Source organism: Triticum urartu, chromosome 6A (genome assembly GCF_056163025.1).
Source record: "Triticum urartu cultivar PI428250 chromosome 6A, HENAU_Tu73, whole genome shotgun sequence".
NCBI lineage: Eukaryota > Viridiplantae > Streptophyta > Magnoliopsida > Poales > Poaceae > Triticum > Triticum urartu.
In genome coordinates this window covers 581,646,369-581,783,945 of record NC_141878.1, presented here as the reverse complement: position 1 = coordinate 581,783,945, position 137,577 = coordinate 581,646,369, and the positions used below count along the sequence as shown (strand labels likewise).

The window sequence follows — 137,577 nt, the reverse complement described above, 5'->3', positions numbered from 1 at the left end:
AGTAATATCATATGCTAGTCGACCAAATTCTGTCAGTGATTCGACCTTGGGGGGGGGGGGGGGTACTATATATGTGGCTGTAAAAAGTATGAAAGCGGGACGGTGTTGATTCTTGATTCAGAACTCAGGAAAATGCAGGAATACATATGATATGCATGATTCCCAAAAAACAGCTCTCCGATGAGATGCGATGTCATAAACTTGATGTGAATGTTGGATGACAGTTAGTACAAACAAACACATCCTCTTTCATTATAAATTGGAGGGGCTCGAGGCAACTACCAGGCAAAGGCATGAATGATTTTCTTGGAAAAAAGGAAAAAGACATGCATGATTTGTTCTCTGTTACTCTTAAGCCATTTATAGTTTTCTTTCTTTTCTTTCCATAGTTGATAGTTGCTATAAGTGTCAAAAATAGTATGCAGTTGATATGAGATATTGAAGAAGAACAAACAAGCATGCCCCTCGTAGATGTAAGGGTCACTAAAGTCGACAGCCATAGGTGGCTGCTTTGGACTGAAAAACAACCAAGTCTTGCACAAAAGGATCTAAAGGTTGAAGGAGAGAATCAAGCATCACAAGAACTTGGAGAGACAAGGCCCGTATTGGGGCTCTTCATTTCTATACCATATCTAGTGCACCTGGAAATTTGAGATGTTTTATTAAGTTGCATTTTTATGTATGGTGGTTTATTCATCAGTGATGATCCTTTTATCAGACTGATTCCTGTATTTATTGGATTTTCTTTTCTTTTCTTTTCAAAGTATGCACCGGCATTAGGTTCACGACAAAATTAGCACTCTATTGTTGAAACAATCATGTCTGACTAATGACTTAATGGTGTAGCATGGTTGCGATTCTCGTGCTTTGGGTGCAGTACTACCTTTCCTAATAAGAAGTATACTGCTGAGACATTCTAGTGTTGAAAAATCGTGTCTACAGATCCGTAGAAAAGATCCATGTGTATTTGAGAAGGGGGGGGGGGGGGGTCGGTTGACCTGATGCCGTTCGTTAATGGAAGGAGGGGCATGTTTTCGCTGAACGTGTAAGACTTGGGCAACGACTTAGCGTGCCATCGCTTGCTCGTCAAATTTAAGACAATTAATTTGAGATGGAGGTAATATTAGTTTATATATCATTCAACAAATGTACCCAACTTCAGATGGGTAATGTTGATTCTGCTTCCTCTTGGAAAATAAAGGTTTGGTAGGAGACAATGTCAGAAACCATGTGTGAATGAACATCAGTAATGCATGACTGAAAGTTGGGTGAGCAGATTTGCATAAATACATGCGTGATTGCAAGGAAAAATTGGATAAGCACACTAGTACTTTGAATACCGAGACATGTTTCATTATAAATTGGCGAGGTTTGGGAAAACCATGTATATGTGAGCAAACAAGCTTTATCAATGATAAAGTTAGTTAAGAACATGTTGGCCTCGGTACAATATGCAGTTGATGAGAAACTGAACAAACAAGCTTACCACTGGGAGAAAGCAAAAATGCCTCAATGGACTAAACTGCTGTGTGAGCTTTTGCGTGGATGGAGAGCAATAGACGCTGCAAGATAGGAGAACAAGTTGCCGTTAGTGAATGTTAAAGTGGATGGCAAAGCAGTAGGCAATGTACTTACATATATGAAGGAAACTGTGAGATAGAGATTGAAAATCTTGCATGGACGAGAAGTCAAGCTGTCATGGCAGTTGATCTTCTTGCCACTTCAGGTTTGATTATACTCCTCAATGTTATATTAGCTAGGGAGAAACACTCGACGTTGAATTTCTGTTTGTGTCGCGTGTTAGACAAATGGTATAGGAGTTGTGTGTCACAAAACTTACATTATTGGAGTTTTCTAAAATGCAATATATTTTGTATTCAAATTGATGGTTAAAATAAAGTTAAATGTGTGTAGGCCTTGTAAACCAAAAACGAGGTCAAAGTGTGCCAGCTCAACAAGGCGGTGCCATCCCATGTTTCACTTATAGCGAGACATATGGCTGCCTCGCCAGAAGCCAGCACGATATTTTGCCGGCCCAGTGGGCGGGAGCCAACAAGCCTCAAAATCGGTGGTTTTCTTCACAATTTTTTTGTTTTTGTTCTTTTGTTCTTTTTTTTACTTTTGTTTATACTTCTAATACTTCTGATATATATACATACAAAAAATGTTAATCATGCATTTTATAAAATGTTAATCATGCATTTGAAAATTAAAGAAAATACTGCATACATTTTGGGAAATATCAATCATGCATTTGAAAAATGCAAAATGTTTATAAAAAAATGTTTGCAAGATATATAATAAAAAATGACTATGAGAGCTCTCTCCCACAGTCCATTTAAGCTAAAAAACATATATATTTTTTCAAAATTAATCATGTATTTGCAAAATTCTAAACATGTATGTAAAAATATTCCTTATGTACAAAAAAATACACAATGTGTATTAAACAATAGACAGCAAAATGTTTATTTAAAAAATGTAAATCATGCATTTGCAAAATATTAAACATGTACTCCCTCCATACCTAAATGTAAGTCTTTTTAGAGATTTCAGTAAGAATTACATACGGATGTATATAGACATATTTTAGAATATAGATTCACCCATTTTGCTCCATAAATAGTGCGCATTGGAATCTCTATGAAAGACTTATATTCAGGAATGGAGGGAGTACATACATTAATTGTTGAACATGTACAAAGAAAATGTATCGGATGTATAAGAGAAATGTTCGATGAGTACGAAAAAAATAGACATCAAAATATAATTTTGATTTTTTTAATATGTGTTAAAAATATGTTAGATCTATACAAAAAATGTACAATTTGTATGACCATAATAGAATTCTAAATATTTATCAAAAACCATGTTAATCATGTATTTAATTTTTTAAGATATCTATAAAAATGTTATTGACATATATGAAAATTTATAATGTGTGAAAATAGATATTTGTTGAATAAAAGAAAAGAAAAATGTGGGAAAAGAAAAATTATATAGAAAACAAAAAGTAAACCAAGAAAACGGAAGATAAAAATTAAATAAAACAGAGAAAAATAATTGAAAAAAAGCACAGAAAACCAAGAATGAAACAGAAAACCTTAGGAAACGAAGAAAAAAGGAAGAAAAGATAAATAAGTAAAAAACAAAGAAAACTTGTTTAAAAAAGAAAAACCAAGAAATAGAAAAAATAAATGGAATAAACCAAAGAAGAAGAAGGAAAACCTAATTAAAACCATAGAAAATACCAAAAATAATCTAAAAAGACAAAAGAAAAAGAAAAACCAGAGCGAACCGTGCCAATGGAATGGCCCGACGCGGCCGACCGAGCACCCACGCTCTAATGAGCCGGCCATTTGCGTGGTGCTTCGTGAGTGGAGCTATCATCTCACTTTAAGTGAGATTTAGCTCGCCCCGCATGTCCAGCCCAATCAACTTCCGTCACCATACCAAACTTACTAATTGAGGATTACTTCTTTAAAAGATCACTCTCACTTTTTCAGGTTACGACAAGTGGCATGCTGGGAAAAGAAAATAAATCCAATAACTCCCGAACATTCGGATTTGAGCATTTCGTCTCGAACGTTTTTACATGGCAACTTTAGTTCATAGGGGATGCCCCGCACGCTGCTGCGGGAATTGGTTGCAATATATTTCAATAAGATTTGATTGTCTGGAATATAAATTTTAGATTAACAACACATGAACCAAAATTTAAAATGCATACAGCTTATTATATTTGATAAAATATTTATTGAATATAAATTGAACAATAGAATGATAATTATTTTCCCATGCATGGTTGCATGTGGTGGTGGGTCTTTATCATGCATGGTTGCATGTTATGGTGGGCCTTATCCCATCCATAATTGTATGATGATGTGGCATACTTGCATGTTAAGATAAATAGGTTAGTTGGGATCAATCTCTTAGGTATATAGGATAGGATACGGGATGGCAACTTCGACCATTTTTGTTTTTTTGTCAGAAAATTGCCATATTTCTCTAATCTCACGCAAACTAAACTTGCCATCTAAACCCGTTCGGGTTGCCATGCTTAACTCCCGAACGTTCGGGAGTTATCATTACCGAAAGAAAAAGCATGCCACTTGTCGCAACCTGAAAGTTTCCCCTTTTTCGTAGATCCGTTTATTCAAAATATTTTATTTTTTAAACCGTGCGTCCAAATCTTGAACCGTTTTCACCATTGGATTCATCGCGTTGAGATCTTCAAAACTAGATCCTATGTTGATAGGTTTTGATGAACTTTTTCTTTACAAAAAAAACCGGTCAAAAAGCTGGACGAAAAACCGAACTGGGAGCATGTTTTTTTCTTTCCGAAAGAGGCATGGCCGTGCCTCTCGCGGAAGCAAAACCGTGCCTCTCGTGGAAGAAAAAAAACAGAAAACTCGTTTTTTCCTTTTCTGAGAGGCACGGTCGTGCCTCTCGCAAAAGCAAAACCGTGTCTCTGGCGAAATTAAAAAATAAATATAAAACATGTTTTTTTTGTTTCTGAGAGGCATGGTTGTGCCTCTCGCAAAAGCAAAACCGAGCCTCTCACGGAAGACCAAAAACGCGTATGTAGATCTAATGGGTATGGTCTCTTGAGGTACGTTTATGTAGATCTAACGGATGTGATATATTAAGTTACTAATCTAATGGGTATGGTCTCTTGAGGTACGTTTATGTTGATCAACATGGTGTCTCGAAAAATAGCTTTGTATTGTGTTTTTTAGTATATAAATAGGTAGTAGACAGACCAATTTAATTTCCTCTGGATGTTGGACTGCGGTGCCCCCACAAGGAACAAGTTTGCTTACATCTACTTCCTCCGTCCTAAAACAAATGTCTCAAGCTTAGTACTGAGACACCATACCCATTCCTATGGTCAATGCTATAGCTGATCATCTGGATTATTTGGGGCTAAGATTGTTTTGTTGGATGTATGATGTGTGTATGTTACAACACCTAGAGGAAAAGCTAATTAAATGAGCCAACAAAGTACTAAAAATCCACCAGTTTCTCGTACGTTGGGGAGCCGATGTAATCCATGCTTGTGTTAACATTGTGGAAGTCTGCATACTCCAGAGGATTGCAAGGCCTAGATGCTTTACCGTGCTTCGTTGAGGAAAAACAATTCATGTACAGGCTGGACACTTGCATCTTGTAATAACACTATTGTAGTATGTATACCGGCAGATGGATAAGATGGCGGAAGGCTTTGCCTCCAACAGAAAAAAAGGTACTAACTGAAATCCTTTTTGTTTGCCCGGGGAGTGATGCCTTTCCATCTAGCATGTTCTTTGGAATTGTTTCTTCGGTACCACCTTTCCCTTATTTTCATCCTTTTATTTTTTTGTCAAGGGTGTGTTCTATTATTTTTTTGCCCGGGGAGTAATTTTCTGTAGTGACAATGGTTCATGTTGGCGGAAGATGCAGGAGCATGCATGTTGTGCTTCATCCCTGGAGCTATAATGAGTTGTGAGGAGGAAAATCATGTGTGAATGTCAACACAGGATGCATGACCACAGGGAAACCTTGAATGAACCGACTAGTACTTGGAATGCACTTGCATATAAATGGGTGACACTTGGGAGAGGTGGGCATGCATGGTTTGTTTTACTTTTTAATTTCAGGTAGTTCATATGAGATATTGGAGCAAAACAAACTAGCCTGTCATTGATAATCATTGAGGACATGGAACGTCTATGTGTCATCATGCCCTAGAAGCCAAAAGTATAATAATGGAGTGTAACATCTTTGGGGCTTATCGAAATCGAAGAAAAGATGTGATGTGGCTCTAAGTTTGTTAGCTCGAGACTAGTACCAACCTGAATTTACCATCTGCCTCTCTTGAAAACAAACCCATTGTAGTTGTTTTGGCCAAATATATGATGAAGACAACTCGTGTCATGCATGCTAGAGAGTATTTCAAAATCCGACTTGGATCGGTATTGTTGAAATCAAGGTTGAGGATATCGCTTATCATTAACGTCTTAGTTAGTTGGGAATTAGAGATTAATGAAAATCTGCCGATTAATTAATTTTATCGGTCGACTATAAATCAGCCATTTTTTTTTGTAAATCCTAGATTCCCAACACTAAAATATGTTATATTCAACACCAAAATTATATTGGACAGAAGTGTTACCTTTATTCCTGGCCTTCGAACCCTCGTATAATGGCAAATAAAATAGGACAATAGTACATATTGCACAACAAGGTCCACAAAACACAAATAAACATATTTTTTGCAAACATAGTCTAGGAATAGTCCCGTTTTATCGGTAGATTCCAATAAATCGCTTGTCAGAGCGATAAGTCGGCCCAAACGATAAATGGTAAAGATAAGGCATAATCTTATCGTTCACCTCCCAAGTAGTGATAAATCAGACGATAGTGGTCTTGAAATCGCTATTCGTGGTGGGGTCTTGTAAAGACAGTTGTGCCCCTGTGCTGGTGGCTCGACTTGTATCTACTGGAATTGGAGTCAAGTCATTGTGATGTACAAGTTGGTTACGTGAGTCTATCATTCCTTGCACTATTTCGTTTTGTTCTTTTTTTTTTGCGAGGTCTATTTCGTTTTGCTCAATAAGCGGAAGAGTCCAAGTAGCATAAGAGACATTTGTCAATGTGCGTGAATATTTGGCACGTTGGTACTCCATGAGCATCGTTAGTGTGTAGCCAGTGTAATAGGAATACCTTTCCTTAAAAAATGACTTCGGGCTCTATACGAAGTTGTTTCTTGAATTGAATTAAAAGATGGAAATATCTTATGTCAGGAAAGAACAAAGACGAGTTCCTGTGATCCTTGCAGGGAGGATTTTCTCAGTCATTCTATTCTTATCTATCATATTATTGTTGTATAATTTTTGACAGAGGGTGGATTTTATTAACTCATCATGAAGCATGAAGAAGGTACATAAGACAATGAGCACATAGCCGGTCCTTGCATAGATAGGATGCACATAACCAACAACAACTCACACACACGCGTGAAATTAGCTAAGTCATATAAGGCCAAGTTATGCGTATGCGAGGAAAAAAAACCCTAAAGCGACCAGATTTGCGATTGGCAAACTACAACAATGACCATATCTGCACCAACCATCTCTTGACACCACATGAGCGACGAGGTTCTTCAACATCAATGCCTTCAGGAAGGGAGCGACACTCAAGAGCCACCGTCACCAGTTCTAACCACAAGACCATGATCTAGGTGTTCGCCTTGAAGAATCAGTCTAAGCATATTCGAGCAATATCTTGAACTAGGTAATGACGTAAGAAAAATATCGTCATTGGCAGGTATAACCACTCAGGTCTGACCTAGGCTTTAGCCCCGACGCACGAGACCGGCTGCTCGAGTAGCACCATTATCGAAGTCACTCATGTTTTATCGCAATCACCTTTTGCGATCCCAATAGCTACGTGCGATGTGACCGCTGCGACTGCATAACTATTCCTCTACACCAAGCTGTCATCCATAATCTCATCGCCGAAGTCAACCGCCGGATCATGCGAGATGAACCCTCCCGAGGACCTTTCGATGACCACCGTCGTCGTGGAGTGGTAGGAAGTCATTTCAGTGAAGTTTGCAGTCACCACCATCAAGTTGTGGACCATAGCACCGCCAGCTGGCCACTACACACGGGGAAGGCCAACACCTCGATGCAGTGGTCCACATCCAGCAGAGATCCCGACGCACACCGGCAATCGCGACATATCCAGTAGAGAGCCCGACGCACACCGGCCACCGTGCCACACCTAATCAGATTTTGCCGGAGATCGGCCCACACATGGAGGTCCCTGCGCATCACCACCCAACTCTCCACGACTCTTCGAATAGTCGACTACGCCCGAGAAACTGGGCTTGCTTCCACTTGGGTCTTTGTAGTTCAAGTTGCACGATGGTCATAGGATATTAGGAACTCGTAATTTATTCTTAGAGCTATCATCATGTGCTAACCATGAGGTACTTGACAAGGAATTTTTTTGACAATGAGGCCACATATAGGAATTATATTTTATTTATTACGTGTCATTATTTTTGAATGAAGTAGGTATTAATAAACGGACGCGTCTAGGGAGCAGCCGGGTGCTCCCTAGCGTTTCCTGGCAGCCACCCAGATATAGTAATTTTCTGTCCACCTTTCCAGGATAGGAAAGCATCTGGTCCCGCCTCCCGATTCCCGCAGCCAACCATCGAGCGGGCAAATCACCTGGTCCTTCCCCTTCGCCCGATCCCTCCCCCACCCATGCGCGTCTTCTTTTCTCCTTTCTCCTCACCTAACCCCCAGCCCCATCTTCTTCTCTCCCAAGCAAAAAAAGACAGCACGCCCCTTCCTCTCACCACTTCCAGATCCAAGAAAACCTTCACAGCCCTCCAATGGCGGCTCCATTGATGTTTCTTCTCTAGGCGCCTCATTCCTGATTGCCTTGCAAAAAGGCAAAAAAGCAAGGCAAAAAGGTCAGATTTAGCTCATCTTCCAGATCCCCCTCCTCTTTCCCCACGATTTGTACAAGGCTTCAGTTGTGCAAAACATTGTGTAAAAAAGATGTGATGTTAAGCATGTTTAGTCTGCTGTTTAGGCAAGTTTCAGCCCCCTGATTTGGGCAAATTTAGTCTGATGTTAAGCATGATATTTCTTCCAAGTTTTCAAAATCTATTTGCAAATCTGTTGTATATGAACACATTTATAAATCTGTAGGCAAGTGCTGATAGTAAATGCTGGGGACAAAAATATTAGGAAAATATAATGCCTTAAGCTAGAAAAACAACTGAGCAAAAACAGTACTTATAAGAGGATGAGAAACAACTGATCATGATCTATTTCTGATGTGTTCCGGTTCCATTAATTGCTTATAACAGTGCAAAATAGACATTCTGTTTGAGCAAAAACAGTGCTATAATGAGGCAACTAAGTATATGTATGCACACAACTTTGAAAACTTATGCCATGGCAAAACATGAACACTTTTGAAACTTATAAGACAATGAATACTGACATCACTATGGAAAAGAAGGGGAAAACAAGGCTTTTCCCCCCTATCAGATCTTTTGGGAGCATGTGGACCAAAAACAAATGGCTTATTCAAGCAACTTACATTATAGGATTAAGCAAAAAAGCATAATGATGTCAAGGCAACTCTTGAAGAAACTAGAAAAACATTCCTCTTGGACATTTGTTTTCATTATTCCTTGGTTTCAATAGTGAAAAAACACTAGAAGAAAAAAATGTGACTAAAATTGCAACTAAAAAACAAGAGACAGTTGCGTAGTACAATTTACCTTTGTTGTATCATATCCTTCGCCATGATCCAAGAAAAGTTGGAAAGTTGCCAGGATACAGTGGCAAAATTATTAGTATTTCATCCCGCAAAAGAAGGAAAAAGCCAACAAGAAAATCCATATACCAACAACTATCTCAGCTGCGAAACGTTACTTCAAAACATACTGAGCATATCCAAAAACACACAAACTTGCTGCTGTAAAAGATGAAACCTAAAAATGTCAACTTAAGTTATTTCTAACACACAAATATAGGTACTGAAAGCAGAAATATTCTGAATATAAAAGAGCAATCATGCCCATAATTCTAACTTAAGTTTTTCCTAACACTAAACATGCTCTAATCTCTCTGATTTGGGAGTGAATTCCATTCTGAAGACACTTCAAAGTAGCACTTCTATGGCAGTATGCTTGCTTCCCCAAAATCAAATGTTGCCTGCGTTTAAGAAAAACAAAATAAGAAAATATATTATGAAACACAAAAAACAAAAAGCCTATGTTATGTTTATATGTACAAACATGATTCATTAAACAAAAAAAACCATGCATCTCCTGAAAATAATATATTGCCTGACATATATAGTTTGACTTGCCTGATTATATGGTTTGGGTTGCCTGATAGTGCACTTTGAATTGCCTGGTTATGTTCAATTGCTATCTTGTGAATCTGGTGTGCTTGTGTTGCTGTGTTGTTTGCTTGCCTGAGTTTAGTGTGGTACTAGCTTGCCTCAACAACGTAAAAATTGCTTTAATTTTTCTGGTTGAAAAAATGCACAGGTTGAACATGATTGAGCTATTTTTGTGTGCTTGGGTAGGTGTGCTACTGGCTTGCCTGTATTTACTGTGCTACTTGCTTGCATCCCTCTGCTGACTTGCTTTACTTTTTCCCATATTCTCAATAAATAAACAGGTTGACAATGATTGACCTGAATGAGGAACCAGCTGAAAATAATGATGATCCATTGTACTGTACACAACATGCTACTGGAAATGCAGAATTTGTGGCGGAATCACCTAATCCCCCTATCATCCAAAGAGTCGATGGTGCTGCTACAGAAGCAATGGAGACAAATGGGCAGTCAAGTCATGGGGGCCGTGCTCCGGGCAGTACACAAGTACCTGCAGCTATAGCAGCTGGGAGTGATGCTCATACCCTTGATGGCACAGGTGCTGCAGGTGATACCGGTGGCACTGTTGGTAATGGTTTGGGTGCTGAAAATGATGATGAAGCTTGGTCACAGCCCAAGGAGCCTTACGTGGGCATGAGGTTCGACACTTTGGAAGATGCCAAGGTGCATTACAATGCATATTCCTTGCAAATGGGGTTTTCAATCAAAATGAATAGTTCAAGGAAGGATCTCAAAACCGGGGAGTTGATAAAACAACAGTTTGTTTGCAACAAGTTTCGGAAGCCTGATGTTGATGATGGAGGGGCAGAAAAGATTCCCGTGCTAGATGACATTGTTGAGCAAGCAAAAGATGATAATGAAGATGAGACTATTGTCTTTCTTGATGATGATAGTAAAGGCAAAAAGAGGAGCAAGAAACGAAAAAGAGATAAAATTGTGCAAACTGGTTGCAAAGCTAAGATGATTGTGAAGGTAATAGATGGCAGATGGGAAGTGATCTACTTTGTTAGCGAGCACAGCCATCCGTTGGTTGACAAGCCATGTTTGACTAAGTATTTGCGATCACACCAAGGGATCCCGCCAGAAGAAAGGGCCTTCCTTACTCATCTTCATAACTACAATTTAACTACGGGTATTGAACCACACCCACCTCCCCCCTATCTTCTAACTTTAAGAACCTGGACATGCCTACTGGTTGTGTGTTTCTTAGCCCATCAACAAGTACCTGTTTTTGCTTGAAACATGTCACTGATTTGCTTCAAACAAATGCCTTAGTTGCTTGATAGTGCCACTAAATTGCTTACAACAGTAGAAAGAAGACATAAAATGCCTGATTTGTTTCTGGATGCTGGACTTGCCTAATGTTTACCTATTTGTTACTCAATGCAAAGTTCCTGCTTGCCTAGTTTTTTTATAAAACAAATTTGGTGTTGAATCTGAACTTGCCTATGGTTAGTCTCTTTGTAGCTAAAATGTACAATAGTACTCGTTTCTGGATGGGGTCAACTTGCCTATGATTGAAATTTCTATTGCTCACTAAATGCATAGTTACCCCCCTGGTTTGTTTTGTGTATTTTGCTCATGTGTTGCCTGGGGCATATGGTTGTAGTTGCTTGTATATCTTCATGAATTGCCCAAGCTTTGCATTTGAGTTGCCTTGCTGAAAACAGAAAAGAAACTATTTTTGGCACTGCTTTTGTGTAGAAAAAGGATTGACCACCATTGTGACTTCATGTCAACAGGTCATATGATGCACATCATGTCAGATTTCTATGGGACAGAACTCATTGTACCTTATGGCACTAAACACATTACAAACCTCAAGACGCTCTTGAACAAGGATGATACAAAAGAAGGGGATATGATAGAGACAGTTGCTTACTTTAAAGATCAGCAGAGAGAGGATCCAGATTTTTTTTACAAGATAAAATATGATGAGGAAGACAGGGTTGAGAATATTTTCTGGGTCGATGGTGTAGCAAGGAAGGCGTTGAAGGAAATATGCCCTAGAGGCAATAATAAAGTTATTATTTATTTCCTTATATCATGATAAATGTTTATTATTCATGCTAGAATTGTATTAACCGAAAACATAATACTTGTGTGAATACATAGACAAACAAAGTGTCACTAGTATGCCTCTACTTGACTAGATCGTTAATCGAAGATGGTTATGTTTCCTAACCATAAACAAAAGAGTTGTTATTTGATTAACGGGATCACATCATTAGGAGAATGATGTGATTGACATGACCCATTCCATTTGCTTAGCACCCGATCGTTTAGTATGTTGCTATTGCTTTCTTCATGACTTATACATGTTCCTATGACTATGAGATTATGCAACTCCCGTTTGCCGGAGGAACACTTTGTGTGCTACCAAACGTCACAACGTAACTGGGTGATTATAAAGGAGCTCTACAGGTGTCTCCAAAGGTACATGTTGGGTTGGCGTATTTCGAGATTAGGATTTGTCACTCCGATTGTCGGAGAGGTATCTCTGGGCCCTCTCGGTAATGCACATCACATAAGCCTTGCAAGCATTGCAACTAATGAGTTAGTTGTGAGATGATGTATTACGGAACGAGTAAAGAGACTTGCCGGTAACGAGATTGAACTAGGTATTGGAATACCGACGATCGAATCTCTGGCAAGTAACATACCGATGACAAAGGGAACGACGTATGTTGTTATGCGGTCTGTCCGATAAAGATCTTCGTAGAATATGTAGGAGCCAATATGGGCATCCAGGTCCCGCTATTGGTTATTGACTGGAGACATGTCTCGGTCATGTCTACATTGTTCTCGAACCCGTAGGGTCCGCACGCTTAAGGTTACGATGACAGTTATATTATGAGTTTATGCATTTTGATGTACCGAAGGTTGTTCGGAGTCCCGGATGTGATCACGGACATGACGAGGAGTCTCGAAATGGTCGAGAAATAAATATTGATATATTGGAAGCCTATGTTTGGATATCGGAAGTGTTCTGGGTAAAATCGGGATTTTACCGGAGTACCGGGAGGTTACCGGAACCCCCCGGGAGCTAAATGGGCCATGATGGGCCTTAGTGGAAAAATAGAAGAGGCAGCCCTACATGGGCCGCGCGCCCCTCCCCTCCCTTGGTTCGAATTGGACAAGGAGAGGGGGCCGGCCCATCTCTCTCTTTCCCCCCCTCCACAAGTCCTATTCCAACTAGGATTGGGGGGGGGGGAATCCTACTCCCAGAGGGAGTAGGACTCTCCTGGCGCGCCCTATGTGGCCGGCCAGCCTCCCCCCTTTGGTCCTTTATATACCGAGGCAGAGGCACCCTAGAGACACACAAGTTGATCCACGTGATCATATTCTTAGCCGTGTGCGGTGCCCCCTTCCACCATAGTCCTCGATAATATTGTAGCGGAGTTTAGGCGAAGCCCTGCTGCAGTAGTACATCAAGATCGTCACCACGCCGTCGTGCTGACGGAACTCTTCCCCGACACTTTGCTGGATCGGAGTCCGGGGATCGTCATCGAGCTGAACGTGTGCTAGAACTCGGAGGTGCCGTAGTTTCGGTGCTTGATCGGTCGGACCGTGGAGACGTACGACTACATCAACCAAACGCTTCCGTTGTCGATCTACAAGGTATGTAGATCATACTCTCCCCTCTCGTTGCTATGCATCACCATGATCTTGCGTGTGCGTAGGAAAATTTTGAAATTACTACGTTCCCCAACAGTGGCATCCGAGCCTAGGTTTTATATGTTGATGTTATATGCACGAGTAGAACACAAGTGAGTTGTGGGCGATATAAGTCATACTGCTTACCAGCATGTCATACTTTGGTTCGGCGGTATTGTTGGACGAAGCGGCCCGGACCGACATTACGCGTACGCTTACGCGAGACCGGTTCTCCCGACGTGCTTTGCACAAAGGTGGCTAGCGGGTGACAGTTTCTCCAACTTTAGTTGAACCGAGTGTGGCTACGCCCGGTCCTTGCGAAGGTTAAAACAACACCAACTTGACAAACTATCGTTGTGGTTTTGATGCGTAGGTAAGATTGGTTCTTGCTTAAGCCCGTAGCAGCCACGTAAAACTTGCAACAACAAAGTAGAGGACGTCTAACTTGTTTTTGCAGGGCATGTTGTGATGTGATATGGTCAAGACATGATGCTAAATTTTATTGTATGAGATGATCATGTTTTGTAACCGAGTTATCGGCAACTGGCAGGAGCCATATGGTTGTTGCTTTATTGTGTGCAATGCAATCGCGCTGTAATGCTTTACTTTATCACTAAGCGGTAGCGATAGTCGTGGAAGTATAAGATTGGCGAGACGACAACGATGATACGATGGAGATCAAGGTGTCGCGCCGGTGACGATGGTGATCATGACGGTGCTTCGAAGATGGAGATCACAAGCACAAGATGATGGTGGCCATATCATATCACTTATATTGATTGCATGTGATGTGTATCTTTTATGCATCTTATCTTGCTTTGATTGACGGTAGCATTATAAGATGATCTCTCACTAATTATCAAGAAGTGTTCTCCCTGAGTATGCACCGTTGTGAAAGTTCTTCGTGCTGAGATACCACGTGATGATCGGGTGTGATAGGCTCTACGTTCAAATACAACGGGTGCAAAACAATTGCACACGCAGAATACTCAGGTTATACTTGACGAGCCAAGCATATACAGATATGGCCTCGGAACACGGAGACCGAAAGGTCGAGCATGAATCATATAGCAGATATGATCAACATAGTGATGTTCACCAATGAAACTACTCCATCTCACGTGATGATCGGACATGGTTTAGTTGATTTGGATCACGTAATCACTTAGAGGATTAGAGGGATGTCTATCTAAGTGGGAGTTCTTAAGTAATATGATTAATTGAACTTAAATTTATCATGAACTTAGTCCTGGTAGTATTTTGCAAATTATGTTGTAGATCAATAGCTCGCGTTGTTGCTTCCCTGTGTTTATTTTGATATGTTCCTAGAGAAAATTGTGTTGAAAGATGTTAGTAGCAATGATGCGGATTGGATCCGTGATCTGAGGTTTATCCTCATTGCTGCACAGAAGAATTATGTCCTTGATGCACCGCTAGGTGACGGACCTATTGCAGGAGCAGATGCAGACGTTATGAACGTTTGGCTAGCTCAATATGATGACTACTTGATAGTTTAGTGCACCATGCTTAACGGCTTAGAATCGGGACTTCAAAGACGTTTTGAACGTCATGGACCATATGAGATGTTCCAGGAGTTGAAGTTAATATTTCAAGCAAATACCCGAGTTGAGAGATATGAAGTCTCCAACAAGTTCTATAGCTAAAAGATGGAGGAGAATCGCTCAACTGGTGAGCATGTGCTCAGATTGTCTGAGTACTACAATCGCTTGAATCAAATGGGAGTTAATCTTCCAGATAAGATAGTGATTGACAGAATTCTCTAGTCACCATCACCAAGTTAGTGGAACTTCGTGATGAACTATGATATGCAAGGGATAACGGAAACGATTCCCAAGCTCTTGGTAATGCGGAAATTGACAAAGGTAGAAATCGAGAAAAATATCAAGTGTTGATGGTAGACAAGACCACTAGTTTCAAGAAAAGGGCAGAGGGAAGAAGGGGAACTTCAAGAAGAACAACAAGCAAGTTGCTGCTCAAGTGAAGAAGCCCAAGTCTGGTCCTAAGCCTGAGACTAAGTGTTTCTACTGCAAAGGGACTGGTCACTGGAAGCGGAACTACCCCAAGTGATTGGCAGATAAGAAGGATGGCAAAGTGAACATAAGTATATTTGATATACATGTTATTGATGTGTACTTTACTAGTGTTTATAGCAACCCCTCAGTATTTGATACTAGTTCAGTTGCTAAGATTAGTAACTCGAAACGGGAGTTGCAGAATAAACAGAGACTAGTTAAGGCTGAAGTGATGATGTGTGTTGGAAGTGGTTCCAAGATTGATATGATCATCATCGCACACTCCCCTATACTTTCGGGATTAGTGTTGAACCTAAATAAGTGTTATTTGGTTTTTGCGTTGAGCATGAATATGATTTGATCATGTTTATTGCAATACGGTTATTCATTTAAGTAAGAGAATAAATTGTTGTTCTGTTTACATGAATAAAACCTTATATGGTTACACACCCAATGAAAATAGTTCGTTGGATCTCGATCGTAGTGATACACATAATCATAATATTGAAACCAAAAGATGCAAAGTTAATAATGATAGTGCAACTTATTTGTGGCACTACCGTTTAGGTCATATTGGTGTAAAGCGCATGAAGAAATTCCATGCTGATGGGCTTTTGGAATCACTTGATTATGAATCAGTTGATGCTTGCGAACCATGCCTCATGGGCAAGATGACTAAGACTCTGTTCTTCGGAACAATGGAGCGAGCAACAGATTTGTTGGAAATCATACATACTGATGTATGTGGTCCGATAAATATTGAGGCTCGCGACAAGTATCATTATTTTCTGATCTTCACAGATGATTTGAGCAGATATGAGTATATCTACTTGATGAAACATAAGTCTGAAACATTTGAAAAGTTCAAAGAATTTCAGAGTGAAGTGAAAAATCATCGTAACAAGAAAATAAAGTTTCTACGATCTGATCGTAGAGAAGAGTATTTGAGTTACGAGTTTGGCCTTCAGTTTAAAACAATGTGAAATAGTTTCACTACTCACGCCACCTGGAACACCACAATGTAATGTTGTGTCCGAACGTCATAACCGTACTTTATTAGATATGGTGCGATCTATGATGTCTCTTACCGATCTACCACTATCATTTTGGGGTTATGCATTAGAGACAGCTGCATTCATGTTAAATAGGGCACCATCTAAGTCCGTTGAAGACGACACAATCTGAACTGTGGTTTGGCAAGAAACCAAAGTTGTCGTTTCTTAAAGTTTGGGGTTGTGATGCTTATATGAAAAAGTTTCATCCTAATAAGCTCAAACCCAAATCGGAGAAATATGTCTTCATAGGATACCCAAAGGAGACTGTTGGGTACACCTTCTATCACAAATCCGAAGGCAAGACTTTTGTTGCTAAATTCGGAGTTTTTCTAGAGAAGGAGTTTCTCTCGAAAGAAGTGAGTGGGAGGAAAGTAGAACTTGATGAGGTAACTGTACCTGCTCCCTTATTGGAAAGTAGTTCATCACAGATATCTGTTCCTGTGACTACTACACCAATTAGTGAGGAAGCTAATGATGATGATCATGTAACTTCAGATCAAGTTACTACCAAATCTCGTAGGTAAACCAGAGTGAGATCTGCACCAGAGTGGTACGGTAATCCTGTTCTGGAAGTCATGTTACTAGACCATGACGAACTTGCGAACTATGAGGAAGCGATGATGAGCCCAGATTCCGCGAAATGGTTTGTGGCCATGAAATCTGAGATATGATCCATGTATGAGAACAAAGTATGGACTTTGGTTGACTTGCCCGATGATCGGCAAGCCATAGAAAATAAATGGATCTTCACGAGGAAGACGGACGCTGATAGTAGTGTTACTATCTACAAAGCTAGAATTGTTGCAAAAGGTTTTCGACAAGTTCAAGGTGTTGACTACGATGAGATTTTCTCACTCGTATCTATGCTTAAGTCTGTCCGAATCATGTTAGCAATTGCCGCATTTTATGAAATCTGGCAAATGGATAAACAAAACTGCATTCCTTAATGGATTTACTAAAGAAGAGTTGTATACAATGCAACTAGAAGGTTTTGTCGATCCTAAAGGTGTTAACTAAATATGCAAGCTCCAGCGATCCATCTATGGACTGGTGCAAGAATCTCGGAGTTGGAATATACGCTTTGATAAGTTGATCAAAGCATATAGTTTTATACAGACTTGTGGTGAAGCCTGTATTTACAAGAAAGTGAGTGGGAGCACTACAACATTTCTGATAAGTATATGTGAACAACATATTGTTGATCGGAAATAATGTATAATTTTCTGGAAAGCATAAAGGAATATTTGAAAGGAGTTTTTCAAAGAAAGACCTCGGTAAAGCTGCTTACATATTGAGCATCAAGATCTATAGAGATAGATCAAGACGCTTGATAAGTTTTTCAATGAGTACATACCTTGACAAGATTTTGAAGTAGTTCAAAATGGAACAGTCAAAGAAACAGTTCTTGCCTGTGTTGCAAGGTGTGAAATTGAGTAAGACTCAAAGCCCGACCACGGTAAAAGATAGAAATAGAATGAAAGTCATTCCCTATGCCTCAGCCATAGGTTCTATAAAGTATGCCATGCTGTGTACCAGATCTATTGTATACCCTACACTGTGTTAAGCAAGGGAGTACAATAGTGATCTAAGAGTAGATCACTGGACAGCGGTCAAAAGTATCCTTAGTGGAATAAGGAAATATTTCTCAATTATGGAGGTGACAAAAAGGTTCGTCGTAAAAAGTTACGTTGATGCAAGTTTTGACACAGATCTGGATGACTCTAAGTCTCGATCTAGATACATATTGAAAGTGGGAGCAATAAGCTAGAGTAGCTCCGTGCAGAGCATTGTTGACATAGAAATTCGCAAAATACTTACGGATCTGAATGTGACAGACCCGTTGACTAAAATTATCTCACAAGCAAAACATGATCACACCTTAGTACTCTTTGGGTGTTAATCACATAGTGATGTGAACTAGATTACTGACTCTAGTAAACCCCTTGGGTGTTGATCACATATCGATGTGAACTATGGGTGTTAATCACATGGTGATGTGAACTATTGCTGTTAAATCACATGGCGATGTGAACTAGATTATTAACTCTAGTGCAAGTGGGAGACTGAAGGAAATATGCCCTAGAGGCAATAATAAAGTTATTATTTATTTCCTTGTATCATGATAAATGTTTATTATTCATGCTAGAATTGTATTAACCGAAAACATAATACTTGTGTGAATACATAGACAAACAAAGTGTCACTAGTATGCCTCTACTTGACTAGCTCGTTAATCGAAGATGGTTATGTTTCCTAACCATAAACAAAAGAGTTGTTATTTGATTAACGGGATCACATCATTAGGAGAATGATGTGATTGACATGACCCATTCCATTAGCTTAGCACCCGATCGTTTAGTATGTTGCTATTGCTTTCTTCATGACTTATACATGTTCCTATGACTATGAGATTATGCAACTCCCGTTTGCCGGAGGAACACTTTGTGTGCTACCAAACGTCACAACGTAACTGGGTGATTATAAAGGAGCTCTACAGGTGTCTCCAAAGGTACATGTTGGGTTGGCGTATTTCGAGATTAGGATTTGTCACTTCGATTGTTGGAGAGGTATCTCTGGGCCCTCTCGGTAATGCACATCACATAAGCCTTGCAAGCATTGCAACTAATGAGTTAGTTGTGAGATGATGTATTACGGAACGAGTAAAGAGACTTGCCGGTAACGAGATTGAACTAGGTATTGGAATACCGACGATCGAATCTCTAGCAAGTAACATACCGATGACAAAGGGAACGACGTATGTTGTTATGCGGTCTGACCGATAAAGATCTTCGTAGAATATGTAGGAGCCAATATGGGCATCCAGGTCCCGCTATTGGTTATTGACTGGAGACATGTCTCGGTCATGTCTACATTGTTCTCGAACCCGTAGGGTCCGCACGCTTAAGGTTACGATGACAGTTATATTATGAGTTTATGCATTTTGATGTACCGAAGGTTGTTCGGAGTCCCAGATGTGATCACGGACATGACGAGGAGTCTCGAAATGGTCGAGAAATAAATATTGATATATTGGAAGCCTATGTTTGGATATCGGAAGTGTTCTAGGTAAAATCGGGATTTTACCGGAGTACCGGGAGGTTACCGGAACCCCCCGGGAGCTAAATGGGCCATGATAGGCCTTACTGGAAAAATAGAAGAGGCAGCCCTACATGGGCCGCGCGCCCCTCCCCTCCCTTGGTTCGAATTGGACAAGGAGAGGGGGCCGGCCCCTCTCTCTCTTTTCCCCCCTCCACAAGTCCTATTCCAACTAGGATTGGGGGGGGGGGAATCCTAATCCCAGAGGGAGTAGGACTCTCCTGGCGCGCCCTATGTGGCCGGCCAGCCTCCCCCCTTTGGTCCTTTATATACTGAGGCAGAGGCACCCTAGAGACACACAAGTTGATCCACGTGATCATATTCTTAGCCGTGTGCGGTGCCCCCTTCCAACTAAGTATATGTATGCACACAACTTTGAAAACTTATGCCATGGCAAAACATGAACACTTTTGAAACTTATAAGACAATGAATACTGACATCACTATGGAAAAGAAGGGGAAAACAAGGCTTTTCCCCCCTATCAGATCTTTTGGGAGCATGTGGACCAAAAACAAATGGCTTATTCAAGCAACTTACATTATAGGATTAAGCAAAAAAGCATAATGATGTCAAGGCAACTCTTGAAGAAACTAGAAAAACATTCCTCTTGGACATTTGTTTTCATTATTCCTTGGTTTCAATAGTGAAAAAACACTAGAAGAAAAAAATGTAACTAAAATTGCAACTAAAAAACAAGAGACAGTTGCGTAGTACAATTTACCTTTGTTGTATCATATCCTTCGCCATGATCCAAGAAAAGTTGGAAAGTTGCCAGGATACAGTGGCAAAATTATTAGTATTTCATCCCGCAAAAGAAGGAAAAAGCCAACAAGAAAATCCATATACCAACAACTATCTCAGCTGCGAAACGTTACTTCAAAACATACTGAGCATATCCAAAAACACACAAACTTGCTGCTCTAAAAGATGAAACCTAAAAATGTCAACTTAAGTTCTTTCTAACACACAAATATAGGTACTGAAAGCAGAAATATTCTGAATATAAAAGAGCAATCATGCCCATAATTCTAACTTAAGTTTTTCCTAACACTAAACATGCTCTAATCTCTCTGATTTGGGAGTGAATTCCATTCTGAAGACACTTCAAAGTAGCACTTCTATGGCAGTATGCTTGCTTCCCCAAAATCAAATGTTGCCTGCGTTTAAGAAAAAAAAAAGAAAATATATTATGAAACACAAAAAACAAAAAGCCTATGTTATGTTTATATGTACAAACATGATTCATTAATACAAAAAAAAACCATGCATCTCCTGAAAATAATATATTGCCTGACATATATAGTTTGACTTGCCTGATTATATGGTTTGGGTTGCCTGATAGTGCACTTTGAATTGCCTGGTTATGTTCAATTGCTATCTTGTGAATCTGGTGTGCTTGTGTTGCTGTGTTGTTTGCTTGCCTGAGTTTAGTGTGGTACTAGCTTGCCTCAACAACGTAAAAATTGCTTTAATTTTTCTGGTTGAAAAAATGCACAGGTTGAACATGATTGAGCTATTTTTGTGTGCTTGGGTAGGTGTGCTACTGGCTTGCCTGTATTTACTGTGCTACTTGCTTGCATCCCTCTGCTGACTTGCTTTACTTTTTCCCATATTCTCAATAAATAAACAGGTTGACAATGATTGACCTGAATGAGGAACCAGCTGAAAATAATGATGATCCATTGTACTGTACACAACATGCTACTGGAAATGCAGAATTTGTGGCGGAATCACCTAATCCCCCTATCATCCAAAGAGTCGATGGTGCTGCTACAGAAGCAATGGAGACAAATGGGCAGTCAAGTCATGGGGGCCGTGCTCCGGGCAGTACACAAGTACCTGCAGCTATAGCAGCTGGGAGTGATGCTCATACCCTTGATGGCACAGGTGCTGCAGGTGATACCGGTGGCACTGTTGGTAATGGTTTGGGTGCTGAAAATGATGATGAAGCTTGGTCACAGCCCAAGGAGCCTTACGTGGGCATGAGGTTCGACACTTTGGAAGATGCCAAGGTGCATTACAATGCATATTCCTTGCAAATGGGGTTTTCAATCAAAATGAATAGTTCAAGGAAGGATCTCAAAACCGGGGAGTTGATAAAACAACAGTTTGTTTGCAACAAGTTTCGGAAGCCTGATGTTGATGATGGAGGGGCAGAAAAGATTCCCGTGCTAGATGACATTGTTGAGCAAGCAAAAGATGATAATGAAGATGAGACTATTGTCTTTCTTGATGATGATAGTAAAGGCAAAAAGAGGAGCAAGAAACGAAAAAGAGATAAAATTGTGCAAACTGGTTGCAAAGCTAAGATGATTGTGAAGGTAATAGATGGCAGATGGGAAGTGATCTACTTTGTTAGCGAGCACAGCCATCCGTTGGTTGACAAGCCATGTTTGACTAAGTATTTGCGATCACACCAAGGGATCCCGCCAGAAGAAAGGGCCTTCCTTACTCATCTTCATAACTGCAATTTAACTACGGGTATTGAACCACACCCACCTCCCCCCTATCTTCTAACTTTAAGAACCTAGACATGCCTACTGGTTGTGTGTTTCTTAGCCCATCAACAAGTACCTGTTTTTGCTTGAAACATGTCACTGATTTGCTTCAAACAAATGCCTTAGTTGCTTGATAGTGCCACTAAATTGCTTACAACAGTAGAAAAAAGACATAAAATGCCTGATTAGTTTCTGGATGCTGGACTTGCCTAATGTTTACCTGTTTGTTACTCAATGCAAAGTTCCTGCTTGCCTAGTTTTTTTATAAAACAAATTTGGTGTTGAATCTGAACTTGCCTATGGTTAGTCTCTTTGTAGCTAAAATGTACAATAGTACTCGTTTCTGGATGGGGTCAACTTGCCTATGATTGAAATTTCTATTGCTCACTAAATGCATAGTTACCCCCCTGGTTTGTTTTGTGTATTTTGCTCATGTGTTGCCTGGGGCATATGGTTGTAGTTGCTTGTATATCTTCATGAATTGCCCAAGCTTTGCATTTGAGTTGCCTTGCTGAAAACAGAAAAGAAACTATTTTTGGCACTACTTTTGTGTAGAAAAAGGATTGACCACCATTGTGACTTCATGTCAACAGGTCATATGATGCACATCATGTCAGATTTCTATGGGACAGAACTCATTGTACCTTATGGCACTAAACACATTACAAACCTCAAGACACTCTTGAACAAGGATGATACAAAAGAAGGGGATATGATAGAGACAGTTGCTTACTTTAAAGATCAGCAGAGAGAGGATCCAGATTTTTTTTACAAGATAAAATATGATGAGGAAGACAGGGTTGAGAATATTTTCTGGGTCGATGGTGTAGCAAGGAAGGCGTTGAAGGAAATATGCCCTAGAGGCAATAATAAAGTTATTATTTATTTCCTTATATCATGATAAATGTTTATTATTCATGCTAGAATTGTATTAACCGGAAACATAATACTTGTGTGAATACATAGACAAACAAAGTGTCACTAGTATGCCTCTACTTGACTAGATCGTTAATCGAAGATGGTTATGTTTCCTAACCATAAACAAAAGAGTTGTTATTTGATTAACGGGATCACATCATTAGGAGAATGATGTGATTGACATGACCCATTCCATTTGCTTAGCACCCGATCGTTTAGTATGTTGCTATTGCTTTCTTCATGACTTATACATGTTCCTATGACTATGAGATTATGCAACTCCCGTTTGCCGGAGGAACACTTTGTGTGCTACCAAACGTCACAACGTAACTGGGTGATTATAAAGGAGCTCTACAGGTGTCTCCAAAGGTACATGTTGGGTTGGCGTATTTCGAGATTAGGATTTGTCACTCCGATTGTCGGAGAGGTATCTCTGGGCCCTCTCGGTAATGCACATCACATAAGCCTTGCAAGCATTGCAACTAATGAGTTAGTTGTGAGATGATGTATTACGGAACGAGTAAAGAGACTTGCCGGTAACGAGATTGAACTAGGTATTGTAATACCGACGATCGAATCTCTAGCAAGTAACATACCGATGACAAAGGGAACGACGTATGTTGTTATGCGGTCTGACCGATAAAGATCTTCGTAGAATATGTAGGAGCCAATATGGGCATCCAGGTCCCGCTATTGGTTATTGACTGGAGACATGTCTCGGTCATGTCTACATTGTTCTCGAACCCATAGGGTCCGCACGCTTAAGGTTACGATGACAGTTATATTATGAGTTTATGCATTTTGATGTACCGAAGGTTGTTCGGAGTCCCGGATGTGATCACGGACATGACGAGGAGTCTCGAAATGGTCGAGAAATAAATATTGATATATTGGAAGCCTATGTTTGGATATCGGAAGTGTTCTAGGTAAAATCGGGATTTTACCGGAGTACCGGGAGGTTACCGGAACCCCCCGGGAGCTAAATGGGCCATGATAGGCCTTACTGGAAAAATAGAAGAGGCAGCCCTACATGGGCCGCGCGCCCCTCCCCTCCCTTGGTTCGAATTGGACAAGGAGAGGGGGCCGGCCCCTCTCTCTCTTTTCCCCCCTCCACAAGTCCTATTCCAACTAGGATTGGGGGGGGGGGAATCCTAATCCCAGAGGGAGTAGGACTCTCCTGGCGCGCCCTATGTGGCCGGCCAGCCTCCCCCTTTGGTCCTTTATATACTGAGGCAGAGGCACCCTAGAGACACACAAGTTGATCCACGTGATCATATTCTTAGCCGTGTGCGGTGCCCCCTTCCACCATAGTCCTCGATAATATTGTAGCGGAGTTTAGGCGAAGCCCTGCTGCAGTAGTACATCAAGATCGTCACCACGCCGTCGTGCTGACGGAACTCTTCCCCGACACTTTGCTGGATTGGAGTCCGGGGTCGTCATCGAGCTGAACGTGTTCTAGAACTCGGATAGCCGTAGTTTCGGTGCTTGATCGGTCGGACCGTGGAGACGTACGACTACATCAACCAAACGCTTCCGTTGTCGATCTACAAGGTACGTAGATCATACTCTCTCCTCTCGTTGCTATGCATCACCATGATCTTGCGTGTGCGTAGGAATTTTTTTGAAATTACTACGTTCCCCAACAGGCGTACGTGGAATCTTATCATGATTGTATCTCCTTAGACACAACGTATATGACTAATATGTACAACATGCCCTTTGCACCATTCATTGGGATTAACAGGCATGGGCAGTCGTTCATGTTGGGATGTGGCTTTGTTAGGCAAGAGTTGGCATCGAGCTTTGATTGGCAATTCCAGACCTTCCTTGAGGCAATGCATAATGTAGCACCCACCAACATCATAACCGACCAAGACATCGCAATGGCATAGTCAATTAAAAAGATCTTTCCTACAAGTGTGCACCGCTGTTGCCGCTGGCATATTATGAAAAAAGCACAAGAAAATCTTGGAGCATTGCTGGGGCGAAACCCTGGCTTGTCCAAATATTTCAACAACTGTGTTGACTTCAGCTTGACGCCGGAAGAATTTGAGGTAGGGTGGTGTGAGCTGATGATGAAGTATGAGGCTATGACTGACTCCCACTTCGAGAATCTATACAAGTACAGAGAGACATGGGTGCCCTGCTACTTCAAGCACCAATTCTTCCCTTTCTTGTAGTCAACTCAACACAGCGAGGGGTTCAACGCTGTCCTTAAGCGATATGTGAACCCACACAAGTCCATTTTGAACTTTGTGAAGCAATATCAGAAAATCCAAACACACATACTAGTCCGGGAGGGTTCAAAAGACTACAGGACAGGACATTTACAGACTGAAATGTGGTCATCTTACCCAATAGAGAAGCAGGCGTACGGTTTGTATACTAGGGACTTGTACGAGAAGTTTCGTGATGAGTTTCAGTTGACTACAAGGTACAATATGCGACCGCATGGTGAAAACTTGTATGAGGTTTACCCCAATCAAGAGTGGGTTGCCAAATATGGTTCTAGGGGCTATTTTGTCACGGTGGAAGCTAGTGCTGGAGACTACAGATGTGACTGCTGCAAGATTGAGAGGGACGGCATGCTTTGCTGCCATATCTTGAAAGTTTTCAACCAACTTGGTGTTGATGAAATCCCAGCGCAGTACATACTTAGAAGATGGACACCTATGGCAATTCCCAACGCACCCCCTGCTGTCGAAGAGCAACCTGATGAGATGCCACCACAGTCGAAAAAGGAACTCAGGCATGCAAATTTGATGATGGATTTTGGTAGTCTTGCCCGGGTTGCTAGTGCGTCAGATGCTGCGACGGCTATTGTAAAGAAACATATGCGTGGTGCGCGTCATGAAATCAAAAATCTCAACATGTCAAAGAAGAAGAAACCGGCAGCACCAACAAGTGGGCCCTCTGGTGGTCCTCCACCATCAGCTGATGGTTCTCCACCACAACCGAGTAACTCTCGGGCAACTGGTGGCCCTGCGGTGCGTCCTGAAGCCCCTTCTGGACCTAGGCAGCAGCGACCTACTTCTGCGCCACCACCGAGAAACACTCAGGCAACTAGTGGCCCTGGGGTGTGTCCTGATGAACCTGCACAAACCTCTTCTGGACCTAGGCAGCAGCGACCTACTTCTGCAACACGGAGAAAAAACGCACCAAACCTAACTGGCAACTCTATGAGTGAGGATGGACACCAACAAACAGCATTCAGAGCTGCAGCGATGCAAAAAGGGGTTGTACAACTACCCATGAGCCCTCCCACACAAGGCTGCTGGTCTATACAGCAACTGTCAGGATATGTGCCACTGAACAGTGGAGCAGCGCCGCACCTTTCAAGGGGCTCAACAATGACAAGGCCTGTGCAAGCGCTAAGAGGAGCTGCGCCACAACTTTTGATGGATACGGCACTAGCAAGAGGGCCTGCGCGACCTCCTATGGGTCCTAGACCAGCAATTTGGCCTGCACCACAAACTATGGGGGCTATACAACCACCGCGGGGGATTAACGCAGCAAACACAACCTATGTGGCTGGTCCTAGATTGGCACCATTGCTTGCGTCAACAGCAACACTGGATGGCTGGATTGGGCAGCATCCAGGGTCTTTAACAACACAAGAAGAAAATGCCAATGCAATTTCATCTCCTATTGCGCAAGCTCCTGGTGGATATGCGCACCAGCCGCTCAGTATGGCATCTCTACATGCAGCTGTTGCGGCCGCACAAGGTACTACGATGGTTGAACCACGGTTTGGAAGACCTGCTACCACACTTGGCCCTGCAATTCCTAGAGACCCTCCAAAATCAACAACAAAAGGGAGGTCAAAGTCAAAAAGAATTCAATCAGCACTTGAGCTGCATCCGAAGAGAAAGAACAAGTGCAGCTATTGTGGTTCTTTTAACCACAATGGTGCAAGCTGCCCGACCAGATTGGTGTAATGGTCACACAGTGACCAGATGGCTGAAAAGATGTGTCAAATGGCATTGACGAGTTAAACTATTTGTGGGTCTGTATGTTTGAACATCCTAAACTATTATTTATGGTTTACGGTTTCTTATGGCTGACTTGACTCACACTAGAGTTTTGAGTTGCCTGGTTATAAGTTTTGAGTTGCCTGTTGTGTGCTTTGAATTGCCCCGCAAACACCCTTGCCCTCCCCATAATAGTCGAAAACTTACATACATAAGATTCTGCAATGCTATAAAATGCAACAATTCCCTGGTTATGTAATGATCATACTATTTGTCTTTCATTCGTCTTTTATGGGTTCTTCTGAATAACTTGCCTCAAATTAAAGCTTAAATTGCCTGTTTATGCAATAGACTTGCCTGGTCCAAGTTGTTATACAGGCAACTCCTCCCCCGGCAGTCCAAAAGTTCACAAAAGAGCAAAAGAAACAACACATGCATTTACATGGATGTAGCACGTGTGAGGGGAGAAAAAACTGACCTATGCTAACTTGAGTATGGTTTTCCATGGAGCCTTGTTGTTGGCGTTGTCAACCCATGTGTTAGTCAATTGTTTCCTAATGCTTGGAATATCCTCAGCTGTGAATTTTGGAACAGGCCTTGCCTCCCAACCGTTTGCTATCGTCAGAGCAAAAACACCACAGTCGAACCTAAACAAAAAATTGAAAAAAGAACTGGATGCTTACTCTATGTAGTATTGTGTCGCTTGTAAAAAACTGAACAAAACCATAGTTAATATGTGAAAAGAAGTGGGTGCTTACTCATTATTTTGTTTTGGAACGTCGATGTTGGTAAGCCCAAACTCATCCAGCAAGACACGGGAACTGGCGTAATGCTCTTCCCATAGAGACCGAAAACTTGCAACCATTTTCCTTGCGCAAACATCTAAAGACTTGTTTTTGAGCGTCCTCCAAGAATCAAGAGTTTCAAAACATCGATCCCTTATGTTCACGTTAAAAATCCAGTAATGATTGCCTGTTTTAGGTTTTGTCTTGTCGATGTTCTCTAACACTGGGAACATAATCTGTTAGAAAAAACAAAAATGGGGTTAGTAAAAAAATACAATACTAGAAACTGGATGTAAGCAGTTTTTTCTGTGTGCTCTCACAAATTAAGAAAATGGACTGAAGAAGCAAAAATGCACATGCCGGTTTTGTGCTAGTGTGAGTAATTTGCCAAAAACAGAAGATGCATAGGCAAGTTATCTACTTATATAAGCAACCAACCAAAAATGCACAGGCAAGTTTGTGAAAAAAATGTAAGCAACATGCCACATAGAAGCAATTAAGAAATGGGCTGAAGAAGAAAAAATGCACATGCCAGTTTTGTACTAGTGTGAGTAATTTGCCAAAAACAGAAGATGCATAGGTAGGTTATCTACTTATGTAAGCAACCAGCCAAAAAATGCATAGGCAACTTATCTACTTATGTAAGCAACCAGCCAAAAATACACAGGCAAGTTGTGCAAAAAATGTAAGCAACTTGCCACAGAAAAGCAATTTCATGAGTGTAGTCAACTTGCCCACCACACCCCCCCTAAGAAATATTTACATTTGTGTGAGCAAAATTTTTAGCATAAAAAGTCATATATAAAAAATGCATTGGTAAAAAGTAAAGAAACCATTAACTTACCATGTTTTTACGGTCCAAGCGATTCGACTTCTTGAACCGGGAAATGAGCTCCTTGCCGTTCAATTCCATGTTTTGCATCTGAACCTGATGTAAAAAAAATACAGACATGAACATGACCTTTTATGAAAAAAAGAAAAAGAAAGAAACGCAAAACTACACTATTAGTTGCTTCGCGTTTTCTTACCGAGCACCTGATGGGCATCACGAGCTTCTTTGAGTCTGGTGGCAAGTTCATCATTATATTCTGTATACCAACTTCCATTACATGACTCAAGACAAAACCTTCCTTCTTCATTGAGTTTGCGAGCTCCCTAACCGTGACAAACTATTTGCCATATTCAATTACCCTTACGCTGCATGAAAAAAAAGAGGCATTCAGCTCACAAAATCCTTCCATGAATTGCCTACCACCATTTCAACTCAGGGAAAACACATGGGGGCATGGTCATATCAAATGAGAAACTACTTCAAAAAAATAAGAATTTCACACTAAGCCAATTTTCCTGATTCTATAAATAGATTGCTTCTAAACACAGTTTGAATTGCCTGGATATCATGACAGACCTTGCCTGGGGGGAAGTGCATTGTGCAATGGCTGACAAAAAGAAATGCAGTGATATACTGTCATACCTGGTATCCACATCTGGTGATTCTTCTTCATTAATTCTTCCATGCAAAATAACTGATGCATACAATCTATTTGCTTCGGGTTTGGACATGTAGACTTTTTTCTTATTATAGTCAATGAAAGGTGACCTCTTGCAAGGAGGTGGCTTGATAATCCTTCTCTCGAATTGATGTGGATGCATCTCTCCTGAACTACTACTGCTGTAAACCTTGCTGCCTGACCCTACTTCTCCTTGGTTGGAACTTTTTTCAGGTGTTTGGTATGCATTTCCTTCTGCTTGAACACACGGTTCATCTATGCCTTCACCGTCCAATAGATAATCATCGTCGGTTATATCGATGATTGGCTGGTTATGTACTGGGAGTTCCTTGAACTCATGCTCTGTAAATGTGCTTGACCCAACATGTTGATGTGTTGTGTTGTCTGCGGATCTTGTGTGCAAATCATCTATGCCTAGATCGAAACTTGGTGCTGGGCAGTACTCTCTGAAAAAATCATTTGATCTTTCGGTGTCCCTTTGCTCAAAATGTTGTTTATATCTATTCGCTGAGCTGTGATTTGTGGAGTTGGATTGGGCATTCTTGCTGTTTGGATCAACACACCTTGCAAACAGCTCACTCACATCTAGAACATTGATTTCTAGTGCATTGGTTGTCTTCCCACTAACACGCATGAATTCATGGTACCTCTCCTCCACATCAGAGAAATGGGAAGTGTTCCCCTGGCCAGTTGCTTCTACTGCTTCTGGAACACTTGTGGCCTCAGGTTGGGCAGGTACAGTTGAGCAGACAGGCAATTTCCCTAGGGCTCTTAGCAACTTTTGTTCCGGACTTTTTTCCATGGTTGCAGCTTCAGGCAGGTCTTGTATCCTATTGATCTCCGTACATGACACCGGAGGGATGTTCTCTTTCTCCTTTTTGTGTCCTGCATGATTTAATGCTGCAGCCTCGGGTGATGCGTTGAAGTCTTGCACCTTGGCCCTCTGGATACCATTGGCTGACTGCATCACATTTCCTCGGGACGGGGGAGGCACTTGACCATTTAAGTCACCTAGTGGTTGTGTTCCGCTGTGGTTTCCTGTGCTTACTAGCACTGTGGGTCCCTTCTTGAGTTGAACTGGCCTTACTTTTGTGGGGTCCAGTGTTTCCTCTGCAGAACTTGCCTGAAAAACAGCTGGTCTTGCTTCCTCCTTAGACTGAGTTGCCAGAATATGTGATCCACCTGCTTGACATTGAGAATGAAAATTACCCGACTGCTTTGAATCTACTCCTGTAGGTACTGCCTCATCTCCAACTTTGCTGCACTGGGGTGGTGCTGAGCTTGATGGTGTACTCTTTACCACCTGTGTTATGGCATTCCCATGGATTGCCTCTTTTGTTTCAGAAATTGCCTGTTGTTGCTACTGGGGAGGACCAGATTTTTTCATGGCTGACTGCCTTGACTTTCCCCCTTGGCCGTAACCGGGATTTTCGGCACGATATGCCTGTGGATGAATTGCTGTTTCATTCATCACAGATGGCTCCAATACGAAACTAACAGTTTTCTTCATCTTCTTTGATGGCGGGAGTGGTGGTAGTTGGTTTCGACAAGCAGTCTTCTGTTCTGTAGCTTCATTTAGAGCGCCAAGTTCTCTCATTATTTTCTGCCGAGTCGCCTTTGGGCATATTTGCCTGGGGTTGAATGTGAAGACCATATCCAAATCTTCCCCCCTCAACAACTCTTTGAACATCCTCCTCGCTTCGGTTGCCATGGATATGTCATCAATATCCAACATTTCTTTCACTTCAAAAACAGGGAAGCGTGGTTTTGGGGAAACAACAGTTTTGAATTCTGTCATCACAAGGTCTCTGATAGATATCCTATCTGCCTCATCCAATCCTTTTGCCTTTCTGTCCCTCTTCTTTTCAATCAGAAATTGCAGCGTGCATTGTTCATCATCATCGCTGTTTGCATTTTCAGCTGCGGGATCACCGTCCCGATCGGAGCCACCATTGCTGCCTGAACCACCGTTGCCACCTCCGCTGTCATCCTCGTCATCTTCATCCTGCTTCCCCTGCCCATCATCTTCCTTGTCTTTGTCATCCCCATCGCCTTCTTCATTGTCATCGTCCTCCTTTCCTTCTTCATCTTCTTTTTCGTCATCCTTGTCTTCATCATCATCATCATTGTCCTCGTTCCCCTCAGTTCCGTCTTTACCTCCCATCTCAGCACTTGCCCCTCGTGGTGATCAACCGTTTGTCGTGCTCCCTGGCTACTTGATTTCCCCTGAACTCCACTTGATCCATCATGACCGTCATCGCTGTCTGAACTGCCATCGGTGTCGCTTTCATCACTACCTTCATCCCTGCCATCTCCCTCACTTTCACTGTCGGCTGCCTTGCTTTCGTCGCTGTCAGAATTAAACGACTCCTCCTCACTTGGTAAGTTGTCTCTTCTGGCTGGTACTCGCTTGCCCCTTCTGTTAGGCTGCCGCCTGCTTGTCTCCGCAGTAGTAGGATCTGCCTCCTTTGTCCCCCATTCATCATCATCTATCTTCCCAACCCCAGTCACGAGCTTCCCAACTGCATGTGAAATTACAGAACACATATCGTGCACCAAACCCGTGAGCTTCTTTTGCTTCTGTAAAACATAAAAGTGGATGGTAGAGAACATGATAAGTACATATCTTCTATTGAAGATTCTGAAAAAATGGCTGAATGTACAAATGGCGATAAAAAGGGGAACAATAGTGAGAGGAAAAAACAAGTGCTAGATAAACTTACTGATTTGTCATATGACTCGAGCAATCTTGCGGCAACAAATTTGGTGATGTGGTCCATACTGCCAAACAAGCTATCATCGGCACAACGGGAAAACTCCGTCTTGAGCTGGTGGTTTTATAGCCAAAGAAGATTAAAAAACTATGAGTGACAACAATTCTGGCAATCCCATACCAAAAAAGACCTGAGAAAAATGAAGAAAAATAGTACTACTAATAGTCTGAAAATTCCTGCAACCATTATGCCACTTCCCCTGTTGCCTACTATTAGTTGATACTGTAATCAACAAAAAATGAAGAACTAGTATGCAAGTTGCTAGTTTTCAGAACATAAGTTGCTTGTGTTGTTGTGTAAATTTTCTACTTTTCAACATGTAAATTGCTCAAACAGAAAAAAGAGCTAAAAAATGTACTACAGAAGCTACTATTAAATACAACAACAAAACAAATCCTTCCTGTGAACATTATCCAACCGTGTACATGGCAATTGAGAGAAGGTTCGAATAAGTCTGATAACTACTTGGAAATACTTGAAAATATATGTATGGCACTTGCCCAAAAAGATACATTACCTTGCTTGCTCTTTGAAAGTGAATTGCCTACTCTAAAAAAATGGTAGTGTTTCCTAAAAACAATATGACAATGATATGTATACTAAAACAGAAAAATTCAGTTACCCGCAATTGGCCATATTCTCCTGGAGCCTTCATGTCCTTCTTGACAACTCTGGAGATTAAATCTGAATTCCAAACTGAAACCCTTGGTACCAAGTTCGGGATTGGCTCATTAACATCCAGAGAGTCTAGGTACAACAGCTGCGTAGAGACACGGAAAAAGAACAAAAAGTTTAAGTTAGCTAATGATTGCAAAAAGAAAAGAAAAGATAAGTAAACAAATGGATGCTTGAAAAAACAAAACAGCTTGAAGCACTTACAACAAGGTGGAAGACACAAGAACAAACAGCCTTCTTGTTGGCATGCCCCGAAGTGAACGCAAGCTTTAATTGATCAACAACAAACTGGCATATATTGGTTTCCGTTATTCCATTGACATCCATGACCGCCGGGAAGCTTTTTGGGAAAATACTCAAACTAGTTGAAGGGGCAAGGAAGCACGAAAAAACAAGAGCTAGCCAAGCGCGGACAAAGTCATCATCATGAGATCCTCCCATGTCTACGATCATCTTGCACCATTCTGTGAGGGTTGGGGAGTTCTTGGATGTGATGTTGTAAATATTGTACATTGCCTTTGTGATTTCAGGCCGATTCTCGAAGCACACCTTCCTGCCCCTGTTGGGCAAACCCCATATCCTACGGACACTTGCGGCATCTACAGGAATCTTCCCCCTTTCTGGAATGACTATCTGCGAAATCTCCGGGTCGTAATGCTTCATTACCCACTGGCTAAAATCTCCGGGCATGCTACTCGCTGTAAGGTCCAGAATGCCACCAAATTCTTTTCCGATGATGACACCCTTTTGGTCAGGAACCAAGTCCTTGTTCAACTTGAAGAGCCTTGCAGGGGATGCCCTGTTCCTACGACCCAATTGCGCATAAGGAAAAAACAGAAACAGGGGATTAGCAAAAAAGGAAAAAGGTTCATCACAACATAGGCAACTTAGGCAGCATTGCTGGGCAACTGCTCAGTGAAACTGAGGCAACTATGCAAAATACCTCAGTTCCTCCCGTCTTCTGGCGTTTTGCTTTTGGAGGCTGGTCGACGTCTGCACCTTCAACATTTTTATTCCCAACATCTGCAACTTGGCTCTCATTACTATTCTCATTACTAATGATATCATCAGGGCGCTTCCCCCGTGAAACAACTGCCTTAGTTCTCATACGCTTGTACCCAGTTATTGGTGCACTGCTCCGTGGCTGGGAGATGGAAACCACATAAATCAATAAAAAAATGAAAAAAACAAACAAACTCTGTTATGTACAGGAAGAACATAAAACTTCCTGAGCATGTGCACACCTGTGCTTGATGCTCTTCATTCCCATGAGATGCAAGGTCGTCATGACTTGATCTAGCAGGTCCATCCTGTTTTGACTTATGACTTGTCCCAGCCATCTATTTTCTGCTGCATATTTAAAGGACAAACAGTGAGATTCATCATAAAAAACACAAATTAGAAATGATTCTGAAAGAACTCTATATCATCCAACGAATTTCGTTTGACTAAATTCTTACTGAACTTAACAAACAGCAACTTACAAAAAGTGGGCAATGAAAAGGGTTGTAAACTATCTGATTTTCACTATATTACAACTATCCTATAATTGGCCCTATTACCCTCCATCTACATGTCCTACAAAATCTGAAACAAAACAAGGCACCTAGAACAGAAAATCACAGAATGAATTCTCGTGAAATGCTTAAAACTGTCCTACAAATAGACCTATTAACCTCCCTCTACTGGATTACTTCCTACCTCACACACACACACAAAAATCACATGTGCATTTTCCATTGCTAAATCATTGCTTTCCTGCACTAAAAAATCAAAACACACCGTCAAACCCACCTTCGTAGGCGACACACGAACCATATCAGGCAAGTCACTAGCAAAAACAAGGGCAACATTAGCATGGGAGAGGCATTGCTGTCCTACACTAAACCAAAAACACACTTTCAAAACAACTTCGTAGGCGACACGTGAACCATGTCAGGCAAGTCACTCACGATACAGGGGCAACATTGACATGAGAGAAGCATTACTGTCCTACACTAAATCAAAACACACTGTCAAAAACACCTGCGCAGGCAACATATCAAACTGTATCAGGCAAGTCACAAGCAAAAAAGGGCAACATTGACAAGAGATTATTCTCATACACTAAATCAAAAACACTGTCAAACCACCTGCGCAGGCAACACATGAACCATATTCAGGCAAGTCAGTCGCCCATCAGGATCAACCTCAACATCTACAACACCGGAAATCTACAGCCCCATGGCTTGCCTTCGAAACCTACTAATCCTAGTTCACCAGTAGCCTAGGAACACGAAATGCCCTGTGTCGTCGTCCAATCTCCAAATTAACGAGTGCTCCAAACAATTTCTACCATCTGCTACTCGATTTCATCAACTTAGTCAAACGTGGAGGAGCACGTCGACCCGCCACGATTCGGCACCTCTGCAACAACCGCACGATGGCCGTATGCGCGTCGTTCCTCCTCTGTCCACGGCAGAGCGCATCGATTTGGACAACCTAAACGCGGAGGACCGGAACAGATCGATGGGCATACCAGGGTATTCGCGGCGATTTTGCCCCTCTGCGCCAACAGAAGAACGGCTGCGCACGCCGTTCCTCCTCTGCCGCGTCTCCGGTGCTGCTCCTTCCGACGCGGCCTGCAGCGCGTCGTGTCTCCTCGGTCGCGTCTCTGCCGCTGCACCGCCTTCCTTCACGCCGCGCCCACAGTCCCGCCCTCGCTCCGGCGGAAGACAACCGCCGAATCGCCGACACGCCGCCGGCTGCTCTCGCGCTGGATTTGGGGGATGGGTTGGGGGGATTGGAACGAGATCCGCTCCGCTGCGCTCGGGGGCAGTTTCGAATGGGAGGGATGGGAGTGGAGAAGAACAGGAGAGGGGAGCCGAGATGCAACCGCACTGAGAGCCAACGGGTCTCGACACGAAGCCACGACCGGGGGACACCTGGCGCGCGCATCGACGGTTTCGCCCGTCTCCACTGGAAACACGCGTGACCGCGAGATCTGGATCGGACGGCGCACGAGCCCGAGTGCTCTGTAAGACAGATTAGCAGCCGACCACTTTTTAGGATTTAGGTTAATAAACTGGGAAGAAGGAACTTCCTAGACTGCGAATAGAAGGTGTCGATTAGAACTGATGAAGACACATACACACCCATGAATAGTGGTTTGACAACATCTTCAAACTTATTTATTAGCATTGAGAGCTGAAAAACTAGGGGGTTCATACTCAAGTTCGTCTGTTGGGACGGATTAGACGGAGCTCCGGCATAGATTCCTGCCAGCTCCTTGGGGCGGTGAGGTTAGGATTTCTCACTTTGCATGCAACAACGGTATTTGGTGTCAGGTTCTTCAGGTCAATTCAAGGATTCAACAGCGACGACTCCGACTCCGACTCCGAGGCGCTGGTCCTTCAGGGCACGTGCACGAAGACTTTTCGGTTATCATCGACAAGGTCAGGCCGGCTCCCGTATGGGAGCGGCGACAACAGCACGTTGGCGGCCCGCCATTGTGGCGGCAATGATCGTTCGGTGGTCCATGGATCTCGATGTAATTTTTATTATGTTTGAGGTGTTTTGTACTTTCCATGAATCTTTATAATAGATCTGATCTTTTTCGAAAAAAAAGGGTTCATCCGTGAGAGGTTCCTAGCTAATAGTAGTGTGAAGGCTTCACATTCGTAACAAGTTTCAGAATCAGAGCCAGATTTCGTAGTACAAAGACTGCCGCGATCATTGTCCAATAATCATCTCCCTCTGGATATTTTCCTTTTCGCGGTTGCGGATGTCTCTCTGAATAACTGTGCGCATGTGTGTCGGTAGCTGGATCCCGGTCGATTTATTTGAACCGTGCATCTAATTCATCGGGCATTGTGTAGAACCTGAGGATGGTAGCACAAACAAGTTGCGTCGACCTGCATGAGAAGTCCCGCTCTAAGGCCCTGTTTGGTTCATAAGTCCTACGACTTTTTTTAGTCCCAACTTACAAGTTCCAAGTCCCTACCTGTTTGGTTCTTGAGACTTAATATGGACTAAAAAAACTATATTACAACTATAAGTCCCTATAAGTCCCTCATTGAAAATCTTATTTCATAAATCCCAAATGCCCACTTTAAGTCTCATGTTTGGTTTAGATGAGACTTAAAAAACTTTTTTAAGTCCCTACATCAATAAGTCCATGTAACCAAACATCCTCTAAGTATGAGGATAGAACAAGGAGTCCGTGGATGGATAGGGGTGACTACCTGTATCTCACGGTCTTCGACTCGTCCGCCGCAAAGCGTCCCCAAATATGGCCGGGAGGGCTTCCCCGCGCGCTCTCACTCCGTGATAGCCTTTGTCTAAACATGCCACCGTGGACATCCAAAATATTTCAACACGATTTGCATTATTATGTAAATACAGTATATACTACCATAAGAAGAGACAGAAGAGGCCGGCTCTCTATGCCAAGACGCAGCCCACTCCGCCCTGCTGCATGCACAGCCGCGATCCGCATGCCCACGACATGCTCATGCGCACGACGCGGCACTCGCAACAGATCGCCACGACCCGAGCGCTAACAGCCTGGCACAGTGGCACTACTGTGATGGACTCGGACGTGAGCCAAACGCACGCACCACCACGCACACTGGACACGCCCCAGATAATGGACATACACTAGTCGGATCATGCCCAGACACACACATGCCTACGACCTGGCCCAGGCCCGCGGACCCGACGCTCCTACGCCGGTCTACACAGCGCCGGAGTCGACCTGGCGCACGCAGGCCAGTCGCCACCGTGGCCAGGTCATTCCCAACATTTATTGCTAAAATTAACAAAACAAAATTGTACATTGAACAACTGTTTCTACATTTTAATTGCTGAAAGAGATACATCACTCAGTGATACCATTAGCTCTATTTATACGTCCGATGAAACCTGCATCAGGACATCAGGGCTGGCCTTCTTACCAATGGCGTCAACATGGTCTGCAGGTCACCTAGCTCACGCACAGGATGCACTGCATGCAGAAGCTGAGGCGTGCATCTAGGCTAACAATGGCGTCTAACTGCACAAGAATTGCAGATTTATATGGGGGTCGACAGGTTTAATCAAATTGTGCTGCCACCTTATGAAATAGGGTTTCCCCCGCTTTGTATTACAAAGCAAACATCCCTGATACAATCAAAAAGGTGCTGGGGCGGAAGCAGCACAGGCACGCCCAAAAGAAACGAAAGAGAAAAAAAAAGAAACAAATGCTGACACCGGCGGATCAACAAAAACAAAGAAGCTTCGCGACCGCCGCGCCCACCGCTGCTGCCACCATTAGCTTTTACTAGAAGCATTGTGCACGCTTTGTCGCGCCGTTAAGGCCTTCGACTCTGAACCATGCATTGATATTCATGGAAACAGGTACAGATGCACGCAAGCACACATCCTGACATCCGCATCCTTACAAAACAACACTCTTTCAAACACACCGACTTAATAGACAGATAGCCACGTGCAAACTTGATGTAAACGCCGATGAACATTGCAGATATAAGTCAAATTTAGCTCTATGATATCCCAAAACCACGCGCGTGCTTCTTTTTTGCTGGCCGGTGAATGGAATAGCTCCGCTGCTAATTTATCAACGGCAGGCAAGTAAATAGAAAGGGCCCCCGCAGAAAAAAAGAAAGAAAGATAGGGAATCAACCTAGGAAAAATGAACATCTTGTTTGCTGGAACACAACAGCACGAAGCAAAACCTTAACACGTCCATAAAATTCAGACAATCACGCCATGTAAACAGAGAAAAGAATGTGCAAACTGGAACACATATTACTCCCTCCATTCGGAAATACTTGACGTGGACTAAAATCAAGTATTTCCGAACGGAGGGAGTACATAGGAAGGTGACACCAAAACGTTGGGTTCTTATTTCCATGCTCAGATGTGGTTCAGATTAATTATTAAAGGAGCATAAATTCTCACACGCCAAATAATTTTTTGGGGCATCAGGGTGATTATGAAAGAAGAAAACAACATTAGAAAATGTTAATGTTTTGTTATAGGACAAAATCAGGAAGTGAAATGCAGCCCACTCCCACTGTTAGGATTGAGTTAGCAACTAACCATCATTACATAACATTGCCTGAATTTTGATTTCCTCTCACAGTGAGCACAAAAAATTATAGAGCATAAAAAAAGATTTCAAACCAGCAATGTTTCTCCAAAAAATTACAAGAGCCAAAATTGCTTCTGCATGTCACATAAAGATAGTGCTAATGTTTTGGACATGGGAACTGATTCTAGAAAAATGGCACTTTTCCATTACGACTCATGTTTCAGATCGAACCAATACCTGCAGGGCAAATTACTGATGTTCTATCAGAAGCCACGGCTTACGAAGTGCAACATGTAGTATAACGAAATAGAAAACATAATGTTATCGGAGATCTCATATAATTAATCAGATGGCATGTGGTAGAGATAACACAGTTTACCCACCGGCAATAAAGAGCAATACACAGATCAAGTGCAATAATCGGAAGAGATCACCTCTAACTTGTACGTCTGTATACACACTCAGCAAAGTCAGAGATTCGGAGCATTTCACATGTTTGTCAAATAACAGCCAAAGAGGTAAGTAATAAGCCAAGGGGGTTCTTTAAGAGGCTACAAACTGAGAGACACAAACATATATGAGTAACATCCTCGAGAAATAGTTTTGTTGAAATGCTCATATAACAGAGGAAGAGTCTAGCAAGTATAACATATAGATCTAGTGAAGAAGCGTAAAAATAGAAAGCACAACAGGCACCCACTCCACCTATTTCAACAATCGAGTTTATTTATGCACAACAACCAACTCCTATCAGAGTAAAAAAATCCAAGAGTTTGATAGTATTATTTTTTGCAGGGAAAGAGTTTGATATTGATAGCACGCAAAGTTATGTTAAAAAAACTGTAGAATAGTTGTGCTTGAATAAACGTGTTCCTGAATAGAAAAAAATACGATACATGTATGACCGAAAACAATATTGAGATAAGTGAATGAACCTTAATTGATGGGTCATTCACAACAAAAAGATAAGGTACTATTCTCCGATGATGTAGAGCTAGTCAATTTCAGATTTATCGAAACAAATTGATCACTACCCGAATTGCAGTTGAGAAAATAGAAAAGCATAGTGACTAATCTTACATATTAAGAAGTGCATTCAAAGACCTCCAATTTTATCACAAATGGGTAAGCTTAGCAACCAACAGAGCTACCATACAATTAAGCACATCTGGAGAACATTTCAGTTGAGGACCAATTTATGCATGACGTACCGACACAACTGAATTCAACACTTCTGCTCTTCCAATCTACCAAATGTAGTTGTTGCGAAATTCCTCGATGCTTTCATTAGAGTTTATTCGCATAGATGAATTGCCAAATCTGTTCAAGTTTATGCTAAAAGTCAGTTCTAACATGCGTCTGTCATCAGAGTACACCTTTTTTGCAACATCAGACTGAAGTTAAAATTAGTGCAGCAGAGGCAAGAACAAAATCGACACCAGGATGCAATACGGTCAATACTGAGTTAAATCCATCTTCCATTATTTAAGTAAATCGCGAGGGCACTTCAGAATTGTACTTTGGGCTTTAAGTTAGTTAAGAAAACACTAGTCATGTTGTCAACTTCTGGTCAACCAGAAAATCAACCATGAAAACATAATGTATGAACACTTGAACAGAGGAGCCAATAGGCATTAGCTCTGCTAGCTTTTACGCGCACAAATATTTGATCAACTGCTAGGAGCTTACATTACCCAATGACTTTAGATGATATATAAATGAATAAATAACCCCAACCAAAGGAGGGAACACATAGCAAACCCAACCTCCTCCCCCCAGCAGAAGGAAGGCATACCATCACGAAAAAAAAATATCCAGCACAATGACACCAGCCGACACACAAGAACAACAGCGGGGAGACAAATGAATGAAAAAACAAAGCCCTCAAACAACAAAAACAGACAACACCCACATCACAGCATGGGAGAAACATCACATTCTACAACCCAACAATGTCGGCCGACACAGAAGAACAATTACAGAGAAATGAATGGAGAAACAAATCCCTGCACCAATGCATGCTTGGTGTACATGAACAGAAAATTTGAAGGCACGTGTTCTGGTTTCCTTTACTCACGCCTATAGTTTGTTTTGCAAGATTCTGCAAATTAACAACTAGAGTGGCATTTACTGCACCAGTCAGTGGATAGTGTATTTGACTAGTACTGTCGCAACGTCTCTATTGTCTCTCAAGAATTAACTGGATGTCTATACAACAAATACTACTCGTGAGTGTAACTACAATAGTTCATATACAGCTGAAATATCCCTTCTTAAGGAACCCATTCTGCATGCAAATTTTACTCCAGTCTCCAACAAATCCCAGGGGCTATGCAAGCTCAATCAAACAATTCCAAATAAACACACACATAATTGAAACAATAAAAACAACATCACCTCGTACATACATATAATCCAAAAAATGGTGTGTGCAGCCAAGTTCAGACCATGCAAATGAATAACTAGATTAGATCAAAGTGATTGCTTGTTCATCAGCCAAGTATGCATCACTAAGGTAGTTGAAAACTTGAAACTAAATTGAACAACATCATGATCGAATTCCCAGGTGAGAGGTGACCGATAGGAACATATAGCAACACACAAGGATCATAGAGAAAACACGAACAGCTTGGGCACAATAGAACAATAATCAAGCAGCATATTTAGGTAGATCAGATTTTTCAACACAGATCCACTAACTGAATATAACAAAATTAGTGCATATGCAAGAATGGAACTGAAACGGTAACAAGTTCAGATTGTGCAGACGACAACTACAGAATGAACACAGCGCATCAGATAAGTTTCCAACCGAATTGCATCGACTCAGGGGTAGCCAAGTTCAAATCGTCTCATTGAAGTATGCCCAGCTATAAATCATTAGGTAACTGAGCGGCAATCAATGGAAGAGGCGAAGTGGATCAACTATAGAGGCTTGGCAAGGCAAGGGGCGGCGATGTCGAAGCACAAATAGGCGTTGCGCGTCGTGTAGAGCCATTCGTTGCAGGTGAGGTCGTGGCCGCCCCAGTCCGGGGCGTCCACGCTCACCGGGATCAGTGCAAGGCGCATCTCTCGGCCGAGCATCATTCACGCCATGTACTCAATGCTGACACCCTCGATGGCCTTGGGCAGATGCCCCACCCTCTGAATCCACCCTGATTGGTATCTTCCCTGACACGGCTCCAGGGAAATGGTCGATGTTCCCGTGAACACGCGCGAACAGGTCGTTTAGCTCAGCAGGCCGCGTCACATGAAGCCCACACTTGCCGGTCAGCTTCTGCGTCACCTCCGCCGCGCCGAGACAGGCCATCCTGACGCACCTGTCAACCAGAAACTCTCGAACCTCATGCATCTTGTCTTTGAACGAGAGCGAGCACACCGCTGCGTCCTTGCCGACTGGCTGGTACACGACGGCGTGCGAACCATGAACGCATATGACGACGGCGCAGATGGGGTTGTCGGGGTGCTGCGATTGTCCGCGCGCACACGAACTCCCACGACGAGTGGCGTGACACACTGCTGTGGAGCGTGACGAGGCCAGCGACGAGCGGTGCCCGGAGGCGGTGGTCGCGAAGGAGGTACTCTATTTCGAGGCAGGGCCGGTCGAAACATATTTTGGGCCCCGGGACGAAATCAAAAATACATATATTTTATACTAAACTTTTATATTCGTTTAAACATATTATTTCATCAGAGTACAACCTAAACGAGTATGATGTTTTGCACTTAGTTGGCATAATAAGTTACACAAAAACATTGCTAATTATTAATTATTGTATTATTTGTCCTACGAACCGTATATCAACAAAACAATTATGCTAAATTTAAGTTATTTATTTTACCAAAAGTTTCTTTTGATTCATAGCATAAATTATAGTGTGTGTGTGTATGGTATTATATATATTACTTTATTATTTTTAGTATGTTATATATTACATCTAAGATATTTCAAAGTCAGTTATATAAAAAATTGCAAGAGCTCATAGGTTTTATTTTGTGAAATACGTACATATTAAAATGAAGTATGCTCAAAATATGATACATACTATAAAAAAGTAGTATATATATATACTAGCTGAACATTTTAGGTAGTATATATACTACCTAAAGTATAGTCCGATATATATACTCCTAGCGCTGTGCCTATATACTACCTAAACTATACTCTGATATACACTCCTGGCGCGCCATGGTGCTTAGTGGACCACTCCTCCATCTTCTCGTGGCCTCCAGAATCTTTCAGGGTCTCTTATTGCTAGAAAAAAATCTCTAAAAAGTTCCGTGGTATTTGGACTTCGTTTGGTACTGATATTTTGCAAAGTCAAAAACAAGCAAAAAAACAGCAACCGGCACTGGGCACTAAGTTAATAGGTTAGTCCCAAAAAATGATATAAAGTTGCTTGTAAATGTATATAAAACATCCAAGATTGATAATATAATAGCATGAAACACTAAAATTATAGATACATTGGAGACTTATCACGGCGTCCGATGTGGACGCCGCTGCTGCGCGGCGCGGAGAGCGTGGAGGGGATGCCGATTCCGGCTTCACGGGGAGGAGCGCTCCCGGTGGCCAAGCCCGGCCGTTGGTATGGACGACGGAGCGACAGAGCATCAGCTCCATCTGCTCCTCGAACTCCACGTTGGTGCCGGTGTAGACCTGGCCCGGCACCGTTGGCACGGACTGCGGCGGCGGCTAGTCCTCCTCGTCGCCAGAGGAGATGACGATCTCCTCCCGCGTCGAGTCGCCGCCAGCCGACACGACCTCGGAGTCCGAGGGCAGCATCTCCACGAGCCGCCAGATCCCGTCCCAGAACCGCCTGCTGGCGCGGACGCCCAGGACTTGCCCATCGCCGGAGATGTGTAGTGGGGTGCAGTGAGGAGGAGGAGAAGGAGGAGGAGGATGCGATGTGAACGGCGCCAGAGCGCGGCTTAAATAGCCGCGGCCAGGCCATGCAAAGTGCCGGTCAACCGCTTCAATGCGGCACATCGGCCGGAGTTGGTTCCTTGGGAACCTGTGTCCGCACTGAAGCGGCGGCTGCCAAGAGGACGCATCGGTCAGCGCCACCCTCCCTCCCTCGGGTCACATCGTCACATCAATGCCGTCCTCCGCGTGCATTGGGCCGGTATGAATGCGGCGTGTGCATCGGAGGGAAAGCGCGGGAGGGGCAGGTGACGGGTTTTTGGTGGCTCAGGGCGGTCCGAAGAAGGCTTGGGAGTGGTCCGGACTCCCGCAAACTTCCCCCACTTTTGTCTTCGGTTTGCGAACGAAATCGCCTCCGGACCACTCCATGGACCATGAATCTGGGCTTGCTTCGACTTGGGTCTTTATAGTCCAAGTTGCACGATGGTCATAGGAAATTAAGAAGTCGTAAATTTATTCTTAGGACTATCATCATGTGTTAACCATGAGGTACTTGACACAGTAGAAAAATGACAATGGAGGCCACGTATAGGAATTATATTTCATTTATTATCTGTCATTATTTTTGAATGAAGTAGGTATTAATAGACTGGGAAGAAGGAACTTCCTATAATGCGACTAGAAGGTGTCGATTAGAAGGTGCCGACAACGACTTCAAACTTATCTATTAGCACTGAGAGCGGAAAGCCTAGGGCCATCCATCAGAGGTTCCTAGCTAGTACTCGTGTGAAGGCTTCACATTCGTAAGAAGTTTCAGAATCAGAGCCAACTTTCGAAGTGCAAAGACTACAGTGATCATTGTTCCATAGTCATCTTCCTCTGGACAACTGTGCGCATGTGTGCTGCTAGCTCGATCCTGGTCGATTATATTTGAACCGTGCGTCTAATTCATCAGGCATTGTGTAGGACCTGAAGATGGTGACACAAACAAAGTTGCGTCGACCACAACAGTCCGCTCTAAGCGTGAGGCTAGAACGGGGAGTCCGGCTCTATGTAAAAAGGAAAACGGAAAAAAAAAAAAGGAGAGAAGAGGCCGGCTCGTACCCTGTTTCGGTGTTCGCTTTCTCTAGTTTTCCTCCACAGCCCCCCAATATCTCCCGTGCATCACATGCATGCAATCGTATTAGGGTTTCCCATGGATGAGACCGGAGCAGCCGACCGCATCAGCTCTCTACCGGACGATCTGCTCCACCTGGTCCTTCTCCGCCTCGGCTGCGCCCGCGCGGCCGCGCGCACCAGCGTCCTCTCCCGTCAGTGGCGCTGCGTCTGCTCCGGCCTCCCCGTGGTCGACGTCACCCTCAACGACGTCCCGCTTGACTCGCTAGAGGCCGCGCTCCGCCGAGCCGCCGGCCAAGGGGTGCGCCTCCTCGACATCCGTGTCCCGGAGGAGGGCAGCAGGCTATGCGCCGACAGTGTCTCCTCCGTGCTCTGTGCCGCTGCGGCGCTCGCGCCCGTGGAGCTCCGCTTCACCCTCACGCAGTGGGCGCGGGGCCTTCCCAGCATACGGCTGCCCAGTTTTCACCGCGCCACCTCGATCGAGATGCACGGGGGGTCGCTGGACGCCTGGACCTCGAGGTGGCCCACTCAGGATTCCCGTTGCTCGAGAGGCTGACTCTCTCCGGCTGCTACCTCGACCTCGCCGCCTTGATCCCCTGCTGCCCGCACCTGCGCGTGCTCACGATGGACGCCTTCACCGTCCACTCGGCGTCGCTGCAAGAGGTCCTCGTGGAGCGCCGGAAGCCGCTTCAAGGCCGTGTAAATGCAAGGTTGCTTAAGCAATTGACTACACGGTCCCTTCATGACAAGTTTGGGAGCACCGTCTTTGCACCAATGGTGGAGAAGGTCTCCTTGAGGTGCACGTACCCCAACTGGTTTACCCATGGCCATGCGCTTGGTCTTTGGCACCTGGACCTCCTGGAGGTGGGCTTAGAGTCGCCGGAGAGACACGGAGCGGGGGTGCTCACTCAGGTCGAGGTCTTGTCCGTGCACTAGTAGAAAAAGGGTCAAATGTGAAGCACATTAGTACCGGTTTGAATTTGAGCCGGCACTAATGTGACCATTAGTGCCGGTTCCAACGGCTAGGCGGGCGGGCATCATTAGTACCGGTTCGTGGACAACCTTTAGTACCGGTTCATGCCACGAACCGGTACTAATGAGGCTGTGTGAGGCTATGGTCAGGCTGGGGCCCCACGAAGACCTTTAGTACCGGTTCATGCCCTGAACCGGTACTAGAGTTTCTTAGTAAGCTGATTTTTAGTCCCACCTCGCCAAGAGAGAGGCAGTATGAGCGGTTTATAAGCCGTGAGTGCACAGACAATGACGAAGAGTTGCAATGCTCACCTGCATGTTGATTAGCTTCAAGCCTTGCGGAATAGCATAGATTGCACTGAGCTATGTGCAGTGCAGTCTACACTATTCCGAATGGCTTGAAGCAAATTAACCAGCATTGCACTTCTTTTTTATTTTTAGTAACTTATTTGAACTTCGGACTTCTTTTGTGTTCAGTATGCAGCATTCAAAGCGACGTCATCAATTTTCAACATGTTCTGACATCATTTGTTGTTTTTCGGTCATTTACCTAATTGTTTAAAGAGCTAAATGACCGTGAAATTGTTGGGGGCGTGCATACTTTTCTGCTTGCGGCTGAGGCAAACAAGCAGCCGGATGGTTTTATGCCTTGTCCATGTGCTGGCTATAAGAATGGTCACAATTACTCTACGTCAAGAACCATTCACGTCCACCTGTTTAAGTCCGGTTTCATGCCCCACTATAATGTTTGGACCAAGCACGGAGAAAGAGGGGTTATGATGGAAGACAATGAAGAAGAAGAGGACGACGACAGCTATCCTGGCCATGGGTTCCCTAAATACGATGATACAACAATGAGGGAAGAAGCTGAGCCGGTAATGCGGGAAGAAGCTGAGCCGGCAATGCGGGAAGAAGCTGAAGAAGAGGCATCAGATGAGCCCGTTGATGATCTAGGTCGGGCCATTGCCGATGCAAAGAGAAACTGCGCAAGTGATTTGGAGAAGAAGAAGTTGCAGCGCATGTTAGAGGATCACAAAAAATTGTTGTACCCAAATTGCGTAGGTGACAAGAAAAAGCTGGGCACCACACTGGAATTGATGCAATGGAAGGCAGAGAATGGTGTATCTGACAAGGGATTTGGAAAGTTGCTGGTAATGATAAAGGATATGCTTCCAAAGGACAACGAATTGCCCGAGAGTACGTACGAAGCAAAGAAGGATGTCTGCCCTCTAGGGTTAGAGGTGCAGAAGATACATGCATGCCCTAATGATTGCATCCTCTACCACGGTGAGTACGAGGATTTGAACGCTTGCCCGGTATGTGGTGCATTGCGCTATAAGATCAGCCGCGATGACCCTGGTGATGTCGAGGGCGAGCGCCCCAGGAAGAAGATTCCTGCCAAGTTTGATGAAATTGCTCCATTCACAGTGAATATTGACCCGAGCATCCCGTTAAATGATGAAGATTTTCCATAGTTACGACGGAAAGGGACACACGCGAAGAAAAAATTTCACACCCAAAGATCTGGGATGTGATCGGCTTCACTATCATCACTTTCTTTTGTGTTTCACACCCAGAAGGGAATCTCTGTAATAGTTAGGGTAGTTAATTATGTGTTTTGGCATTTGAAACGCGAAGAAATTTTATATGCAAACAAATTCTTTCATGCCTTTACTGATTTTTAAAGTTAAGTTATTCACAAACTAGTGATTCACACTAATTTCAAATAATTCAAAATTTAAACTATTCAAATTTGAAAACTATGGGCACTAACAGAAAGTTTGTAATTTTTTGTACCTAAAGCAAAAATATTCACAAAGAGACTCTAAATACACAAAAAAAACAACTCAAAAATAAATAAAGCAAAAAAAAATAAAAAAGCCCGCCTACTAGGCCAGAGCGGCCTGCATACGACTAGAAACCCAATCTGTTGTTGGGCCAGGATGCAGGCCCGCAAAGGCCCAGTAGGCCAACAGGGCAGCACAGAACATGTAGGCCCAGTAGGCCTGCTTTGGAGAGGAGCTCGAGAGAGCTACCGCACGGGGGTTTATAAACCAGTGCGGTCGCCCCTCGGCTAGCAAGGTGGGACTAAACTTGCGCACCGCACCTGCGCCAGCGCACCCCCTTTAGTACCGGTTCATGGCACCAACCGATACTAAAGGGGGGCCTTTAGTACCGGTTGGAGCCACCAACCGGTACTAAAGGGGGTGCGGTTCCCGCCGCTTGGCCTGGCCAAAACAGGCCTTTAGTACCGGTTGGTGGCTCCAACCGGTACTAAAGGTGCCTTCTATATATACAACACTTACGAAAATTTCATTCTCCCTCTGTTTCTTCCTCTGTTTCCCCATTGAAGCACCGCCCGCGCGGCCCGATCGATCGACGCCGTCCCCGTCGCCGCCCTCGTCTCCATCGCCGCCCCGGGCCCGTCCCCGTCGCGCCGTCCCCGCGTCACGCCCCGGCCCGTCGCCGCCCCCGGCCGTCGCCTCGCCGTCGCCGTCGCCCCGCTGTGAGCTCTCCCCCTCTAACCCCTCTCCCTCGCCCCCGGCGGCCACCATGGGCGCCGCCCCTCCCCGAGCCCATACACACACACAAGCATGATGAACACACACACATACATATGTATGAATTAATGCATGTATATATTAGTATATACGTATGTTGTATGTTTAATTAGTTTAGATTTTTTAGATTATTATTTTTTCACTAGTATATATGTATGAATGCATGTTAGATGGATATAATTAGTGTTTAATTAGTATGGAAATTTTTTATATAATGTTGTTTTTCAGTTTTTTAATGGATGTATAAAAGTTGTGTTTTTTGTTTTTAGTGTTAGATGCTTAATTAGTATGAAATAGCATATAGAATTTTGACATATGCAATGATAGCATAATTAGTGTTATATAGAAATGTTAGAAATTTTAGTTATCAAAATCCAATCATTAAAAAAATGTTACTTTTTGCGGGCATATAGCTAGTATTTGTTCTCGACGATGCCCGGCCCGCATCCTCGCCGTCGACCCGTCCGCGACGACGTCCGACTGACCCATGTCCGGGACTGGGCTCCGCCGGGCTGGCACTGGGAGGTGCTGCCTAGAGGGGCGCGCCGCTTGATGAGGAACCCGGCCCCGGGTCCCGTCGTCGACCCTGATCTCATTTGGTGGCGTTCGCGTGGGCCAGTTTCGGTGCGGAGGGAGCCGGCCCTGCCGGAGGTGGTACATCGCCGTGTCAGGGAGGAGGACAAGCACGTCCATCGCTACATGGTTGCCTTAGAGGGCGGCAGGTTCTCCAATACCTGGCAGTTTCTTCAGAGATCTCACTTCAGCTATGATCCTGTGAGGGTTCCTTCTCTTTGGGTGTCCACCGCCCGCGCCGCAGGAACCGCGAGTGTCCTAGATTCTTCTGTACTATTCGATCTTTAATTAGCTACCTAGCTAGTGATGTACTATTCAATATTATATATTATTCGAGACGATGTATTCGAGATTATATCTATTATTCAAGACAATGTATTCGAGATTATATCTATTATTCGAGACGATGTATTCGAGATTATATCTATTATTCGAGACGATGTAATTTGAATACTAAATTGTTTTATATTTCTTTTGGCATAGTTAAATAAAAGCTATGGCGGACAATACCGACAGAGAGGGAGAACAGACCATGTTCGATATGATACGCGGGCCAGATGATGATCAGAATGAAGAAGATTATGACGGCTCCGAATTTCTAAACAACACCAGAGAGGGTGATATGATATTCGATCGCGACGACCGAATTGATGAAGTCATGAACTACGATTATGACGATGACGAAGAACATGTTGATCCTGAAACAACAAAGACCGGCGAGGTATATATATTTATATAAGCAGGCATCTGGTGATCATCACATGTTTTAAATGAGTTGAAGATATATTAATGAATCGATCTTTCTTCTTTCAGCCATCCGGATCGAGCAAATCTTCAGGCAACAGGACGAAACGAGGCCCGAATAAAAAGTTGAAGGAGGGCGTAAAGTATAATATCGAGGCAATCAGACCTAATGACGAACCATTAGCGCCTAAGAAGATTGCGGACAAGTTCGTTCGTCAGTGCTGGATAGATACCCCCGCTTAATGTACTACAAATTCTCTGTTTTTGCCTACTAGCTAGCTACATGTTTTTGCTTACATATGCCCGCTTAATTAAGACATGCAAACGTGTGTGCATGCAGATTTCACTGGATCTTGTGTATCATTAAAGTTGACGCCGGAACAGTTGAAATACTGGACTCACTACTCAAAGCAAATAGTGACTATAACATCTTGTTTGGGATAGTCAACAGGTAATTTCAATCATTATTAACTATATATCTCGGCCTATTTAGTTCGTCATTTCATGATATGAACTATTTAATAACCCCTTTATTTATTTTCTTTGTCGGCGGGCAGGGCTTGGGCAAGGTTCATCAGCGTCACGGAAGGCGAATGGAAACGACAGCTGAAATGGTTTCGACCCAAAGTAAGTAATTAAGTAGTACTAGCTAGCTAGCTAGCTGCCATCTCTTTAATTATCATGCTTGATTAATTATTCACAATTTTTACACCTTTAAAGGAGCAGAGCTCAAAGACAGGAATGGGTACGCTTGTCAGAACACTATTCACAATTTTTACACCATTATCGATATCTAGTCACACAACTAATACACATGCATATTGATCTCCTTCTTAACAGTTCACAGAGGTGCGGGACAAGTTCCTAGAAACGGAGCGCGTAGAAGCACTTCAAGAGGAAATAGCGGGATTTTTGCTCGACCAGGTCATAAATCCGAAGGGAGAATACTATTACCCGCTACCGCCCCCATCGACCAGGTCATGAACCACTTCCAATTGTCATCGTGCTCCGGAGGCACCAATTAGGCTAATGCCACTGGCTCCGAAGGCAACATGCATATGTAGGAGAAATTGTATATAGCTATACATGTGTGTATGTGTGAATTAATATGGTGGTTTGTGAGACATTGATGATATATATATGATTGGTTCTACTAGAAATTCTATTTATATATATATAAACACGTTATGCATATATATATATATATGCATAACGTGTACAATGTGTAGTATCGTAAAATACCAGCAAACGAAAAAGAATTAAAATGGAAAACACAAAATTAAATGAAAAATAAATCATAAAACCAAAAACCCCCCAAACATTTTAGTACCGGTTGGTGTTACCAACCGGTACTAAAGGGCTCCCGGCCCCGGAGCTGGCTCGTGCCACGTGGTTGCCCTTTAGCACCGGTTCGTGCTGAACCGGTACTAAAGGGTGGGGGGCCTTTAGTGCCCACACTTTAGTGCCGGTTATGGAACCGGCACTAAAGGGCCTTACGAACCGGTGATATTGCCCGGTTCTGCACTAGTGGTGCACATGTCTCCCAAAGTATGTCTCCAATCCTGCCTAATTTATAGACTACCGACTAAATTGAACATATTCATGATGATGTCTTCCTGAATTGATTTTTGCAGGATTCAAAATTTTCTCTATTAGATGTAGAGCGCCGCTTTGCCACAGAGATATTTAGCCATATGGGCACCCACTTCTCTTCTTTGAATCTGCATCTCACAACAAGAGGGCACATAGTTGGCGCATTTGTGTTGCGTCTCCTTGGCATACATTATCACGGTCTTCGTCTTGCAGATATACGAAACCTTAAAATCGTCCTACTGAGATCGGAGGTAATTTATCACCGTTGACAGAACATGCGGTGCCCCCATGTTTGGTTTTGGTAATTGATGACAATCTCTATGGACTAATGGTTGCCTTGAGTTATATTTGAAGGTTTTGTCCATAGGCTTTTCTTGGAGTACATGTGTTGGTTTCAAGGAGAGTTTGTGTTGACCAAGGTGCTATTAAGGAATTATCCAAATCTTGGTCATGTGAGAGTTGAGCTTATTGCAAGCATGTCTTGAAGAAGAAGATTGTGTGATCATTCATGTTTACCTTCAAGACATCATCCAAATGAAGAGAGTTGGAAAGATTCAAGGTTGATCAAGACTAAGTCAAGAGTGAATCAAGTTGATCAACTCACAAAGCGTAGAAGATGTACCGAGAGGGATCAAGTGATCCCATGGTTTGGCAAGCATTGTCCATTGTGCTTTGTGTACTAACCCATGGTCTATGTGAGAGTTCTACGTGGGGTTAGGTACGTGTTCATGGGCTTGTGTCAAGAGGAAGATATCACTCAACCCATGGAGAGGATGACATCAAGTGGTGATCGTCATCAAGATTGCCGTGTGCAAGTTCAAGTGGATCATCGCGAAGAGATCAAGTGCTTGAAGCTTGCCGTCCATTGTGGTGACAATGGACTTGTGAAGATGTGCCGAAGAGTGGCTCACCCATAGTGGACTATGGGGGAGCAATCATCTAGTCTTCATCGAGCCAACACAATCAAGAAAGGTGGTCCAACTTGAGGGAGTCAAGATCGTCATCATCTAGCTCAAGTGGACCATGTGCAAGGCAAAGGTTTGCCCTTGATAGATTTTCTATTTTACCGGTCTCATGGTGGTAGTTTGGAGACCGGGTTATAGGATCGTTTGCCGTACTATCAAGGGGGGCTCTCAAGTTGGTAGCTTGATCGTATCGTTAGTAGAGAGCTCAAACCATTGCATCCTTGCATCATCTTTCTTTGTTCTTGTTTGGTTCTCTTTGTGAGTCTTAGAGCTTATGGTCATCTTGATGACAAGCTTGAGTTCATCGAAAATGGAGTTCGCATGCATCTTCTATGATGTTTTCGGTGTTGGAGGTTTTACCGGTCTTTTCCGAGGAAGGGTTCTCACCATTTTCTTATGGGACTTTTCTCATTTGCTTCTTATTGATATTTCTTTGAAGATTGTGTTAGCCCTTGTCGCTAGCTTTCCAACAAACTTGGTTTCATCGAATTCGGAGTCCGTTTGCAAAAGTTGTGGCAGTTTTGGTGTTCTGAAAAGGCTGCAGCGGTACTACCGCGAATTGGAGCGGATGTAATTTTTTACTACCGCTCCAGAGCAGTACTACGGCGGCTCCTACAGCGGTAGTACCGCTCCGGACCAAAAAATCGTCCCAAGTCTTGCGGTGGTAGGCCCGGATGTATTTTTTTAGTACCGGTCGCAAGCAGTCGTACCGCTACCATTTGCGGTAGTACCGTGAGGTCGAGCGGTAGTACCGTGAGGACGAGCGGTAGTACCGCTCCAGCGGTTCTTCTGGCCTTTTGCCTCCTCGCTGTTGTTTTTTAAAGGGGTACTTCCGCCCTAGCGGTAGTACCGCTCCTTGGAGCGGTAGTACCGCTCTGTGCGGGCTGTGAGCATAACGGTTGGATTTTTCCCCACCTATAAAAGGGAGTCTTCTTCCCCAATGAACCGAATCTTTTCAGCTCGTGTTCTTCCCCCATTGTTGGCCTTCTTCGAGCTTGCTAACTCTCAATCCCTCCAATGATTCTTGCTAGCTCTTGAGGGAAAAGAGAGAGGAGATCTAGATCCACGTTTCCACCAATCACTTTCTCCTCTAAGTGAGGGGAACCCCTTGGATCTAGATCTTGGAGTTCTTCGTGTTCTTCTTTCGTTCTTCCTCTCATTTTCTTCCCTAGCATTAGTTGCTTTGGTGGGATTGGGAGAGAAGGACTTGGGCACTCCGTGTGCCCTTGCCATTGCATTTGGTGCATCGGTTTGAGTTCTCCACTGTGATACGTGGAAGTGAAGTTTGAGAAGCTTATTACTCTTGGGTGTTTGGGCACCCTAGAGCTTGTTCCTCTTGGGTGCCTTGGCGCCCTAGACGGTTGGTGGTGTTCGGAGCTCAATCATTGTGGTGTAAAGCTCCGGGCAAGCAGCGGGTCTCCAATTAGGTTGTGGAGATCGCCCCGAGCAATTTGACGGGTACCGGTGACCGCCCCCAAGGGTTGCCAAAGTGTACGGTTTCGGTGACCGCCCCCAAGGGTTGCCATTTGTACGGGTTCGGTGACCGCCCTCAAGGGTCCCTTAGTGGAATCACGGCATCTTGCATTGTGCGAGGGCATGAGGAGATTACGGTGGCCCTAGTGGCTTCTTGGGGAGCATTGTGCCTCCACACCGCTCCAAATGGAGATTAGCATCCGCAAGGGTGTGAACTTCGGGATACATCATCGTCTCCGCGTGCCTCGGTTATCTCTTACCCGAGCCCTTTACTTATGCACTTTACTTTGTGATAGCCATATTGTTTCTTGTCATATATCTTGCTATCACATAGTTGCTTATCTTGCATAGCATAAGTTGTTGGTGCACATAGGTGAGCCTAGTTGTTTTAGGTTTTGTGCTTGACAAATTAACCGCTAGGTTTATTCCGCATTTGTTCAAGCCTAAACCGTAATTATTTTAAAACGCCTATTCACCCCCCTCCCCCTCTAGGCGACATCCACGATCTTTCAATTGGTATCAGAGCCTCGTCTCTCTTTTTAGGCTTTACCGCCTAGAGAGTAAAGATGTCGACTAGGGGATTAGGATTCTCTGACACTCTTAGTTTCGATGGCACAAATTTTTATGTTTGGGTAATTCGCATGCTTAATCTCTTTAGGGTCATGGACCCAAATTTAGAACGAATTGTAGATATGGGTTTTTCTCCTCCAAAGGATCCCCTAAGATTATCTTTAGAGGATGAGAAAAACTCTTATCTCAATGGTCAAGCTTCTAGTGTGCTTTTCGATGCTTTGAGTAATTTATTTTTATTTCAACTCATGCCGTTCCGGGATGCTCATGAGTTATGGACGAAGCTTCAAGATAAATATGGTGTGTCCAAGATTTGTGGGCATGATTGTTCTCCCTCCACCTCCGGTCGTATAGTCTTCTCAACTTCTTCTACTTCACCTACATGTGGTTTGCCACAAAGTAATGATATGGTGAGTAATGTTGGTCATTGCAATGATGATAGTATGCTTATTGTGGATGATCGTTCATCACTATCTTATTACTATGATCCTTCTTTGGGCTTTAACACTTCGAGCACTCCAAATGTTTCACATGCTTGTGTTGATAGTCCTTGCATATCATGTATAAATTGCTTAACTAAATCTCATGATGATATGTGTACTATGTCTTGTTGCCATGATAAAAATACATATATTTCCTCGAATTGTTGTGCTAACAATGTAGAGGAAACCCAACACTCCATGGAACAAGATGTGGTGTTTAATGGTGCCTCAAGGGATCCTACATCATCATCTACTGCTTTTTGCCTTATGGCTAAGGCGTCAAAGGTATCTCCTACTTTGTACCCCAATATGTCTCTTGATGATGATCTTGATGCTAATGATGATGAGGATAATGATGAAGAGAATGATAATGTTGCCTCCTTAAAAACTAAGGGGGAAATGATTTTTAAAGCTCTTCACAAAAATAAACTTGCTCGTTCCAACTTCATGGAAATCATGTCTATTGCCATTGAAGGCAAGAAATATATTGATGAGTTGGAATCTCGTCTTGAGGAGCTTGAGGTAACCATTCATAAAATAGAAGGTCATGAGCGTGATTACGCTAATGAGATTGCGGACCTCTCTCAAGCTCTTGAACTTGAACAAACCACCAAAGAATCTCTTGAGGAGACTTTTGCTCTAGAATTATCTGGAGTGGGGGAATCTCGTGATAGAGCTCTTGAGGTGGCCAATGATTTTGAAACTAAAAATGAGGAGCTTGAAGTTGTGCATGCTAAACTCCTTGAGGACTTTGAGCACCTCAAAAATGGCTCAAGGGTCATTAAGAGTGAGCTCATCAAATTCACCGAGTCTCATGCTCAACTTAAAGCTTCGTATTCAAAAGAGCTTGCCCAGTTGTCTTCTCCTCTTAATGATGATGCTTGTGCTACTTACTCTATCTCTTGTGAAGCATCCATATTGAAGGAGAATGTTGAGCTAAGGACTCAACTTGATTTGCTATCTAGAAATTATGGGATGTTGGAAGAAAATCATGTAAAGCTCACAAGCTCTCATGATGATCTTCTAGTATCCCATAATGTGCTAAAGTTAGCTCATGAGGCCATGATTGCTAAGGTAACATCTAGCGAGCCTCATGTGGATACTAGCACTACTTCTAGTCAAAATGCTATGTTGCCATGTGCTAGTCCTAGTAATTCATCTACTCACAATGTTGGTACATCTTGTGATGAATTGCTTTCCTTACCTTGTTGCTCTAACGATGAAGCTTATACTTCCTCTAGTACTTGTGTTGAGACTAACCATGTAGAGGAAATCAAAGAGCTCAAGGCCCAAGTCACTTCTTTGAAGAAAGACTTGGAAAAGAGTCATGAAGGGAAATTCACACTCAACAATATCTTGAGTGTGCAAAAATCCCCCAATGACAAAGGTGGACTTGTATTCAACTCCAACAAGAAGAAGAAGTCCAAGGTGAACAAAAAGAAGGGCCAAGAACAAGTCAAGAATTCAGCCAAGATTGTTTGCTTCAAGTGCAAAGTAGAAGGGCATCATGTTAGATCTTGCCCATTGAAGAAGAAGCCCATTAGTGACAAGCAACAAGGGAAGCGGCCACAAGTTCACTCTCATTCTCAACCTCAAGTTGAAGAAAAGCCTCTTTCCAAGAAGACTCAAGCTTATGCTTCTCAAGTTGAGAAATCAAGTGAGAAGAAAGTGAAGAGTAGAAGTTGCTACCTATGTCGCGAGAAAGGTCACCTCGCTTCTTCATGCACTAGTGGTAACTTATCCAACCCAATTATTATTGATGATGTCTATTCTCTTGGGAAGGATAAGGTTGGCAATGTGGTTGCCAAGTTTGTTGGTACTCAAAGTGGTTTGAAGTAAAGAACCATTTGTGTAGCCAAGCCTATTGTGACTAACCTCTTAGGACCCAACTTGGTTGGGGACCAACTAGCTCATACTTGATCAATAGGTGTTGTTGGAGGTCTTTGGAGACTTGGCTACATTATGAAGAATTAAGGGGACTTCATCATTCTTATTGTCTCAAGCCAAGTAATTCGGGTTATCAAGTTTCTATCTTATATCCAGTGTTCCTCCTTGCGGTAACTCGTGCTTAAATTGTTTACTTGAAAGTTACTTGCCCCTTAGCATGTTGTGGTTTTGTACATTGCATGTGCTTGTATATGTTGTGCTTCCAATTTGCTTATCTTGAGAAATCAAGTATGTGTATGTTGGTTTGCACATCATGTACGTGTGTGTTGTGTGTTGAGCCTTTTTGCATCTTGTTTATTTCTTAGTTGGCTCTTATGAGAGATTAATGGAATATCCCATTATGGGGGAGTGATGTGCTTTGTGCACCTCACAATCCTATAAATGTGTGTACATGAGTAATACCATATAGTATTGATATTTCAAGATTATCTAGTCACTATGTGGTATGTCTTCTCATGAGAAATTCAAATTCTAAATAGTCCATTAATTATCTCTTCTTGGATCATTTTATTTGCCTCTTGTTTATCCTTAATTGGTATCACATTATGGGGGAGTAATATGCTATGTGTATATTACTAGCCTAGAAAATGTGTACATTTGAGATATTGTCACCTAGTGTTGATATTGTAAATTATCTTGTTCCTAGGTGGCATGTTAGCTCTACAAGTTGCAATTTGCTTTTTGTTTGGTGTGAAGATGATGTCGGATATCCTTGTTATCTACCACCAGGAATTATTTCCAAATACTTCTTGTCTTTTGACAATTGGTACTCACTTATGTGTGGTAGAAATTATTGATCATCTTTACATTGGCCTTTGCTTTTATTTGCTTTATCTCTTGCCTAGGATTGTGTCAACTCCCATTGTATTCCATACCACTTGTGGATCTTGTTAATTTCTTGACCTTGTCTAGTGTTTTCTAGATATAGTGAAAGTGGTGATCCCACCTCGTGCATTTTGTATTCAAATGCAAATTCTCTATAATGCACTAGTCTTGGGGGAGCTATCCTATTCTCTATAAAACACTCAACTTGTGATCCTTATCAAGTGTGTGTTTGTGGAAGGGAAACCGTTTCTTTTTGGTGCTTTGTGCCATCATGAAACTTTGTAGAGGGCTTGGTTTGTTTGGAACCATTCTCTCTTTTGGGAGTTTGACATCTTTCTTCTTGAGTGTATCAATGGATATCTCATTCCTTGATGTATCTTTTATGGATATCCTCCAAGTGATGATTTATTCATTTGGTATCTTTTCTTTGCTTGGTATTTCTTTGTCTTTTGGTCTCGGTTCTTGAAAGTCTTGAGCATGCATATTTACTTCTTGTAGTTTCTTTGGCATGTTTTCTTTCTTTGACCCAATATATAGGGCGAACTCCACCAAGTATCAAATTGGATGAGATGTGCATGAAATTCATTTTCATATCTATATGCACATATTTATGTGGAGTTTGTCCTATGTGTTGTTGGTTCTCTAACTCTTTGGTCCCAATGAGTTTGGGTACCATTTTGTTTGTGTTATTGTTCTAGGAACAAGTGGAGATGCATTGGATGCTCGGCTCACTCACAAGGAAGGTGTTGTCACCATGTGCTTATTGGAGTCAAGCTAGGATGATCAATGAACTACTTTGTACCTTCAATTGGTATCTACTACATCCATCCAATGTTATCTCGGTAACAAGTATCTTCATATACTTCATGCACACATTTCTTGCATCTACCTTGTGTAGGTTGTATCATGGCATGTTATCCATTCTTTCTTGTGATACTTGTTTCCTTTCTCAAAGCATCCCAACAATGATGTCTTATTGCTAGTTGTGATGTCTTTGATGTGTGTGTGGTAGGAATTCATTTATATACTATAAGACCATATCTAGCCATGTGATATGCTTCCAAGCAAATATCTTATTAGTATATGTATGACTTCCTTTTGGATATCTTGTTCCTTCGTGTTGTAACTATTTCGGGTGTACATCCTTCTTTGTAGATATATATCATCATGATCTAGTCTACCCAGAACCATATACACTTGAGAGAAATTACATCTCTAGATGATATCCTTTCTTTCACGTCCACCTTGTATTTCTTATGTTATTTCTTTGGTGGCTCCGTGAAAGCTTTTGCCTTGAGTGCGTGTCTTCTATCGTTGCATCTTGATGCGCTTTTGTGTGGTGAACATTATTTTCCTCATGCTTTTCTTTACGAGGTTTTTGCCATCTTAATTGGCATCCCTCGTCTTGACGCGCCTTTCATCTTCTATCTTCACTGCGGGTTGTCACAAGCATAGGTTCTCTATATGCTTATTAGTAAGCTTGTGAACCCATTTGCTTGTTGTGTGTGGGAATGATAGGCCTTGCACTGTGTTGCCTCAATCTTTCAAGACTTTATTAATGCTTAATGCTCATCCATACATTAGTCTTCTCAAGTGCATTGCCTTGACTCACACATATCATTTTGGTTGAGCCCATTCTTAAGTTGCCTCTTTCACTTATTGCTCAACCATGTGTTTGTTACATGTACTAGGCTTAGTTTCCTATATGCTCACTTGCACTTGTTGTAAGTTTCTATTGATTTTGGGGGAGCTATGATCCTATTTTGTGCACTTTGTTTCCAAATTCAAATATTCTTATGTGTGCACAAATCATGGGGAGCCTCTCTAGTTTCTTTAGAACACTCCTTTGCTCATATCATAATATCTTTTATTCATGTGGCTTGTAGGATCATTGGCCTAGTTGGTTCAATTGGTATCTTTTGATAGCTTGCTTCAATAGATATCTTTTGATTGCTTGATTGCTTGTTTCTCTCTTTGTTATGTCTTTGTGGCATATCCTCCCTTTGCAATCTTTGGGCCTCAATATAGTTTGTCTTCCTCCAAGTATTTACCGTTGGATGTGTGTATTGCATTCCACTCTCTTGTTAAGAAATACACAATTTATGGAGGACCACAATCTATATTGGCCCTCTAAGCTTTTCGCCCATTTTGGCAATCGATGCCAATGGGGGAGAAGTTTCAGAGAGTTTTATGGAGAAGCTTTGGTTTATGTTTCCTTAGCTTTTGCATCTCATTCGCATGCATTATTGGTTGTTGCAGTGCATGGTGATGCATAATTCCTTGTATAAACTCTCTTGAAAGTGATTGTCATCAATTACCAAAATGGGGGAGATTGAAAGAACATGCGGTGCCCCCATGTTTGGTTTTGGTAATTGATGACAATCTCTATGGACTAATGGTTGCCTTGAGTTATATTTGAAGGTTTTGTCCATAGGCTTTTCTTGGAGTACATGTGTTGGTTTCAAGGAGAGTTTGTGTTGACCAAGGTGCTATTAAGGAATTATCCAAATCTTGGTCATGTGAGAGTTGAGCTTATTGCAAGCATGTCTTGAAGAAGAAGATTGTGTGATCATTCATGTTTACCTTCAAGACATCATCCAAATGAAGAGAGTTGGAAAGATTTAAGGTTGATCAAGACTAAGTCAAGAGTGAATCAAGTTGATCAACTCACAAAGCGTAGAAGATGTACCGAGAGGGATCAAGTGATCCCATGGTTTGGTAAGCATTGTCCATTGTGCTTTGTGTACTAACCCATGGTCTATGTGAGAGTTCTACGTGGGGTTAGGTACGTGTTCATGGGCTTGTGTCAAGAGGAAGATATCACTCAACCCATGGAGACGATGACATCAAGTGGTGATCGTCATCAAGATTGTCGTGTGCAAGTTCAAGTGGATCATCGCAAAGAGATCAAGTGATTGAAGCTTTCCGTCCATTGTGGTGACAATGGACTTGTGAAGATGTGCCGAAGAGTGGCTCACCCATAGTAGACTATGGGGGAGCAATCATCTAGTCTTCATCGAGCCAACACAATCAAGAAAGGTGGTCCAACTTGAGGGAGTCAAGATCGTCATCATCTAGCTCAAGTGGACCATGTGCAAGGCAAAGGTTTGCCCTTGATAGATTTTCTATTTTACCGGTCTCATGGTGGTAGTTTGGAGACCGGGTTATAGGATCGTTTGCCGTACTATCAAGGGGGGCTCTCAAGTTGGTAGCTTGATCGTATCATTAGTAGAGAGCTCAAACCATTGCATCCTTGCATCATCTTTCTTGGTTCTTGTTTGATTCTCTTTGTGAGTCTTAGAGCTTATGGTCATCTTTATGACAAGCTTGAGTTCATCGAAAACGGAGTTCGCATGCATCTTTTATGATGTTTTCGGTGTTGGAGGTTTTACCGGTCTTTTCCGAGGAAGGGTTCTCACCATTTTCTTATGGAACTTTTCTCATTTGCTTCTTATTGATATTTCTTTGAACATTGTGTTAGCCCTTGTCGCTAGCTTTCCAACAAACTTGGTTTCATCGAATTCGGAGTACGTTTACAAAAGTTGTGGCAGTTTTGGTGTTCTGAAAAGGCTGCAGCGGTACTACCGCGAATTGGAGCGGATGTAATTTTTTACTACCGCTCCAGAGCAGTACTACCGCGGCTCCTACAGCGGTAGTACCGCTCCGGACCAAAAACTCGTCCCAAGTCTTGCGGTGGTAGGCCCGGATGTATTTTTTTTAGTACCGGTCGCAAGTAGTAGTACCGCTACCATTTGCGGTAGTACCGTGAGGTCGAGCGGTAGTACCGTGAGGACGAGCGGTAGTACCGCTCCGGCGGTTCTTCTGGCCTTTTGCCTCCTCGCTGTTGTTTTTCAAAGGGGTACTTCCGCCCTAGCGGTAGTACCGCTCCTTGGAGCGGTAGTACCGCTCTGTGCGGGCTATGAGCATAACGGTTGGATTTTTCCCCACCTATAAAAGGGAGTCTTCTTCCCCAATGAACCGAATCTTTTCAGCTCGTGTTCTTCCCCCATTGTTGACCTTCTTCGAGCTTGCTAACTCTCAATCCCTCCAATGATTCTTGCTAGTTCTTGAGGGAAAAGAGAGAGGAGATCTAGATCCACGTTTCCACCAATCACTTTCTTCTCTAAGTGAGGGGAACCCCTTGGATCTAGATCTTGGAGTTCTTCGTGTTCTTCTTTTGTTCTTCCTCTCATTTTCTTCCCTAGCATTAGTTGCTTTGGTGGGATTGGGAGAGAAGGACTTGGGCACTCCGTGTGCCCTTGCCATTGCATTTGGTGCATCGGTTTGAGTTCTCCACTGTGATACGTGGAAGTGAAGTTTGAGAAGCTTATTACTCTTGGGTGTTTGGGCACCCTAGAGCTTGTTCCTCTTGGGTGCCTTGGCGCCCTAGACGGTTGGTGGTGTTCGGAGCTCAATCATTATGGTGTAAAACTCCGGGCAAGCGTCGGGGTCTCCAATTAGGTTGTGGAGATCGCCCCGAGCAATTTGACGGGTACCGGTGACCGCCCCCAAGGGTTGCCAAAGTGTACGGGTTCGGTGACCGCCCCCAAGGATTGCCATTTGTACGGGTTCGGTGACCGCTCTCAAGGGTCCCTTAGTGGAATCACGGCATCTTGCATTGTGCGAGGGCGTGAGGAGATTACGGTGGCCCTAGTGGCTTCTTGGGGAGCATTGTGCCTCCACACCGCTCCAAACGGAGATTAGCATCTGCAAGGGTGTGAACTTCGGGATACATCAACGTCTCCGCGTGCCTCGGTTATCTCTTACCCGAGCCCTTTACTTATGCACTTTACTTTGTGATAGCCATATTGTTTCTTGTCATATATCTTGCTATCACATAGTTGCTTATCTTGCTTAGCATAAGTTGTTGGTGCACATAGGTGAGCCTAGTTGTTTTAGGTTTTGTGCTTGACAAATTAACCGCTAGGTTTATTCCGCATTTGTTCAAGCCTAAACCGTAATTATTTTAAAACGCCTATTAATTCCCCCCCCCCCCCCCCCTATAGGCGACATCCACGATCTTTCAACCGTGCTAATATATATGGAATATATGGTCTTGTACTTTCTCAATGAACATCTAAGGGGAGCATCTATAATGCATTGACGTGATTTACATTTATCTTCATTATTAGGTGAAAGAAGCGTGTCCACTTAATTGCCCTTGTGATGACCCAAAGGGCTGGAAAACCCAAATTGTCTCCTTGAATAATCTTGAGAAGGTTGAAATCGAAGGTTTTGAAGGAGAGGATCATGAGCTTGATTTATTGAGAGTGGTATTTAGATGTGCGCCGATGCTTAAAAGTGTGACAATGAGGCTGCTAGATTAGGGCATGCCAAGCAATGATTGGTGCACAAAAGTAAACATCATCTTCCGGGAGTATCCATATGTGGAAGGCAACATTGATCTTATTTCTGGTTAGCAGCTCTGTGCTTACATGATTAGCATATACCTAGAAGCAGCATTTACTTTCATGTTATCCATGGTTAGCATATTTCCTATAGATCTACACAATAATTGCTTTTATCTTTGGTAGAGCCCTAGACTCATGTTTCCTAGAAAAAGAAAACAACTTCATTCCTATAAATTTTGTTTGAAGTCACACGGTATAAAGTTTGACCAAATTTGAAGGCAAAGTATCTACGAATAGGATAACAAAATTTACTTTCAAACTGTTATGGATTTTGGAAGCAAATCAAAGTAGTATAAGAGTAGATCGTTGCAGGTAACTCGGTGGGACAAGTTAATTAAGTATTCCCCATGAGTTATATATATATATATATATATATATATATATATATATATATATATATATATATATCTCAAATAATTCAGTTGTAGGTATGGCATTGGGGTTTTTCACGGAGAAGTCGGAGTCGGACAATGGACCAAGCCATGGCTCCTGCGGTTCAGCAGACCTCATCAGCACCCTCTCGGATGATTTGCTCCTCCAGGTCCTCCACCGCCTCAGCTGCGCCCGCGCCGCCGTGCGCACATCCATCCTCTCCCACCGGTGGCATGGCTTCTGGACCCACCTCTCCAAGGTCGCCGTCATCCTCCATGATGTCCCATTCGGCTCGCTCGAGGCCGCTCTCCAGCGTGCTGCTCGTCCCGGGGTGTTCCACCGCCTCCTCCTCGACATCAGCGTCCCCTGGCAAGAAGACATCCCCTTGAGCTTCCCCTGGAAAGAAGGCATGCTCACCTCCTCGAGTGTCTCCTCGCTGCTCCGTGCCGCCGCAAGGCTCGCACCAGTGGAGCTGCGCTTCACCCTCCTGCAAAACCTGCAAGACCATTGTCTAGATGTGGACCTGCCCCGCTTGGACTGCGCCACCTCCATTGACCTGCATACGGGGTACCTCCGCTTTGCCCCCCCACGAGCTAGTGCTGGGTTCCCCTCACTGAAGAGACTCTCCCTCTCGGGCTGCCATGTCGACCTAGCCGCGTTGATCCCGCGCTGCCCCTGCCTGCGCTTTCTTACGGTGAACACCACCGGTTTGGTAGGCATGGACAAACTCACAATGCACTCACAGTCGCTGCAGGAACTTGTTATAGAGGGAAGGAATGCGTGGACAGCCCGTAGTGACGTCGAGGCCCCATGCTTAAGCAATTGATAACGCACTTCCATGCTAGCGGCCACCTAGGGGTGTCCGTCTTAGCACCAATGGTGGAGAAGCTCTCATGGCATTGCTTGTATCAAAGGGCGTTCTACAGACTTGGTCTCTGGGGCCTCCTGGAGGTCTGCTTAAACACGATAGAGAGGCACTTGCAGATGGACTCTGGAAAAAACACATCTTCGCAGCACCCCATCGTCCATGTCCTGTCCCTGCACATGTGTGTCCAAGTATGTCTCATGTTATCCTAAGCTTAAGATACCAAACTTGCCCACTAAATTTGATTTGTTTTGTAACATGTTGTTGAATTGAATTTGCAGGATTCATTTAATTCTCGAAATGCAGAGCTCCGCTTTGAGTCCGAGATACATTTTTTTTAGAAAAGGAGGATGACCCCCGGCCTCTGCATCTGGGAGATGCATACAGCCACTTTATTGATTATTCTCGAGGACCTTACAAAGTATTACAACAATATGCCTGAATTCGCCATCTTGGAAACATATGCCACTACTCCTATCCATATGATGAAGGGGTGCTACCTGGGCCAAATACCCGGACTACTCACTTAAGCCTATCATCAAAAGCCAGAAACCCCAGCCGAGCCACATACCGGGTCTGGGGCATAAACTGGTCTGACGCACTCACATGTGTCGTCGCCGCCATCTTCCACAGGTCCGTCTTCAGAGCAGATATTGAGACTTCTACCTTGTCAGGCCACTCCTCCATCGACGCCACCTTGACGCCAGATAACTACCTCCACCTGCGCGAGTCCATCACCGCGCATCGGTCGCCGAGTCTCCACTACACCACGCCGCCGAGATCCGCCGTCATCAATGTGAAGGATGAAGCACCGCTCCACCAAAAAAGGCGCCCGCTGGTCCCTCGATCCCGTGTACGCCTCCAAGAATGACGCCCCCAAGGAGGAAACGACACCAACGCGCCCCCGTCATCCGATCAACTGATCTAGGGTTTCCCCCGGAGGTAGCGGATAGAGGTCTAGAGCTTCTCGACGACGATGCCTTCAAGAAGGTAATGACACAAAAGGGTGCCACCAACGCCGGTCTTGGCATCAAGCCGAGCACAAGGTTTTCACCCGGATCCGCTCGAAGAACCTCCATCACGTATTGTGTGCACGGTCGCCGCCGATCTGAGCCGCCTCACATCGAGCAGGCCGCACCGGCCAGATTAGATCAATCCGGAGGGCACAACCCGCATGGTGCCGACCCAACCACCAGACCCTCCATGCCGCCACCGCCGACCCGAGGTCAGATGGTCTGTCGCCGCAGACCCGGCCGCCGCCGCCGCCGAACGCCGCCACGCAGCCCGAGGCAGGGCCGGCTGCCGCACCCACCATCGCCGCCCTTGGTCGAGGCAGCCGCCGCGCCGCCAGGCCAGATCGGCCGTGCCACCCACGCCGCGGGGCTCCGCACCGCCCCCACGGCGCAGGCAAGAGGGAAGACCCCCGCCACCGCCGTCAGCCCCGGGCTATAGCCGGCGGCGTCTTTCGGCGGCGGCGGAGGGAGGGGAGGAAGGATGGGGACCCCCGGCGGTTAGGGTTTCAGATCCCGCCCGAGTCGCCCGAGTCCGAGATACATAAACATATGTTCACCGACTTCTCTTGTTTGGACCTGCATCTGAGAACCAAGGGGCATGGGTTCGGAGCATTAGTGTTGCGTCTCCTTGGGATGGATCGGATTCGTACAACTATACGTAACCTTAAGATCATCCTACTAAGATCAGAGGTAAATTTATCGTTGTGCTTATACATTTGGAATACATACCGTAATGCTCAACAAAAGAAATTATAGGTACATTCTTGATCTATGGTCTCAATAGTGAAACATCTATAATATACTGTTGTATTCACACTTGTTCTAGGTGAAAGATGCATGCCCAATAAATTGTCTCTGTGATGAGCCTAAGGACTGGAGAACACAAACTATCTCCTTGGCTAATCTTGAAAGCGTGGAAATAGAAGGCGTTGACGGGGAAGATCACGAGTTTGATTTCTTGAAAGTGATATTTAATTGTGCTCTAATGCTTAAAAGAGTGACTCTAAGGCTGGCAGATGGTGCCACTCCATGTGTCGATTGGTGCTCGAAAGTACACAACATATTTATGGCATATCCTTTTGTGGATCGGAGTGCAACATTGATCTGGTAAGCAGGCTTGATGCTATCTGATAGAACAATCTAGGAGCAGCAGGAGCCCAGGAAACAATAGATTAACCCTCTTGTGTGTGCATGCCTCAAGTTTGTTTACATTGAATATGAACTGGTTTATTTGTCAAATTTTGAATATCTTGACTACATGTGGCATACTTCCTAAGCAAATTAGCATCAAGGAGAATCCATGTCCGTACTCAGATTGTAAGTTGTCTTTGTCCATATTTGGTATCCGTTATCAAATAGAATGTATGACAACCATTCCTACTTGTTCTAGCATGTCTGTTGTAATTACGCATCAATTAGAATGTATGACAGCCCCTCCAAATCCATACATATTTTGAATCCATTATCCTTCAGTATAGAGTTTAGAATGGCTGTTATATTTCAACAAAGTTTGTTATTCTGTAATTGCTGGTTACACTAGCACACATTTCCGATGTGCCTATATATTTGTACCATGCATGCAAAATACTACCTCTGTACCGAAATACTTGTAGTTGGGGGAACTTGTACGGTACAAGTTCCCCCAACTACAAGTAGGGAGTATATTTTTTCTCTTCTCTTATTTTCCAGTTCAAAATATTATCTTATCCTTTAACCGTTTAATTACTGATGACAATAATAGTTGTACTCATCTTGAAATTTAGTTTAGCTCTTCTTCGTGTTCCATTCGGTGGAGTACATGTACCAGGAATTGATACCGGGTAGAATATACAATATAGTGCTCTGCATCCATCCAGCAAGAACTGCCTTTGCTTCGTTGTATTAACTGTTGCTCGCCAAATTGCATGCTTCCCACTCTTGTTTTAAGCCTCAAGCGGTCTCGAGGCCTCACTGGATGGTCAAATTTGCTTTGGTTTTGCCCTTGCAAGGCTAAATTCTTCTGTTTACAACTATAGAAATTTGGTTGGATTGCGGTATAGTTCCTCTACAGGATATTTGAAATTTCCGTTTGTATTAGTGATTTGTCTTGTTTGTGCAGATTCATCCACTGATAGAGACTCCGCTGATGGCGACTAAGATGTGTGGTCATTCATGATGTTTGTCTGAAGACTTCTGTTTCTCTAAAGAATCTGTAATTGTAGGTTGTAGTCACATGTGTTGGCCGTTAGTCTGTAACCATGAAGTTTTGTGTCTGCTTCCTATCTTTGGTCTCTGCCGGAAATCTGTCTTTGTGCTTTGTTTGGTGCAACTTAGCTAGACGTTTACCACTTTGTCAGGAATCTGCCGGGAATCTAAATGATGGTTAGAATGTTGCTATGTTTCTATAATCTGCAGGGAATCTAAATGATGGTTACATACATATTTTGTAGATCATCAATATATACCAGAATTGTGCATGCATCTCTTATGTCGCTGTGCATTATATACTGAGATTTTACATGCATCTCTTCTGTTTGCGCTAATCCTGGGTGAGGCCATGACGTAAGTTTCCTCTTGATACGTTGAATATTGTGGGAACTGCACTATCATGTCTATCTGAAGAAATAGTCACATTGCTTTTTATTTTCTGTAGAAAATGGTCAGGTTGCTGCTTGAATGTCACCTCAGAAGTACTCGAAAGTTAACTACATATAACTAATTACAATGTTATTTTGCTTAGCAAAATACAACAGGCAATTTCAGACTAGACAGAAGCAAGAGGTGGTGCTAAGCAATATAACAGCAATTTCGCATTGCAACTAATTATGCAAGTGTAGTTCCTCTCTTTTTACTTATAAATGATCTCAAGACATGGCATATCAAGCAGATTGCCTGGCCAAATAATTCACTAGGTTTAATGACACTATCTGCCGGTTGGTTCACTCGATTTGTTGAAATTATCCCCGTAAAAAAAAAAGGTTTGTTGCAATTATCTGGCTAGTTAATCCACTAGGTTTGGAGTGCATACTGCTGTAGCATTGCAGAGTTTCTGAATAGTAAAAACAAATCATGTTGCAGAGCATAATAGCTTCATCCCTCTGAAACGCAGAACCAGTACCGGAACAGTTTAAGCTGCGACTCATGCATTGGACCGCCAATACTAGCAGGTTAACAACGTCTGAACATGTTCACTCCCCAACTTCTGAAGAATGACTTGTCTGAACAACATTTTGCAAGATGCAGAGCATGCTAGGCAGCTTCATCCCTCTGTAATAGTGATGAACTAGTCGTAACAAGAGCAGTTTACAATCTGCTGGCAAGGTGACATGGACATTATGATACAAGAAAAATTCTAGACGAACTCACTCGTGCTTGAATCATGTGGCGCAAGCTGTCGCTGCCCAAAATAGTAGACGTTTTTTGGCACTAGAGTAGGTGCCTAGATCTCCTCCGCCTGGCGGCAAGCAAATAATGCCTGTGTCAGCAGGGAGAACCCTCTCTCCCGGAAGCTTCTCAACATTGCAATTGCACCACTACACAACTTCAAAAAAAAAATTTGCACCAGTACACTGGGTTTTTTTTTGACGGGTGCACCGCCACTACACTGGTTATTCGCCAAGGCCTGCTCTGTTGGGTCAGGGTCAGCCTATACGCCGATGACGTTAGTCTACTTGTGTCTAGTAGGGCAGCAGATATTCAAACTACCAAACAAATGTGAAGAGAAGGTAGAAAATGTTAATCATGTGTGCAGAAAATCTTTGTGACTTTGAAAAAATGTCAGGCATTTAAATAAATGTATGTGCCATTTCAAAAAATATTAATACAATGCAAAAAATGTTCACGTACTTAAAAAATGTATTGTGCAATCAAAAAATGTATGTTACATTTTTTTAAATGTTTAAAAGTTTCAAAATTGTGTTTGTGACATTTTAAAAAATGTTTATACATTGTAAAAAAATGTTTGCGTGATGTAAAAAAATATTTATTACTATTAAAGAAAATGTATTCAACATTTTAAAGAAATAATCTGGCATTTAAACAATATGTTCATGACATTTAAAAAAATGTTTCTACAATGTAAAAAAATGTCCCCGTAGGTCATAAACTATTTATTTCCATTAAACAAATGTGTGTGACATTTTAAAGAAATATCCATATGCTTCCAAAATGTCCATGGCATTTTAAAAATGTTTATCAATGTTAAAAAAATGTTTGTGTGGTTTAAAAATATTTTATTGCCATTAAAAAAGTGTACAACGTGCATTAAAAAAATGTACCTTGTATTTGAAAAAGTTTTCAGAACATGTATTTCTTTAAGAAATATTGGTATTATCTGTTGTGATTGCATGTCGTCGACTAATCGACCTGCATCTTGCATGTATGAAATATAGTTTGTATCTATGGTAGAATAGCATGTGCTCCTGTACTTTAGGTGCAACGGTCGTACGAGCTTCTGGGCCACTGGATATGAGGGGCTGTTGTACTTGTGAGCAATTCTCAGGCTCTTTGGAGTTGTTTTTTTACAAAAAAATGAGATCCCCTAGGAGCCCTTGGATCTGAGATCTAACAGCTCTCAAGAGCTCGTAGCACCGTAGCACCGGAGGTGCTCCCTGATAGTCTCCCTTGTATCAATAGCATCCAGAGAGACAACTAAAGTCATGTCAGTCAACAAAGTACCATGAATACATCAGTTGTTTGTTCATCCAGGGGAGCTGACAAAATCCTTTCTTGTCTACTTGGTACTAAGAAGTCAACCTACACCAGCAGAACATGGCGCCTGGTTACCAGCCTCACCATGCTCCGTTCCAGAAAACACTTCATACATATTGTGAAAGATGGAAGGTGTCGCATGTCCCTTATGGGGATATCAGTTTTTCCATCTAGCATTAGCCTTTTAAATGTTGCTTCTGCATTGCCCCCTCCTATATATTTTGCTGGTGTCCTCGTTCTTCTAAATGAAAATGGTTCATGCAGACTGTAGCCTGCGGTATTTCCATTGTTGTCCATGTATAACTCATGACAAGGTAACACAGATGTTGTGCTTCCTCGTGATAAAGATGACACACATGCATGACCACAAGGAAATATTGCATGACTCGGCTAGTATTGAAAATCCGCATCAATATAAATAGGTGAGGTCGGGAGGGACAGGCATGCATTGCTTGTTCTACTTATTACTCTTTCACGATCCATATGAGATACTGGGGCAAAACAAACACTTCTATCCTTGATACATTTTCATGATATAGGGACCTCTATACCCTCACGCCCCAAAAGACATGATAAAAACGATGAGGTGTGACATCAGCGAGCGATCCAGCAATTAAACTGAAGGATTTCCGTCGGTGAGTGCAATGTGTGTATAGAGCTTTTGGAGCTCTCAATTTCCGTAGTCACATGTGCTAAGAGGGAGCGTTCCAAGATTAATTCAGCCAGGGCCTCTAACAGCATATGGTTTCTCTATGTTCATTCCACATGACGTTGAATGTCAAATCGTGTCGCCGCATTCCAGCGCCGATAGAGGCTGCGTGGAGTGGGTCGTTGGTTCTGAGTGGCCGATAACCAGAACAGCGGTTTTCATGAAAAGTATGTGCCGGCATGAGCACTCTTCATATCATTCCTTGTTCCTAAAACTGATGATATTTTAAAGGGGAAAGTGTCGTTCGTCAAACTGGTATTTTCATTTTAGAACTTGTCTGACGTGCAGTGAGTACAGCGTTGCATTTTTTTTTTGTGGGTACATACAGTGTTGCAGATGGGCTGTGAAGACGGACCAGACAGCCCATCGAGTCCTCTGAACCCGGCACGAACGGGCCCAGCTCTACTGCCTCCTTTCCGTTCCCTTACCAATTTAGCCCTCTCTGGTCTCTGCCGTGAACGCGTGTTACGATCGAACACGAGGGTGCGTGGACTCTTTCGTCGTCACCTCCGACCCCGAGTCGAGAAGGCCTCTCTCTTCTGCCTGTGCAGCTCCGGCTCCGCCATCGTAATCTCCTCATCCCGTCGACTCGACAATAGACTTGCACGTTCGTTCTGCATCCACCACGCGCGCGCTCCGATCGATCCGCTGCAGGCTCCGATGGCGCGCGTCCGCTGCCCCCGTGATCCCGATGGCGCGCCCGCTCGTGGCCTAGCCGACTTGTCTGCCCGCACCGGTAATTCATCAGCAATTCATCTCTCTCTAATCTCTATCACCGGCGAATCTACCGCCTTTGCACCGTGGTTGCCAAACATTACAATAATGTATATATAGACAATGTGACTTCAATACTACATCGTATCGGATCAAAATCTACAGAAAATATACCACAGAGGTGTATTTTTTGATCTAAAAATCAGCATGACCACGAACAGTTCCAAAATAACATCAAAATCTTAGATAATTAGTGTTAAGTAGTACATAGTAGGAGTAGTATTTTGCTTTTTTAGAGAGCGTGTCATGGCCTCTTTGTCTGTACCTATCTATCTCTTGTCCTACTCCCTTTGTATCAAATCAAAGTATAAGACGTTTTCTTAGTAGTATATGATTGGTGGTTGTAACCTAATTAAACGAAGTTATTTCTCATCTGCCAAATAGCAAACCCTAATTAAGCTAGCATTTATTTATTTTTTGCAGAATTTGAAGATGATGGAACAGACAAGCTGGACATAGTGGACAGATGCATCAACAGCCTCCACGAGAAGCGGCGCTCAACGCGCGAGGCGGGCATGGAGGGGCTCGTCGCCCTCCTCGAGGGCTTCATACCGATGGACAGGATCGACTACCGGTGCCTCACGATATTCTTCCGGTGTAGAGCCTCCCTCAACACGGGTTCCGCAAGGGAGGCCTTGCTCGCTTACCGCGCCATCGGCCTCCTCGCGCTCACCGTCGGCGACAATGCCGACTGCTCCAAGGAAATCCTGACAAGCACGCTCCAGCTCCCCACACTCATGAAGACGCTACGAGCGCCGTCCGACGACGCGAAGGTGGTAGCTGCTCTCAACTGTCTCGCCATTGTCACTTTTGCTGCCGCACGTCGCCCCGAGGACGTGGAGCCATCGATTAGGGCAATTTGGGGCGTGATCAGGCTTTCCAGAGCTGACAATAGGACCAACCCCGTGGTCTTGATCACTGCCTTGTCCGCGTGGGCGTTGCTTCTCACCACCCTTGGTGACTTGAGGACGTACCCATATGCCTGGAAAGAGGCAACGATCCCCTTCCGCGACCTCGCCGAGCTCCTTAACACCGACGACCCGGCCCTCTTGATGGCCTCTGGCGAGGCGCTCGCGGTGTGTGCGGAGCTCAGCTTGATGCAGCACGCCACTCCAGAGGACATGGAGACGCTCGAGATCAAAGTGTCCGACCTCGCAAGCGGCACCCATGGGAATGACAAGAAGCTCACCGGGCAAATTAGGGCCATGTTCCAGCAGATCGCCGCCATCATGAAACGAGGCCAGTGCTCATATGAGGAGTTGATACCGACGACATGGAGGCAGAGATGCGTGCTCATGGTCTCCAAGTGGGCACGGCTAGCACAGCTCAACTTTGTAAAGCGGTTCCTAGGCAAGGCTTTCATCAAGCACCTCCATGGCAACCCGCTCTTTCGGGAGTCCTCCTTCAACAATGTCGCTGCCAACGAGACGAGTGACCTACCCGTCAAGAAGAGCAAACAGCATAAGTTTGGTAGAGAAAAACAATATACTGCGGCTCTTAAGAGAGATCGCATGATTAGCTGGGAAAGCAAGAACGACTTCCTACTTCTTTAAGCCACGCCGATGTACTGTTTAATCACATGCTTCGATGTTTCTATTATATTTCTCACTACTTATATACCTATACGAATTTCTCAGAGATTGGGTGGTTCTTGTTAGGGAGTCAGAAATAAGTATTTCCAGTCGCCGGAGAAACAACAATCCGGATATAATTAACGAGAGATGGGATGGTAGCACACAGACCAGTGTTTATCAATACATGGAGGTAGTCTGCGACCGATACGTGGGGTTTTTTTTTTGCGTGCTAATAAGTCTAGTACGACAATATTTCAAATTCAACGAGAAATAATTCAAAATTAATTAGATTAATCGGATGTTCAACAAGTTTTTCATGAATGGATCATGGCGTCTTAGACATCTTGCCCCTTAAACTTCATCCAACAGTGTATGTGCGTAAATAGTTTGTCCTCTATCCTGTGATACATCACGGTATCACGTACTACACAAATGTGTAGAGCAACATTGAGTGAATGATCAATCAATCATTGAGCAAGAAGAAGTAAAATTTACGATTTACGATCTCCACGGCTGTCGCGCACAATGGCTACCTTAGGGCATCTTCAGCCGCGCCCCCAGGAAGGCCTCCCCAGATGATTTTTTCGCGCCGGCGCCAAAAAAACGGCCCAGTCGTGTCCCCAGGAGCCCGATTTTCGCCGGCCTAGGCCGAAAACAGCGCCGGCGAACCCAGGCCGAACCCGGCGCGCTGGGGGCGCCCGGGGGCGCCGGGGCGAACTGTTTTGGCGCGAAACAGCCGCGGGCCCGCCGCGTCAACGACACGGCACCTCGTCTTCCCCTAACGGCCTCGGTTCCCGCGGGGAATCAATGCCAAGGCTGCCGCCGGTCAGCCTTGCCATTGATTCCTCACGGGCGGCGCGTCACGGGACGGCGCGCCGACGCCTCCCCTCCCTCGCACGCGTACACACGGATGCGGCGCAGCTATATAGCCGGTGGCCTGCACTCGCCTGTGCCCACACCAGCCCCGCCCCCCGCCGCCGCCCAGCTCCTCCCTCTCCCTACCTCTCCCGAGCACCGCCGCCCAGCCCCTCCCTCTATCTCTCTACCTCTCCCGAGCCCGTCGCCATGGCGGAACGCTTCCCCGGAGACGAGGCGGCGGCCAACGGCTTCGGCCGCCGTTCGCTCCGCGAACAGGAGTCCTGGCTCATGTTCCAGGCGAACATCCCGGCGCCGCCGGACATGCGCGCCGGGCCGACGGGGTGGGGGCTCAGCGCCGGGGGAGTGCCCATTCCCCCGTTGCCCGACGCCGTGGCGAAGCCGAAGTACTTCGCCAAGGAAGTCGGGGTCGTGCGCGCCTCCCTCACCGACACCCAACTCTCCCTCCCCCAGTACGCCGCCGACAACCACGCGGGTTGGGCGGCGTATTTCGAGCGCCGCCAGCAGCAGCGCTTGGCGTCCATCAACGGCGCGCCAGTGGTTGGTGGCCGGCAGAACAGCGAGGGGCGCCACCTGTGGTGGGGCGTCCCGGCCGCACACTCGAGGGCGTGCTGACGTACCTCGAGGGCGGCAACGACCCGCCGTTGGCGTACCCGGCGAGGGCGGCCGCCCCGGCGCAGCACCGACGCGTCGGGCCATGGGCGCCAAGGAGGTTCGGGTCCTCCTCCTCTTCTTCCTCCTCCCTATCTTCATCGCACTCCTCCGGCACTCCGGCCCTTCTCGGCGTCAAGGCCGAGCCCGCGGCGGAGACGCCGCTCGGCCGGCGCACTCGCAGCGCCGGCATCGTCATCAACGAGGGCGGCCGGCGCGCCTACTCGTCGGCTCCTCCTCCACGCTTCGTCAAGCCAAAGACGGAGCCAGGGCTCGCGCCGATGAAGAAGGAGCCGGCCGCGCCGGTGACGACGGAGCTCGACGACGACGACGCGGCCCTGGAATGGGCGCGCAGGGACTCCATAGCGATGGAGAAGGAGCGCCTGGAGAAGGCGAAGGAGCGCCAGTGCGCCGCCCTGCTTCGCTTCGCGGAGCGTCGACGCGGCCGCGACGAAGGCGGAGTCTCGTCATTTGCGACAGCGACAACGACGACGATGCGCCGCCACCAGTCCGCCATGGCGACGCCGGGCAGGGGTCCAGCAGGGGCGCCCGCGTCAAGGAGGAGAAGGCCAACGACGACGATGGCGGCGACGGCGGCGACTTCAGCCAATTTTTCCTTTAGATTAGTTTATGTATATGTGCTATGTAATGAAAATCCGCGAACTTCGCCGAAATGTGCCGAAATTTATCGTGTTTGGCCGAAATTTATCATGTTTGGCCGGATTTTATCGTGTTTAAGCCGAACTTCGCCGAACTTCTTTTATTTTAAAACGAGCCTGGGGGCGGCCCTGGGGCCGGCGGCTGGGGACCAACTCGCCCCCAGGCCCAATTTTTGCGCCGGCTCACCCCCAGGCGGCGATTTTAGGCGCCCCTGGGGCCAACGGCTGGAGATGCCCTTACCTCCAGCATATCAACCGCGCCACAAAACTTGCCGACGGTGGTATGAATGGTGTACCATCGATATGCTAACGACTTCACATTGCGTTTATGGATGATGTGCATGTTGCAGGGCGTAATATACTATTGTGCGTGTAACGAATCATGCACGCTCTGCCAGAAGAGCCCTCTTCTGCTTCTATCTACGGGATTCGCGGATGCAGTCAACCACGCATCACACAACAACTCATTCTCCATACTCGAGTACCCTGCCATCCTTCGTATTCTAAAAAACGACAGCAAGCTAGAAATTTAGCTCAATGGCATTTGAACGAACACCTGCCAAGCATGGATCGTCATAGACATCGTCGACAATGGGGCAAAGGGTATCTGGTTGCGGACGGATCCTAGGTGGAGGGTGCCGTGCTACAAGGCGAACATGCGCGTGGGTACGTCCGACAATGCATGGATGGCAGCCAGGAAGATACATCAACAGCGTTGGAGGAGAAGGTTGCGGATACAGAGTATGGGAAAGCATGTATATTTTTTATGGCAAAACACATCCAGTCCAAACGGATGCGGTTTGAGGGCCCGCTTTGAAATGCCGTTACCACATGTCCACAACCGGCCTGGATTGTCCCGCGCCCCTGCCCGCCTACCTGCCATCTGTTGCTTCGCCCCAAATTAATCCCAATCAACCCGCTGCTCCTCCCGAGTGCTTCGTGGCTAAGCCTCCGCCCGCGCTCTCCGAGCACGGTGTAAAAGAATATCCGTGGGGATTACGATCCCCCATCCTCACACCGCCAAACCAGTTGCCAATCTCGCTCGATCACCGATGGAGGAGGCCTGCGAGATCGCGCGCCTGCCGGAGGAGCTCCTCTCGGCGGCGCTCGCCCGCACCTCCCCGCGCGACGCCTGCCGCGCAGCCGCCGTCTCCCCGGCCTTCCGCGCCGCGGCCGACTCCGACGCCGTCTGGGCCGGCTTCCTGCCCCCCGGCGGCCTCCCGCCGCTCGCCGACGGGGAGCTGGCTGCCCCCGCCCCGCCCTCCTCCAAGAAGGAGCTCTTCCTCCGCCTCTCCGCCGGCCCCGCCCTCCTCCAGGACAAGCTCGTGGTACGTGCCTGCACGACCATCCCCCAACTCTACTAACAGATTCGTCCTCGTTTTGACTTGATTGTTCGGTGGTTGTCCGCGCGCCCGCAGAGCGTGTGGCTGGACAGGGAGACCGGCGCCAAGTGCTACATGCTGTCCGCCAGGAACCTCTTCATCGTGTGGGGGAACACGCCCGAGTACTGGACCTGGATCCCACTCCAAGACTCCAGGTTCGTTCGTCGCACTCTCCTGTTCTGGTGCAGAGGTGCAGATTATCCAAATTATATCTAGCCTGTGTTCCTGAATGTTTCTGAATGTTGCTGCTCATCTAACTGCAATTGCATTTGATCTGATTGTGCTGTTGCTTTGTGGTCTCACGTGTCTGATTGCAATTAATTTGACGTGGTTAATTTGGTGCAACCTGCAACTGTGAGTGGTAGGATGGTACTAGATCAAACTACCTTTGCTGTGAGCCAAAAACTCAGAATAGGGATTTCAGTATGGTTCTGACTAGCAAATTTTATGATAAGAATATCACTTGAAATCAGTTGTTGAAGATCCCGAAACTGTTTGAAACAGGTTAAGTTGAAGTCAATTTCATTTGGCAAGTGGCACAACTAAGTGCTACTTTTATCTTCCACGCTGTCAAGAGCGAAGGGCAATGCCCTTTACAACTTTGTTTTTTTATGAACTATGCACAGCACATAGATGACACTTTGCATGAACAATGTGATTTCTACTATAATGTACCTTTTTCACAGTCGGCAATCTTTGTTACAGACTCTGACCCTATGTTTGCGGCAGGTTCTCCGAAGGTGCTCAACTCAGGCATGTTTGCTGGCTCGAGATCCGTGGGAAGATACACAGCAACCTGCTTTCCCTGGACACAACCTATACCGCCTACATGGTCTTCAAGAAAACTGATGATTTCTATGGGCTGGCATTTCCGGTCCAGGAGGCATCGGTCAGCGTTGGAGCAACCAACTTAACCCGCAAGGTTTGCCTCCAACATAACAATGATGATGACGACGACGACGGCGACAATGATGACGATGACGACTACGATGACTGTGGGATGCCCGAGAACTACTGGTCCATGAGAAGGAATGGCCTACACAAAGAAAATGTCGCACTCCCTCAGCAAAGGACCGACGGATGGATGGAGCTGGAGCTGGGCGAGTTCTTCAACGAGGGGGGTGAAGACGGCGAGGTGTCCATCAGCCTGACGGAGGCCAAAGGTGGGAACTGGAAGAGCGGCCTCATCGTGCAGGGCATTGAGATCAGACGTAAGAAATCAGGCTGAGTGAGGAGCTCCTAGTAGGATTAAACTTGCCCGGGTCAAAGTAAATGAACAAGGAAAGCATATCGTCTGTAGTGTGTGTTTTTGAACACTTCTCCTTTTGCTGCTAAAGCATATCAGTGTACACATAGTTAATGTACATTGACGTTAATTTGAAAGTGGATGTGTTTCAATCGTGAGAGCACCACGAAAGGAAAATAATTCATGGCTGGAGAATTGGCAGCATGACCTTAGGAAGAATTGGAAAAGGTAATTGTTAAGATTCAGAATTTTATCTACTGGAGGATAGAGAGGATACAAGTACTGGAAGGAGGAAGAAGAATTTGCACAGAGGCGAACAAGCAACACGGACGGCAGTTTCACTTTCTATAGACAGCAAAACAGTCGCTCTATTGTAGGAGGTGTCTGTGGTGCCGTCTGCAGATTACATGCACAAGTATTACAGACAGATGTTGTCTAGACCATTGCACATGCCCTAAATACTGGGATTTGTTTTCCTGTTTCAGCGTGTGTCATGGGTAGTTTCTTGCCTGGAAATGCTAATTGACTAACGTTTGCCAGGAGGCCAACCCTAGCAAACATCTTGCAGGTCGCCACACGGATCTTGACGCAAGGCCAACGTCACGTCAACTCTCTGGAGTGCTTTGCTGTGAAAGGATCTAGCAAACTTCCCTCTCTTTATTATTTTTCAAATAAATGACGAGCGGTGTGAGGCTGAGGGAGTCAAACTCATGACCTCCAAAGAAGTATTTCCTCCGTAAACTAATATAAGACTGTTTAAATTACTAATATAGTGATCTAAACGCTTTTATATTAGTTTACAGAGAGAGTGCTTGAGTACCAAGCACGCTCACTACTGGGCTAAAGCTAGGTTTCTTTAATAGCTGTGCTCAAATCTCCTTTATGTATTTTGGTGAACTATTTTTTAAATTCTTCTTTCATTTGCAAAAAATAATTTGTTTTTATTTTATCTTTATAGAACAAAAATCCCTACTTTTCAGAGAGGATGTTTGTAACGCCCTCGATGCGGCTATATCTCTCATGTGTCGAAGCACGACTTAAAGGCATAACCGCATTGAAAGCAATGTCGCAAGTGAGGTAATCTTCACACAACCCATGTAATACAATAGGGGAAAAGATACATAGTTGGCTTACAATCGCCACTTCACACAATTACAAGAATAAAGCATTACATCATCCAAATACAATCAAGGTCCAACTACGGAACCAAAATAAAAGAAGAACCCCAAATGCGACAAGGTCCCCGATCGACCCCAACTGGGCTCCACTACTGATCAACTAGAACGAAACAACATAAAGGACAAGATCTTCATCGAGCTCCTCCTTGAGCTTGGTTGCGTCATCTGCACGGTTCAACGGCACCTGCAAGCTGGTTTTGGAAGTATCTGTGAGTCACGGGGGCTCAGCAATCTCACACCCTCGTGATCAAGACTATTTAAGCTTATAGGTAGGATAAAAGGTATGAGGTGGAGCTGCAGCAAGCGACTAGCATATATGGTGGCTAACATACGCAGATGAGAGCGAGAAGAGAAGGCAAAGCACGGTCGATAAAAGTATGATCAAGAAGTGATCCTAGAACAACCTACGTCAAGCATAACTCCAACACCATGTTCACTTCCCGGACTCCGCCGGAAAGAGACCATCACGATCACACACGCGGTTGATGCATTTTAATTTAAGGTCAACTTCAGGTTTTCTACAACCGGACATTAACAAATTCCCATCTTCCCATAACCGCGGGCACGGCTTTCGAAAGTTCAAATCCCTGCAGGGGTGTCCCAACTTAGCCCATCACAAGCTCTCACGGTCAACGAAGAATATTCCTTCTAGCGGGAAGACCCGATCAGATTCGGAATCCCGGTTACAAGATATTTCGACAAGGTAAAACTAAACCAGCAACACCGCCCGAATGTGCCGACAAATCCCGATAGGAGCTGCACATATCTCGTTCTCAGGGCACACCAGATGAGCCAGACGTCGGGTGGGCCAGCCCAGAGTTGCCCCTGGTAGCTCCGGACATCGCTCAGTTTGGACCAACACTCAGAGGAGCACTGGCCCGGGGGTTTAAAATAAAGATGACCCTTGAGTCTGCAGAACCCAAGGGAAAGAAAAGGCTAGGTGGCGAATGGTAAAACCAATGTTGGGCATTGCTGGAAGAGTTTTATTCAAGGCGAACTGTCAAGGGGTTCCCATTATTACCCAACCGCGTAAGGAACGCAAAATCCGGGAACATAACACCGATATGACGGAAACTAGGGCGGCAAGAGTGGAACAAAACACCAGGCATAAGGCCGAGCCTTCCACCCTTTACCAAGTATATAGATGTATTAATTAAATAAGAGATATTGTGATATCCCAACAAAATATCCATGTTCTAAACATGGAACAAGCTCCAATCTTCACCTGCAACTAACAACGCTATAAGAGGGGCTGAGCAAAGCGGTAACATAGCCAAACAACGGTTTGCTAGGACAAGGTGGGTTAGAGGCTTGGTTCAACAATACGGGAGGCATGATAAGCAAGTGGTAGGTATCGCAGCATAGGCATAGCAAAAGAGCGAGCAACTAAGCAAGCAAAGATAGAAGTGATTTCGAGGGTATGGTCATCTTGCCCGAAATCCCGCAAGGAAGAAGAACGAGTCCATGAAGAAGACAAATGGACATAGATGAACGGGTCCTCACAAACGCGACGTTGTCGGAACCAACCCGAAGAAGCAAACACCGGAAAGAAGCACACAACATAGTAAACAACCAACACAATGAACATGATATGATATGCGGGATGCGGTATGCGATGCATATGCATTATTTGCAAAGAAATGATTGAACCTGGCCTCAACTTGGAAATCCAAGTGTGCCACTGGAAAGGTGAGGTGATTTCGGTTGAAATCGATATAAAGAACACTGGAATCGGATGCACGGTTTGGAAATGGTAAGCAAAACAAATATGGCACCGGTCTGCGATAAACAGCAAGTAGCCATCTAAATGCGTCAAGATAATTAAGCTACAGCACTCAAACATGGCAACAAAATACATGGCAGGGATCCACTCAAGATGCTTAACAAAAGATGAACACTGAGCTACGGCCAATTCATCCATTAACAGGTTCAAACAAGCATGGCAAAAGTGCAATTGGTAAGCAGATCTCAGACTTAGTGAAATTAACACTAGTCTAGAATTTCAGATCAGGTAGCACACTTTGGAGCATGAAAACTATATGCTACAGGAACTTAACATGGCAAAGAAAGGCATGGCATGGAGCTACTCAAATAGCTTAACAAAAAAGTCCCGTAGTGACCTTGAGCCAAAAGGGATCAGAAAATACAACTGCAAGCATGTGAACATGGCAAAAACATAATCAGGTTACAGACTTAGTGAAAAACTGGAGCATGCAAATCTGTTAACAAGTAGGCATGTTTACGAGCTCGATGCACTCACTACAGAGCAAGGCATGACAATATAAGCACACACCCATCAAGAATCCACATTATACAAACTAGACATGACAAGAATAATAACATATCATGCACGGATCAATAACAACATCCTCGGCAAAATCGCTAACAAGTAGACAATCTGCCAGGAATTACGAAATAGCAAAAGTAGAGCTCGAATGACTCAAGCTAGGGTGCTCCATAATTGCAAACAAAGACATGGGTGGATAGAGCACCACAATATTAACAAAACATCCTTACTGATCATACTCAAAAGAGGCACGGATCACTAGGGAACAACATGAACATATGGCATATTGATAAAAACAGATCAAGGACTTAGTGGAATTCTAAGTCCCTGAAATCAGCATTAACGAATGCACTACTTTGCAAGCTTGTGCTAGTCACCACACATATCACAAAAAATACATGGTTGACACCTCTGGAAAGATGGCAAAGCATATAACAAAACTCATGTAGAGCTCAGGAGCATATCATGCACACAATAATCATGGCAAAAATGACAAATAGCTATTTGGTGTAGCAGATCTGACAATTAACTCAAATAGCTCTCTTCCAACAGAATTTCGGGCATCAAGATGAGCTCAAATGAAAATGATGCAATGAGATGAAATGATGTTCTCTCTGAGACGAACATTTTGATATACTACACACCCAAAACGGAGTTACGGGTGCGAAGTTACGACATGATGAACATGGGCATTTGAAACATGGAAATCTCGGGGACTTCGTAGAATTTATACCTCCGTGAAAAGTCAATGCGGGACGGAGAGAAGCGGGACGGCTCGGTGCAGATCTGAAACGGGGTGTTTGGTTCGGGGAGTGGTGGATCTGGTCCACCCTCACCAGATCCGGTGACGGAGGGGATCTCCGGCGAGGGGCGGCTCCGGTCGCCGGAGCTTCTCCGGTGAGCTCGAGCGGGGCCAGGGCAGCGCAAGGCGGGGCCGGCGCGGTCCTGACGACGGGGCGGCGTGGAACCGCGGAGGGCGGCGACGAAGACCGGTGGTCGGGCAGCGGCGCCGGCGAATGAGAGGCGGCGGCGCGGAGTGGCACCGGTGGAGCTCGCCGGCGCGGGGGCCGGTGAAGGCGGCGGCGGCGAGGCGCGCTGTAGGCGGCGGGGAGGATGGCGCGCGGGGCGCGGGCTCGCAGGCGACGAGGCGAACGGCGTTGCGGCCCGCCGGCGATGGCGGTGGCGGCGTCGGGCGGCGCTCGCCGGCGAGGAAGGCGGCGGGACGAGGCTCGGGCGGCGCGCGGAGTCTGGCCCGGTTCGGCCCCGAGGCGGGCCGGCGATGGGCCTCGGGCGGGTCCGGCGGCGCGGCGAAGTGGGGAGGAGAGAGAGAGTGAGGTGGCAGCGCGTGAGTGGATGAGGGCGGTGGCGGCGGTGACGTGGCACCCTGGTATTGGTCGGAGTGAGGTGGAGATTGGACGCGCGCGGGCGCGGACATGTCCGGCAGCGAGGAGGAGCGGGGCTAGGGTTTCGTCTGCGTGAGAATTTCGGAGGGAGACACATATTTATAGGTAGAGGGAGCTAGGAGAGTCCAAATGAGGTGCGGTTTGCGGCCACGCGATCGTGATCGAACGACCGAGATGATGGAGGAGGTTTAGGTGGGTTTTTGGCCACTTTAGAAGGGTGTTGGGCTGTAACACACACGAGGCCTTTTCGGTCCCTCGGTTAACCTTTGGAGTATCAAACGAAGTCCAAATGATACGAAACTTGACAGGCGGTCTACCGGTAGTAAACCAAGGCCTCTTGGCAAGTCTCGGTCCAATCCGGAAATGTTTAACCCCCCACACACGAAAAGAAGGTAGAAAGGGACACCGGAGGAGATAGGAGCGCCGGATTGCAAAACGGACAACGGGGAAAATGTTCGGATGCATGAGACGAACATGTATGCAAATGAAATGCACATGATGACATGATATGCAATGCATGACACGCAAGCAATGACAAAGCAACAACAGCGAATAACTGGAGGACACCTGGCACATCGGTCACGGGGCGTTACAATGTTTTTCAAAACTTGTCATGCGCATTTTTTAGGTAGCATGACAGTTCATAGGTCCTTCTTTTATTATAGTTTTATTTTTTAAGAGCATGGCATTTTGTTATCGGTACCATGGCGGTTTTTATGTATTAAGAGCATGGCATTTTAATAGTCAAATAACATGTCATTTTAATAATAGGATGGCCGTTTTATTACTAAAAACATGTCATTTTATTATTAATAAGACATTAGTTTATTATTAAGAGCATGGCATTTTTAATAGTTAATAACATGGTATTTTTATTTTTAAGAGGATGTCAATTTCGTAATCAACAACATGGCATTTTTATTATTAAGTGGATGGTTGTTTATTCTTAAGAGTATGGCATTTGTATTTATCATTAACTTGGCAGTTTTAATTTTTAAGAGCATGTCATTTTAATATTCAATAACATGGTATTTTTATTATTAAGAGGATGGCATATTTTATTATTTAGAGGATGGCATTTTAATTTTTAATGTCATTGCATTTTTTCCTTTTTTAACCATGATAGTTTTAAAAGTTTAGCATGACAATCATAATTCTGATCATGGCAATTAGGATCCTTTTTTATTGTTGTCATTTTTTCTAAAAAAAGAAGATAATTGGGCCTATGGGCAGCACAAGAACCGCGTGGCACTTTTTTGGGTGAATGGGATGGGATTTGGACAGCTTTTTAAGACCTGAATCGATCAACTAGTCATTGATCAAACCTATACAAGCGACGTTTTCAACGATCAAAAGGGTTCGCTCGATGGACCATCCTGGGACAAACAAATCATTCACGGGGGTCCTCCCAGAGCTGACGTACGTTGGATATTAGGGTCCTATAATGGTGTGTTTCGTCACGATTCCTATTGTGATGGTTTTCTACTAGCCATGACACTATTGTGTTGGTTTTATGCATTTAACTCCTCAATGTAGTGTTGGGACTGATGATCTACGTAGTATGATTATTCCATTGATGGTGATGTAAATATTCTTTGATAAATAAAGCAAGCCATGATGGCATTTGCTTAGAAAAAAACATAGAAGATAGGATGTATGACTCATGTCTAACCATCAAGCGAAATCTCATTTTGTATTCCAGATATGCAGAAGCTACTTGTGAACTGTTATGTTTGTATCTCCGATACCATGTTAAGAGTCAGAAAAGCGTTGAGGAGATACACCATATGTTTTGCAATGCTATATATTTATCTTTACTTACTGTGTACACTAATTTCCCTTGCACCTGCAAACATAATCTATAATTGTCTGGACATGCATTGCACCTTCTATGATTTTGCTACATTGAGAAATGCATAATATTATAGTTAAACTATGAAATTCTTGAAACTCATTTAAATTATACTCCCTCCATTCCATAATAACTGTGTGGTGTATTATGAAACTCGGACAATGCATGTAAATTCTCACATAAGGTTGTAATATTGGTTGAGACATGCGTTGTTGAACGTGTACGCTTACTAGTGTGAACAGAGGTGTCATTGTGCGGAGCATCAAGACTAGAACAAAGAAAGGCATCGTGTCATAAGAAAGATACCATCAAAACAGACATTTGTATCTTGCTGGACTGCAATTATTCACAATGAGTTTGCCTTTCTCAAGATCCGTGGATCAAATTGGTTGTTGTAAATTGTGATACTAAACACAATTATCATGTTAATTGTACATTTTTGTTTATTTTCACAAAGTTTTCAAAGTAATAAAATATTATTAAGCATCAAGTAATTCCAAACGAATCTTCCATGCGCTGATGCAAGGCGTGATGCCTGCAATACAATATACAGATCTTCCTATTCGTCGATGGCTCTTTCGATTCTCAGTGATGATTATCTCAATCGTTTTGGTTTACGGTCATCTAGCTTTGGAGCTTAAAACTCTTCTGGTTAATTTCATAAAAGCTACATCGTGATCAAAATAGAGTAATAGATTGTTTGGCAAGACATAATTGTACTGAATGTAGCACAGTTGTATGGCTACAGAGAAGGTCCCATGTATCGAGGAAATCTTGCCTCTTGATAGTAACTCTGTAATTCTGGAATAAAAACCCTTTTTCCTGAAAAAAATGTAATTCCAAAGAAAGAAAGTAGATTTGAAATGAAAATCTAAGCCCTGATTTTTTTTCAAAAGTAAAGCCTGCCAAATGAGACTCGGTGAAACCCGGGACACCACATAGTGCCTCCCATGAGGCCACCACAACCGGCAAGGAGAACACCTCAAGTGCTACGGTGATATGAACTTTTGGGCAGCCGTTGGATCTGAGATCCAATGAATCCCAAGAAGTCTGTAACTTTTTGCATAAAAGCCTCTTAAAAATTTGAAAATTGTGCTTAAGTCCAGCTGATCCATAGCTTTCCGATGCCGTTTCGTTTGAGATCCGACGGCTCAAAAGTCCGTATCACGATAGCACCTGAGGCTTGGTAGCACTATTTCCCACCGGGCGGCCACCTAGCCGCCGGGTGTCCTCCTACCTGCCATCTGTTGCTTCGTCCCAAATTAATCAATCCACAAAATCAAACCGCTGCTTGGTCGTTAAGCCTCTGGCTGCCTTCTACACGGCCACACCCTATAGATCCCCATCCCCATCCCCGGACAGCCAAACCAATTGCAACTCTCTCGCACTCTCCTCCTCCTCCGACGAATCTCGAATCACAAGCAGCGGAACCGATCGATGGAGGAGGCCTGCGAGATCGCGCGCCTGCCGGAGGAGCTCGTCTCGGCGGCGCTGGCCCGCACGTCCCCGCGCGACGCCTGCCGGGCCGCGGCGGTGTCCCCGGCCTTCCGCGACGCGGCCGACTCCGACGCCGTCTGGGCCCGCTTCCTGCCCCCCGGCGGCCTCCCGCCGCTCGCCGACGGGGAGCTGGCCGGCCCCGCCCCGCCCTCCTCCAAGAAGGAGCTCTTCCTCCGCCTCTCAGCCGGCCCCGCCCTCCTCCAGGACAGGCTCGTGGTACGTGCCTGTACTGCACGCTGATTCCTAATTCCCCCAACAGATTCGGCCGATCTCTAATCAATTGATGGTCGTGTGGGCGCAGAGTATGTGGCTGGACAGGGAGACCAGCGCCAAGTGCTACATGCTGTCCGCCAGGAACCTCTTCATCGTGTGGGGCGACACGCCGCAGTACTGGACCTGGATCCCGCTCGACGACTCCAGGTCCATTCGCCGCTCTCTCCTATTCCGATGCAGATTGTCCGAATTGCATCTAGCCTGTGTTCCTGAATGTTTCTGAATGTTGCTGCTCATCTAACTGCAACTGCATTTGATCTGATTGTGCTGTTGCTTTGCGGTCTCACGCGCTTGATTGCAATTAATTTGACGAGGTTATATAGGATGGTAGATCAAACTACCTTTGCCGTGAGCCAAAAACTCAGAATAGGGATTTCTGCATGGTTCTGACTAGCAAAATTTATGATAAGAACATAGTTCAAATCAGTTGTTGAAGATCTCGAAACTGTTTGGAAGTGGTTAAGTTGAAGTCAGTTTCATTTGGAGAGTGGAATACCGCTGTACATGCTAGTTCCTTCACACATAAGCAGAACCAAGTGCTACTTTTATCTTCCTTGCTGTCAAGAGCAGAGGGCGTGCCCTTTACAACTTTGTTCTTTATGAACCATGCACAGCACATAGATGACACTTTGCATAAACAATGTGATTTCTATGATCTACCTTGTTGACAGTAGGCAATACGTGGTTAATACCAAGTCACAGGATCTCTCTGCAATTCTAGATCAATTTCAGCAACTTATGCTGTTGATTGGTTTTTGTCTTTGTTACGGAACTTTGCTGCAATGCTGGATCGTTCTCTTCAACTTAAGGTGTTGATTGGTTTTTGTCTTTGTTACAAATGCTGACCCTATGTTTGCGACAGGTTCTCTGAAGGTGCCCAACTCATGCATGTTTGCTGGTTCGAGATCCGCGGGAAGATACATAGCAAGATGCTCTCCCAGGACACAACCTATGCCGCCTACATGGTCTTCAGGACGACCGATAATTTCTACGGGCTGGATTTTCCTGTCCAGGAGGCATCGATCAGCGCCGGAGCAACCAACACAACCCGCAAGGTTTGCCTCCAAGGTAATGATGACGACGACGGCAAGGGTGGGGTGCCCGAGAACTACCGGCCGATGGTTCCCTTTCCGCGGCTAAGACTCAGGAGAAGGAACCGCCGCGTAGTATCCCACGAAGAGAATGTCACGCTCCCACAGCAAAGGGCCGACGGGTGGATGGAGCTGGAGCTGGGGGAGTTCCTCAACGAGGGGGCCGACGACGGCGAGGTGTCCATCAGCCTGATGGAGACCAAAGGCGGGAACTGGAAGAGCGGCCTCATCGTGCAGGGCATCGAGATCAGACGGAAGAAATCGGGCTGAGTGAGGAGCCCCTGGGATTCGACTCGCCCGGGTCGATGTAAATGAATAAGGGAAAACATATCATCTGTAGTGTGTGGTTTTGAACACTTCTCCTTTTGCTGCTAAAGCATACTATGTGTACAAACTATGCTACCTACTATGACTGATGAGTTACGGGTTAAGCAGATTTGCGTCTGGCTATGTGAGATCCTTGTGTCTAGTGGCTCCTTGGCATCTGGTTATGTGAGATCCTCGTGGCTTCTCGGCAATGAACAAAAGGTTGTTTTCGCGCAGGATTCTGCAGAATCTCTTCATATATGTTTCTGTCACTATCTTATTTGCCCTGGCTGCGAGCATTTAGTTTTCAATTTCCTTGGGCCGACTGTGAAGACTAGAAGACGATGAAATTGGATTCAAAAAGCAGCACAAGCCTTTGAGGAGAAACTATGTCAAGGAAAGAAGAGAGTTTCAGCGAGAAAATGCGCTAGGAAAAATTATGTGAAAGAAAGGAGAGTTTCTGCAGCAATAGGATTATTTTTTCCTCTGGCCTTTGAGGAGAAACTATGTCAAGGAAAGAAGAGAGTTTTGGCGAGAAAATGCGCGAGGGGAAATTATGCGAAAGAAAGGAGAGTTTCTGCAGGAATAGGAATATAGGATTATTTTTCCTCTGGTAAACCGTGAAGATTATTAGTAGAACATAAATTTGATTCAACTGAACTGAAGAAAAGTCAGAGAAAAAAAAAGGAAAAAGGAATTGGGTTGAGAGAGGCTCGAACTCTCGACCTCAGGATCACTCACATATTTTAGCTATGAGACCTACGCGCTAGCCAACTGCGCCACCACCCCAATTGGTGTACGATGAATGATTCAGTCCTTGTTATAAAAAAGGCAGATAGGGAAGAAAAAGAAAAGAAATTTGGGGCGAGAGAGGCTCGAACTCTCGACCTCAGGATTACTCACTAGCTCTGAGATTTTTATCCTCAACGTGCGCCGGCCCCACCGCCCAGCCACTCGATCGCTCAATGCAGCTATGAGACCTACGCGCTAACCAACTGCGCCACCGCCCCGTCCTTGTTCGCCGCCCATCTCCAACATCCTTTATATTCGTTGAGTAACGTACTCTACCATGCATATTTTCACACAGGTTTGTTGGTTGCAGAGAACTACAGTAATAAGCAGCAGTATGGCAAGATGGAGCAACAGTCATTTGTGGTTTTGTTTGTGTGCATACAGATGATATCTGTACGAGAAAATTCCTTATTTGGCATTATCTTAAAAAACTGCTTCCTTATTTGACACTGAAAAAGTTTTTCTTTTCTATTTAACACAAGTTCTAAATTTTATTCCTTATATGACATTTTCATCCATTTTAAACCTAAGTGACACATGAAAAGACTCTTTTGCCCCTCATGTGGTATGTGTGTGGGGCAATAGCGCACACACACAGCATCAGTGCGAGGGCAGAAGCACACACGCAGCAACACATACACATGCACCAACACACACGCAACAACACGCACGCGCGTGTGCACACACATGCACGCGCACACACACGCAGCAACACACATGCACGCGCACACACACGCAGCAACACACGCACGCAGCACACACACACAGCAGCAGCACACACGCATGCAGCACATAGGCACGCAACAGCACACACACGCACGTACACACGCAGAAGCAAACACACACGCGGCAGCCCACATGCACATACACACATGCAGCAGCAGCACACATGTGCGCGTGCACCCACACACGCACCAGCACACACGCGCGCGCACACACACATACCGCATGAGGGGTAAAATTGTCTTTTCAGGTGTCATTTAGGCTTAAAATGGATGGAAGTGTCGTATAGGGAATAAAATTTAGGACTACTGTCAAATAAGGAAGAAAAACTTTTCCAATGTCAAATAAGGAACCAGATTTTAAGACAGTGTCAAATAAGGAATTTTCTCTATATATACCCACCGGTGGCGATGTCAGGGTCTAAACGACCTTTGGAACCAGTGCTTCTGCACGACCAAATACCGGCATTAGTAGAGATTTTTTTTTGCGAGAAAACTTTCAATCTATTCATCTTTAATTATGGTAGTACAACGAACGCTAGAAATAATAAAAATTACATCCAGATTCGTAAACCACCTAGCGACGACTACAAGCACTGAAGCGAGCCGAAGGCGCGCCGTTGTCATCGCCCCTCCCTCGCCGGAGCCGGGCAAACCTTGTTGTAGTAGACAGTCGGGAAGTCGTCGTGCTAAGGCCCCATAGAACCAACGCACCAGAACAGCAACCGCCGCTGACGAAGAGTGTAGATCAGAAGGATCTAACCTGAAGACACGGGAACATATACGAACGACGAACAGATCCGAGCAAATCCACCAAAGACAGATCCGCCGGAGACACACCTCCACATGCCCACCGACGATGCTAGACGCATCACCGGAACAGGGGCTAGGCGGGGAGACCTTTATTCTATTTTCAGGGAGTCGCCGCCGTCTCGCCTTCCTAAGTAGAACATAAACCCTAACAAAACTCAAAAAAAATCCAAAAACAGAGCCCTCCCATCGATAAGGGCCGAGATCCACTCCGCCTCCATGACTCTAAGGCCACCGGAGACGGGACGGACCGGCGACGTCGCCGGCGGGAGGCAAGAGAAACCCTAACTAGCCTAGTACCAACGTTGTACAACGTTGACATGCTCTATGGCATTAGTAGAGATTTGACTCTGGTTTTGGACACAGTCTTGAGTATCTTCAGGGGGTGGCAGTTCAGCATTAGTACTCGTTATACAATGGTCTTTTTTCTTTTTAATAAAGAGAGATTCCTCTACGATTTCTATTATGAGAAATCACATATTGTGTTCTTACAACTACTAGCGACATAGACAGGAAAATGACGACACATGATCAAGACGGAAAGGAGCGTGCACTAGATCAAGCAATAAAGAAACACCCGCGTCGCCCCCGCTCGGGCGACTCGGGCAGCGTCCAAACCCTAGCCGCCAGGGCCGCGATCTCCCTCTTCCCCTTCCTCCTCCGCTGCCGGGCTAAGCCCGGAGGCCGTCGGCGGTGGCGGGGGACTCCCTCTCTCCCGCATCTTAGGGGTGGTGCGGTGCCCCTAAACGCGTGGTGGTACGGTCGATTCAATCTATGCGTCGCGGCAGGCGGCGGCGTGGTGGCCGGCCTACCTTGGGCGGCGGTAGCTGCAGGTGCGGCGCATCACTGTACCGCAAAGGGCTGTGGCTGCGGTCATCGACGGCGTCGGCGTGTAGGGCCTGGTGGACTATTCGGTGGCGCCTCTGGTCAGATCTGATCTGGCCGGTGCAGTCGGCGAGGGTGGCCATCTCCTTCGTCGGAGGTGGTCAGCCTGAGGCTGGATGGCCAGATCTCACATCCGTCATCTAGTCCCGGCTGCGAGTCGGGAGGACAGAGTTGCCGGTGAAAACCGAGCCATTGGCAGGCGAGGGCAGTGTTCTGCGCCGTTAGCTTGATGAAGGCATCACCGTGTAACTTCTGTCGACCCACTTGTGCTGCTCCGGAGAAAACCCTAGGATCTGGTCTTCCAGATCGGACGATGGCGGTATTGCGGTGTTGTTTCTCTCTTGGGAGCATCGTTGGTGGAGCAACGCTGAAAGACAGAGGCAAGAGGTGAAGCGTCTTCGTCTTGCATGGAGCTTAGGTGGAGATGTCAAGTCATGCCTAGCCGGCAGGTGCTACGCTATGGCATGCATGGTCGGCAGGTGCTACGCACGAGGATCCTCCAGAATCTTCGCGTCTGTATGGACGAGCGCAGGGCGGTGGCGCCGTGGTGGCCCCGACGGATGGACGGACTGACAAGTATGATGCGGATCTCTCTCCTGAAGATGGGTAAGCGGTTCGATGATGATGGCGGCTTCTAAAATGTGTGCATGTGGTGTACGATTTAGGTCTGCTGCACCGGCTATTCATTCCGATACGTTATGTGGATGGATCGGCAACGACACCAGTTTTAGATATGGGGAGTCAGAGCACTCCATATTATCCATTTTTGTAGGTGTGAGTGGTGGCTTTGGGTGGTTTGATGTATGTTATTGTTAAACCTATGCTCAACAATAAATAAAGATGGTCGTATGCATCGATTGATGCAGAGGCCGGGGGTTTTAACCTCCTTTTAAAAAAATGATGAAAATGGAACAAACCGGGCTATCACTAGCTGCACATCAAATCAAAACCATAAAAGGGCACATTTTGGTTCGAATGACCAACAACAAATGGCCTATGTTTTGAATGGCGTAGTCTCTCAACCACATCTTGAATTCTTGCAAGCACCAAAACTTGACGCCTTCCTTCAAATAAGCATACTCGTCCTCATTCTTTGGCCTTGGATCACCGACTTTCAAGCACGGTGTTGGTTTAATCAAACCCAATCTCATGTCACCATCAATAATGATCATGTCGGCAAGACTAAGATCACGAAACAATGGGACACCACTTTCCTTGCTAGTCACCTTCGTGAAGATTTGATTTTCTTACTCTGTGAATCCATCCTCGTCCAATTCTTCCTCTGGAGCCTCGCCATCCAAGCCATACCCGTACATACGGCTATAGGGGAGGCTACGATCCATGTCTTGTTGGAATACAATGGCATCCAAGTTATCGATGGCATGATAATGAATCTCTCCATCTTCCGCATACGCATCACCATGAGAAATAGCGTGAGCGTCAGCATGAGCAATAGCATGATCGATCATCACCATGAGCAATAGCATCATCATCACCATGAACAATAGCATCAATCTCTTCCTCTTGAATTACTATGGCTCTAGCATTCATCCCTACTTCATTTGGTTGGCTACTTGGTGGTTGGCTAGAAGAATTGGGGACATACACCTCGACCGTATCATCATGCATTGGGGAGGAGACATTCCGGTTCAAGTCGATTTGTAGCCGAGGAATTTCATCCTTTGTATCAAACAATTCAAGTGACTTGTCTTTCGATTCCTTAACTTTATCCCTGTACACTTTTCAATGCAATTCCGAGATGTTAGGCATACTCTTCAATTGAGACTTTACTCCCACTCTAACCTCGTACCTTCCAATAAGTTTAATCTCATCATTTGGGTCAACGAGGGGGTCGACGACGGCGATGTGTCCTTCAGTCTGACAGAGACCAAAGGTGAAAACTGGAAGCGGGGCCTCATCATGCAGGGCATTGAGATCAGACGTAAGAAATCAAGCTGAGTGAGGAGCCCCTGGGATTCGACTCGCCCGTGTCAATATAAATGAACAAGGAAAGCATATCTTCTGTAGTGTGAGTTCTTGAACGGCTCTCCTTTTGCTGCTAAAGCATATCTGTACAGACTGTGCTACCTAGATGACTGATGAGTTAGGGGTGTTTGGTTTGCTAGATGACGCATGCCGTTTGTAGGCCTTGGTTAGGTATATTTGCGTCTGGTTATGTGAGATCCTTGTGTCTAGTGTCTCCTTGGCATCTGGTTATGTGAGATCCTTGTGGCTTGTCGGCGTATCTACAAAGTTTAGTCGAAGATGTAAGTGAAAATGTATGGTTCTTTTGTATCTACAAAGGTAGGTAAGACGTCAAAATGCCATACATTTTGGCTTACATCTTCACTCACATATGGTTGCATATCTGTAAGAATAGATATTGCACGTTAGAAAGGGCATGCACTGCTTTTCTGGAACAGATAAGGAAAGAAAAGGTTGGTACAGTTCATTCTTTCGCAAGAGTCAGGACCCTGTCATACAGAATCTCTTCATATAAGTATGTTTCTGTCACCATCTTCCTTAGGCCGACTGTGAAGATTAGAAGAAGATAAAATTGGATTTCACAAAGCAGCACAAGCCTTTGAGGAAAAAACTATGCCGAGGAAAGGAGAGAGGGCTTCAGCGAGAAACGGCGAATTTAAGAAAATGTGTGTGAGGAAAAATTATGTGAAAGAAAGGATAGATTCTGCGGGAATAGGATTATTTTTCCTGTGGCCAACCGTGAAGATTTTTATAAGAAGATAAATTCATTCAATTAAACTGAAAAGAGAGGTTGCAAAAAACTACAAAACATTTGGGGCGAGAGAGGCTCGAACTCTCGACCTCAGGATCACTCGCATTAGCTATGAGACCTACGCGCTAGCCAACTGCGCCACCGCCCCGTTGTGTTTGTTATTGTATCCAACCTTCTTTATATGCACAATAGCTACAGCAGTGCTCTACTTTTCCCATACAGGTTTTTTTGGAAACGGATTTTTATACAGATTTGTTACAGAGAACTACTCCCTCTATTCCTAAAGTATAAGTCTTTGTAGAGATTTTATTATGAACTACATAGTTAACAAAATAAATGAATCTACCCTCTAAAATGCATCTATATACATTCATACGTGTTCCATAATGAAATCAAGATTTATATTTAGAAACGGAGGGAGTAATAAGCAGTACGGCAAGACAGAGGAAACAATCATCTGGGATTCTGTTTGTGTGCATAAAGATGATGTACCCGCCATTGGCGATGTCAGTATAAACGACCAGTGCTTCTACATGACCAAATATCGGCATCAGTAGAAATTTGACCCGCTTTTGGACTGATTATTGAGTACTCCTATCTTCAGAGGGTGGCAGATTAGCATTAGTACTCGGTAAACCTGTTCATGAACAACCTGGCCCGGAGGCCCAAACCCGAAGCCCGACATTCGGGCCTGGCTTCACTTTCTCGCGTGAAGCCCGCCCTGAAAGCCCCAAAATCCCGAAACAGCCATGTATGTATATTTTATTCAAAATATAGATATAATAAATTAATATAATATCCTGAATATGATTAATTTAATTAAAAAGTGCTATTGTTCATGTGCTTCGGGTTTGGGAATTTTTCTTCGGGTTTTGCCATGCCCGGCCCGAACTCGACCTGGCCCGGAGAATGATCATGTTTAGTACTCGGTATACAATGGTCGTTTTTTTTTTGCGAACTAACATGTGGTTGGATGAATAGAGACAGTGCTATCTCCAGCCCATCAAGGTTTAAGTCATGGTGCTCACATTTATTTCTGAATTTATTTTATTCCGGCGATGCGCGTTCAGTGTGAGGAGACGTTCCAGTCGACTACGAGGCATCTTTTGTGACTTCGTCAATCTCAAGATGATATGTCGACTCGGTCTCTCAGAGGTGTTCATAGGGGTAGGGTGTTCGTGTGTATTCATAGAATGAGTGTATATGCGTATATATGAGCGCATGCGTCTGTACCATGTTAACTAATAGGTTTGATTTACAATCCTCATCATTGAAATCAGTCACATTGAACCCTGAACTTACCACATAGTTCAAAAGGCAACCCTTGATTCGGTTTTTGACCGGTCAACTGGTTTTGACTAAGTCAGAGCTGACTGGGCAGCTAACTTAGCAGCCCACAGACACATACATAGGGGTTGTATTGGTATTTAATTTTTTATTCATAGTTTTTTTTCGAGGGAATGGCATTTCGGCTTGACCGCTAGCGGCCTAGTAAAGTAAAATAGTTTAAAATATAAATATTATATTTGATATGGTCGGATGTTCAACAAGTTATTTAAATTCATCGATCCCAAGTGCAAGCATACTCGAGTCGGTATCCACACACGACGGGGTGTTAGAGGCCTACGTGGCGGAGGTTTGGACTCCCGCAAACTTTTCACGAGTTGGTGACCGGTTTGTGGGATTTTGAACACCTGAACGCGTTCACGGACGTTTGAGGTTCTAGAAGCAAAACAATGTTTCAAATGTTTAAGATGGTTTGATGATCCCCGTTGGAGTTGCCCCTATGTTGTACCGGTTTTTTTTTATTGAACATGATGCGGTTCTTCCTTGGTGGCCTGGAGGTAGGGATGGAATTTTAACTCGGAAATCACAAGCTAAAGGAGTAGCTCGTGAATGGGCTCGACTCAGTTTTGGTGACTAAGGAGTGGAGCCGAGTTTTAATCTGAGCTCGTTAACAAAACGAGTTTAGTGAGCCAAGCTAACGAGTTACTCATTTAGCTCATTAATTAGAAGGGACGGGAGATAAGTACCAATATTGTTATATATGTATGCGAAGAGACTAGAGAGTCTTCGCCACGTAGTGCCTCCCACGAGGCCGCCGCAACCGGCCCTCCTCCAACTGTCGTCCGCGTCGTCGCCCCAAAATATTAATCCACATTCAGCCCGCCGCTCCGTCGTGCTCCGTCCCTAAACCTCCGGCCGCATTCTGCACACCCACACCCGAACACACAAAAGAATCAAATCCGTGGCGAACCAGTCGCAACTTCCTCCCACTCCCCTCCTCCGACGACGAATGTCGGACCAGAGGACACCGGCCGGCCGGCGGACGGAGGAGCCAATGGAGGGCGCGTGCGAGATCGCGCGCCTGCCGGAGGAGCTCCTCTCGGCGGCGCTGGCCCGCACGACCCCGCGGGACGCCTGCCGCGCAGCCGCCGTCTCCCCGGCCTTCCGCGCCGCGGCCGACTCCGACAACGTCTGGGCCCGCTTCCTGCCCCCCGGCGGCCTCCCGCCGCTCGCCGACGGGGAGCTGGCCGCCCCCGCCCCACCGTCGTCCAAGAAGGAGCTCTTCCTCCGCCTCTCAGCCGGCCCCGCCCTCCTTCAGGACAGGCTCGTGGTACGTACCTGCACGCTGATCCCCAATTCCTCGAAGAGATTCGGCCGGTCTCTAATCAATTGATGGTTGTGCGCCCGCAGAGCGTGTGGCTGGACAGGGAGACCGGCGCCAAATGCTACATGCTGTCCGCCAGGAACCTCTTCATCGTGTGGGGGAACACGCCCGAGTACTGGACATGGATCCCACTTGAAGACTCCAGGTTCGCTCGTCGCTCTCTCCATACCCACACATACATATAGCTTGTGTGTCTGAATGTTGCTGCCTGGTGATGATATTCTCATCTAATTGCAATTGCATTCGATTTTACTGTACCGTTGCTTCGTGGTCGCGCCATTTCTGTAGCAAGTTTTAGAATAAGCACAATGCTTGAAATCAGTTGAATTTTGGTGATCTTGAAACTGTTTGAAAGGGACTCAGTTGAAGTCACTTTCATTTGGGTACCGGACTAATGTTGTACATTCCAAAGTCCTGGTTACTTCACACATAAGCAAACTTGGTGCTAGTTTTATATTCCTTACTTTCAAAAGCTAAGGGCCTTTTCAAATTTGTTTAAATACGAACTATAGGCAGCACATAGACCACACTTTGTGTAAAGGATGTGACTCCTGGTTCACACTAGAGTTCTTTGAGTATTCTGTGCTGTGAATGTTTCTGTGATATCATCTTGTTCTTATCTGACTGTTTCTATGCTGTTATCTTATCCTTAACTGGCTGCAATTGCATTTGATTTGATTTTGCTGTTGCATTGTGATCTAACTCGATTGCAATTCATTCCGGGGTTAATTGGTGCAATCCACAGCAGTGTAAGTTGTAGGGTGGTAGATTAAACTACCCTGTGGATAAAAGCCCAGAATGGGTATTTCGACATGGCTCCTGACTAGCAAAATTTAAAATAATACTTGAAATCGGTTTCTGATGATCTTCAATTATTTGAAAGAGGTTAAGACGCAGCCAGTTTCAATCTGAGATCAGAGTACGTGCTGCGGTACATGAAAACATACGACTCTACCGCGTACCTTGTTCACTGTAGACTTCTTTTGAGTATTTTGTGTCGCTATTATTCACCAAGCTACACGTAAAAAAGATAGTCATGAAAAGTGTGGTAGTTGATTCTAACTCACTTACGGAATAAGTTATGGAATTTTCTGCAATGCTAGATGGTTGTCTTCAACTCATGTTGTTGATTGGTTTGGTCTTTTTTACAACTTAGATGGTTGTCTTCAACTCATGTTGTTGGTTGGTTTTTGTCTTCTTTACAACTAGATGGTTGTCTTCAACTCATGTTATTCATTGATCATCGTCTTCTTTACAAGTTGTAACCATATGTTCGCGACAGGTTCTCCGAAGGTGCTGAACTCGTGGATGTTTGCTGGTTTGAGATCCACGGGAAGATACATAGCAATATGCTCTCCCAAGACACAACCTATGCCGCCTACATGGTCTTCAAGATGGCCGATTATTACTATGGGCTGAATTTTCCTGTTCAGGAGGCATCGGTCAGTTCCGGAGCAACCAACTTGACCCGCGAGGTTTGCCTACAAGCTGGCGAGGCGGACGAGAACACGCATTACGATGAGGGCGACGACGATGAGTACGAGGAGGAGGAGGAGGACGTTGACGAGTACTATCGGTCGCTGACGAACCGGCGCGTAGTTCACGAAGAGAATGCCGCGCTCCCTCAGAGAAGAGCCGACGGGTGGATGGAGCTGGAGCTGGGCGAGTTCCTCAACGAGGGGGGCGATGACGGCGAGGTGTCCATCAGCCTGACGGAGACCAAAAGCGGGAAGTGGAAGAGCGGCCTCATCGTGCAGGGCATCGAGATCAGACGTAAGAAGTCTGGCTGAGCGAGGCGCTCCCAGGATTCATTCAACTCGCCCGCGTCAAAGTAAATGAATAATAAGGAAAAGCATATCTTCTGTAATGTGTGTTTTTGAGCACTTCTCCTTTTGCTGCTAATTCTGCACACAACTTCTTGTACAGATGACTCATGAGTGACAGACATTTGGTTTGTTATACGACAATTGATTCAGACGTTGGTGGCGCTTTGGTTTAGCAGCTTTGCATCTGGTTACGTGAGATCCTTATGTCTAGTGGCTACTTGGCATCTGGTTATGTTGAGATCCTTGTGGCCTGTGGCTGCTTTGCATATGCTTCCTCTTGTCGGCAATGCACAAAAGGTTCTTTTGTGTATCTGCAGAGAGAGATATAAGGTGCCAAAATGCCATGCATTCTCATTTCTCACTCACATCTGGATGCCTTTTTTCTTCTGAGAATATGCTAAACGCTTGCGTATCTGTAGCTCATGCACTGCTTTTTTCTGGAAAGATGAGGTGGTGTTGATAGCTTTCATTCTTAGAAAGAGGCAGGAAAGATCTTTGTAACAGAATCTCGTGTCACTCACTCTTCTTTGCGAGCATCTAGTTTTCTTCTTTCGGCCGTCTGTGAATGATAAAGATTAGAAGAAGATAAACTTGGATTCAAAAAGAAGCACAAGCCTTTTGAGGGTAAAAGTATGTGAAGGAAAGGAGCATAAAATTGATTGATTCAAATGAACAAGGCTTTCCAAGGAGTTGGCATGTGAGGAAATTTTATGTGAAAGAAATGAGAGTGCCTGTAGGAAACGGTTTTCTACAAAATCGCATCAGAAGTCGCTCAACTCCCGGGTGTTACCTGGATGGAAATCCGCGGCAAGATACAAGGCCAGACTTCTCTTGCATCCATAGTTACATAGAGGGTGAGGCTGGTGGCATTGTGCATCGGAAATTCAGCGTGGAAACTAATACTCCCTCCATTCTGAATTACTTTGTCGCAGATATGGATGTATCTAGATGTATTTTAGTTCTAGATACATCCATTTCTGCGACAAGTAATTTGGAACGGAGGGAGTAGCAGGTTAGGGAAACTCCAATATAGATCATCAAATCGGACACACAAAATGTCCATGGACGCGTTCGCGGACATCGGATAGTGGGGGCGGCCATTCAACTCGGGGGAGGTAGAAGAGGACCGCCCTCACATCCGTCAAGGGGTAGAGGGCGACCAGCTGCGAGCGGCTCCGGCGGCGAGGGGCTGCCGCGGAGGCTCCTGCGGCGGCTCTCGCGGCGAAGGGCGGCTCCGGCGGCTAACAGCTGCGGGTGTTTGCGGGGGCGGCGAACGGCGCGGGAGGAGGAGGATGTGGTGAGAGGTCGTGCGCTGCGAACGATTTTTTTTTAACAGCGGGGCTGGGTTAGCGATCGTAACCGTGCGTTGGAGGTGGAGAAGTGGGATGCAGGCGTGCGAATGGAGAGAGCCCTAATTGCAATTAACATTAAAAATCTGAGCATTATGGGCTGTAGGATCTCATGTATGGATGGATGTAATTGTTTTGGATCTCCGCACTTCGTGCTTTTATAGAAGTATATATAGATATAGATATAGATATAGATATAGAAGTAGATAGATAGATAGATAGATACGGCAGCGCGTGCGGGCTATGCAATAACATGATCATCAAGTTACAACATTGAGTGTTATTCAATGAATTGACCAACATGTTGAGCAACAAGAGCAAAACCTACTATCACCATGATTCACGCACCCGGTGGCGACCTTCTTTCCACTCGTGCGATCGCACCGCAATACTTCATGGCGGAGTTTGAGATAGTTTACCACAAATGAGATAGAGACTTCACATTATGATCATAGATCATATGCAAGTTGCACGAAGCAAAGTGCTTTTGCTCATGAAACCAAAAATGCATATTTTGCCACAAAAAAAAAACGCGCCCCCTTACTTCATGCCTACAAAGTCCGCACTACTGACCAACCGAATAGTTTGCCAGGCGTGGTGTCCATCATGGATGGGGGCGGAGGATACCTGGCAATGGACGAGTATGGGGGTGATCAATGGTGTCGTAGTTCAAGACGGACAGGCACGTGGGTGGGGCAGCAAACGTTCAGCAAGGCATGTGCGACAGCCAAGGTGGTAGAGCTACGATGTTCAAATGGAATAGTGTGGATATGAAGCAAGGGGGAGGGACGGGGTGAGGGGAAAGGGGTCCAAAAGACATGATTTGGGTAGGCCGAGGTGTCGGATGCCTACATGGCGGAGGTCCGGACTCTCTCAAACCTTTCACAAGTGGTGACCGGTTGGCGGGATTCTGAAAGCCCGAACGCGTCCACACGTGTTTAAGGAACCATGCTGGATGGCAAAAAAATGTTCCAAATGTTAAGATGGTTTGATGATCCCTGATGAAGTTGCCCTTATGTTGTACGATTTTTCTTCTTATCAAATGCAATGCGGTTCTTCCCTGGTGGCCCAGAGCTAGGGATGGAATTTTAACTCGAAAATCACAAGATAAAGGAGTAGCCCGTGACTCGGCTCAACTCAATTTTGGTGACTAACGGGTGGAGTCGAGTTTTAATCTAAGCTTGTTAACAAAATGACTTCAATGAGCCAAGTTAAAAAAAACTTGATTTTCATGTGATATTCTCTCGCCTCGTGTACGTTGCGTTGACATAGACGAGCCACACGTATGCGAAGAGAGTCTTCACCACGTAGTGCCAAATTAATCCCAAATTAATCCACAATCGAACCGCTGCTTCTCCGTCGTGCTTCGTCGCTAAGCCTCCGCCCGCGTTCTCCACGCCCACACCCGAACACATACAAGAATCAAATCCGTGGCGACTGCGATCTCCATCCCCATCCCCATCATCCCCAAACCAGTCCCAACTCTCGGACCAGAAGACACCGGCCGGCCGGCGGACGGAGGAACCGATGGAGGAGGCCTGCGAGATCGCGCGCCTGCCGGAGGAGCTCCTCTCTGCGGCGCTGGCCCGCACGTCCCCGCGCGACGCCTGCCGGGCCGCGGCGGTGTCCCCGGCCTTCCGCGCCGCGGCCGACTCCGACGACGTCTGGGCCCGCTTCCTGCCCCCCGGCGGCCTCCCGCCGCTCGCCGACGGGGAGCCGCCGGCCCCCGCCCCGCACTCGTCCAAGAAGGAGCTCTTCCTCCGTCTCTCCGCCGGCCCCGCCCTCCTCCAGGACAGGCTCGTGGTACGCGCGCGCACGCCCATCCCCCAAACTCCTCTACCAGATTCGGTTCCTCGGCCGATCGCTGACCAATTGGTGGTGGTTGTCCGCGCGCCCGCAGAGCGTGTGGCTGGACAGGGAGACCGGCGCCAAATGCTACATGCTGTCCGCTAGGAACCTCTTCATCGTGTGGGGGAACACGCCCGAGTACTGGACCTGGATTCCACTCCAAGACTCCAGGTTCGTTCGCTCTTCCGTGTTTCTGAATGTTGCTGCATGGTGATGATCTTATTCTCATCTAACTGCAATTGCATTTGATTTGATTCGTGGTCGCACCATTTCGATTGCAATTAATTTGACCATGTTAATTCGTGCAACCTGCAACAGCGTAACTGGTAGGAAGGACCTGTGAACCAAAACCCAAAACCCACAAAGGGGATTTCGGCATAGTTCCCGGGTGGCAGCAAGTTTTTAGAACAAGCACAATGCTTGAAATCAGTTTTTGGTCATCTTGAAACCGTTTGAAAGGGACCAAGTTGACGTCAGTTTCATTTGGATACCGGAATAATGCTCTAACATTCCAAAGTCCTGGTTACTTCACAGTTCACACATAAGCGAACTTTTGGTGCTAGTTTTATATTCCTTACTCTCAAAAGTTAAGGGCCTTTTCAGCTTTGTTTATGTGAACTATAGGCAGCACATAGAACACACTTTCTGTAAAGGATGTGACTGGCTCACACTAGAGTATTTTGTGCTGTGAATGTTTCTATGCTGTTATCTTGTTATTATCTGATGGTTTCTTTGCTGTTATCTTATTCTTACCTGACTGCAACTGCATTTGATTTGATTTTGCTGTTGCATTGTGATCTCACTCGATTGCAATTCATTTCGTGGTTGATTGGTGCAATCCACAGGAGTGTAAGTTGTAGGATGGAAGATTAAACTACCCTGTGGATAAAAACCCAGAATGGGGATTTCGACATGGTTCCTCACTAGCAAATTTTGGAATAATGCTTGATATCGGTTTTCAACGATCTTCAGTTATTTGAAAGAGGTTAAGTCGCAGTCAGTTTCACTTTGAAATCAGAGTACTCCCGTACATGACAAGTCCTTGTTGCTTCACACATAAGCATTTGCTTTTATTTTATTACTTTCAAAAGCAAAGCGCACGCCCTTTACAACTAGAGTCATAAATGACTAGAGAATACGACTCAACGGTGTACCTTGTTCACTGTAGACTTCTTTTGAGTATTTGAGATTCAGTTCAACTCATATTGTTGATTGGTTTTCGTCTTCTTTACAAGTTCTAACCATATGTTCGCCACAGGTTCTCCGAAGGTGCTGAACTCTTGAATGTTTGCTGGTTCGAGATCCACGGGAAGATACATGGCAAGATGCTCTCCCAAGGCACAACCTATGCCGCCTACATGGTCTTCCAGATGGACGAAAATTCCTATGGGCTGAATTTTCCTGTCCAGGAGGCATCGGTCAGTTTCGGAGCAACCAACTTGACCCGCAAGGTTTGCCTACAAGCTGACGACGGGGACGAGGACGAGGACGAGTACGAGTACGAGTACGAGGAGGAGGAGGAGGAGGAAGAGGATGAGGAGGACGAGGACGATGAGGAGGAGGATGAGGACGACGACGAGTACTATAGGGAGCTGACGGACAGGCGCGTAGTATCTCACAAAGAGAATGTCACGTTCCCTCAGAAAAGAGCCGACGGGTGGCTGGAGCTGGAGCTGGGCGAGTTCTTCAGCGAGGGGGGCGACGACGGCGAGGTGTCCATCAGCCTGACGGAGACCAAAAGTGGGAGGTGGAAGAGCGGCCTCATCGTGCAGGGCATCGAGATCAGACATAAGAAATCGGGCTGAGCAAGGCGCTCCCAGGATTCATTCAACCCGCCCGGGTCAAAAGTAAATGAATAACAAGGAAAAGCATGTCTTCTGCAATGTGTGTGTTTTTGAACACTTCTCCTTTCGCTGCAAATTCTGCGGACAACCTCTTGTACAGAGCATGCTGCGTAGATGACTCGTGATTAGTGGCAGCCATTTGGTTTGGAAAGTGTAATGTAACTAGAGGCGGTGGCTGCCGTTGGTGGGGCCTTTGGTTTAGCAGGTTTGCAGCATCTGGTTATGTTGAGATCCTTGTGTCTAGTGGCTACTCCCTCCTAAAGCTAGTATAAAGTTGAGTCATCTATTTTGGAACGGAGAGAGTACTTGGCATCTGGTTATGTTGAGATCCTTGTGGCCTGTGGCTGCTTTGCATCTGCTTTCTCTTGTCGGCAATGCACAAAAGGTTCTTTTGCATCTACAAAGAGAAGATGGACAATGAGGTGTTAAAATGCCATACATGTGCTTCACTCACATCTGGATGCCTTTCTTTCTGAGAATATGCAGAAGAAGGCTTGAGAATCTCTAATAATTGATTTTTTTTTTGTTGAGGAACCAAGAATCGATTTACATGTTGCAAAGGTCATACACTGCTTTTGTGAAATACTCCCTCTGTTCCTAAATATAAGTCTTTTTAGAGATTTCAATAAGGATTACATACGGATGTATATAGACATATTTTAGAGTGTAGATTCACTGATTTTGCTCCGTATGTAGTCAGTATTGGAATGTCTAAAAAAACTTATATTTAGGAACGGAGGGAGTAGATAATGATTAATAAGGAAAGAAAAAGGCCACACACTTTTACTAGGAAAAGTCCACTAGACACCGCTTTCGTAGCAAGCAGTGGTGTTGATATCTTTCATTCTTTCGCAAGAGTCAGGAAAGACCTTCGTAATGCAGAATCTCTTCGTATATAGTCGCTCTCTTCTTTGCCCTGGCTGCGAGCATTTAGTTTGCCGCTCGTATTTCCTTCTGGCGGGCTGCGACGATTATGAGAATATAAAATTGGACTTGAAAAGAAGCACAAATCTTTGATGAAAACTATGTGAAAGAAAAGTTTTTTCCTCTGCCCGACTGTGAAGTTCATTGGTAGAATAACATAAAACTGATTCAACTGAACTGAAAAGAAGTTGCAAAGGCAGAACATAAAACTGATTCGACTGAACTGAAGAGAAGCTGCAACGGCAAAAAAAAAACAGTGAATGGGGTGAGAGAGGCTCGAACTCTCGACCTCAGGATCACTCGCATATTTTAGCTATGAGACCTACGCGCTAGCCAACTGCGCCACCACCCCAATTGGTGTACGATGAATGATTCAGTCCTTGTTATAAAAAAGGCAGATTTTATCCTCAACGTGCGCCGGCCCCACCGCCCAGCCACTGGATCGCTCAATGCAGCTATGAGACCTACGCGCTAGCCAACTGCGCCACCGCCCCGTCCTTGTTCGCCACCCATCTCCAACCTCCTTTATACTCTCGCAACCAGCACCCCAACATCTTCCCAGACAAGCTTTTTTTTTTTGAGACAATTTACGATCTTCCCAGACGAGCTTGCGTTGCTGCAGAGAACTGGGCCGCAGCACGGCAAGGTGGAGCAAACACCAGCGGTGCAAGATTGTTCTTCGCATCAGGCAGGCCCACCTCGAGACTCCAACGATCGGATTTGGGCTGAACCTTCATCCAGTGTCCTCATAGGAGGCGGCTCGGCATTAGCGCCTGGTCCCACTGGTCGACGACTGTCAAGTGGAGACGTTTTGGCAGACGCTTGTGCTGTGCGTGGTGTGTTGGTGCGGCGAGTGATCCATCGGGCGACATGCCCACATGGGTCCATCGTTCATCCATCCGTCTCCACTTCTGGAGCCTGCCTCCACCAGCCACCTTGTCTGAAAACAAGAGAGGCGAAAAAAAATGCGTTTTGTGTAGCCAGATACGTACACGTCTAGATTCACTGAACACGGGGACGAACACGCGGAGCAGCCTGCGTCTCGCAGCACACCAGGACTCAACGCGCGTTCCATGGTCGCCTTTGATAGCCGCTTGTGACAGCCATTTCGGTGACGCGCTTTTTCTTGGAAAAGTTGAAAAAGTGTGTGCAAGTTTACATGTGTACTCCTTTTGTAAACTAGTGGTCTAAATCCTCTTATATTAATTTACGGAGAGAGTACTAAGTAAATAAATAAAGGAAAAACTAGAAGTAACATGAATCAAAGAAAAAGTGGCTTACAAAAGAAAATCATTTGATTTACATATAGTCGTTCCCTTTCGAATTCTACGTAAGGAAAACAAGAATATGTCGCGCAGAAACCATAAACTTACAACAGAACTATTTTCGATGTTGTTCAGGGGTGTGGATTGAGACACGGCACGTCTGACTTTTTTCACAAAGAATAAAAATTGATTATATGTTCCCTCAACCGGTCAACCCCTTTCCTTTAGTCATTATTAATGCGATTCAAGATGACCATAACAAAAAATCCTGCCGATTGAAATCTATGGTTCTGGGGAAGCTTCAGCGTGCCTTTCTCTGTGCGGGATCCGGCAAGGTTTTCGGTGGTCAATGCAAGGTGAGTGGGAAGCTGGTCTGTAGGCCGAAGAAGTATGGAGGCTTTGGGATTTTGGACCTGTGCAAGTATGCTCGGGCGTTCTGGATTGCCTTGGCCATGCTGCGAATGGACGGAGTGGATCGGGCCTTGGTTCGACTATGAATGCCTTTGCAGCAAGGTGGACATGGACCTCTTCTATGCCACTATGTTGGGTGATGGCCAGATCGCAAAGTTTTGGGACTCGTCGTGGCATCTTGCAGACAAGCCTAGCGATGATGCGCCCCTGATTTTTGACATCTTCACTGGCACGAGCCTCTCTCTGTGTGGGATGCTTTTGCATGCCCTTGCTTGGCATGCTCAGGAAGATTGGCATGACTTGTGGCCTCTCGGTCAACCAGATCGTACAATTTTGCGCCCTTTGGGCAAGTCTGGAATTACTGCAACTCCGCGATGACATCGCCGACGACAATGTTTAGAAGATGACTACTAGCATCAGATACTCCGCGACGTCGACATACGAGGTTCAGTTCGACGGGACAATTGGCACCGTCATGGTGCCGATAGTTTGGGGCAATCGGGTTTGGAGAGGTGAGGGTGGCCCAAGTGCGGTTTTATGTCAGCTTTGCAAATACGATCCCGAGTCGGCGGACCGCATGCTATTCAAGTGTAGGTTCTCTGTCAGAATTTGGAACACTGCCAAATCTTGGATCAACACGCCAGAGACCGACACCACTGGCTGGCAGACGCTCCCCTTGATTCATGCTCTTGTAAGAACCCATGGTTCTGTGTGGTGGGCATAGGAGATGCCCGATGGCCTCACTCCTAGTGTTTGTTGTTTGGGAGTTTGTGGAATGAGCGAAATATGAGGGTGTTTAGGAACAAGTCTACGATGCCGCCAATAAACATTGCCCGCATCAAGAATGAGCGGCCTAAGAATTGGGTTTCCACAGGGGCGAAGCACTTGAGTTTACTCAAGCCACGAGAGTAGTCTTTTTCTTTGTGAGGTGTGATGGAGCTTCGTAAGAACCCTGTTAAACTCACATTTTTTACTTTATCAATGAGATGAGGGATATCTTTTGTCTCTGTTTGGAGAAAAACAATTATGTACGGTTGCATTTTGAAAATGCAGTCTGGGTCCGAATACACCAATCAGAGGTCGTCCCTTCACCGGCCGCCTGAACACGTCACCACCACAGGAGATCCAAGAGGACGGCCATGTCACTGCTGATGCCTCTCTCCTTCGACTTGTCACCGCTGATGTAAACGATTAGGCACTCAGTTCAGATGCTGTACTAGTACAAGTACTACTTATTTTCCTTGAGAAGTTCAGATGCTAATTTGGCTAATATAAGGCCTTGTACAATAAGAGATGCTTAGAAAGGTGCTTAGAAAAATAAACCGAATTTTTCTAAAGCACCGGTGCCTATTTCTATAAAAGAGACACTTAGTTAAGCGTCTATCCTGTACCAATAAGCACCGATATTTAAAAAAATTCTGATTTATTTTTTTTAAGCACCTCTCATAAGCGTCTCCCATTGTACAAGACCTAAGTGGCGTCTGATGTTGTGAAAACACTGTTACCTCGTGGAGCCGTGGAGCCGTGGAGAACCGGTGGCGAGCGACGCGAAGTGGGTCGGCTCCACGTCTCCCATCAGGAAACGAATTTAAGCCGGAGGAGACAAGTTTCCAATCCGTCCATCCTCTAATCCCGTAGCAGCCAGCGTAGCCGCCCCCACCTGCTCTCCTCCGCTCCGGGATCCATCCACCTAGGGTTCTGCGGCTGACCGGAGTCAAGGCCATGGCGCGGAAGATGCTCAAGGACGGGGAGGCGCCCCTCGTCGCCGACGACGGCGGGACCTACGACTACGACCTCTTCGTCATCGGCGCCGGCAGCGGCGGCGTCCGCGGCTCCCGCACCGCCGCGGGCTTCGGGGCCAAGGTCTGCGCCCCCCTCCGCTTGTTTCCCCTCCACCCCCAACATCCTGCGGTTTGTCAGGAAATTGGACCTGTTCAGCTGAGATTCGGTTGGTTGAAATTCTGAGGTGATTTTCTCCAGGTTGCGATCTGCGAGCTCCCGTTCCACCCCATCAGCTCCGAGTGGCTGGGAGGACACGGCGGAACGTAAGCACAATCCCGAATTACTTGCGCTCTCTGTGTTTCTGTTGCTTGAATTACGCTCTGAATCTATCTACGCGTGCTCGCTGCGTTTAGGTGCGTGATACGTGGCTGCGTCCCGAAGAAGATACTCGTCTACGGGGCGTCTTTCCGGGGGGAATTCGATGTAAGTGGCCTTATACTACTGTCTTATACGCAAGCTGACTGCTGCTGTTGTTTCAAAAACCATCCATGTTTACCTCCTGTCAAGTAGTATGCTAAAAAAATAACAGTATTCCTTCCTCGGTTGACCAAACTGCCAGACTCTTGCTGCGCAACCTCCGCCCTTAAGCTATAGTTCGTAATCTGCATTGGGATCCAATAATTCTTCTATTCTATAGCTTGTAGTCTGCATTGGAATCAATGTTCTGGTGTGCTCATTTTCATAACCCGTGTTACGAGTGCAGGACGCCAAGCAATTCGGGTGGGAGATCAATGGGGACATCAACTACAACTGGAAAAAGTTGCTGGAAAATAAGGTCAGATTCAGACACATCACCTTGGCTGAGCACATTCATCGTTCATACTGGGCACTAGTGTAGATGCCTGTGACCCAAGATCATGATTCTCTGTCCTGCAGACTCAAGAAATTGTGAGATTAAATGGAGTGTACAAGAGAATCCTTGGTGGTTCTGGTGTGACGATGATCGAAGGGGCAGGAAGTATAGTGGATGCTCATACTGTCGAAGTCACCCAGCCAGATGGTTCAAAGCAAAGGCACACAACCAAGCACATATTGATTGCAACTGGTAGCCGGGCAACTCTGGTCGACATTCCTGGAAAGGTTTGGGAAGTTCCCCTTGAGATTTTTTTTATGTTACATCTATTACTGGGTGGCGATAGTGCTAACATGTTTCCTTAGCTCCTTGGTCTTCCCCTGCCCGTGTTTCTGTGGTTTCAGAATGTTCAATTTTCGACCATGTGATTTACTCATTGTGATTGTATTCTCTTAGTGCTTCACATGCATAATTCTTTTGGTTTGGAACATGCTTAGTTAGCCATCTTCGTCTGCCTTTGGGTTATCAAGAAAAAATATATTACATTTCACTGTTTTCTGTATTCTTCTTGATCATTCTGCCCTACACCAATGGGGATATTCAATTGCAGGAGCTGGCTATTACTTCAGATGAGGCTTTAAGTTTGGAGGAGCTACCGAAACGCGCCGTTATTCTTGGTGGCGGGTATGGTTCTAGATTTATTTAGGTACCCTGTACCATACTGTTATTATTTTTATTACCAATTCTTCCTAACCAACTTTTTTTCATCTGGCGCGTCATTGCAGATATATTGCTGTTGAATTTGCTTCTATCTGGAAAGGGTTGGGTGCTGAAGTAGATCTATTTTATAGGAAAGAGCTTCCTCTAAGGTATGTAGGTTGATCTGCTGTCAGCATGGGCACTGCACAAAATTTCTGGTCCTTTACCCAAATAATATACTGCATAAATTCAGAAGAATTTTCATGTAGTTTGTGCAGTTAGAGATGTCATGTCACACTACAATGTGCCCTTAAGATGTCCATGTCACTTGTTTTCTTTAGGCACTCAGTTTAGTTTCCTAGACCATTATGTATTTGTGTGGTTTAGCATTATACTAAAAAGTGGATGGTGTGATTTTTAGCTTTTCCATTAAGTAGTGATTGACATTGTTCAAATTGCCTGGAACCTGTTATGTGCATGGATTGCATTAGGAAGTATCTAAATAGAAATAGAATTTTATTTAAACAGGAAAGATAATTGTTTAAACAGGAAAAAGATAAGATTAGAGTTAGAGCTTGGATTGATATCCTTCAAGTTATTACTTATGGTCAAGTAGTCCTCCACTCCTCCTATATAAGGGACAACATATGTACCCATAATCAGTCAAGCAATAAGAGAACAACTTACGAATCTATTATCTCCCTTATTCATCCTCCCAACCCTATGGTCTACTCTGATGTTTGGACATCTTCATGCCAGTAGTTACTACCCAGGTTGTTGCAGACTAGTAGAACCCAACCCCTTGCTCTGATTATGATTTTTTAACATGTCTGCGTAAAAAACAAATTGTGCCATTAGCATTTAGTATTCTAAATTCTTATATATTTCACGTTGCGGAGTTCTCCAGACATTAGTATCTGACAGAAAGGTGAACGTAACAATACACTGCCACTTGCAGGGGTTTTGATGATGAGATGAGAACGGTTGTGGCAAGTAACCTTGAAGGAAGGGGAATCCGATTGCATCCAGGGACAAATTTGACTGAGGTGATTTATGCTAAATTCATAAAGTTCAGTTCGCTTTCCTCGTGTTCTGGCTGCAGCTTGTCTTGATCAATTTCATTTATGTAAACCAGTTGAGTAAAACAGCCGATGGCATTAAAGTTGTGACAGATAAGGGAGATGAGCTCATTGCAGATGTTGTTCTTTTTGCCACAGGTAATTACCGTGTTTTGTATGTTTGTTTTGACACTAAGTTTATCTGTTCCAGTTAATCAATAAAGGGACAACCCGACACCTCCTGGTTACTTGTGTCTGTAGAGCAAAAAGTTATACTGTATTCTGAAACTTGGTCTGATTTGTTATATTTCAAAAAGATAACTATCCACTTATTTGTTTGTCACATATTAATCTGTTGTGGCTGGATGTGGAAGAATTGGGCACTTTTGGTTTCCTTGCTCTGTTTAGAGTGTAATATTTATTTTGCATTGAATATGCAAGTTCAGAATTATTCTTATGCCTGGTTTTTAACTTGTGCAGGTCGTGCGCCGAACTCCAATAGGCTGAACCTGGAAGCTGTTGGTGTTGAGGTTGATCAAATAGGAGCCATCAAGGTTTATCTTCTTTCTTTATTCGCCCTTTCTGTACCTCCTAGTTGATATTATATTTTTACATCGGAAATTTACTTCTCATATTTCTGTTTCTGCCCTGACAAAACCACTTGCGAACTCGGTCTGTCCATATTATGCACTAGGCATGCTATTAATTTCTGCATATTTCTATCTCTACCCTGAGAAACCCGAAACAATATTTACTTCTCATATTTCTATCTCTACCCTGAGAAACCCACCTGTAAACTTGGGTCTGCGTCCATATTCTGCACTTCAGTTATGCTATTAATTTGCATTGTGTGCTTCAGGCATTCTGAATAATACGATTTGTCAATTTTGACTTCACGTCTGTTTAGATTGATTGGCTCTGTGTCCATATTATGTACTGGATTTGCTATTAATTTCTGGATAGTATAGAATTTTGGTGCCCTGAATAATATAGTTGTTAATTTTGTCTTCATGTCTGTTTAGGTTGATGAATACTCCCGTACATCAGTTCCAAATATATGGGCTGTGGGTGATGTAACAAATCGGATTAACCTAACACCTGTTGCTCTGATGGAGGCTACTTGCTTCGCTGTAAGTGATAGCTGTTGTTTGTAATCCCTTCACAGTAACTCATTCTGGTCATTCCGCTTGTAGTCTTCTTTGTTTTTAAAATCAGCACTATTTATTCTTCCCTATCTTTTTGTTGCAGAAAACTGTGTTTGGTGGCCAGACAGTTAAGCCTGATTATAAAGATGTACCTTGTGCTGTTTTCTGGTAAGTAATTACCTTAATTAAAATTACTTAGTTTATACTTAGGTATAAACTTAGGTTTAGCAATTAGTTTCAAGCTTTTTGCTGAGAAACATGTGGTTCCGAACTTTGTTCGTGTCACTACAGTGAGAGAGTAGAATGACAGGATTGCTCCTTTTGTGTCAATGAAGCATGCTGTCATTTACCCCTAAAAACCTCTGCTAGACTATCACTAGCTTCTGTATTTTTTGAAATGTGCTACTTTATTGCACTATCATCCCCTCAGTGTTATAATGTGAGATTATGTTTTTTGTCAAATTAGCATTCCACCGCTATCTGTCGTCGGTCTCAGCGAACAAGAGGCTTTGGCGGAAGCCAATAATGATCTTCTTATTTACACATCAAGTTTCAACCCAATGAAGAACAGCATATCCAAGTAAGCATCTTATATCATGAGATTATCTGTTACACAGTAGTTTTTCTTTTCCCCTTTTGTGCTCATTAAGAGATATCCCGGTGTTTTCACTGGTTTGTGCATCACTGCACTCTATCAACATTCTGTTTGATATTAATTTCTTGTCCTCGTGGGGAAGGTTTCTGATTTTGTTTTTGTTTTATCTTGAAGACGCGTGGAGAAGTCTACCATGAAACTGGTGGTTGATGCTGAGACCGATAAGGTACTCGGTGCAGCCATGTGTGGACCAGATGCAGCTGAAATTATGCAGGTATAAGCATTTGTGGAATTCTCGTGTTCTTTTTTTAAGATGATTTTTTTCTATTACCGTTCAATGTATTCACCTGAGGTTGTAAACGACACAAATGCAGGGCATTGCTGTTGCGCTCAAGGCTGGAGCTACCAAAGCGACCTTCGACAGCACCGTAAGTCGAAAGAGATTGCCACCACATTACGACAGAGTCCCGAATCTCACTGTTTTTTCAGGTTCTAATAATAGTACCCTGCTGGCTGGCTTTGCAGGTCGGGATCCACCCTTCTGCAGCAGAAGAGTTCGTGACGATGCGGACCTTGACCAGGCGCGTGAGCCCGCCATCCAAGCCAAAGACTAACTTGTAAGAAGATCCCTGCAATGTTTTGGACTAAAATTATACCGGTGTGGCGAAGGAAACTGTGTACACGTAGATGCTTGTTTCAGTTCGTTAGCTCTGCGCTTGGCATTTGACCTGAAAGGGTGATACGGTGTATTTGATGGTAGAAATAAGTTTCTGTGGAACAGGTTTGTACAGAAATCGTGGGTATTGTCATGATTTCCAACCCAAATAAGCCCTTGAAGTTGAAATATTTTCCCATTTGGCCTGCATGTCATGCTAGTCCCTGAATATTATAGGCTGCTCATGTGCCTTCAGATTTCCATCTCCAAGTTTTGATTCTTTTCAAGGGCGACCTTAAAGTTTTATTTTGAGGGGTGGGTAAACTCCAACTTGCTGGGAGGATGCTTTCCAAAAAAGAAGTTAAGAAGTTGCTGGACTGCTTTTTGTTTTTGAGGATCAATCACAACCGATGTTGTCTCAACATAGCCGGTCTCAAGCCCGGGTAAAGGAGGAGAGTTGTGATAGGCTGGCGAGCCAACGTAAAAACTAAGCCACTCTTATGAAGATGAAACCCAAAAGATTTTGGGGCGTAACCCTCTCAGCGACGCGCTACATCGGAACCCGGGTGTGGTGGAAAATGGGCAAGGGCCGGGCCGTCACACCCAAGGTGGCGCGCTGTATCTTGATCCGGATACGGTGGCAAGTGAGCGAGGATCGGGTCGTCGCATCCTTAGTGGCGCGCTACATCGGCGCCCGGATGTAGTGGAAAATGGGCAAGGGTCTTCGCATTTGACTCGACGAGTGCGAAGGGTAAGGAAGCTAGCCGAGCCTAGGAGGATTCGCTTAGGTAGCTGGAACGTAGGGTCTCTGACAAGGAATCTTCGGGAGCTAGTTGATGCAGCGGTGAGGAGAGGTGTTGATATCCTTTGCGTCCAAGAAACCAAATGGAGAGGACAGAAGGCGAAGGAGGTGGAGGATACTGGCTTCAAGCTGTGGTACACAGGGACGGCTGCAAATAGAAATGGCGTAGGCATCTTGATCAACAAGAACCTCAAGTATGGAGTGGTAGACGTCAAGAGACGTGGGGACCGGATTATCCTGGTCAAGCTGGTAGTTGAGGACTTGTTTCTCAATGTTATCAGCGCGTATGCCCCGCAAGTAGGCCACAATGAGAACACCAAGAGGGAGTTCTGGGAAGGCCTGGAAGACATGGTTAGGAGTGTACCGATTGGTGAGAAGCTCTTCATAGGAGGAGACCTTAATGGTCATGTGGGTACATCTAACACAGGTTTTGAAGGGGCGCACGGGGGCTTTGGCTATGGCATCAGGAATCAAGAAGGAGAAGATGTCTTAAGCTTTGCTCTAGCCTACAACATGATTGTAGCTAACACCCTCTTTAGAAAGAGAGAATCACATCTGGTGACTTTTAGTAGTGGCCAACACTCTAGCCAGATTGATTTCATCCTCTCGAGAAGAGAAGATAGGCGTGCGTGCCTAGACTGTAAGGTGATACCTGGAGAGAGTGTTGTACCACAGCATAAGCTGGTGGTTGCTGACTTCCGCTTTCGGATTCGTGTCCAGCGGGATAAGCATGCCAAAATCGCTAGAACGAAGTGGTGGAAGCTCAAGGGGGAGGTAGCTCTAGCGTTCAAGGAAAGGGTCATTAAGGAGGGCCCTTGGGAGGAAGGAGGAGACACTAGTAGAAAACGGAGCTTTAGCGCCGGGTCGTAAGGGCCTTTAGTGCCGGTTCTATAACCGGCACTAAAGGGTGGGCACTAAAGGCCCCCCCCTTTAGTACCGGTTCGGCACGAACCGGCGCTAAAGTGCCACCACGTGGCGTGAGCTCGCGCCCAGGTATGGGGGACCTTTAGTACCGGTTGGTGTTACCAACCGGTACTAAAGGATTTTTTTTGAATTTTTTTTAATTTTTTTTAATTTTTTTGAATTATTTGATGATTTAGTCTCTAATCACCTCTCTTAACTGCTCAAGTGTGGATCACTCATTCCAAATCATCTAACTTCCTGACCGGTCACCCATCCCTCTCACTACTCCAGCCCGAGCACCTTAACTTTCGGGTTCTATTCTCCTTCGTTTTCGAGTCTACACTTGTTGTTTTCCTGACAATAGTAAGATGTCAATCCTATTAACCCTCGGGAGTTTAGCTTGAGCATGAAGTCACACATTTCACCACAGTTTGACCATAGTTTGACCACAGTTTGACCATAGTTTGATCAGATTTGACCAAAATTCAAAAAATTAAAATAATTATTTAGTAACACTAATATTCTTGAATAATTATGTAGTAACATTAATACTTCTTGAATAAGTAGTTTGACCAGATTTAACCAAATTTTTTTAAACAAACTGAAATTTGACCATATCTTTTTTTCCTTTTGGAATTTGAGGATTCTAAAAAAATCCAAACAGGCCATAGGCCGTCTCCATCATTTGCGGATTTTCGTGCTGAATTTTTTGATATATTATACGTTTTTTTCTGACATCGTATGCAAAAGTTATAGCCGTTTTACATTTTCCCTACACTTTTTGCAAAACATGTCCAAATTGTAGTTTTAAAATTTTCCTAACTAGTAGATGTAGTAATATAACTACCTCTCAAAGGATTTTATTTTTTGAAGTTTTTATCATTTTCTTTTGATTTTTTCAGAACTGCAATGGCGACACAGGGGGGGGGAGGGGGGGTAGAGTTTGAAAATTGCCCCATAGTGCCGGTTTGTGTCACAAACCGGTACTATAGGTCAGACCCCTTTAGTACCGGTTCATGGCGCGAACCGGTACTAAAGGTGATCGTGGGGCCCCGGCCTGACGCCAGCCTGCCACAACCCCTTTGGTACCGGTTCGTGCCACGAACCGGTACTAAAGATTCAACACGAACCGGCATTAATGCAAATCCGTTCGAACCGGCACTAATGGTACCATTAGTACCGGACCAAAATCAAACCGGCACTAATGTGCTTCACGTTTGACCCTTTTTCTACTAGTGAGATGCGAACAATGTGTGGACGAAGATGGCGACTTGCATTCGTAAGGTGGCCTCGGAGGAGCTTGGAGTGTCCAGGGGAAGGAGAAGCGAAGATAAGGATACCTGGTGGTGGAATGATGATGTCCAGAAGGCGATTAAAGAGAAGAAAGATTGCTTCAAACGCCTATACCTGGATAGGAGTGCAGACAACATAGAGAAGTACAAGATGGCGAAGAAGGCCGCAAAGCAAGCTGTTGGTGAAGTAAGGGGTCGGGCATATGAGGACCTCTACCAACGGTTAGGCACGAAGGAAGGTGAAAGGGACATCTATAAGATGGCCAAGATCCGAGAGAGGAAGACAAGGGATATTGGCCAAGTCAAATGCATCAAGGACGGAGCAGGCCAACTCTTGGTGAAGGACGAGGAGATTAAGCATAGATGGCGGGAGTACTTCGACAAGTTGTTCAATGGGGAGAATGAGAGTTCTACCATTGAACTGGACGACTTCTTTGATGAGACCAGCATGCGTTTTGTGCGGCAAATCCAGGAATCTGAGGTCAAGGAGGCTTTAAAAAGGATGAAAGGAGGCAAGGCGGTGGGCCCTGATTGTATCCCCATTGAGGTGTGGAAAGGTCTCGGGGACATAGCGATAGTATGGCTAACCAAGCTTTTCAACCTCATTTTTCGGGCAAACAAGATGCCAGAAGAATGGAGACGGAGTATATTAGTACCAATCTTCAAGAACAAGGGGGATGTTCAGAGTTGTACTAATTACCGTGGAATTAAGCTGATGAGCCATACAATGAAGCTATGGGAGAGAGTCATTGAGCACCGCTTAAGAAGAATGACAAGCGTGACCAAAAATCAGTTTGGTTTCATGCCTGGGAGGTCGACCATGGAAGCCATTTTCTTGGTATGACAACTTATGGAGAGATATAGGGAGCAAAAGAAGGACTTGCATATGGTGTTCATTGACTTGGAGAAGGCCTATGATAAGATACCGCGGAATGTCATGTGGTGGGCCTTGGAGAAACACAAAGTCCCAACAAAGTACATTACCCTCATCAAGGACATGTACGATAATGTTGTGACAAGTGTTCGAACAAGTGATGTCGACACTGATGACTTCCCGATTAAGATAGGACTGCATCAGGGGTCAGCTTTGAGCCCTTATCTTTTTGCGTTGGTGATGGATGAGGTCACAAGGGATATACAAGGAGATATCCCATGGTGTATGCTCTTTGCGGATGATGTGGTGCTAGTTGACGATAGTCGGACGGGGGTAAATAGGAAGTTAGAGTTATGGAGACAAACCTTGAAATCGAAAGGGTTTAGGCTTAGTAGAACTAAAACCGAGTACATGATGTGCGGTTTTAGCACTACTAGGTGTGAGGAGGAGGTTAGCCTTGATGGCCAGGTGGTACCTCAGAAGGACACTTTTCGGTATTTGGAGTCAATGCTGCAGGAGGATGGGGGTATTGATGAAGATGTGAACCATCGAATCAAAGCCAGATGGATGAAGTGGCGCCAAGCTTCTGGCATTCTCTGTGACAAGAGAGTGCCACAAAAGCTAAAAGGCAAGTTCGACAGGACGGCGGTTCGACCCGCAATGTTGTATGGCGCTGAGTGTTGGCCGAGTAAAAGGCGACATGTTCAACAGTTAGGTGTGGCGGAGATGCGTATGTTGAGATGGATGTGTGGACACACGAGGAAGGATCAGTCCGGAATGATGATATACGAGATAGAGTTGGGGTAGCACCAATTGAAGAGAAGCTTGTCCAACATCGTCTGAGATGGTTTGGGCATATTCAGCGCAGGCCTCCAGAATCTCCGGTGCATAGTGGACGGCTAAAGCGTGCGGAGAATGTCAAGAGAGGGCGGGGTAGACCGAATTTGACATGGGAGGAGTCCGTTAAGAGAGACCTGAAGGATTGGAGTATCACCAAAGAGCTAGCTATGAACAGGGGTGCGTGGAAGCTTGCTATCAATGTGCCAGAGCCATGAGTTGGTTGCGAGATCTTATGGGTTTCACCTCTAGTCTACCCCAACTTGTTTGGAACTAAAGGCTTTGTTGTTGTTGTTGTTAATCACAACCGATCGTTCAATACATAAGAATTCAGGAGGATTAATAAGCCAAACATGGCGGCGACAATCTAAAGAAGTGGAGGCTCAAGCTAGATCACGAGCCTCTCAATTCATAGCTCTCTTCTCATGCTTGAATTTTACAGACTCAAATTCTTCAAACTTCTTTTTGATATCCTGGATAACAGTAGCACCTGTACCCAAGTACATTTCCGCCCTTCAGGTGTGAAACAGTGGCTGCGCAATCAGTCGCCACATGAAGAATCTTTTTCAGGTACAAGTCAGAAGCTAGATCAAGGCCCTCATTGAAAGCCAGCACTTGCAAAATTTCTGGGTCAACCTGCCCCTGTACCGCAACCGCTGAAGGTCCAGGAAAAGGCCATGCTCGTCTCGACAGATCGCATCCTCTGTCTTCATTCCTTGCTACTGTTGCATCCCCCATTACTTTCATATGGCCCTGTTGTGGTTGCTTCCAAGTTCTTGCCCTTCTGCCCATATTCACTTCAGGTGCTGCCCTGACCGTTTTATTGGATATGACCCTCCCTGGTATAAGCAGCAGATCGCCTACATATCTCTCCACAAAACTGAAAGTTGACAGCGGTGACTGGAATTCTTGGCTATGACTACAAGATGACTGATGAGCCCTCTGTTGTACAGCAGGCTTATGAGATACAGTCGCTCGCATAAGAACTTGAGTACTTCAAGTGTGTGTTGACAGGAGTTTTTCGTTGCGGATCTCATTGGTACTCTTGATGTTGAAGAGAAGGCGAGAGCAAAGGACACACGTGCTCGAGTTGCTGAGGGAGCTTCTAGTGCCCACATGGTACAGAAGAAGAACTCCTAGCCCAACAAGTTCAAAAACAACAAGAACAAAACTCAGGGCAAAGGCAAGTTTGATACAAAGAACAAGCCATCACATTCTACCAACTTCAAGAAGAATTCTAATAAGAAGGGGAAGGGACTTTGCCATGTCTACGGTGATCCTAATCACTGGGCTCCAAAGTGTCCTAACCGCTTTGAGGAGTGCGAACATGAGAAGAGCGGAAAGTCCGCTAATGTTGTCATCGGTGATACTGATATGAAGGAATCAGGGTACGGTATTTTTCCTACCATCCTTTCAGTATTCCAATCCCCTGATTGGTTAATTGACACCGGTGCCAATGTACATGTTTGTGCTGACGCCTCCATGTTTTCTTCTTACCAGGCAACAGGGACTTCACCCGTGCTGATGGGAAATGGGTCACATGCCATCGTTCGAGGTGTTGGTACGGTCGATCTGAAGTTTACTTCGGGGAAGACCATGCGTCTGAAGAACGTTCATCATGTGCCGTCCATCAATAAAAATCTCGTTAGCGGTTCCTGTTTATGTCGAGATGGTTTTAAGTTGGTTTTCGAATCCAATATAGTTGTAATTTCTAAGTATGGACAATTTGTTGGAAAAGGCTATGAGAGCGGAGGCTTGTTCCGCCTGTCTTTGTCAGATATTTGCACTAAAGTTATTAATAATGTTTTCCACAACAATGAGTCTGATATTTGGCATTCACGACTTTGTCACATTAACTTTGGTTGCATGACGCGGCTAGCCAATATGAATTTAATTCTGAAAATCTCTATTGTCAAAGGCTCTAAGTGCCAAGTATGTGTGCAAGCTAAGCAACCTCGCAAGTCCCATAAGACTGCAGAGGCAAGAGACTTGGCGCCACTAGAGCTTATACATTCTGATCTTTGTGAGATGAATGGCGTGTTGACAAAAGGTGGAAAGAGATACTTCATGATGTTGATTGATGACTCCACTAGATATTGTTATGTGTATCTTCTGAAATCAAAAGATGAGGCTTTGACTTTCTTCAAAAACTATAAAGTTGAGGCAGAGAACCAACTTGATCGGAAAATTAAACGGTTTAAGTCCGACCGTGGTGGAGAGTATTTTTTCAATGAATTTGATCTATTTTGTGCGTAACATGGTATAATCCATGAGAGGACGCCTCCCTACTCACCCTAGTCAAATGGGGTAGCCGAAAGAAAGAATCGAACTCTAACTGATATGGTTAACACCATGTTAGACACTTCGGGTCTATCCAAGGAATGGTGTGGGGGGGGGGGGGCGCTAATGACTGCGTGTCATGTCTTAAACCGAGTTCCCACAAAGCATAAGACCATGACTCCATTTGAGGAATGGGAAAGGAAAATGTTGAAACTATCTTACCTACGTACTTGGGGTTGTTTGGCGAAAGTCAATATACCAATTTCCAAGAAGCACAAGCTTGGACCAAAAACCGTGGATTGTGTTCTTCTGGGCTATGCTTTTCATAGCATCGGCTATAGATTTTTGATAATAAAATCTGAGGTATCCGGCATGCATGTTGGTACGATTATGGAGTCGAATGATGCAACTTTCTTTAAGGACATATTTCCTATGAAGGATATGTCGAGTTCATCAAATCAGGAGATACCTACTCCATCTCGTGAGGAATTCACTGTAATTCCTGAACCCATCATTGCGATGGAACATGTCGAGAATCCTGTTGAGGGTGACAATGGAACTCCTGTGAGCAGTAAGAGACAGAGGACTGCAAAGTCTTTTGGTGATGATTTCATTGTGTACCTCGTGGATGACACACACATGACTATTTCATAAGCCTATGCATCTCCTGATGCTGACTACTGGAAGGAAGCTGTACGTAGCGAGATGGATTCCATCTTAGCTAACGGTACCTGGGAGATCACTGACCGTCCTTATGGGTGCAAACCTGTAGGATGTAAGTGGGTGTTCAAGAAAAAGCTTAGACCCGATGGTACGATTGAAAAGTACAAGGCACGGCTTGTGGCCAAGAGTTATACCCAGAAAGAAGGTGAAGACTTCTTTGATACTTACTCACCCGTGGCTAGACTGACCACAATTCGGGTGCTACTATCACTGGCTGCCTCACATGGTCTTCTCGTTCATCAAATGGATGTTAAGACAGTTTTCCTCAATGGAGAGTTGAAGGAGGAAATTTACATGGATCAGCCAGATGGTTTTGTAGTACCTGGTCAGGAAGGAAAGGTGTGCAAGTTATTAAAGTCTTTATATGGCCTTAAACAAGCTCCTAAAGAGTGGCATGAGAAGTTCAAAAGAACACTAACTGCTGCCGGCTTTGTAGTAAACGATGGTGACAGGTGCGTGTACTATCGCTATCGTGGGGGCGAAGGAGTTATTCTTTCTCTGTATGTCGACGACATATTGATCTTTGGAACCAAACTTGATTTAATCAAGGAGGTTAAGGATTTCTTATCTCGCTGTTTTGAGATGAAGGATCTAGGAGTAGCTGATGTTATCTTAAACATCAAGCTGTTGAGAGATGAGAATGGTGGGATCACACTGCTTCAGTCTCACTATGTGAAAAAGGTCTTGAGTCATTTTGGGTATAGCGACTACACGCCTTCTCCAACTCCATATGATGCTGGTGTGTTGCTTTGAAAGAACCGACGGATTGTTAGAGATCAACTGAGGTATTCTCAGATTATTGGCTCGCTTATGTATTTGGGGAGTGCCACGAGGCCTGACATCTCTTTTGCTGTGAGCAAGCTGAATCAGTTTGTGTCAAAACCGGGAGATGATCATTGGCATGCGCTTGAGGGAGTTATGCGCTATTTGAAAGGCACAGTGAGCTATGTGATTCACTACATCGGGTATGCAAGGGTACTGGAGGGTTATAGTGACTCAAACTGGATATCTGATGCTGATGAGATTAAGGCCACAAGTGGTTATGTTTTTAGACTTGGTGGTGGGGTTGTTTTCTGAAAGTCTTGCAAGCAGACCATCTTAACGAGGTCAACTATGGAAGCAGAACTCACAACATTAGACACTGCCACTGTTGAAGCAGAGTGGCTTCGTGAGCTCTTGATGAACTTACCTATGGTTGAAAAACCAATACCCTCTATCCTGATGAACTGTAATAATCAAACTGTGATCGTCAAGATAAACAGTTCTAAGGACAATATGAAGTCCTCAAGACATGTGAAGAGGAGACTAAAATCTGTCAGAAAATTGAGGAACTCCAGAGTTATTACGTTGGATTATATCCAAACGTCAAAAAACTTAGCAGATCCCTTCACAAAGGGTCTATCACGTAACGTGATAGATAATGCATCGATGAAGATGGGCTTGAGACCCACCGCATGAGTTGTCCATAGTGGTAACCCACTCTATGTGATCGGAGATTCCGTGAAGTAGAAGTGGGAGACAAGCTGTTGGTCAGCTGGGAGGAGAGTATCCCTATATTACCTATCCCACTCCGTGAAGATGCAATACTCTCCTGATCTGCATGGCAGGTTGATACTTATCTTAATGTGTTCCAAGTGGCTTATTTGGGTAAGCAGAGATGTTGTCATGCAGAACATCTTCCGAGGAACACACCTATATGAGTTTGACTGTTAACATCGCAGTATGTGAGAATTGTGTGTTCTCTAATAAATTCATGAAAAGGCCCTGGAGTATGACGTATACGCTCCACCCGCGGGGAAGCCTTGCGGCAGCCCAGTATCGGTCAAGAATTTGTGTGAAACTAGTCTCGCAGAAAACTTGTAGTTTAAGGCATAGTCCACTATTCAAGTTGTGATCTAGTGTAGCATAAATCTCTAAGTGGAAGTTCAACTTCACAGTCTCCACTAAGCACCGGTATATAAACAATGTTTTGGAACTAAATGATGAGATGTGCCAATGAGACTTTGTGGGGGATTGTTGAAATTTTGCTAGTAGGCCTTTGACCCAAAGCCCAACTAAAATTCTGAAATTCTCTTGGCCCATTCATGCACACATGTGAGTGGAGTGAGTGAGACTAAAGTTTAGTCTCACTCCGGAAGTTGAGAGAGAGTTGCACCTCTTTATAAGGTGAGCTCTTCTACCACTTGTATGAGCATGAGAAGAGGAGACCTACACACGCGCTCCTCCTCCTCGTTCGCCTCGTCACGACGCGCCGCGGGTTGCGGGATTGAGCCGAGCCGAAGACAGAGCTATGCACGTTGTCTATATTTTTGTTGCTCGGGAAAAATTAATGAGTCATTAGTTAATAATTAATGGACGCGTTAATTACTGAATCGTTTCCGATTCTTTTTGATCGTGACGACTTGACGTGGGTTTTAGGGTTTTCTGTTTCCGAAGACTAGTAAAATAGGCGGATTCTGGAACCCCAAGGATTCAACGGTATATGGATATGGAAAATATAAGATTTTCGATCCTAGCGTGAAAAGGCGGGGAACAGATACCCAATAGGATATAGGATCCTTGGGAGGAACTTTTGGTAATGGCTACTCCGACGACCTACCCGGCCCGCACTATATAGTCAGACAGACGTCTACCCTAGCCGCCGCCGCTTCGTATGGTTTCTCACCACCGTTCCAGATCATTGCGCTGCCAAGCAAGTCTTCTCCATCCCTCCTTTCGTCGTGCACCGGGAGAAGGGACAGCAGACCTCCGGAACCCCGCCTTTCGTGATCCTGTACGGGAGAGGGGTGATCAGGTTTTTGGGGAGTGCACTCACGCGACTGCTGGCAGCGACGACTTCGCAAACGACGACTTCTTCCCCGACCTCGGCAACCTCATCCTCGACGACGTGGGCGACAACGTCAACGCCGGCGATGCTGCACCCGCTGCACCGTATGTTATTTTATCCTTCTTGTTCGAGGTCGTGGTAAAATTCATGTTTCTAGTATGTGCCCTAGATGTGATCTGTTCATCTACTATGCTAGTTCACATAATTAGTTTAATCTCTGCTATTGCTGTCATGATCTATTTCCTATTTATTCGGATTAAAACTCGTAATAATTTGCTCATTTTCCAACACTATGAGCCCACCATATCGACCATAGCGTTAACAGTACCCTAACAAACCCTTGTTCTGCTGGATTGCCCTAATCCCTAAACCCTAACGACCATAGTGTTACCAGTACCCTGACAAACTCTTCTTCTGCTCGACTGTTTTTTTTTGAAGAAACTTTTCTGCTGGACTGCTTTTTTTAGGTGACTCTGCTGGACTGCTTGGAGGTTGTTTCTTCCAGTAGGCTCTGGGCCTTGGCCTGCAAGAAGCCTGTGCCGTACAAAGATGAGGTAGATATCAACAAACCCACACGCAGTCTCCCCTAAAAAAACACCCCCACACGCAGTCTGATAACGCGTATCTTCGAGAGGCAAATAGCCAACAGTTACCTTAGGGAGCTCCTGCAAGCGTCATTTTTTGGCCCGTAAGCGCGGAAAAAAATTATATGAGACCAGGTCTCACGGTTAGCAGGTGAGACCCGTCCTGATGGATGACACGTGACATTCACAAATCATAAAGCATCTAATCTCTCTCTCCCTTGATTTTAAGTAAGGGGTGGGGGATGCTTTGAGATTTGTGAATGCCACGTGTCATCCATCAGGATGGGTCTCGCGTGAGACCTGGTCTCATAGAATTCTTTTCCCGTAAGCGCCAGGTGTTTCGTCCGGCCATCGCCATGTTTCCCGTACTGAACGCTTGCTTTGGATATACTTTTTTTACGCGTTCTCATGTTTTTGATGTTTTTTTGGCTTTTAGGGTTTTGCCTTGTTTTTCTAGGTTTTCTCAAAAAAAATTACTTAACACAGCTGTGCTTCTTGAATAAATAAATAAAATTGTGCTTTCATGAAAAGCACAACCCATGCTTATGTGCTTCTGAGAAGCATAGCCTGTGCTTTCACGAGAAGCACATCATTGCTTCTCGAAAAGGGAAAAGCACAACTTTCACGAGAAGCACAACTTTTCCTCTGCGAGAAGCACAATTTACGCTTCCCCCCAAAAGTGAAAACATTCCGTGCTTCAGGGTTTTGGTTTTTCTCTTCTAGTTTTGTTTCGGTTTCCGTTTTTTCAGATTTTGTTTTTATGGTATTCGCTTTTTTGGTTTCAGGTTTACCTTTTGATTTTCTTTTACAGAAAAGTTTGTCAAAACTTATAAACATGAGATCTAGTTCTAAAGATCTTGACATAAGAAATTCAACAGTGAAAACAATTCAATATTTGAACACATGGTTCAAGAGATAAAATGTTTTGAATAATGAATCTGTGAAAAAAAAACTCTTTAGGTTGTGACCAGTTGTCAGTACATAAGAAAATGGGAAAGTGACTTTTGTTAGTGATAATTCTTAACTAGTAATTTTCGAATCTTCGGTGCCTTTAGTGCCACTAGTTAATGGTACGTGGCGCCTAAGAGCATCTCCAGCCGCCTTCCCGAGTGCCATCCCCAGGCGCCTTTTCTTCTGCCGGCGAGCTAAAAATGGCAAAAAAAAGGCCCAGCCATGCCCCCCAAGCCCCACCCAGACCTCAAAAAGGTGCCGGCGAACCCAGGCCACACCCAACGCGCTGGGGGGCTGCTGGGGGGGCCAGCGGAAGCAACAGCCAATCATATTCCTCCACGTATCATTTTTTCTGGCCCACTCATTCACTTTTTGCCTGGCGACTGTCTTGGGGGCACCAACGGCTGGGAAACCGTCCTCGCGTTTCATCTGGCGAAGGTGTTTTGCCCCCCAGGACGTACTATTTTTGGCCCGACGATTGTCCTAGGGGGCTCCAACGGCTGGAGATGCTCTAAGTACCATTGTGATGGAGAAGCTGGTCTTGGTGTTTTGGAAGCTTCCAGTTTGTTTTGGGAAGCTTTTGGAAGCTTCCGGATAGTTTTATTTTCCGTTTTGGTTTTCCTAATTGGTTTTTTGTGTTCGGTTTTGAGCGCTTTTTTGTTCTTTTTTCAAACCCCTGATTTTTTTATATTTTGCGATTTTTTTTTCAAATTAGTGAACTTATTAAAGGCACAGTTCTTTTTCATGTTTTTTAATACTCTCTCCATTCCAAAATATAGCGCGCCCGCGCTTTCTGAGGTCCAACTTTGACCGTAAATTTAACAACGAGACCAACTGCGGCGGGAGAAAAAATTATATAATTGAAAACTTCTTTCGAATACGAATTCACTGATATAATTTTTGCTCCCGCCGCAATCGGTCTTGGTAGTTAAATTTACGGTCAAAGTTGAAGCACGTGGATAGAGGAAGCACTACATTGTGGAATGGAGGGAGTATGATTTATAAATTCATGATATTTTTCAAACTCGTGTTTTTTCAAATTCATGAATTTTTAAAACATCGTATGAACTTTTTTCAAATTCATGAATTTTTTATTTTCATATTTTTCTCAAACTCACGATAATTTCAGATTTTATAATTTTTCTAGAAAGTCAACGGTCAACTGGCTGCTGATCAATGGGCGGCCCTTAGTTAATTGGAACTGAGCAGAAAAGGAAACCGAGCGAGCTGCTCGCCCCGTTTATCGGGCCGGCCCACGAGCAGGCGGCTCGTGGGCGCGCTCTGTGTACAACTTGGCGCAAAAGGCGCCAATTAGGAAAGGCCCTGTTTGGGAAAATAGCGTCCTCAAACGAAGTTCAGTTGAACACTCAGAAAAAAAAAAGAGTGAATGAAGCAGTTCTTAATTGTGAAAAAAATGAATGAAACAGTATAATTTCTCCCAAATGAAGGAATTCCCCAGCGCAGGGTCGCCGAGGAACCGGCTCCTCTACCGTGCCGCTGGGCACGGCAGAGTGCCGTGCCTTCTTAGGGCATGTACAATGGTTGATAAGATAGTCTTATCTTAAGTTTTGCATGTAAATTAGAGATGACAAAAAAACATGTCTACAATGGGTCATCTCTTAGCCTTATCTTCAATAATTAATTGTTCCTAAAAATATGGTGAGACAAATTGTGCTAAGAGATCATCTCTTATCTTCTCTTAAATAAAATAAGACAAGCTTTCTCTTATGATTTCTCTCTCCTCCACCTCATCATTTATCCTATGTGACACTCTTAAGATAGAACCATTGTACATGCCCTTAGTTCTTACGCACCACCAGCGTGCACATTGATATGGGCCACAAAGGCTTACCTCCTGCCCGAAAGTCTATCTTAACTAGCCCAGACGTTCAGCTGATGCATCATGCTTTCCTCCAAAAAAAAACTGATGCATCACGCGGCTGCACAGGTAGAAAGAAAAAATAACTATTTTCCTACCTATTTCCTAACCCCTAAATAAACTATTGCCCCTATAAAATACTAATTTATTATTATTGTCTCAAAATACTAATTACCTATTAATTAATATTTTTGGGAGGACCTATTAATTAATTAATATACACGAGCAACATTTAAAAAATAAAAATGAACTCATATTAGCTAACATGTTTGCCCATACATGTACTAAATTTCTACAACTAATTTTCATAAAAAATGGTTTCTTAATTTATTTTATTTTTATCAGTTTTATTGGTATATTTTTATTTTGGTGGATTCGTTTTTTTTTTCATGCTACTTGTGTAACTACATCATGTCCACCGATCGCACGCTCACAGTCACAAGTTCGTCGGCCGTGCACAACTCTATGTTCACCAATCTTTCATAGGTGCCAATAAGGGTAGTGGAATTATTTTACCCGTGAGGTTGAGTGCTGCTAAAACATGTTAGGGAGGGTCAAAAGATTATTTTAAAACATGTCTGACAAACATGACTGCCGCCGAGGGTCTCTCCTTGCTCCTCCCTTGCCGTCGTCAGGGGGTGCAGCCAGGCGAAGCCTGGTCGTCGCCTGCTGTTGTGGGGCCTCTCTTTCTTCCTCGCGTGGGCGCCGATGCTTCTCTACATCCCCGGGCTCCATGGTGGTGGTGGTGGGTACCCTCTCGGTCGTGTAGGCGGCGAGAGGTGTATCGGCGGGTGGCTCGGGCGTTTGCTCTTCTCATCGACACTGGTGACGCCCTAATCCGGACCTGTGGTGTTGGGCTCGTCACGCTTGTCCTGGAGACCTCATGGTGGCGCGGGTGGCTCGACATTGTATGGGAGCTGCCCCTCCATCTTGTATCATTCGACCATGTACTCTATTTGGGTGTTGCTTTATATATAAAGTGGGACGAAAGCCTATTTCAATACAAACATATTGGCTAAAAGAATTTTTTTAATAAATCATTGAGACAAAATAATACAAATAAAACCATTTTTATAATATGAGTTCGTTTTCATTTTGCGCATGTTGCTCATGTATATTAACTAATAGGTAATTAGTCTTTTGAGACAATAATAGTAAATTAGTATTTTGTAGGGGAAATAGTATTTTTTTAGGGGTTCAAAAATAGTTAATTAGTTTTTTAGCAACGGAAATCACCAATTGGTTTTTTTAGTTGACGGAAATTGTTTTTTTTAGAATCAAGGAAATCGTTAATTAGTTGACTTGTGCAGCCGCGTGATGCATCGGGTGAACGGCTGGGCTTGTTAAGATAGATTTTATAGCCAGGAGGGAGGCCTTTTTTTTAGAGATGGAGTGAGGCCTTTCTGGCCCATACCTAGTGCAGTTTTCCTATTTGGGCTTGTGTTCTACGCAAGGCTTTATCTTGATATGGATGGAAGCGGAGCTGAGCCAAATGGTCCTCAGTTTTTTTTTGTTTTTTTTGGAAAAGGTAATGGTCCTCAATGGTAGTAGTAGCACTGCAATGGGAAAAATACAAAGGAGAACCTGAGTATCATCGCGCCCTATACGTTAAAAAAAAGTAATTCAAAAGAAGTTCAAAAAATCCTGATACTTTTCTGGTATCAAACATGGTCAAGTATTGTAGTCCTATAAAAAGATTCGTTAGAGAGAATTTCGTTGTATTATGGGTTGAAGATTCGGCAAAAAACGCTATATTATCGTCATAAACTTGTCTTTTTATCCCTCAAGACAATAGAAATCATTCCTGTCCAAACTTTTTATACAAGTACAACACCTAATCATGCTGATTTCAAAAAAGATTTAAATTTTTTTGAATTACTAAACTTTTTGGCGCATATAGGATGCGCCGGAACCGAGAGCACAAAGTTCACGTCCCACTACAATGGTCCCTCCTATTTTCTCGCTGTCACCTCCCTGTATGTATACATGCATAAGGGCATCTTCATTGCTGGGCGCCTACGTAGACGCTTATGAATGAAAAGATAATTCTCATAAAACAGGAAATAAGCTTAGCGCTTTCTGACCCAACGGCAAGCGCTAATGAGGGGCGCTAATTAATCACAGAACTAGTAGAAAAACCAATCGCTACATGCATGGCTGTGGGAAAAAAAAGGCAAAGCGCTCGCCTCCAGCTTTTGCGTCGCTGCTAGGTTAGACGCTAGGATTTTGTAGTCTAACTGCCGATCGAACAGGATATTTATCCTAGCGCCCGGCATTGTAGATGCCCTAAAGTACAGCAAACCCTTCTCTCTGGGCACAAATTCTTACTCTGCACCCGATCGATCATTGGTGCCGCCTTCAATTCGACCTGCAATGGAGCAGAAGATTATCTCGAGCGGCGGCAGCAGCAGCATTTCACTAGTCATGCTGTATGCTGACCTCGGGTCGGATCGGCTCTCCCGGCTGCGTCCGAGGCTGGCAAACCTGGAGCGCATCAATGCCCGCCCGCCTGGCAGCCTCCGCCTCTGCCCCGGTGCATGCCGGAGCCACGCCGCCCAATCCCGCGCGTCTGCCTCACCGCCAGGGTCCATCAAATTGCCATGAGCCATGAGTGTACCATGGAAAAGAATATGGGCATCAATGCCTGCGTCTGGACGCGCACGGCACGACCATCCATCTGCCTTCGCTGCACGCACGGTCAAGTACGCAGGCAGGAGGAGTAAAACTTGACGCGGTTTCGGTGCTTGCAATGCAACCTCTGCTCATCTCTTCCATGCGTCAATAATGCAGTGCAGAGCGCGAGTAAGATCTCGCGCGGTTTCGGTGCTTGCAACCACCTCTGCTCGCCTCCTCTCATCCTCCCATCCTTAGTACTCCACTAACGACATGGGTACTCCTGTAGTAGTACTACCTATTGAATTCATTCTCCAGTTAACTCGTTCAAAAGTCCGAACCAATGAAAAAAGGATGATAACATATTTCAAAGCTACAGTACTTTGTTTGCTTCAACGCCGTGGTTGGTCGCGCGTTTGCACAGTAGTACTCTCGCTTAGTTCGTTGGCTTGTCTTGGTCCCATGCATCAATGCATGAACGAGCGTGTCTTTTTCACGCATGGTGGCGGCATTCGTCGCATCGCATTGCATGCATGCATTTATCATGATCTGACGCCCAAGTCAAACGAGCGCAACGTACGGGACACGCACACAGTGCACCACACCACACGAATCACTATTTTAAACCTTGAACTCGTAGAGCTTGTCCGAACTGAACCCTGACGTCTAAATCCCTGAAATCGGCACCCTCACCTTTTTTATCCCAGTTAATATCAACCTTGAATTTGTTTGGCGCATCGGGAAAATATCAATCCCGCCCAGGATCAAAGTCTAGTATCGCTGACGTCCATGCTCCACATGTCGTATACATCCTCAATCCCCTCCGCTGCATCTGAAATCAGCGCTGGTCCAGCCTCTGCCTCACCCACTTCCTCCTCAACTGCGCCACTGCCGGCCGCCAATGGCGCCTCGACGTTGCCGAATTAACCAGAGAGGTGCACGACGAGCGCGTACATCGCTGTACGGGCCTGCTCGACTTCGTGCTCGAGTCCTCGGTAATCACATCAGTTGGCGACTACGTGCTGCGGCGCGCCATGAACCTGGTGACCAAGGTGCTCGGGTTCTTCCTTGAGACGTGTCTGGCATGCTCTCGGCGGCGGCATGCCGGCGGAGCACGACAAGATGAGGGTGCGGTTCCATCTCACCAGGGGAGAGCTCACGAGGGACCTTGTGCACTTGTACATGCACGTGCGCGAACTGCATCTTGATTGTGAGGAACAAAGCTCGGAGCTGGTTCCGCCGTAGGACGATGACCGTGTCAGCGCATGCCACCATGGGCAATTACGCACAGCCTCAAGACGCCGAGTCGTCGCCGAGTACTCTGCGGCGAACACTATTGTGCAAAGCTGACTCGCACGATTTTGGTATTCTAGCGTATTCACGTAAGCTGACTTTGAAGCAGGTGGACATGTGGATGGATTTTCCATGAGCTAGCTAACGTACGTAATGACTTACACGCCGGCTAGCTTGATCGATCTGTACCGGCGGAACTCAGCTAGCTGCCGTTCAATGGACGCGCGAGTACGCCCGAGAGCACGGCCTCTGACTCGGCTTCGGCATCTCGGCGGGTGTCGGAGCATGCCGTGGAGTTTGCCATGGATCGCAGTGCTGGCTGTTGCAGCATCGCTCGGCGAGCTCGGCGCGATAGCCGAGGGGAAGAAGATGGATATGGCTTGCAGTGAACCTGTAATCCTGCCCGGGATTGCAGTTTTCCAGTGCGACAAACAGGTCTAGGATCGGTGTAGGTTGATTTTGACCGGGATCAGAGAGGTGAGGGTATCGATTTCAGGGATTAAAAGGTTGAGGTCCGATTCCGACCAGCTCTACGAGTTTAAGGTTTAAAACAGACTTTACTCGAATCAAAACAAGCCAAGCACGCGGGCTTGACTTCATATGGAAGTTACGCATGTCGTGTTCGTGATGAGGTTGCTGGCTATTATTGGCTCTCTCGGTCGATCCGTCCGTCCGTCCTTGGCTAGCTGGCCACTGGCTACAAAGGCCTACAGATGAGATGAGCTAGTCAACCGGCGTTAATATGGTCTCTGGGATTAGCTCAAACGCCCAATAATTTGCTAGCAGCTGGATGGTCGATCGACAAGGTACGTACACTCCAGATCGGTCGCCAGCTAATTAAGCTAGCTACAGATCGGCATCAACGTACGGCTCGACAGACAGACATACGCAACCAATGCCCTTCAAAGTTCGAACTTGAATGCATGCATGCCAATATATGGAGTATGTATATATATGACCATGCATAAGCTGGTCCGGCCCTGCCTCGCCTCCCAAGGATTGATGGATGGGAGTAGATCAGATCGGTCGATGCGTTGCGTCGAGCAACGCCATCAATGCGCGCGCTGGAACAAGACCTAGCTTAGCTAGAGCAGCGGCTACCTGCCCCGGCCGCCGGCCGGCCCAAGTTGCAAGCAAGGAAAGAAGATCGTTGGGAGCACAAGGCACAATCCCACAAGTACAAGCCAAGTGCGTGTGTGCGTGCATGCATGCACGGGCCGGAGATGGGAAAAAGGGAGGGGAGGAAAAGGCAGCGCAACCGCCGGTTGGCCGGGCGGACAGCGCCGCGAGGCCGCCCTTTTCCGGCCGCCCATGTTGCGGTTCCGCCGCCAAGCCAACGGTCCGGCATTGATCACCACCGCGCTCCTCACCAAGCAAAGGCGAGGACGGTTCGGGGATGCGCAGGGCCGGAGCGGGGGGATGTGATCGCGTCCCGGCTTTCCATTCCACGTGAGGCAAAGCACATCCGGGCGCCAACTTTTTTCGGTTTTTCAGTTGCGGAAACGCGCGACCAACCACGACGGCGCCACGCCGCTTTACGGTGGGTGCGCGGATGCTGGCCGGGGCCGGATCGATGTGCGGGCGGCCACTTGCGGTGTCCAGGCCATGGCCATCAATCCTCACCTGCAGGGACCCCGTGCATGCAGCCGTAAATGCAGCGGCCAGAATTATCCATGGAGGTATATATGGTCACGCACCGTGCGCAGGCTTGGCGGGGAATTTCAGTGTGCTCCCCAAAAACTGACTGCTTCTCTTCAGTGGTGGCCACATTTCCTTCCTTCATATACAAGCATATCAGACAATGATCCTCCTACGTGTCTGTGGCCTGCACCAGCACGAAACCGGAAGAAACATCACGCGGCAATCTCAATTTGTACGCGCGAGTTATGTCCTGCTGGAGTACAACAATTTGCATTTGCAGCTATCTCTATTCAGATTTTCATGCTACAGTGCCTGCTGGTGGGGTGCTATGGCCTGGACGAAGTTAGAGCATGGTTAATTGTATAGCCAGCTGTTGGTTATATGGTCTTGCCACATCATCCGTAGCCAACCTTATAGCCGGCAACTACAATAGTTGAATATAGATATGTATTTTTTTATGCATGGCCCACCTTCATCTCTCACACAACATGCCTAAGAGCACGTGTTGCAGTCGGCTGTTAATCAGTAGTCCGTTTTTCTTCTCTCTCCTCCAACTCATCTAAAATATAATATTTAAAGACTTACAGCCTGCCTACGTCATCCTATTATATTTGCTCTTTTAGGGGTGCAAGCACAGCATGCCCGATCGAGCTGACTCGCGCTACCAGATTGCTGCAGCGAATTGAAACGCCAACCGGCCGGTGGTATCCAGCAAAGGCAAAGGGAGATATAGCCTGCCCAAAAGCATCTGGGAACTGAAAGGGGCCTCAAACAACCTGCATTTTATCAAACTGATTGACATGAAAAAAAGGTAGTCCCTCCGACCCAAATAAGTGCCACTCTTTTTTTCTCGAAACGAAAGCATAAGTTGTGCCTCATCCATAAATTAAGGGGGATCTAGGTCGTCAGGCGAGGGGCTAGTTTTTTTTTGAAACCTAGGTCGCCGAATCTAGTCATGGGCAAGTTTTTTTTTAAACCTAGGCCGCCGAATCTAGTCGTTGGGCAAGGGGCTAGGGTTTTGATCTGGCATAAGTGACCAGTCGAATTGGAAAGGAAGGTGTCGCTACCGAAGACAAAGGTCTGGCCTGGCGTAAAGGACGCGCTAGCGCAGACTTGGTCGTCGATCTGAAACTCCATCGAATCACGGTGACAATGCAGCGGGAGCTGCATGGGCCACCAATGATGGAGTCAATTCTGGTGAATCTCATGTAAGGGGTCCCTATATGGTAGACCGGAGACTATGCTGACAACGGCATGAGGTTTTCCCCTGGTTCGGGCTCTCTCAAAGAGATAATACCCTACGTCGTGGAAGTATTTGTATTGATTTGGGTGGAGTACAAAGTACAAGTGATCTACCATGAGATTGCCTATTTCCGTCCGTTGGAGATATGCCCTAGAGGCAATGATGTATGATGATATTTCATATGTGTTTATGAATAAAGATAGTCCTTGGACATTATCAATGATGTGTATCAATAAATACATGACTTGTTTGTGGGACTATGCATTGTATGATGACTGTCCTAAAAGGTCCCTATTCGAAAGAGCTGTGTGGACGCGCAGTCGAATAGACTAGCATATGACAGGGTCGATGGCTTGGTCTCACTAGCCATGGAGCATTAGATTCTAATCGGATACTATGGACTTGGAAGGATCTCGTTGGATAGACCCAACTAAGAGATGCAACGATTTGTCATATGTGAGTCTCTCGTACAACATACGTTATATGTCCTAAGACTTGAGCTGGCGCATGCACTCGGACTGGTGACAAACCTGCTTTGGGTCGATCAAATGCTACTCCGTGACTTGGTAGTTACAAAGGTAGGTTTTGGGTCCAGACCCATGCTGCAAAACATGGCCGAGCAAGATATGATTTGCCCCTCCGATTAAGAGAGATATACGTTGGGCCCCTCGTGTGATCCAACCAAGATAAGCTTGGCCATGCGACAGGGATTATGAGATAATTCGGTTTGTGGTCGGCATCACTAGAACGAGAAAGAGGTCAGACTAGCACAAGGATGACAGACTCGTCTTGAGCCCGACAACATATATCGTGTGGCAAAGGAACATAAGTATGATATACAGGTTCGCCTAACCAACTTCATCGGACACTTGAAGTCAGCATGCTTTGCTACCTAGAGGCCGCTACCGACTAGCTGAATCGGATGTGATCTGACTCACGACCAACTGAACGAGAACCTAAGGGGTCGCGCGCTTAAGGAAATGAACCTATGAGGTTGGATCCGATTCCACGAGTCAGGTGTGATCCTACTCGCACTCGTATCCAGGCCGTATAGACTTTGGGCTTTAGGATCCGTGTGAGGCCAAGTGTTGAGCCCACGATGGATGACTATATAAAGTGGAGGTGCGGCACACTCATTGGGTTGATCACTTTGGCGCTGTCACTAGTGCTTTGCATGTGTTGCGAATAGCCACCTCCACTCGCCGTCGGTCGTGTGACCGAACCTAGCAGTCTGCCGCACGATGTTTCTCCTGCACACACGGATACCGTTAGAGGTGGTGCACCAGCGCCGCTTCGGCGAACCTGTTCATGGGATCCGATCGGCTACGTGGGAGATCGACGAGGAGGAGACGACTCCGGAGACGGGCTGCCCCAACTCTACTTCCGCTGCATGGCACTGCGTGTCTAGTGGTAATGATCTGTGATCCATCTCCCATAGCATGTTCTTGGTTGTTCTGCGCGTAGAAAATTTTTAATTTGCAGTTGACGCACCCTACCATAGAACCCAACACCGCCTACGAGTCCCACCCCTTTGTTTATATAGATATCAGAGGGTCTAAGGCCTCTTTTGGTTCATAGGATAGGATTATCATAGGAATAGGAATCTTATAGGAAATGAGATGACATGTATCTCAAATCCTATGAGTAAGAATAGGAAACAAGATGTCATTTGGTTGACACCAAAGAAAATTTTCCATTGAGTCTAGGATCTTTTTTATTTTCCTATGAAATGTGGAGGATAGGAACCAATCCTATGTAGGAATAGGAATCCATTCCTATGAACCAAATGGCTCTAAAGGAAAAAAAAAAGAAGGAAATATGCCCTAGAGGCAATAATAAAGTTATTATTTATTTCCTTATTTCATGATAAATGTTTATTATTCATGCTAGAATTGTATTAACCGGAAACATAATACATGTGTGAATACATAGACAAATAGAGTGTCACTAGTATGCCTCTACTTGACTAGCTCGTTAATCGAAGATGGTTATGTTTCCTAACCATAAACAAAAGAGTTGTTATTTGATTAACGGGATCACATCATTAGGAGAATGATGTGATTGACATGACCCATTCCATTAGCTTAGCACCCGATCGTTTAGTATGTTGCTATTGCTTTCTTCATGAATTATACATGTTCCTATGACTATGAGATTATGCAACTCCCGTTTGCCGGAGGAACACTTTGTGTGCTACCAAATGTCACAACGTAACTGGGTGATTATAAAGGAGCTCTACAGGTGTCTCCAAAGGTAAATGTTGGGTTGGCGTATTTCGAGATTAGGATTTGTCACTCCGATTGTCGGAGAGGTATCTCTGGGCCCTCTCGGTAATGCACATCACTTAAAGCCTTGCAAGCATTGCAACTAATGAGTTAGTTGCGGGATGATGTATTACAGAACGAGTAAAGAGACTTGCCGGTAACGAGATTGAACTAGGTATTGGAATACCGACGATCGAATCTCGGGCAAGTAACATACCGATGACAAAGGGAACAACGTATGTTGTTATGCGGTCTGACCGATAAAGATCTTCGTAGCATATGTAGGAGCCAATATGGGCATCCAGGTCCCGCTATTGGTTATTGACCGGAGACATGTCTCGGTCATGTCTGCATTGTTCTCGAACCCATAGGGTCCGCACGCTTAAGGTTACGATGACAGTTATATTATGAGTTTATGCATTTTGATGTACCGAAGGTTGTTCGGAGTCCTGGATGTGATCACGGACATGACGAGGAGTCTCGAAATGGTCGAGACATAAAGATTGATATATTGGAAGCCTATGTTTGGATATCGGAAGTGTTCCGGGTGAAATCGGGATTTTACCGGAGTACCGGGAGGTTACCGGAACCCCCCGGGGAGCTAGATGGGCCTTAATGGGCCTTGGTGGAAAAGAGAAGAGGCAGCCCATAGTGGGCCGTGCGCCCCTCCCCTCCCTTGGTCCGAATTGGACAAGGAGAGGGGGCCGGCCCCTCTCTCTCTTTTCCCCCCTCCGCGAGTCCTATTCCAACTAGGATTGGGGGGGGGAATCCTACTCCCAGAGGGAGTAGGACTCTCCTGGCGCGCCCTATGTGGCCGGCCAGCCTCCCCCCTTTGGTCCTTTATATACTGAGGCAGAGGCACCCTAGAGACACACAAGTTGATCCTCATGATCGTTCCTTAGCCGTGTGCGGTGCCCCCTTCCACCATAGTCCACCTCGATCATATTGTAGCGGTGCTTAGGCGAAGCCCTACAGTAGTAGTACATCAAGATCGTCACCACGCCGTCGTGCTGACGGAACTCTTCCCCGACACTTTGCTGGATCGGAGTCCGGGGATCGTCATCGAGCTGAACGTGTGCTAAAACTCGGAGGTGCCGTAGTTTCGGTGCTTGATCGGTTGGGTCGTGAAGACGTACGACTACATCAACCAAACGCTGCCATTGTCGATCTACAAGGGTACGTAGATCACACTCTCCCCTCTCGTTGCTATACATCACCATGATCTTGCGTGTGCGTAGGAATTTTTTTGAAATTACTACGAAACCCAACAGTGGCATCCGAGCGTAGGTTTTATGTGTTGATGTTATATGCACGAGTAGAACACAAGTGAGTTGTGGGCGATATAAGTCATACTGCTTACCAGCATGTCATACTTTGGTTCGGCGGTATTGTTGGATGAAGCGGCCCGGACCGACATTACGCGTACGCTTACGCGAGACCGGTTCTCCCGACGTGCTTTGCACATAGGTGGCTTGCGGGTGACAGTTTCTCCAACTTTAGTTGAACCAAGTGTGGCTACGCCCGGTCCTTGTGAAGGTTAAAATAGCACCAACTTGACAAACTATCGTTGTGGTTTTGATGCGTGGGTAAGATTGGTTCTTGCTTAAGCCCGTAGCAGCCACGTAAAACTTGCAACAACAAAGTAGAGGACGTCTAACTTGTTTTTGCAGGGCATGTTGTGATGTGATATGGTCAAAAGGTGATGAGATATAAGTTGTTGTATGAGATGATCATGTTTTGTTAAAGTTATCGGCAACTGGCAAAAGCCTTATGGTTGTCTCTTTATTGCATAAGATGCAAGCGGCAAATAATTGCTTTACTTTATCGCTATGCGATAGCAATAGTTGCAAGAGCAATAGTTGGCGAGACGACCGTGTGACGACACATTGATATAGATCAAGATGATGGAGATCATGGTGTCATGCCGGTGACGATAGAGATCATGACAGTACTTTGGAGATGGAGATCAAAGGCGCAAGATGATGATGGCCATATCATG

General features: G+C 45.1%; 8 protein-coding genes, 3 non-coding genes and 4 pseudogenes across 11 annotated transcripts; 11 read left to right on the top strand and 4 right to left on the bottom strand.

Moving 5' to 3' along the window:
• Nucleotides 1–10,209: 10,209 nt before the first annotated feature.
• On the top strand, nucleotides 10,210–21,275 carry LOC147966632 (uncharacterized). The gene is made up of 3 exons (XM_087530896.1): nucleotides 10,210–11,053; nucleotides 11,664–11,794; nucleotides 21,261–21,275. Exons 1-3 carry the CDS (start codon nucleotides 10,210–10,212, stop codon nucleotides 21,273–21,275), a joined length of 990 nt encoding a protein of 329 aa, XP_087387022.1.
• A 125-nt stretch (nucleotides 21,276–21,400) lies between these two features.
• LOC147966631 (protein FAR1-RELATED SEQUENCE 5-like) lies at nucleotides 21,401–27,117 on the top strand (annotated as a pseudogene).
• Nucleotides 27,118–41,867: 14,750 nt separating this feature from the next.
• On the bottom strand, nucleotides 41,868–43,592 carry LOC125517016 (uncharacterized; annotated as a pseudogene).
• A 1,435-nt stretch (nucleotides 43,593–45,027) lies between these two features.
• On the top strand, nucleotides 45,028–62,980 carry LOC147966630 (uncharacterized; annotated as a pseudogene).
• A 514-nt stretch (nucleotides 62,981–63,494) lies between these two features.
• Nucleotides 63,495–64,262, top strand: LOC147966629 (uncharacterized; annotated as a pseudogene).
• Nucleotides 64,263–71,372: 7,110 nt separating this feature from the next.
• On the top strand, nucleotides 71,373–73,039 carry LOC147966628 (uncharacterized). The gene is made up of 2 exons (XM_087527326.1): nucleotides 71,373–71,448; nucleotides 71,910–73,039. The coding sequence occupies exons 1-2, from the start codon at nucleotides 71,373–71,375 to the stop codon at nucleotides 73,037–73,039; spliced, it is 1,206 nt and encodes a 401-aa protein (XP_087383452.1).
• A 3,110-nt stretch (nucleotides 73,040–76,149) lies between these two features.
• Nucleotides 76,150–78,032, top strand: LOC125515402 (F-box protein PP2-B10). Its single transcript, XM_048680869.2, has 3 exons — nucleotides 76,150–76,574; nucleotides 76,665–76,783; nucleotides 77,358–78,032. The coding sequence occupies exons 1-3, from the start codon at nucleotides 76,299–76,301 to the stop codon at nucleotides 77,854–77,856; spliced, it is 894 nt and encodes a 297-aa protein (XP_048536826.1). The 5' UTR covers nucleotides 76,150–76,298; the 3' UTR covers nucleotides 77,857–78,032.
• A 7,693-nt stretch (nucleotides 78,033–85,725) lies between these two features.
• LOC125515401 (putative F-box protein PP2-B12) lies at nucleotides 85,726–87,910 on the top strand. The gene is made up of 3 exons (XM_048680868.2): nucleotides 85,726–86,307; nucleotides 86,393–86,511; nucleotides 87,227–87,910. Exons 1-3 carry the CDS (start codon nucleotides 86,032–86,034, stop codon nucleotides 87,723–87,725), a joined length of 894 nt encoding a protein of 297 aa, XP_048536825.1. The 5' UTR covers nucleotides 85,726–86,031; the 3' UTR covers nucleotides 87,726–87,910.
• A 711-nt stretch (nucleotides 87,911–88,621) lies between these two features.
• TRNAM-CAU (transfer RNA methionine (anticodon CAU)) lies at nucleotides 88,622–88,771 on the bottom strand. The gene is made up of 2 exons: nucleotides 88,734–88,771; nucleotides 88,622–88,657 (listed from the first exon to the last, which is right to left on the bottom strand). It is a non-coding gene; the product is annotated as a tRNA-Met (tRNA).
• Nucleotides 88,772–93,768: 4,997 nt separating this feature from the next.
• TRNAM-CAU (transfer RNA methionine (anticodon CAU)) lies at nucleotides 93,769–93,855 on the bottom strand. The gene is given in 2 exon segments: nucleotides 93,769–93,804; nucleotides 93,818–93,855. It is a non-coding gene; the product is annotated as a tRNA-Met (tRNA).
• Nucleotides 93,856–95,778: 1,923 nt separating this feature from the next.
• Nucleotides 95,779–98,355, top strand: LOC125515399 (putative F-box protein PP2-B12). Its single transcript, XM_048680865.2, has 3 exons — nucleotides 95,779–96,324; nucleotides 96,405–96,523; nucleotides 97,661–98,355. Exons 1-3 carry the CDS (start codon nucleotides 96,004–96,006, stop codon nucleotides 98,166–98,168), a joined length of 948 nt encoding a protein of 315 aa, XP_048536822.1. The 5' UTR covers nucleotides 95,779–96,003; the 3' UTR covers nucleotides 98,169–98,355.
• A 2,522-nt stretch (nucleotides 98,356–100,877) lies between these two features.
• Nucleotides 100,878–103,602, top strand: LOC125515400 (putative F-box protein PP2-B12). Its single transcript, XM_048680867.2, has 3 exons — nucleotides 100,878–101,356; nucleotides 101,454–101,572; nucleotides 102,660–103,602. The coding sequence occupies exons 1-3, from the start codon at nucleotides 101,081–101,083 to the stop codon at nucleotides 103,204–103,206; spliced, it is 942 nt and encodes a 313-aa protein (XP_048536824.1). The 5' UTR covers nucleotides 100,878–101,080; the 3' UTR covers nucleotides 103,207–103,602.
• An 828-nt stretch (nucleotides 103,603–104,430) lies between these two features.
• Nucleotides 104,431–104,521, bottom strand: TRNAM-CAU (transfer RNA methionine (anticodon CAU)). Its single transcript is given in 2 exon segments — nucleotides 104,431–104,466; nucleotides 104,484–104,521. It is a non-coding gene; the product is annotated as a tRNA-Met (tRNA).
• Nucleotides 104,522–107,403: 2,882 nt separating this feature from the next.
• On the top strand, nucleotides 107,404–112,782 carry LOC125515398 (glutathione-disulfide reductase). The gene is made up of 16 exons (XM_048680864.2): nucleotides 107,404–107,708; nucleotides 107,826–107,890; nucleotides 107,981–108,050; nucleotides 108,331–108,402; nucleotides 108,504–108,707; nucleotides 109,031–109,104; nucleotides 109,206–109,289; nucleotides 110,078–110,165; nucleotides 110,255–110,336; nucleotides 110,658–110,731; nucleotides 111,200–111,307; nucleotides 111,426–111,490; nucleotides 111,789–111,902; nucleotides 112,092–112,191; nucleotides 112,292–112,345; nucleotides 112,443–112,782. The coding sequence occupies exons 1-16, from the start codon at nucleotides 107,568–107,570 to the stop codon at nucleotides 112,536–112,538; spliced, it is 1,491 nt and encodes a 496-aa protein (XP_048536821.1). The 5' UTR covers nucleotides 107,404–107,567; the 3' UTR covers nucleotides 112,539–112,782.
• A 274-nt stretch (nucleotides 112,783–113,056) lies between these two features.
• Nucleotides 113,057–114,244, top strand: LOC125517021 (uncharacterized; the record flags this gene model as incomplete). The annotated part of the gene is made up of 1 exon (XM_048682251.2): nucleotides 113,057–114,244. A coding segment is annotated over one exon (1,188 nt), but the record flags the coding sequence as incomplete, so codon positions are not given.
• Nucleotides 114,245–137,577: the final 23,333 nt, after the last annotated feature.

Bases quoted from the DNA above. Each gene is read 5' to 3' on its own strand.
- LOC125515399 (XM_048680865.2), top strand. From the start codon at position 96,004: ATGTCGGACCAGAGGACACCGGCCGGCCGGCGGACGGAGGAGCCAATG. The intron at 96,325-96,404 runs GTACGTACCTGC...GTGCGCCCGCAG, and splicing joins TCCTTCAGGACAGGCTCGTG to AGCGTGTGGCTGGACAGGGA. The intron at 96,524-97,660 runs GTTCGCTCGTCG...TGTTCGCGACAG, and splicing joins ATCCCACTTGAAGACTCCAG to GTTCTCCGAAGGTGCTGAAC.
- LOC125515400 (XM_048680867.2), top strand. From the start codon at position 101,081: ATGGAGGAGGCCTGCGAGATCGCGCGCCTGCCGGAGGAGCTCCTCTCT. The intron at 101,357-101,453 runs GTACGCGCGCGC...GCGCGCCCGCAG, and splicing joins TCCTCCAGGACAGGCTCGTG to AGCGTGTGGCTGGACAGGGA. The intron at 101,573-102,659 runs GTTCGTTCGCTC...TGTTCGCCACAG, and splicing joins ATTCCACTCCAAGACTCCAG to GTTCTCCGAAGGTGCTGAAC.
- LOC147966632 (XM_087530896.1), top strand. From the start codon at position 10,210: ATGATTGACCTGAATGAGGAACCAGCTGAAAATAATGATGATCCATTG. The intron at 11,054-11,663 runs GTATTGAACCAC...TCATGTCAACAG, and splicing joins TAACTACAATTTAACTACGG to GTCATATGATGCACATCATG.
- LOC147966628 (XM_087527326.1), top strand. From the start codon at position 71,373: ATGGCGCGCGTCCGCTGCCCCCGTGATCCCGATGGCGCGCCCGCTCGT. The intron at 71,449-71,909 runs GTAATTCATCAG...TATTTTTTGCAG, and splicing joins CGACTTGTCTGCCCGCACCG to AATTTGAAGATGATGGAACA.
- LOC125515401 (XM_048680868.2), top strand. From the start codon at position 86,032: ATGGAGGAGGCCTGCGAGATCGCGCGCCTGCCGGAGGAGCTCGTCTCG. The intron at 86,308-86,392 runs GTACGTGCCTGT...GTGTGGGCGCAG, and splicing joins TCCTCCAGGACAGGCTCGTG to AGTATGTGGCTGGACAGGGA. The intron at 86,512-87,226 runs GTCCATTCGCCG...TGTTTGCGACAG, and splicing joins ATCCCGCTCGACGACTCCAG to GTTCTCTGAAGGTGCCCAAC.
- LOC125515402 (XM_048680869.2), top strand. From the start codon at position 76,299: ATGGAGGAGGCCTGCGAGATCGCGCGCCTGCCGGAGGAGCTCCTCTCG. The intron at 76,575-76,664 runs GTACGTGCCTGC...GCGCGCCCGCAG, and splicing joins TCCTCCAGGACAAGCTCGTG to AGCGTGTGGCTGGACAGGGA. The intron at 76,784-77,357 runs GTTCGTTCGTCG...TGTTTGCGGCAG, and splicing joins ATCCCACTCCAAGACTCCAG to GTTCTCCGAAGGTGCTCAAC.
- LOC125515398 (XM_048680864.2), top strand. From the start codon at position 107,568: ATGGCGCGGAAGATGCTCAAGGACGGGGAGGCGCCCCTCGTCGCCGAC. The intron at 110,166-110,254 runs GTGATTTATGCT...TATGTAAACCAG, and splicing joins CAGGGACAAATTTGACTGAG to TTGAGTAAAACAGCCGATGG. The intron at 111,308-111,425 runs GTAAGTGATAGC...TTTTTGTTGCAG, and splicing joins TGGAGGCTACTTGCTTCGCT to AAAACTGTGTTTGGTGGCCA.